We start from the raw sequence: 144,179 nt of genomic DNA on the forward strand, positions 1-144,179 counted from the left end.
TCTTACCTTCTCGGATCACCAGCCGATGAGACTAGACCTTAACCCACCCCGCGGTAGCAAGGGGAGTCTCACTATGAAAATCCCCACAAAGATCATGAAGAGTGCAAAGGTGAAAGCAGGGTTGCAGAGCATATGGTGGGAGACCAGTGTAAGTGAATCGGCCAGTGAGGATTTGCAGAAGAAACTAGCCCTCTCCTCCTCCTTTTTACAACATGAAACCAAGGTGGCCCTCTAGCAAGCTAGAGCCATTGAAACAAAATTACGGAAGCCCGTTGCGGCCGCACAACGTTTGCTACAAGCAGACCCTAGCTGCAATTGGTCGAGAGCTAAGCAAGAGGAAGCAAAGTTGAAACTGCAGGAAAGGACGTTGGAGAAGAACCGCATGCTATTTCGCAGGGCCACAATATGGTGGGCTAGAACAGACGACAAGGTCAACCATCATTTCTTTCACTCCAGGGCACCCAAGGGTGGTGGTGGACATATTCAAGGGCTGCGCAAACCAGACGGCTCAATAACGGAGGACAAGGATGAGATTCTGCATATGGAAACCCAATACTATCGCGACCTGCTCGCACCTATGCATATGCAGCAAAACACGGAGCTGGCTGAGAGAGTGATGGCCTGCATTCACCCCAAGGTCACCCATGAGATGGAAGTTGTGCTCGATAGCCCCATTTCTCGATTAGAAATCTCGAAGGCACTTCGGGATTTGCGGAGAGGAGCATGCCCCGGCCCTAATGGTCTCTCACGAGATTTTTTTGAGATTCATTGGGAAATCGTTATCCCGACAGTGGAAGTCAGGATTCAAGAGATTTGGTCCTTAGGAGCGATGCCAACTGGACTGGCGGAGGGGATGATCTATCTCATCCCTAAAGCGGTAAGGCGAAGCCTCAAGCTGCGCCAATGGCGCCCAATCACGATATACAAGATACTCGTAAAGTCCTAGCTAGGCGAATAACAAGCTTCCTACCGGACATCATACATGAGAATCAAACAGGGTTTATCAGAGGTAGGTGTATCTTTGATAATGTGTTGCTTCTCTAGGAAGTTATGGCATTGGCAAATCGCACCGCATCGAGCTTGGCTATTCTGATGTTAGACTTTGAGAAGGCCTACGACAGGGTGTTATGGCCCTTTCTGGAAAGAGTGATGAGAGCTATGGGCCTTCCCCCACAATGGAGGAATTGCACTTCTGCAGTCTATCGGACTGCTACCAGTAGCGTGTTGGTATCTGGTGGAAGGGGCCCCGCCCCGCCTTCCAACTACATCACTCAGTGAGGCAAGGTTGTCCCCTAGCCCCATATCTCTATCTCTTTGTAACCGAGGCTTTCTCAGCCTTCTTACAAGCACCAAGCAGCGGACTAAGGGGATTGCCCATCCCCAATGTGACTGAGGATCTTCTGTTATCTGAATATGTCGACGATACGGTCCTTTTTTTGCAGGGCAATGATGCAAATCTGCATCGAGCTAAACATCTTGTTGAAGACTTTTGTCAGGCTGCCGGTGCCAAGATCAATTGGGATAAAACCCAAGGCCTCTGGTTCAACAAACGAGAGAAGCCAAGGTGGCATCCCCATGCTGATTTTGCATGGGTCCCTGGCGGGACGACATTCAAGTACCTCGGATTTACGATGGGGAGGGCAATCCCCAAGGGAGCGCAACTGTCACATGTGCAAGCCAAACTAAGCAAGAAGTTGAACCAATGGAGCATGTCTAAACTATCCTTTGTTGGTAGGGTTCTTCTTGTGAACCAAGTGATGCTCACCACCATGTGGCACTCAGTCTCGTGTTGGATTATGGACCCTTCAGGCTTGCGCGCGGTTAAGGTTGCCATCAGGGGGTTTATATGGTCAAGTAAGGACAACCCGATGGTTGCCGCCAGAGTGTCATGGCATTGGTTAACACAACCGCGGGCCAAAGGGAGGCTTGGCCTCATAGACCCCTTAATGCAGAGTCGAGCATTGCTAGCCAAAATGTTGGTTCGTTGCCTCCTGCCAGGTAAGGGGTGTTGGAAAGTTCTACTTCACAATAGGTTGCAGGCAGGGACTCCCAAGTATGGTAGGCCTTGGCCCGACTCCTTGAATTGGTATTGCACGAGCGGCGTCCCACCCAAGATGGCTCGTCTTCCGGAGGAGAGGGTCACGAAATCCATCTTGCGGGCATGGTGTCACGCACGACATCATTTGGTCAAGCACACGCCGGAGACACTAACCGAGTGGTCTAGACAACCATATTTTGGAACCCTCAGGTGCGAACACGTGACGACATGATGTTAGGCCAGGTTAAGGGCCTAGCGTGGGGAAAGCTGGCGCAAACAGGGCTTCACTCTTTAGATGATTGGAGACACATGGTGGCTTTAGGAGGAGCCCAGGAGGTCCCATTCTCTCCCCTCAAGGGAGCCATGAAAATGCGGAGATTGCTAGCTGAGGCAGTTGATAGGGTTCTGATGGGGGAGGTGAGAGAAGATGCTTGGTTCAGTCTCTTTGATGAGGCTGGAAGGGTTAAGGCGCTGAAGGGCGTGAGCAGATCGGGAAGAGATAGGATTTTTGGGGAGAGTCAGAGTAGGGGCTCTTGGCACCCTATCCGCGTGGTGGCGCAGGTTGGTAACATCTGGAAGACAGACCCGGATGTTGCTAAGATGGAACCCCATTGGAAGTTATGGGTATATGGTTGTCGTCCCCTCGTCGAACTAGAATGGGACCCAGGGGATTTCAGGTGGAAACATGATGGCAGATTTCACCATTTCTTCGAGTACAACACTAAATTGGGTCGGGCTTTTCAACTGCAGCTAGACGGCCCCTTACGCAATGGCTGGCGTACATTGGGCATCCCTGATGAGGTGCTCATTACCTTTTGGAAGGGTCTCTGGTGTCTCCACTTGCTGGAAAAGATAAAAATTTTTGGGTGGCAAATCAGGCATAATGTGGTTCCCGTTGGCAAATGGCTAGGTAAACGTGGCGGCCCGTTAGGCTACCCACTTTTCCATTCACCTATTGAGACTCTAAGGCATTGTCTGTGGGATTGCCCTCACGCTCAAAAGGTATGGGATAGAATGACTCGCCTCCTTGCGGCATGTGAAGTGGAAGGAACAATATCGTGGAGTGTTGTGGCATGGCTTGATCATTCTGGTGATAGGTGGACGGACGCCTTCAATGCAGATAGTTGGTGCTATGTATGCATGCGAGGAAAAATCTCCAAGATTCGATTTGAGAGAGGCTTGCAGTCTGCATCCCCTAGGTTCCCGGACATTTGGATGCTGATCGCAGGCTTCACCCTGTGGTACTTATGGAAAGCGCGTTGCCTAAAGGTCTACCAGGATTTGGTGCGACCCCCGGAGGAAGTGATCATGGACATATGTTTTGCGCTTATTAGCTGCCTACGAGGGCAATTGGACGAGGTTTGCAGCCATTCCTCTGACGTGGATACTGCCCGTTTGCGCTTTTGACAAAAATGGTGGAACATGCCTATGGTGACACAAGGAGGAAGTGGCCCGAGGTGGAACTACCAGCCCCCACGCTGGTTGTTTCCGGCTCACTTACCACCCTCCCTCTGTTGTTGACCCCAAGAGTTGTCTCGTACTAGCAATCACTACAAGGCACTGTTTTAGGTGTAGGTACTTACACTAAGTAGTCCATCTGAAAGGCGATGTAACTAGTCTCAATTTCTAGAACTCGATCAGAGGGGGATTCCCCGATCTATGCTTAAGCCTCCTTGTACAGTCTCTTTGTAATAATCTTACCTAACTAATGGGAAAGTAGCTTCATTTTGGAAAAATAAAATAAAAACTCCCAATTGTCTACATAAATTTTTTTTTAAATAAATTTCTCTATTTAATTCCATGCACTAAGTGAGATAGTGCCACCCAACACATCCACTCCATAAAAGCAACAATTGAACCACCGTAGCATTGAAGAACATCAATCTCACTTCTCGTCCTCAAGTATAGCTTTGATTGCATTGATTCTCAAACATATAATAACTATTCCAAATTATTTGAAGTTGATGCATACCATATATTCCTATTTGTCGATGGCACATTAACACCAAGATATTTGAAGCTTTGTATAACTCCTCTTGGTTCTCCCTTCTATGTAAAAGTGGCGTAGTGTCTTCGTTGTATTGCCTTTATTTCCATCATTTTTAGTATGTTCACATAAACAATTAGCCCATAGATCGAGTACTTCTACTTTTGCAACCTTATTTACTATTTCTTCTAGTTTATTGATGCATAAACCAAAGAGTGTGGGAGAGAGTGGACACCCTTGGTTTGACCCCCATGTTGCTCAAGAAGTAGTTCGAGAAACAAATATGCATTTTCAATTTGGCATCTTTCTTGGCCCTACAATCATATATATTAACATTGGCACACTAGTGTTACTTGTGAGACTACAAATTAGCATTTTATACTGAGGACAATATGACCAAACATCGAGCTTGGTTTCTCCCCTCAAATTTATGACTTTGATGCTACAATGTAAATCATCAAGCTAGAGAGAGAGAGAGAGAGAGAGAGAGAGAGAGAGGAAGAAGGGTATATTAACATTAAGATCTTGATAAGTTTAACTTGTACCATGACACAAATGGAAGTAATAGAGAATGCTTACTATTGGTATCCTCATGTTTTGTTTACTCTAACGTTGTGCATGTCCTTCTATATGCAACTCAACTTGCTAGCATGTTCTATATCACAGTTTGGAACAAAGAGTTGAACATAAGTAGTGATGACAAGTGAAGACCTGTTGGTCACCATTTTTTATTCGTACAACCTTCTATCTAGACATTGTGGTGAAAAATTAATGGAGACCATATGAAAATAGTAGTTCTAATGAACGTGATGGTTTTAATCCCATTCATGGCAATATGGAGAATGTTGAATGGCAACACTATGTGAGCTATCTTGATGGCATAACTAATCTAATATTAGTGTTGTTTCATTGTTGACTAGGTTAACATACGACTAGAGAATTCTAAAGAATCATTGTACGATGCAAAATAAGGATTAGATTCAAAGCTTGGAAAATTAGTTCGCGCAAAAAGATCGAATGGTGAAGGTAGATATGGTGAAGTTGAAGGAGTTGATCAAAAGTGCACATGTTGTCCCTGAAGTGTCGAGTTAGTTTAGATCGCCAAGCAAACAAGTACAAAATCCCCTAATGTCTTTTCAAGAGTTCTAAACGTATTTGAAGAGGTTTAGGAGTTCTAAACGTATCTGAGGATGTCGTGTTGCATATGGGGGATTGAAAGGAGTTGAATTTCCTCGATGCATTCAATAGAAGAATTTGGAAAAGTTGAAGTCGTCTTTTTTAGACCATGTGGAAAATCTTTTTCTCCCACTTCTACCACAAAGGGCAACATGACCCATGGGACCAAACAAATCATCACAAAGCAGTCTCCTTATGGACCGAAAAGAAACTCTAAAAAGACGAAATGAGACAACCTGAACTTCGTCATTTTCATCTTTTTCCATGAGAAGTGGCTGAGGGCTTATGAAATCACAGATTCACAACAAAGTTCTTGTCTTTACAATGAATTGTTGTTGAGAGGTAATGTGTGTGTGTGTGTGTGTGTGTCATTGGGCGATTGGTTCTTCGAGCACTTTGAGCATAACAAGTGTCAAGGTCTTCTTGTGGGCGGGATCCGACACCCGAGTCACAATCAATAATAATACATGGCCTACAAAAATAACACATTAAACAAAGAAGGAACCAAACCACACATGTTGAATGATAACAAATTCCTTCTTTTCCATAACACACACACAAAAGAAGAAGGAAAATTTCCTTTTTCTTTCCATAACACACACACAAAAAGAAGAAGGAAAATTTCCTTCTTTTTTTCCATACATACACAAGGTAAAGGAAAAACTTTCTTCACAAGGAGCCAAAAAAGAAGCAACCAACAAAATGTGACACACAGATTATTATTACAAAAAAGAGGGGGTGTTTAATTGATGATGTTGTGTATTAGGTACAAGCCAAAAAATCTGATTAAAATCAGAAAAGAAAAAAGAAGAAGAAGAAGAAGAAGAAGAAGGAAGGAAGGAAGGAAGAGAAACAATGGAATGATATCAATGAATATATCTTCTTGAGGCCAGGTGAGGTGTTCACATGGGGTGGGCGGATTGGCGGGCGGGCGGGCGGCATTAGTGGCCAGACACACGGCAAAAGCCCGATCTGCGGGATTTGAGGGATGGATTCGGGGAAAAGACTGATCCGGCAGCGGCGGCGGCGAAGAACCTACCACATTTTTAACCTAAACCTTTTTTTTTTTGTTTTTACCTACACAACCAAGCATATATGCCTAAGAGGTTTTTTGTATGGGGATGGGATGGCTTGATTGATGGATGGATTGGCAGATGGATTGATTGATGGATTGATAGAAAAATTGATGAATTGATGGATGGATGAACTGATTGACCGATCACAAACACTTTCGACGGATAGATTGATGGATGGATGGATGGATGAACTGATTGATCGATCACAAACACTTATGATATGACGGATGGATTGATTGATGGACTGATTGATGGATGGATGGATGGATGGATGGATTAATTGATTGATTATGGATGGATGGATTGATTGATGGACTGATTGATGGATGGATGGATGGATGGATGGATTAATTGATTGATTATGGATGGATGGATTGATGAACTGATTGATGGATGGATGGATGGATGGATTGATTGATGATGGGTGGATTGATGGACTCATTGATTGATGGATGGATGGATTAATTGATCAACGATGGATGGATGGATGGATTGATTGATTGATAAGACATGATTGATCGGAACGCAGAAAAAACACTTCAAATTTTCTCGCAGGCGACGAATCTCTTCACAAAGACACATATGCAAACACGCAAGTGAGTGGGAGTGGGCGGGCGGTGTGCCGCAGCCCCCTAGCAGATGGGCGTTTCTCCGCTGCCGCCATAGCCGCCGCCGCCGCAGCCGCAGCCCATCACCGATCTATGACTTTGTCTTCCTCCTGTTCGGGGTGGACACTCCCCTCCTGCGTGGTGGTGGTGGTGGTGGGGGCGTGGCCTTCGCAGGAGGAGGAGGAGGAATGGTGGGGGCGGAGGAGGAGGGGAATGGCGGCGGAGGAGGCGTCGAGGAGGGCGGTGACGGCCCAGGAGAGCATGCCGTTGCAACCCTCGTGGCGGCGGAAGAAGTGGAGCCAGAGGAGGCCCGCCGAGGCGACGGCCAAGAAGGCGAGCTGAGCCAGCCTGAGGCGGCCAAGCAACCGCCTGGGGGCGGGCCTCCCGACGGCCGCCGCCACCAGAAGCTGCCAGTACACCACCACGTCCAGCGCCGTCTGCGCCAGGATGGCCGGGATCTGCAGGCTCTGCGAGAACTGGAGCGACAGGAAGGCGGTGATCACCAGCAGGCAGGGGCGAAGCACTAACCCTAACAGCGAGGCGGAGGAGAAGCAGCCGCTCCTACTCCGCCGCCAGATGAGGAGCAGATTCTCCAGAAGGGCGTAGTACTTGGAGAGGTAGAAGGCGTAGGACCAGAAGAAGACGCGGCCCGAAGGGCGGGTGCCTAAAGGGAAGCAGAGCATCCAGTCGATAGGGGTACGGCGGGAGCGTCGCCATAGCCAGCGGGTCTCTTCGATCTCCACCTGGGCGGCGGTGAGGAGGCCCAGGAAGATGCAGGAGGAGACGGCGAGCATGGAGAGGTTGTAGGAGGCCATGACGGCGTTGTAAGGGGTGGAGATGGAGGAGGATCCATGGCCATGGCCATGGCCATGGCGATGACCATCATTAGGAGTGGCGGCTGTTGCTGCTGCTGCGATGGCCCTAAGGATGGACATGAGGAGGGCGTAGATGAGGAGGGCGGTGAGCATGGGAGGCCACCAGCCGCCCAGGACGTCGTAGTCCCAGCGGAAGCGCGCCACCGCCGAGTGATCCGCCGCCCAGTAGCGCAGCATCTGCGCGCCCCACGCCATGTCAGGCGGCGATGCCGAACCTCTCTGTCTCTCTCTGTCTCTCTGTCTCTCTGTGTGTATCTTTTCTCTGTCTCTCTGTGCGGCGATGGCGAAGCTCTGTGTTCTTCTCTGTCTCTGTGTGTTTCTCTTTCTCTGTGTCTGTGTCTGTGTGTTTCTCTCTCTTCTTTCTCTCTCTTCGCACTAACTCACTGTTTTTTACTTACACAGAAGAAGAAGAAGAAGAAGAAGAAGAAGACGAAGAAGAAAAATGAAGAAGGAAAATGAAAGAAGAAGAAGAAGAAAGACGAAGGAAATAAGAACATAAGAAGAAGAAAGAAGATGGAGAAGGAGAAGGAGAAGGAGAAGTAATAAAGAAGAAGAAGAAGTAGAAGAAGAAAATAAGAAGAACAAGAAGTATTTGTTATTTATAAAAAAACTAAAGAAGTATGTATATAGATTTTGGGCCCTCTCTCTCTCTCTCTCTAGTGGTAAGTTGTTAACACTACAAGCATTGCGTTCTAGGTTCGAAACCCAACTTCCTCACCTCTCTATTACATACTTCTCTCTCTCTCTCTCTCTCTCTCTCTCTCTCTTTGTGTCCCCCTCCCAATTGTCTCTTCAATCATCGGATCCGCACTTCCCATTGGGAACCTCGGTGTTACTCTTCGTTCTATACACTTCGTTGGCTCCATCAAGCTTCTCTTTGCTTCTTTGCTTCTTTTCTTTTCTTTTTCCTCGCGAAATCATGATGTCCAAGCCACTGCCACGCTCGTTCCGCCATCTAAATCCGGTAGCAAGATCGGGTGTTAGTCTTCGTTCTATACACCTCGTTGCTCCATCAAGCTTCTCTTTGCTCCTCTGCTTCTTTCTTTTCTTTTCTTTTCTTTTTCCCGGCGAAATCATGATGTCCAGCCGCCCGCCACGCTCGTTCCGCCATCCGAATCCGGTAGCGAGATCGGATGCCTCAATCCTAATCCCCCATGTAGCTTTTGTTATTATTGCTCAAGGAATTTTAAGCAGTGTTTAGATTGCACCTATCTCATCAGATGCACGCGAATAATCAAAGATGGGGGGGGGGGGGGGGCGCATACGATCGACCCTATAGAAACTTGCTCGGATATCCGTTAGAAAACCGCATTTAGCTCGAATACAATGGTAACTAGATATTTCTTAGGTTACTCGTGTGCTTTAGATTTATGCAACTTACTATTTACTGGCCCGCTTGACATGTAGTTGATTTCGTACATGTCGATGTAAATTGGCACCAAACAATGAAGTAGGTGTGTCAAGGAATTGATGCAAAAGGTGGTGGTGTTGCTACAGTTTGTAAGCTTGTGTATAAAAGGCAACTTTAAATGAGCAAACCAAGCGTAGCTCTTTCAGTTGTTGTTTGTTGCATCTATGCTTGCTCACTTTGTAGCACACGAATATAAATCTCTATTATATATCATTTCTCTAGTGTAATTGCACGCAAACCCTCTCTAATGCAATGTTCTCTATTACATCAATTGTTATCCATCTAATTTTTGCTCTTATATTGCGCATGCCCTTCCTACACATAGTTAAACATGGTATCCTAACTATTGGGTTCATGTATACATATATGACACCAAAGGAAACATGGAAGGAAGGTAGAGTCAACACATGAAGCCTTGGTTGCAAAGAATATGATGGTCACAATCCCTCCCAATACAACATGCATGCGAGCATGAAGTGTGAAGCATCTATCAAACATCTCATATCCCAAGCTTAAGGTTTATGGATGCACAAGCTTCATGAAGAGTTAGGAGAAAACCTGAAGATGTTAATGGGGTATAAAGGAAATATCTATAAACCCTTAAACCTTATGAAATGTGAAAGGGACTAAAAGGGGAGTTAAGCCCATGAGCTCTAAAGTATAGAGATGAATTGTAGCACTCTATTGATGATGATTTCATCTAGAAGTCCACGATGTCCAAATACTTTGCACACATAATCAACATTGTTGGCATAGGGTTTACTATTGATAGTCCTCATGCATAGTAGAAAGTGGATCATGGTAGTAAACCAATCCATTATAGTGAGAATGGCATTAAAACCTTTAGAAGGTGGGAGATTGGTAATGAAATTCAACGAGATAGAATTAGAAAGGTTTGTAGCAACTATACATTTGATGTTGAGGACTCTTTGAACAATGTCATGATGTGCCAGGTGTGGCGAAAGAAAATGTCATAATGTCACGTTTTAACGATAGGTTAAGATTTTGGTTGGAGTGGTCAATGAAAGAAACACAGAGGAGAATAATAATAAATGGTAAAAGCTAAAACCTTGAACAATAAGGTCAAGGTTTGGAAACCCGTCAAGGGTGATAGAGGGGAAAAGGTAAGCTACAATGTGCAAGTTGACCTTAATGAAATATGTTGTATGTATGAACACATCAAGGAATAGTTGCTGACATCATTTGCCCATGTGAGGATTGTCAAGCCATGTGAGTGTGGCACCTTTATACAAGAAAAAAAGTGAACTCTAGTTTCAGAAAAGGGGAAGAAATGGAAATGCCGCCTTGCGGTGGGTTTCTTTTTTCCTTCTTTCCTATTGCGGGTGAGAGGTGTTTCTTTTCTTTTCTTCTTCCTTGAGGTATGTGAGGGGATTTTTCTTGTTCTTCTTCCCTCTTGTGTGTGAGAGGGTTTTTCTTCTTCTTACTAGTTGCATGTGAGAGGTTTTCCTCTCTTTCTTCTTTTTCTTTGTTTTGTGGGAGAGTGTGAGGTTGAGACATAGAAATTTACGTAGATAAGCTAGATTATTGGGAGTACCTAGTTATTGAACACCAGAGTACACTCAAACTTCCCAAAATGGGAGGTCCCTTTTTCAAGAAGATGTGCTTTATTAAATACCCCTTTGAGGAATGAGGAATAGGAATTGCTTCATGATTGAAACGATTCCTCTTATTTTATCTTTATATTATGTAAAGCATAGTACGTAAAATTCGTGTTCATCTACCATAACATTCGTTTTCATACGTTGGAAAAGGAATGCGAATGTTATTCAAACATTCATGTTTTTTAAAAAGAAAGTCTTTTTTTAGTTTTTTCCCCTCTTTTTTATCCCTTTTCCTCTACAAATCAACGCGACGACGCTGAGCTCCTCTCCTCTCCCATCCAACCTTGAACGATCTGTTGCTTGAGCCTTGCATAGTGCACACTAGTGACTGCACATCTTCTCCCAACATTAATTTCTACATAAAAACGAGATACCAAGTTGCCCTCCTCTCCCATTCAAGTATGTTTCGGGTTAATAATAGGGTTTAGGGTTTAAAAGTTTAAACTTTAGGACCTAGATCATAGTATCTAGTACATAAATTTTTGTAATTTCTTTGTAATTTTTGTAATTTCTTTTTAATCTTTGTAATTTCTTTGTAATTTTTGTAATTTCTCTATAATTTCTATAATCTTTTTGTAATTGCTCTATAATTTCTGTAATTTTTCTATAAAGTTTGTAATTTCTATAATCTTTTCTATAGTTTCCGTAATTTCTATAATTTTGAAGTAATTCATGTAATTTCTATATGCACATATTGTTACTAGAATTTACGGAAAAAGGCATATTGTTATTAAGAAGGAAATGTGTTCTTTGCAATTTTCTTAACTTTTTTACTTTGAAAAAAATATTTACCTTATAGTAAATAGTTAATCCAAAAGTGTGGTATTTACCATTCTTCGAGGGTGTTTACCATACTCTAATGATTGAAACATTCTCGAATGCGAATGCACATATGGTCTCATACTATGATGTGAACGGTTCTTTATTTAATACTGTCGTAACACTCTCCCGCCACTTAAGAGAGTTTCAACCACGAAACTAAGGTAACATTTGGCTAAAATAGATCGGGTTGATTTATTGGTGCCATTAGCCATTCAAACCTTGCTTGAAGCAATGCTTCTTCCGTCATCCATGAAGCTTCCACTATTGATCGTCCCTACCACTTGACCAAAAAACGACTTTTCCTTGTCGAACTTGCTTCTTCAAAATCGCCTCTAGCTCATAAGCCATGTTATTGTGCTCATTTTGGCCCCATGTTGCTTGCAATTTTTGATGTCATTAGCAATTGAAGTTTGTAAGACATGTTATTGATCTTCTTTGCGACGACGTATGAACCATAGAACTTGTGATTGAATTTTGGTATTAATCTATCAGGCAACATCCAGCTTGATGCACTTACAAGTACGAGATCTCCTGGAAAAGATTCCACGTGTTCTCGTTTTTTGTTGATGCGGGTGACCATCTGTGTCTTTATTTTGTTGAGGATGACCTTTGTTGCTTCCATTGTTTGCTTCCATGTTTCCAAGAACTTGTCGATATCCATCTCTCTTGCATGCCTCATCTCTTTGTGTTGAATTAGACTCTTTGGCGTAAGTACTTCTTTCCCCATCTCTATTTCGAAGGGACAGAAACCAATGTTTGAATGAACTTCTCAACATGATCCACCTAATCTGTTTGATCGGCCTGGATGTTGTCGCAGAAATCCACGGGTACGTGTAGGATCCAGGGAAAGACCATCGGGGTCTTGGATCAAGGAGTCGGTAAGAGGGAATGAGAAAGGGAGAAGGAAGGATGTCCAGGTCAGATTCTAGACAACTTTGTCAGATTGTCTCCCAGACACGTTTCCGATTCGGATCAATTCCGGGATGCCGGACGGCGAGCACACGGGCTCAATGACGAATATTGTACTGATTTCGGGTAGCAATCGATGGGCTCACCGGTTCACACACCCGGATGTGTACACACAATCATAAATAGAACAGAGAGGACTTGGGGATGCCGGACACAAAGAGAGACTTAGTGAATACTAACGATTAACAGAGGAAAACAGGGAAAGAATATGTTGAGAATCAAACTCAACATCTAGTGAGTGGGAACACACTCTAGGATACTCCAGTGTGTGAACACCCCACCTCTTTGTATAGTAACTAGTGTGTCATAGAAGTTTATGTTCTATGACACATGTTCTTTAGGTAGTTAAGACACGACCTCTTTCCAAAGGTGAGGTACTAGTAAGAGAACTGTTGAGCGGACAAGCTCAAACGGAACCGGATCGACTGAATAAGCTAGACCTAGATAGGTATCCGGAACGGAGAACCGGATGGGTATCCGGAACCAGGAGCCGGATCGGATTGTAACCGGTAAGCCGTTAGGGGCCTACGAATCTAGCCTAGTACGTAGACATATTTTTAGGAGTCAATGTCAGTCGCTTGTATGAGCATTGAAGTACATGTTAGTACTTCTGTTAGTCCGTGTTAAGGACTTGTATAAAAGTGCTCACTGAGCATATTGTATGTATAGAGTGTTATTATTTGGAATTGAGTTCCTTGCTCTGCTCTCTGTCTCTGTGATTCAAGCTTCCATTAAACCTTGTCTCTGTTTTTTGTTGCTATCTAGATAAACCGGTTTGTCAAAGCTTCCACATATTAACTTTGACATGGTATCAAAGCGTGAGGGTTGAGAACCTCTGCAACCGACAAGCGTTTATTTCTGAAGACAAACCCTAACACTCAGTAGAGAATAGAAATCGAAGGTTAAAATGGACAGAGGAATGGCTAGCTCGCTTCCAACGGAGAAGCTCGATAGATCCAACTCCGCACCATGGTCGTACAAGATGCATCAATACCTACTCCGGCACGGTTACTGGAGTTATGTCGACGGAGCTAATGATACGGAACCTGATGCGGCAAACAGAGTTATGTACTGCTTTGCATCCAGTGTTGGAGATTAGTTGCTGAGCCATATCCGGGATGCCAAGATGCCGAAGGAAGCTTGGGGAAACCTGAAGAAGGTCTTCGCCGCAAGCACTACGGAGACAGGACTTGAGCAATGTTCGAGAGAAGGACATGTCGGTGGTCGACTATACAGCCCGGATCAAAGATAGTTGCGACTCACTTGCTTCTATCAGTGTAATCGTCGAGGAAGATGAGATGGTGCAGGTTTGTGTCGGGGGCCTAGCGTCAAAGTTCGGAGATTTCCGGACGACAGTCTGTACAAGGGAGAATACGCCCTCATTTTTCGACTTACAGACGATCCTCCTAGTGGAGGAGAACCACGCTGGTGCGTCAATGAGTACGCACACCGACAATAGGATGTTATATACGGAGGCGGATCGGCCCTATGGTCGTGGTGGATCGGCACACGGTGGAAGCGACCGACAAGAGAAGAATTGGAGGCACGAGGATGGTGCCGACAACAGTTCTACACCCTCCACAAGTAGGGGGAGTCAAGGCAGCACCAGAAACCGACAAGAGAAGACCGCAACAGAATGTTGGTACTGTGGCCGGAAGGGCCATAGAGAGAGCGAGTGCTGGAAGAAGCGCACCGATTCAGACAAAACCAGATCCGGCAAGGTCGGATAAGGGAACTGACAAAGCTTGCACTATGCTGAAGGATCGGAAGGATCCGGAACCGGTAAGATCGGAGAAGGGCCAACCTTTGTGATGAAGAAGACCACTTCTGGTTCAGAGGAAGTGTGGTACGTTGACTCTGGAGCATCAAACCACATGACGAGGCATGAAGAGTGGTTCTCGTTTTTTGGAAAAGCCGGAGCAACCGGGGGTTGTAGAAACCGGAGACGACACTCCTCACCCGATTGTGCATGTCGGAGAAGTTCCCCTGAGTCATGTCGGACAACAAGGAAGCTAACACGTTCGTGTTCATAAGTGGAAGGATCGCGCATTCCACTTGTAGATTCCTTTTGTAAATATCCAAATATACCCTCTCTACAGAAATTGGATGCAGTAGTATCACATGTTCCACAACCTGATTAGAATTTGCAAAATTAATAAAACATGATAGGTCTCTGAGTGGAGAATGCCATGTGAAATGTATTTAAGTTTGGAATTGTTGACATGATAATGCAATTATAGTAAAGTTCAACAATGGCTCAATATCACACTTTTGTGTGACATGGCAAACACTCAGATGAAGACTTATATTTGTTTAGTAAGTTAGCCAAAAAATATGAGGTGTAATTGTATCCATGTTAATAAAATGAGTTATAATTTTTAGTTTGACCCATACTCGTATGTATATAATTGTTTGCAATGCGATTATAGTGAACCTTAGGATAATGTGATTGAAATAACAAACTTATTAAGGCTTTCAATACTTGTGTTTAAAGTTGATGCAATCTAATCCTTAGGTGATTCTTATGGGATCGAACTCTGAAGGATAACGCTAGTTAAACTACAAGCGTATGAAACATGTGGATTTTGATAAGAGGTGTACTCCAAGGTTGTGCAACTAATGGGACAGTGTGACATCGACCATTATCAACACACTACCCAATGTAAGCAGCAATGGAAGACAAACAAACATAATAGTTTGATAATTATGAACACACTACACATTCTAAGCAGTAATAGAAGACAAAGAACCATAACATATGGACAATTATATATTAGACACAGTTTGAAAGTCTTGACAACTGATCTCAATTAACACATGGACAATCTTGATGACCATTCGAAGGGGATAACATGTTTAGGTATGGTTTGACGTGGAAAATTGTCACAATCAATGAGTCATGTATATTGATTCTAGAAATCAGCCTTAAGATTAACTAATTCATGTTTCTCCATATTAGAGACAACAATAGATGCCCGAAATTAGGCTTAAGGTTAAGTAAATCATGTTTCTCCACATTAGAGTCAACAACATATGCGCAAAATCAAGCTTAAGGTTAAGTAAAGTTCCCTTACACAATAATTGAATGACATTCATTGAGTGTTAATTTTCCAAAGCTATAAGTCAACAAACCAAGTATATAGGAATATAATTGAAACATCATCAACGTCATTATCCTCTTCGTCCCTTAGAGAAGTCTCATAAGCTATTTGTTCATTGTCTTCCCCTGTTAGCCGAGCAACCATAAGATCTTCTATAAGCTCGACATCAAGCTCAATTAGTTCCCCCGGTTCCCCAACTAACGGAGGAATATGCTCTCGGGAAGACGGTTGAAACCTTTCTGTATCAGTGATGTGCTTAGCACCGACCTCCTTGTCCTAGTCGGGGCATTCCCACAAGGCCTTAATCCTCATATTTATAAATATAACCTAGTCCTCATCCTTCTCCAATGCTACAGTATTTCTGAAGAGCTTCAATGTGCATGTAGACTTTGTCCTTGTAAAGAAAGGGGCAAGAAGACTTAATTATGGAACCATAAGAATCAGTTTTGATTATTTCAACAACGTAAACCCAGTTCGAAGAATACCGGTGCTAGAAAATAGGTCTAATATCCAATCTCCTTCTATCAAGAACATTTTGATCAAGCGCATCATAAGTCGTTGAGGTTTTTGATATGGGTTTGACAAGTCCCCGTTCTGTTGTGGTGACATGTCGCAATTTCCGTGTGACTACTGGATATACTAGCAGGTTTGAACCTTCAAATTCATTAGAATTCTCCTTGATTCTTTGTTTCTTTATTTCGTCGAAGTAGCCAACCATAATGTACTCAATTGCATTTACAAACTGAAAGGTTGGTCCTCTATTAACATTGGTTTTTATCCTATAACAAATATTGGGTGAGTTAAGAATAGATTCAATAAATTAGGAACAAAAGTATGGTGAATGAGACTTATAAATAATCCTTACCAAGCAAGGTTCTCGATGTCATGGCAACGAGCTCTCAACACTTGACCTAATAAGTACTCTTGGTCCATACTATGAAACACAACTATCCTCCACAAGGATGCAGTCGTCAGCTCAACAAAATCCTTAAGCGTTTTTTTAATTGTTTGAACTTGAAAGGTTCATCGTCGTATGATGATCCAACCATTCGAAATCCATAAGGAATATCTGCAATCAATAGTGTATAGTCTTTGTTTGGCACTTTTTGGATCATCTCTATGACATCACCACATATCACATTATAGTAGAGATCGTTTGTATTGTCTTTCTTGTGGATAATTTTTTTGATGGAGCCATCCTCTTTAATTTCATATGCCTTGACTAAATGACGATCTTGTTCTTTTCTACCTCTCTCGAGATGTGCAAGAAAGGAATTTGGAAAGTCGTGTATATCCTTGACTTCTCCTAGTTTTTTGCCACGACACGGTTTCTAATAGAGACAATAAGGCATCGAGTATTAATACACAAGATCTACATATTAAGAAAACATTATTATAAAGACGAATACTAACCCAATCCTTGAATGCAATAAAATACTTAGATAAGGCCTTATATGAAGACGTCAAAGGGTAATTCTCAGTCACTTGTTCCCAAGCTATACATCCACGTTGTTTCATCATAATTTCTTGGATCTTCATATATACCTTATGATTGTGAAATCACCAATAGAGATTAGAACTTTATATAAAACCATATCTGTTTCATTTAACTATTTGAGAAGAGTTGTTGAACTTAGTGACCATCTCTTCGAGGCTCATTTCTTTGGCCACAACCCTTGACAACACAGACACCGAAAGCTGCTCATCGTTAATGCCTTGCATTGCTCTCCTCAGAGATAGCTTCATGTCATCATCCGCTTCTTCAATTGTAATTTGTCAGGTCGATTTTCTTCGTCGTTTGTGATTTCAGTTCGAGTTGGGGGTCTACTTTACATTTCTTTTGATGTTGACCCTTGACCTCCTTATTCTCCCACATTGAAAAAAATTGATCTTGAAGGTCTTCGACGTCCCTATCTCTAAAGGCTAGTTGAAACCATGACTCGTACTTGCGAAGACCATCTGACTTAACATTATCGTCAACAACAATACTGACCTCATGAACACATTGACGTCGTAGTCCGGGGTGTAGCTTTACACCGAACTTTTGTTTGACGTCCAAGTACTCATGGTGGAAGAACCTTTTCCGCTCGATGGATGACATTTTCTGCCAGTAGTCATTATCATTGTTGTGGTCCCATGCCAAGAGTTTTGTCTCTTCAGTTGTGAGGCCCACGCATATTTTGCACTCGGCTTACTTGACGAAGAAAGTGGTTGGCTTATCTCTTACAAGTTCCCGTCGTGCTTCAGCCGAATGTGATCCACCAATTACAAAGTAATTGCATTGATCGTGCTTTCTCACATCAAAACACTCAATTGTGGAACAATAGTCAAGATCCACCATTACGATAAAGGGCACAACTGTCGCATGTGGATTTATTTTCATTTTCTTCTTCAGATTTTGAACATGCATTCGATGTGGCTCTCTAATCTCAAGTGTTCTTCGTCCTGTATTAACATCTACTGGTGGCCTATGAATGTTTGTTATAGGCAAATTGAAGAATTCACCATTTCTCACTAGTTTCTTTTGCATTAACTATCTTCGAATCTTATTTTGCTTCACAGACAAAAGACCGGATGCTAGTTCAGCACCTGGCATCACCTGAGTTTCCTCATCATCACGTGAGCTTGACGATTCGGAGTCTGACATCTTTGTCATCTTTTTCTTTGCTAGTCTCAATTGCACCTTTGAGACCTCTTTTGGGGCCTTCACTAGGGACGAGGCATCCCTTAGAGTTATGTGGCCTTGTATATATGGTCTTAATGTTATTATCAGATTTTGTGAAGTCTCGATGGCGAGTTTAAAAGATTCGGGACCACAAGAATCCTTAACAAGCCGATCTTCAGAGAGGAACATTTTACGGACTCCCATCGAGCAGTCCAACATTACAATAAGATTGAGGGATTCATGGTCTTCGTCGTCATGGCGTAAGATACGCCCATACATAAAGGGTCTCTCTTTATCAAGTTGACCGACCCCCTTCTTTTTGGCGGTATACAACACAACCTTCTTTTTCGAGTCGACATACTGCATGCACCACTCGTTGTCCGTCAAATCACGGTCAGGAAGGTCCTCCCCACCAGTTGTTGCAACCATCTTCTTTTGACTAACTTCATCAAACGGTTGTTCCTTATTATCCTCGTGGAAAAGAAATCTCTTTCCCTTTTTCATGTTATGTACAACTGGTTGTTTCGGGTTCTCCACCGGTGACCCTTGATATTTTAGCTTAATTTTCTTAATAGGACGGTTCGAGAGGTTCTCAAAGACCTATTTAAGAGAGGAAGTGGGAAAATATATGTCAATTTAAGATAACTAGACAATTACTAATACTAGCTAGCGTTTTGTTTCATTCGCTTCATTGAAAGGTTTTGCTTGAGGTGGAATTAATGGACCTCAATTGTATATTTAAATGTCTCTTCGACTATTCTCCGATAAAATTAGGTTTTTTGAGAATTTTTCTAGGTCTAGCGAACGTAGCTTATCTTAAATTTACAAAGATATGGTTATTTTTTATGTAATAAGTCTTAATTATTGGGTATTTACATGTATTTTGTGGGACTTCATGTCATATTCCCTAATTGTTTAATGGTCCTAATTGTTTCAAAATTCAGCTAATTCTATTAAAATGTCTCTAGTTGCCATATAAAATCGTTTTTGGATGTTGTTGGAAATTTTCAACGAGTTGGTGTTCAAAAGGTCTATTGTAAAGGCCAACTCGATACGCCGTATCGAGTTTGTGTTTACAATAGACCTTTTCAACACCAACGAGTTGGCTATTAAAACCTATACTTTAAATGCAAACTCGATGCGCCGTATTGAGTTTGTATCTATTCTTGTATTGAGGTTTAGTTCACACAAGGACTTTAAACGTCAACTCGATACGTCGTATCGAGTTTGTAGCTTTTAAACACAAACTTGATATGGCGTTGTCGTGATGTACTTTGTACACTATGTAAAATATGTGTGGAGTACCCGATTGACTAAGTATAAAGAAATAGGAAAAATACTACAATAATTATGTTACATGCATAGGGCAGGATTTGAACCCTGTACCTCCATGTTAACTATTTTAAGCCTTACCACTGTACTAGCATATTATGAGTTTTAAAGTTATACTAAATTTTATCCCATGTAAATATTCTAGATATGCATGACAGAAAAAGTTATTCATGCATACACACTCGAGTTAAAAGAAAAGATGTGATAGAAACCTAATCATGCAAATGTAATGTGCATGAAAACTAAAGTTAAAAAAAGCATGATGCTTGCATGTGATAAACTTAGACTCTTCCATCGCTATATAAGGAAGAGAGAAAGATGTATAGGGGTTGTTGATTTTTATAAGGATTGGTTAATATAAAATATTCGTGGGATTCACGATTTTGGCCATCTATTTCTCTCTTACAATCTAAGTATCAATTAATACATTATACTCGTGGGATTCACGAGTTTTCTATCTCTCTTTCTTAAATTCTATTCATAACTATACTTGTCTCAAATTCTTCCTCCACGACCAAAACCCCAACGGTTCCCACCCGATTCACGCAACGATCCGGTGCCAAAAGGCACGACACAAGTGGTGAACTTGATGTGAAAATGGGTGGCAAGGAGATGGAAAATCAACAAGAGGCTAACAACATGATGGCGATGTTTGAGTGGATGCTACAAGAACAACGCGCGATGTCGTAGCGGCAGTAGAGCGGCTCGTGCAACGGAACGAACAATTCAATGGGAAGGATGTGTCGCGATATTTACGGGATTACAAGGCGGAAATGCTATGGTGTGGAATATCAGAAGGATTGCAGGTTACATCCTTCAATCGGGTGGCTACGGACAGGCTTCAAGGGAGTATCCACGGGATACGACAACAAAATACGACGTGGGAAGCATTTGAAGAAGCGCTAAAGACCACATTCACCATCGAGGACTCCTCCAAGGCAACGCGGAGGGGATTGGAAGATTGGGTGGAAACGCCAAACAAGGGGCTGAAGGTCCTCGATGTGTTTTTGGCATTCGAAAGTTGGTTCAGGAGGTTGTCCACGAGAGATCAAGCTATCCTCGCACCAGACAAAGAGATCATGTTCTTATGAGCCGTGGATGTCCGGGACTGGAAAGATCTTGGAATGCTTCTAAAGGACACCACTATTGAGATTGGCCTCACCAATACATGGGAAAATGTGCGGGATATCATTGCGCGATACACAAAGAGGGGGCAATGGCTTGGTAGAGAAGAAAAGAGGGTTTCGGAACCAATTCCGAAACCAAGATCCGGATTGGAAGATCATCAATCGTGGGCTCGGGAGACTAAGACCGAGAAGGGTATCAATGCAACCATGGTGGAGCAGTTGCTGAAGGAGATGGAGAATCTGAAAATCGCGATGGTGAAGAAGTCGGATGACCGTCCCACAAGTTCCAAGTATATGGACCGTCGATGCATATGGTGCGATAGCACCGAACATGATTGGAGGAATTGCAACGAGCACAAGGAGGTGCTACGACGGGACCTTATCTACTACGAGGGAAATCAAATTCATTTGATGGACTCTCGAAAGCCACTCCGACTGAACTTCTGGAAAGGCGGCATGAAGAAGGTCCTAGAGGAGGAAATAGTGGCGAAAAGCAATTATGCAACAACCGTGGGGATATGTGTGGGTGAGTCATCTGGAGCAAAGGTTTCCTTTTGGCCGGAAGTGCTAGAAAACCCCGAGAAAACTTACTCTAATGAGATCCAAAGCACTGCGGAAGGCATCCGAGAAGCTACGGGATGGGAGTGCCCTGTCGATAAGAATAGCGTGTACGCCCTATGCCAATTACATGAGGTGTATATAGATGAGAAACGACGGCGCATGGACCATCAAAGATGCCGAAGAGCTGGAACTCCGAATGGAAGGGGAAAGGAAAAACAATTCCGACATTCAAACTGTTGAGATACAAGCTCAACATTGGCCGGATCGGTTGTGCAAGCCGAGAACCGGATCGGTTGGGACCGATCGGTTAGGCCGGACCGGTGTGTAAAACGGATGCGTAAACCAGTACGCAAACCGGTGCGTAACGAGAGGCCGTATCGGTGTGTAAACCGAAAGGCCGTTAGAGAGATATTCCTCGTAAGGAATAATTTTGGGAGTGAGTGTCGCGGCTCATTTATGAGCAGTCAAGTACTGTCAGTACTTGTGTCAACCCGATTATCAGGGCTTGTATAAAAAGTGCTCACTGAGCACGGTGTATGTATAGACTAAGTAGTATTTTTGAATTAAGTTTCTATGTACTTTCTCTCTGTCTCTCCCGTGTATTGTTAAGCTCTCCATTAAACCTGGTCTCTGTTTTTCTGTTTTCCATTGCTTCCGCACGTTATTTGTTTCTACATGGTATCAAAGCATGAGGGTTGAGAACCTCTGCAACCGACATTTGCTTTTGCAAGAAGAAAACCTAACCTTTGTAAAGAACAAAAAAAAAACAAATGGATAGAGGAATGGCTAGCTCGCTCCCGGTGGAGAAGCTCGACAGATCCAACTACGCATCTTGGTCATACAAGATGCACCAGTACCTGCTTGGGCATGGTTACTAGAGCTATGTCAACGGAGCTAACGCCACAACACCTGATGCGGCACACAAGGACTTCCTGGTGTGGCAACAATCGGCAAGCAGAGTGATGTACTGCTTTGCGTCTAGTGTCGGAGACCAACTGCTGAGCCATGTCCGAGATGCCAAGACGCCGAAAAAGGATTAGGGAAACCTGAAGAAGGTGTTCGCCGCAACCACTATAGCCCAGAAGCTGTAACTCTGACAGGAGTTTGAGCAATGTCCGACAGAAGGACATGTCGGTGGCTGATTACACAACCCGAATCAAAGAGATCTTTGACTCGCTTGCCTCTATCAACGTCATTGTAGAGGAAGACGAGATGGTACAGGTCTATCTTGGGGGCCTGGCATCTAAGTTCCGAGATTTCCGGACAACAATATGTACGAGGGAGAATACGCCGTCATTTTTCGACTTAGAGTCAATGCTCCTTGTAGAGGAGAACCATGCCGGTGCATCAACAAGTGCACCCACTGACAACCGGATGCTGTACACGGAGGCGGATCGGCCCCGCGGGCGTGATGGACGAGGTGGGTCGGCATGCAATGGAGGCTGCTGGCTGTTGGGAGACAGGTCCCTCCGGATGGGAAGGGAGAAGAACAGTGCCTATGAACAAACCGTATGAGGTGAACCCGGCTACGGAGAGCCGGATGATGCAGACCCGGTGAAGACCGGATGAGGAGTACCCGGCTACGGAGAGCCGGATGATGCAGACCCGGTGAAGACCGGATGAGGAGTACCCGGCTACGGAGGGCCGGATGGTGCAGACCCGGTATGAACCGGATGAGGAGTACCCGGCTACGGAGAACCGGATGAAGGGACATATTCGTAAATATTTTTTCTGATAGTCTATCGAGGCTATATTTGTAAATAGCCGAAAAGTCATATTAGTATAAATATGACTTAGGGCAAACTAGTAAAAGAAGGTTGTTGTCATTTTCTAGTTGGTGCAAGAAGAAGAGAGAGTACGTAACGTTGTACAGAGAGAGAGAGAGAGAAAGAGGTCGTTGCCTCTGTTGTAACCGCCGTTTGTGGCGAAGATCGTGAGTCCAAGGTCGTTGCCTCCGTGAACTCACGGTTTTGTACATTCTTACATAGTGACAGTTTGCAGCCTGTGGGCTGCCGTGATTTTTCCCCTAGTTTGGGGTTTTCCACGTAAACCTCATGTGTATCTTCCTCTTCTTTGTGTCATGTTCTATTTCCCATTTTTCTGTGTATCATTCTAAGCTCGGTTGTGGCCGAGCGTTGCGCATAAGGAACGACCAGTTCCCGACAAGTGGTATCAGAGCAAGACGACACAGAAAATGGACGAATCGTTTGGCGGCATGTTTAAGCTCACCGGCTCCAACTATTTAGTGTGGAAGTCGAAGATGAGGGACATGCTCGTGGTTAAAGACCTCTGGCTGCCGGTTCAGTTCGGGGACAAGAGACCGGACAAAATCGACGCCGCGATATGGGAGGTGATGCACATGAAGACAACGGCGTACATACGGTGCTTCATCGACATGAGCCTGTACAACAACTTCAATGAAGAGAGCAAGGCTCATGAGCTCTGGGAGAAGATCGACATAATGTTTCAAAACAACAATGCTGTTAATCAGGTTTCGGTATTCTGGAAGCTTGTAAGACTCCGGTACCAAGATGGCTCCAGCATGGCGGAGCATATGAATGCCTTCCAGGGGCTGATACACCAGGCAACGTCATTGGAAGTACCTCTTGCCGATGAGGTACTAGCGCTACTCCTGCTCGGTTCCCTCCCGGATAGCTGGGAGACGTTGGTTGTCACTTTGGGCAACGCCGGGCCAGAAGGAAAGCGGTTATCCCTAGCAAGAGTAAAGTCGAGCTTGCTAGATGAGGAGGCGCGTCGGAAAGACAAAGATACGAGCTCCGACTCCAAAGCGCTTCTTACCGAATCGGAACGCGGAAGACATAGAAACCGTAGTCCCCAGAACCGGGAGAAGTCGGGGACACGGTCAAAGTCAAGGGGAAGGCCTACTTGCTTCTATTGCGGCAAGCCGGGACACTTCCAAAAGAACTGTCGGCATTTCCGTAAAGACAAGGAAACCGACGGTACCGATTCGAACCAAACCCCGGACTGGAACGGTAAAGACCGGAGGGGGCCGGACCGGAAGGGAACGACGGCAATCGCGGCAAGTGAAGAAGAGTTGATGGTCATCACCGAGGAGAGTGAGATAAACCTTGCTGGCGACGAGATGACCTGGGTGGTAGACTCCGGAGCGTTGTTCCACCTTACCCCGGACCGGAAATGCTTCTCATCCTATTCAGCCGGTGATCACGACTGTGTCCGGATGGGGAATGAAGGAACATGCCGAATTGTCGGCATAGGAGACGTGTGGCTGACAACACCAACCGGATGCAAGTTGCTGCTGAAGGATGTCCGACACGTTCCGGAAGTTCGTCTGAACCTGATATCACCCAGTCGGCTAGATGATGAGGGCTACACGGGTAGCATCCGGAATGGTGTCATGAAGTTCAGCAAAGGGAGCTTGATTGTGGCCCGGGCCCGGAAGGTCAACACACTATACCTGATGAATGCCCGGTTATACCCGGAAGAACTGAACGTGGCATCCAACACTGCCGGTGAGCTGTGGCACAAGAGGCTGTGTCATATGAGCGAGAAGGGGATGAAGAGGCTTGCAGACGACAACCTAATTCCAGTGAAGAACGTGCACTTAGAGAAGTGCACTGATTGTCTGACCGGTAAGCAGAACCGGACCTCCTTCCGACCAAGGCCACCGATGAGACGTAATGCACCACTGGAGTTGGTGCATACGGATGTGTGTCAAGTAGACACGAAGTCACATGCCGGAGCGCAGTACTTCGTGGCGTTCATAGATGACCACAGCCGGAAGCTGTGGGCCACACCGTTGAAGACAAAGGATCAGGTGTTATCCGTCTTCAAAGAGCTCCACGCGAGAGTGGAAAGAGAAACCGGCTGAAAGCTAAAGGCGGTTTGAGCAGACAACGGAGGAGAATACCGGGGGCAGTTCGAGGAGCACTGCCGCTCGAAGGGTATCCGGCTTGAATTTACCATGCCGAAGATGCTAGAACTAAACGGACTGGCCGAGAGGATGAACCAGACCATAATGGAGAGGGTCCGGAGTATGCTAGCGCATGCAAAACTACCCAAGAAGTTTTGGGCTGAGGCACTGTCAACGGCGACATACGTGATAAACAGATCTCCCTCAGTACCCTTGGACGGAGACACGCCACAGAGAGTGTGGACCGGTAAGGACGTGTCCTACCGGCATCTGAAGGTGTTCGGGTGTCTCACGTACGTGCATGTAGCAAAGGACCGGAGAGGAAAGTTAGATCCAAAGACCCGGCCATGCATATTCCTCGGTTACGGTAATGATGAGTTCGGCTACCGAGTGTGGGACCTGGTCGACCAGAAGGTATTCCGGAGTCGAGATATTATCTTCATGGAGAACAAGACGCTCGCCGACTGGGAGTCGGAGAAGAATATAATGAACTCCGAGTCGACCGGTAAGGATAGACTCTACGATGAGCAGACCCAACCGGCGAGAGACCGGTTAGCACTCGAAGAACCAACCGGATACGGTGAGGATACTGAACCGACAGAAGAAGAAGTAGAGGAAGCTGAGACCGGAACCGGCCAAGACCCCGAATCGGATTCGGATGAAGAGCAAATGGAGGAGCCGGCTACCGAAGCCCAAAGACGGAGATATCCTCTCAGAGAGAGAAGGGCCCCCCGGAGATTTCTGGATGCAGAGCATGTTCTGCTGACCGATGAGGGGGAGCCGGAAAGCTTCAAAGAAGCGAAGGATGACACCCACAACCGAAAATGGTTAAGTGCCATGCAGGACAAGATGGATTCCCTGCATGAGAACCATATGTACAAATTGGTGGAGTTGCCGAAAGGAAAGAGGGTACTCCGAAACAAGTGGGTGTACAAGTTGAAACCGGGAGATGCCGGAAACCCCCCGACGGGGTTCCAGCAGAAGAAGGGCGTGGACTTCAACGAGATATTTGCCCCGGTAGTAAAGATGACCTCCATCCGGACGGTGCTGAGTATAGCGGCAAGCATGGACCTTGAGGTAGAGCAGCTGGACGCGAAGACGACATTCCTTCACGGCGACCTCGAAGAGGAGATCTACATGCAGCAACCGGAAGGATTCGTGGAGAAAGGGAAGGAGCACCTGGTATGCTGGTTGAAGAAGAGCCTGTACGGACTGAAGCAGGCTCCCCGACAATGATACCAGAAGTTCGACTCCTTCATGACCGATCAAGGGTACCACAAGACGTAGGCCGATCACTGTGTGTTTGTGAAGAAGTTCGAAGGAGGCGACTTCCTGATACTCCTTCTGTACATGGATGACATGTTGATCGTCGGATGTGACCAAGTCAAAATACGGATGCTGAAGAAGGCTCTCAACCGGACCTTCTCAATGAAAGACTTGGGTCCGGCAAGACAGATGCTGGGGATGCACATCATTCGGGACCGGTCAGCGAAGCAATTATGGCTGTCACAGGAGAAGTACGTGACAAAGGTGCTTCACCGGTTCAACATGTCAGAAGCGAAACCGGTCGGATCGACACTTCCGGCAAATTGCAGGCTATCCGGCAAGCAAAGCCCGAAGACGAAAGCAGAGAAGGCGGATATGATGAAGATTCCATATGCCTCTGCCGTCGGGAGCTTGATGTACGCAATGGTTTGTACTCGACCGGATATAGGATACGCAATCGGAGTGGTGAGCCGGTTCATGAGCAATCCCGGCAAGGAGCACTGGAACGCGGTCAAATGGATACTCCGGTATTTGAAGGGCACTTCAAATATGTGTCTCCGATTCGGCTCTGGAAAACCTCAACTGAACGGTTTCACCGATTCGAACATGTCGGCTGATGTGGATACCAGCCGGTCTACATCCGGGTATGTGATGACATATGCAAGGGGAGCTGTTTCGTGGCAGTCGAGGCTGCAGAAGACGGTTGCATTGTCAACCATAGAGGCGGAGTACATGGCGGCTGTGGAAGCCGGCAAGGAAATATTATGGATGAAGGACTTCATCGGAGAGCTCGGTATCCGACAAGATGAATACCGACTCTATTGCGACAGTCAAAGTGCCATCCACCTTGCTAAGAATGCGGCCTACCATTCCTGGACGAAGCATATCCAACGAAGGTATCACTGGATCCAGGAAAGAGTAGATGACCAGGAGTTCGCACTGACGAAGATCCACACGGCCGAGAACGGGTCAGATATGCTGACCAAAGTGCAGACACCCGACAAGCTGGACGCATGCCGGAAGAGGATCGGACTGGTAAGACACCCCATGCCGGAGTGAAGGGGGAGTTTGTTGGGAGATAGGTCCCTCCGGATGGGAAGGGAGAAGAACAATGCCTATGAACAAACTGTATGAGGTGAACCCGGCTACGGAGAGCCGGATGATGCAGACCCGGTGAAGACCGGATGAGGAGTACCCGGCTACGGAGGGCCAGATGATGCAGAACCGGTATGAACCGGATGAGGAGTACCCGGCTACGGAGAACCGGATGAAGAGACATATTCGTAAATATGTTTTCTGATAGTCTATCGAGGCTATATTTGTAAATAGCCGAAAAGTCATATTATTATAAATATGACTTAGGGCAAACTAGTAAAAGAAGGTTGTTGTCATTTTCTTGTTGGTGCAAGAAGAAGAGAGAGTACGTAACGTTGTACAGAGAGAGAGAGAGAAAGAGGTCGTTGCCTCTGTTGTAACCGCCGTTTGTGGCGAAGATCGTGAGTCCGAGGTCGTTGCCTCCATGAACTCACTGTTTTGTACATTCTTACATAGTGACAGTTTGCAGCCTGTGGGCTACCGTGATTTTTCCCCTAGTTTGGGGTTTTCCACGTAAACCTCATGTGTATCTTCCTCTTCTTTGTGTCGTGTTCTATTTCCCGTTTTTCTATGTATCATTCTAAGCTCGGTTGTGGCCGAGCGTTGTGGATAAGGAACGACCAGTTCCCGACACTGGCAAGGGCAAGACCGAAGGCACCAGAGTGATGCCGACAACAATTCCAGACCCTTCGGAAACAGGGGGAGTCGAGGCGACTAGAATCGGCAAGGGAAATCCGTCGCGGAATGCTAGTATTGTGGAAAAAAAGGCCATAGGGAGAGCGAGTGCTGGAAAAAGCGCGCCGATTCGGAGAGAACCGGGCTGGATCAGGTTTCGGACAGACCGATAAGGGTAATCAGCAACGATTGCACTACGCCGAAGGATCCAGAGAAGGGTCAGCCTTCGTGACAAGACACGAAGCGAACTCGATGAAGAAGTTCACCCCGAAATCGGACGAGGTGTGGTATGTTGACTCTGGCGCGTCAAACCACATGACGTGCCACAAGGAGTGGTTCTCATACCTTGAGAAACCGACCCAACTGGGAGTAGTCGCAACCAGAGACGACACTCCACATCCGATTGTGAATGTTGGTGAAGTTCCCCTGAGCCATGTCGGGCAGAAAGGGAAACTCATGAACGTTTTACACGTCCCGACAATCACAGAGAACCTGGTGTCGGTCGGGCAGATCGTTGACTAGGGGACGCAGGTTCAGTTTACGCATCTCGGGTGCTTCATCGAGGAAGAAGGCCGAGTTATTGCGCAAGGGCGCAGAGGCGGGAGGATGTTTATCCTCGACTCTAGCAACGGTGGCACTGCAATGCTCGCGAAAGGACAAAAAGTCGAGTCGGATATCGACTTATGGCACAAGCGGATAGGCCACGTTAACTATCAACGACTTCAGGACCTGCAATCGAAACAGGTGGTGTTCGGATTGCCCAAATTTAGTGGCCGGAAGGCACAAATTTGTGAAGCCTGCCAGCTAGGGAAGCAACACAGACTTCCCTTCCCTAACGAGCGTAACCGGAGCCGGAACAAGCTTGACTTGATACATTCCGATGTATGGGGGCCGACACAGAATGTTAGTCTTGCGGGAGTCGATATTTTGTCTCTTTGATCGATGACTATACGCGGCACATGTGGATCTACCTCATTGAGAAGAAGAGTGAAGTCTTCGATTGTTTCTGCAACCTCAAAGGGTTCGTGGAAATAGAAACAGGAAGGAAGATCAAGTGAATGCGGTCGGATGGCGGAAAAGAGTATTTTTCCGGTTAGTTCAACGAGTATCTGCAACAGATGGGAATTTGGCGTGAATTCAGTTGTAGATACACGCCGGAGCAAAACGGCGTGGCCGAGAGGAGGAATTGGTCAATTGTAGAAGCAACATGCAATGCTGGAGGAAAAGAGCTTGCCCAAGTTCTATTGGGCCGAGGCAATACGAACCGTGGTTTACATCCAAAATCGGATCGGAGAAAAAGTGTCGGCGTATGAGCTGTACTTCGGAAGGAAGCTGAATTTGCGACACTTGAGAGTTTTTGGTAGCATTGCATATGTGCATGTGCCGAAGGAAAAACGGAGGAAGTTGGACGCAAAAACCAAGAAGTGTATCTTGGTCGGCTACTCGGACGAGCAGAAGGGTTATAAGTGTTATAACCCTCGCACCAAACAAGCGCGTGTCCATGTCTTGGTACTTGCCTCCGACTCCGGACCTCACCTCCAATCTGAGTTCTGACGATGAGGTCAGCAAGGCCGAGATGCCTCCGGATGAGCCTGAAATCGGGACCCACGAAGAGAGTCCGATTTCATTTTGATTAAGCAGACCGGATGGACAACTGAGTCGGTTCGACCAGTCCGATGAAGAGCCGGCGAGTAGTGGAGACTCGGCCGTGCATTCCCCGCGCAGGAAGCCGAGGAGAAGGCTTACACGCAAGGAGAAAGGGAAGAAGAAGGTGTCGAATTACGGCACGGATAGGAAAGAGTCGGATCTATGCGAGTCCGACTCTGAGGGAAGTGATGACGGGCCTTCGAGAGCGAAGTCCGCATCGGCTAAGGAAGCCTCAACATCGGCTAATGACTAATTACGCCGATCTACCCGCCAGAAGAACCCTGTTGTGCGGTTCGGTTATAATGAGTACATGGCGCACCATTACGTGTACATGACGCGAGTGGCGGAAGTGCGTGAGCCGGAGAGCTACGTAGAAGCGGCGAAAGACGCGAACTGGCGTGCCGCAATGGAGGAAGAGATGCGCGCGTTGGAAGAAAATGAAACCTGGGACCTGGTTAATGCTCCAAAAGGTGTGAAGCCGATCGGATGCAGGTGGGTGTACAAGGTCAAGTACAACACCGATGGCTCGGTCAACTGATATAAGGCCCGGTTAGTAGCGAAGGTTACGCTGTCGTAGTGTAGGTTGCACACTATGTGGAAATTATATTTTTGTCCCTCCGGATAAAGAATGGAGTGCTCGGTGAGAACCGGAAGAAAACGGCATACCAGCAAGGAGGAAAACGGCATACCGGCAAGGAAGAAAACGGCATACCGGCAAGGAAGAGCCGGATAAAGAGACATAAATGTAAAAGGAAAGGAAATACTCACTACTGCGCAGGGCGTGATTCAAACTCTGCACCTCCACGTTGACAAACCCCAACCTTACCATTACATTAACTTATCTTAAGTGTTTTAAATATAGATTTAATACGTATAAGACCTTTATTATGCATACCTTTATTAAAAGGTAAATCGTGTATTTTTTTAATATATGAAAAAGAAAAACACGAGACACTAAAAATAACTCATGCACATCTAGCGTGCATGAGCCCTATACTTAGGAAATAAAAAAGCATCACATGCACATTTAGTGGACATGCACATTTTGTAAAAAAAAAGCATGAAGCCATGCTTAGCTCTTCCTCCCTTATATAAGGAGGAGAGAAATATGTAAAGGGTTGTTGATTATTTGGATTAAGTATTAATCAATACAAAAATTATTCGTGGGATTCACGATTTATACATCTACTTCTCTCTTAACACCCTAAGTACCAATTAATATAGTATACTCGTGTGATTCACGAGTTTCTTATCTTTCTCTTTGCTATTTACTCATAATTAATCTCTATCTCACGAACTTCTTTCTCCTAGTCCAAGACCTCTGTGGTTCCCACCCGACTCACGCAACGATCCGGAGCCGAAAGGCACGACACAGTTGGTGAACCCGACGTGAACACGGGTGGCAAGGAGATGGAGGCTCAACAAGCTAACAATATGATGGCGATGTTCGAACGGATGCTTCAAGAACAACGCACGATGTCGGAGATTTCGGCATCAGTAGAGCGGCTCGTGCAACGCAACGGGCAATTTAATGGTAAGGATGTGTCGCGATATTTGCAGGACTACAAGGCGGAGATGCTCCGGTGCCGGGCTTCGGAAGGACTGCAAGTGACATCCTTTAACCGGGTGGCGACCGACGGGCTTCAAGGGAGTATCCACGGGTTGCAACAACAAAATCCGACGTGGGAAGCATTCGAAGAGGCGTTAAAGACCACGTTTGCCATCGAGGACTCCTCCAAGGCAACGCGGAGGGGATTCGAGGATTGGGTGGAAACGTCAGGTAAGGGGCTGAAGGTCCTCGAAGTGTTTTCGACATTCGAAAGTCGGTTCGGGAGGTTGTCCGCGAGAGATCAAACTATTCTTGCACCGGACAAAGTCATCATGTTTTTGCGAGCTGTGGACGTCCGGGACCGGAAAGATCTCGGAGTGCTTCTTGAGGACACGACCACCGAAAGCGGCCTCACCGAAACATGGGAAAGCGTGCGGGATATCGTCGCGCGGTACACGAAGAGGGGGCAATGGCTTGCCAACGAAGAAAAGAGGGTTTCGGAACCGATTCCGAAACCGAGAACGGGACTGGAAGACCATCAACCGAGGGCTCGGGAGATTACGGCCGAGAAGGGAGTCGACGCGTCTACGGTGGAGCAGCTGCTGAAGGAGATGGAGAATCTAAAGATCGCGATGGTGAAGAAGTCGGATGACCGCCCCACAAGCTCCAAATATACGGATCGACGGTGCATATGGTGCGATAGCGCCGAACACGATCGGAGGGATTGCGACGACCATAAGGAGGCGCTACGACGGGATCTCATCTACTACGAGGGAAACCGGATTCATTCGATGGACTCTCGGAAGCCACTCCGACCGAACTTCCGGAAAGGCGGCATGAAGAAGGTGCTCGAGGAGGAGTTAGCGGCAAGAAGCAACTATGCGACAACCGCGAGAATATGTGTCGGGGAGTCATCGGGAGCGAAGGCATCTTTCTGGCCGGAGGTGCTAGGAAACACCGAGAAAACCGACTCCAACGATATCCGAAACACCGCGGAAGGCGTCCGGGAAGCTACGGGATGGGAGTGCCCTGTCGACAAGAATAGCATATACGCTCTGTGTCAATTACATGAGGTGTATGTGGACGAGAAACGACGGCGCACGGAGGATGCGGCCGGACCATCGAAGATACCGGAAAGCTGGAACTCCGGAGGTAAGGGAAAAGAAAAGGCGACTCCGGCATTCAAGCTCGCCTCGGACATAGAACAACAAACCGACTTGAAAAGAGTGTTCGAGGAAAGAATCTTGGATAGCCGGGTAGATTTTTCGCTGCGGGAACTACTCGGAATAGCGAAGAAGGAGTTTCACGATCTTCTCGTGGATCTCGTGAAAAGGAAGAGACAAAGTACGGAGGAAAATGCTCCAAGGGTGAATGCAAATACCGTTTCAATGAACGACACCGAAGTGGAAGGCGAAATTCCGAACTCCCACTATACAAGGCCACACTGGGCACGTGCGACTACGGAGACTCCGGTCCGAATCGGCAACATCAAAGAACCCGTGCTAGCATTGATTGATCACGGATCGGAGATCAACTTGATGTCCAAGGAGTTCTACCGAAAGGGGAAGTGGCCTATAAACACCAACCATGGATGGAAGATTCGGGCAGCCACGAAAACGACAGAAGACCTATTTGCGGCTTGTCCGGATGTGACGGTAAAGATCGGGGATGTCGAAATTGACCAAAATTTCTTTGTGCAGGATGAGGTTTCACATTCTATCATCCTCGGCCAACCCTTTATCACGGCTTCACGGATGGAGACGAAGGTGCTCGATAGTGGTGCGGCTTTTGCGCGAATTCGGAGCCAAAACGGAGGGAAATCCGTCCAATTCCTAACGGTGCCGGCAAATCACGAAAGGAACAAGAGGGAACTCTTGTCCCAAGTGAGAATGGATTTTTAAAGCGGACTGTTGCGGAGTGGGGAAGTGATAGTCCGAGAAGCCCTGATACCCCACACAGGAAGAAAACTCTCGGAGCAAAACAAGTACGAATCGGCCCGGATGGGGCATCTACGTACACGGCCGTAACCGGAGGAATGAAGAAACAATACCGACAAGTGGAGGATAAGTTACGGTCGGCATCAATAATAAAAGAAGACGAAGAAATCGTGGGAGTGATCGAGGAGGTGTTCTATGGGAATACACTACAACGGCTTGAAGAGCTTGCGGAAGATAAAAGCCAAGGGAACCGGGTAGTCCCGGTGGAATCGGTCGAGATGTACGAGATCGTTGCGAAAATGGGGCCGGATGCGCTCCGCAAAGAAGAAGCAATGGTAAGTACGAAATACAAGACCGTGGAGAAGAAGGTGAAACCGGCCGCGGGACCACTACCCGCCGATAGCGAACAAAAGAAGAAAGAAGTCTCGGGAGATCCGACACTTCGGAAGTCCGTGGATATCGGACATGCCTTCACAGATGAGACCCGGAAGAAACTTCGGATCGGTGGAGGTGGGTTCCTCTTACAAGAAGAAGAAAAACGGTTTCGAGAGATGTTGGAGCAACATGGCAAAGCATTCGCGTTCACATCGAGGGAGATCGGATGCATTGATCCAAAGATAGTGGAGCCGATGGTGATTTTCACGATTGATCATGTACCGTGGAACCTGAAGCCGATTCCGGTGCCACGGGCGCATATTCCGAAAGGCATCGACTTGCTCAAGGAGAAGGTGGCGATGGGGATTCTAGAGCCATCAAGTGCTCCGTACTCAAATCGATGGTTTACGGTTCCGAAGAAGAATGGGTCACTCCGATTCATCCAAGACTTGCAACCGGTGAACAAGGTCACGATCCGGAACTCGGGAGTCGGTCCGATAGTGGACGAATTCGCGGAAGCTTTTGCCGGACGTGCGATATACTCCATCGGGGATCTATACTCGGGGTATGACCAATTCCAACTAGCCGTGGAGAGCCGAGACATCACTACCATGCGGACACCGATAGGACTAGTTCGAATGTGCACACTACCACAAGGAGCGACAAACTCGGTTGCACATATGTTGAACGCGATGAACAAGGTGCTTCGAGATTGCATCCCGGAGATAACGATGCCGTTTCTAGATGACATTCCGATGAAAGGATGCGCGGTGGAAGAAAAAGATGAGACTATGGATGATCGGGGATGCCGAAAGTTCGTGGTCGACCATATTCATGATTGCGAGAAAGTGTTGCGAAAGCTAGAAGATGTGCACCTAACACTTTCCGGGGAGAAATCGGCATTCGGGCAAGAAGAAATATTGGTGGTCGGACATCTATGTGGACCCTACGGCCGAAGACCGGTATCGGGTGGGTCATCAATCAAGCCGACTCGGATGGTTCACGGTATCCGATCCGATTTGGAGCAAAGGTCCTCAACGAAAGGCAACGCGGATATGCACAAGTCAAAAGAGAATTGTGGGGAGTCGTGTCGGCGATAAAATCGGATCGGGATTATTTGATCGGAGCTGAAGTGGTGATCGAGACGGATTGTCTTCCGATACTCGGGATGATGCGGTGTTGTACGATACCGGATGTGGCTATGCTAAGGTGGATTGCATATGTCAAGTCACTTAATCCGGAGGTTCGACACATCTCGGGGAAGGACAACGCGGTAGCGGACATGTTATCGAGGGCGCGGTTTGAAGACGACATAACCGAATCAGATAATGAAGAAGTTTCCGAAGACTACTTCACGTCAGAACACATATGCCGAGTGAACGTGATCCGAGAATTCCGGGAAGAAGAATACGAGGGGGAAACCTTGATGATCGGGAAGATGCTACAAGAGGTCGAGGATTCAACCAATGATAAAGAAAGGAGAGCCGAGATCCGAAGGAAGAAGAGGCAAGTCCAAAAGTTCTTCTTGGAAAACGGTTTAATATGGAGGACGCCGAAAAGACCGGATGGGATACCACTTCGAGTAGTCGGGACGAAAGAGCAACGAAACCGGATAATATCCGAGTTCCACGAATCCGATTGGGCTGGACATCGAGGAACATGGGCAACTTTTGTGAAAATCAAGCAAAGATATTGGTGGAAGAACATGTATAAAGATGTCGCGGAGTTCACAGAAAGCTGCGAGAAATGTCAAGTCTACTCCGGGGTCTGACACCGAGATGAGCTGCATCCGACATTCTCACCGACAATCAACTTCAAGTGGATGGTCGACATTGTAGCTATGCCGACCGGGATTGGACAAAAGAAATACTTGGTGTTAGCTCGAGAAGATCTCACAAACCAAGTTGAAGGTCGAGCGCTTCGGAGGAAAACGTGTGCCGCGGTGTGCCAATTTCTTTTGGAAGAAGTGTTTTGTAGGTACGGCTGCGTAGGACAAGTGATTGCGGACCGGGGAGAACTCGACTCAGACAAAGCTAGGGGATTCTTCGCCAAACATGGAGTTCGGTTAACGTTGACAACGGCCTACAATCCGGAGGCCAACGGGAAGATCGAACGAGGACATAGTCCGATCGTGAAAGCACTTGCGAAGGCATGCGACGGAAGGGTGAAGGATTGGCCACAAATGCTTCCGTATGCACTATGGGCGGATCGGACGACGCATAGCTCCGTGACCGGTTACATGCCGGCAGAACTCATGACCGGACAAGCACCGGTAATGCCAACGGAAACCGCAATCGCGACATGGACAATACTACCGTGGAAGGAAGAGATGAGCCGGGAAGAACTACTAGCGGTCCGGATACGACAACTGGAGGGAAGACCGAAAGATGTAGCGGAAGCGTCACGCCGACAACAAGAAGCACGGTTCCGGAACAAAAGCCGGTTCGACACAAAGCACCGACTACGACCGAGGAGGATTGAAGAAGGAGATTGGGTGATCGTCTATGATAGTAGCTTGGACCATCAACATACAACGATGCGGAAATTCGCGAAAAGGTGGTTCGGGCCGTACGAGGTTCGGAAGGTCTTCGACAACGGGACGTACCGACTGTCCGAGTTTGATGGAACAAAACTACGAGTACCTATAGCCGGGAAGCGGGTGAAGATTTTCAAGAAGCGGACCGACGACAAACCTTATGTGATCCAAGTCGAGGCCGACAACGAGGAGCAATCGGACGAAGACCACAATGATGCGGGAAGCGAAGAAAGTGGATTGCAACTCATAGTTGACATAAGGGGAGAATCGGAGGAAGCTTCGGATGAAGACGGATACGAAGAATCAAGAACTTCGGCACATACCGGAGGATGTGCGGGTTTGGAGGGGGCGAGTGTCGTAGTGTAGGTTGCACACTATGTGGAAATTATATTTTTGTCCCTCCGGATAAAGAATGGAGTGCTCGGTGAGAACCGGAAGAAAACGGCATACCGGCAAGGAGGAAAACGACATACCGGCAAGGAAGAAAACGGCATACCGGCAAGGAAGAGCCGGATAAAGAGACATAAATGTAAAAGGAAAGGAAATACTCACTATTGCGCAGGGCGTGATTTGAACTCTGCACCTCCACGTTGACAAACCCCAACCTTACCATTACATTAACTTATCTTAAGTGTTTTAAATATAGATTTAATACGTATAAGACCTTTATTATGCATACCTTTATTAAAAGGTAAATCGTGTATTTTTTTAATATATGAAAAAGAAAAACACGAGACACTAAAAATAACTCATGCACATCTAGCGTGCATGAGCCCTATACTTAGGAAATAAAAAAGCATCACATGCACATTTAGTGGACATGCACATTTTGTAAAAAAAAAGCATGAAGCCATGCTTAGCTCTTCCTCCCTTATATAAGGAGGAGAGAAATATGTAAAGGGTTGTTGATTATTTGGATTAAGTATTAATCAATACAAAAATTATTCGTGGGATTCACGATTTATACATCTACTTCTCTCTTAACACCCTAAGTACCAATTAATATAGTATACTCGTGTGATTCACGAGTTTCTTATCTTTCTCTTTGCTATTTACTCATAATTAATCTCTATCTCACGAACTTCTTTCTCCTAGTCCAAGACCTCTGTGGTTCCCACCCGACTCACGCAACGATCCGGAGCCGAAAGGCACGACAACGCGCAGAAACACGACATTCACTACGATGAGACGTTTGCGCCGGTTGCAAAGATGACGACCGTCTGTGTTTTGCTCGCGGTCGTTGCGGCAAAAGGGTGGCACTTACATCAGATGGATGTAAAGAATGCATTCCTCCAAGGTGAGCTTGAGGAACAGGTGTACATAGTACAACCCCCCAGATTTCACTCCGGACTGAACACCTTGGCGGTGTGCCGATTGAAGAAGTCCCTTTATGGACTAATGCAAGCCCCGTGTGCTTGGAACGCGAAGATCACACAACAACTGTTTCGGATGGGCTTTGCGACGTCGAAATCAGACTCTTCACTGTTCATCCGGAAAGGTCGACTCGGGCCGGTTAGTATTCTACTTTATGTTGATGACTTGGTCATCACCGGCGCCGACCTAAGTGAAATCAACTGCGTGAAGCTCTAGCTTGCGACATCATTCAACATGAAGGATTTGGGGGCTCTTCATTACTTCCTTGGGATCAAAGTGATCTGCACCCTTGAAGGCATACTGATCAGCCAACGACATTACGTTGTCGCGTTGTTACGCGCGTGCACGTAAAAGGGGGCGGGACCACGGGGGTCTTGGACCGAGGAGCGAGAGAGAGAGAGAGAGAGAGAGAGAGAGAGAGAGAGAGATTCACAGACACACAGAAGCGAGAAGGAGAGATATAGAACGGAACACTTGATTACAATAACAAGAGATTACAAACTCCGACATGGGGTCCTACTCACGCACACCGACGATAGCCACACGACTCGAAGAAACAAAAGGGGAAAAAGGGGAGAGAGAGACTCTGCCGGAAGCACACGGGCTATCCACGAAGCAGAGGCAGCGAACTCCCGACACCTGCAGAGAACGACGATCGGAGGAGAGAGAACTCGGCACACCGTTTTGCAGCAGCCCTTCGTCCTCGCCAACGCCCGATATCTTCTCTCCCCTCTCTCTTTTCCTTAAATAGTTCCCATCCCTAGGCAAATCGCCTTATTCCCTGTCCCTTCTAACAGAGATACGCACAATCCCCTAATAAATGTGTACTACTTAGTATTTACATCAGCTGATCCATTTATGAATCATGTACAAAAATCAAAATATCAAAATATCAATTCACGCGTTCATCCATGTAAGAGCCGGTTCATGCGCCCTTTTCTCCAATTCTGCCTATGGCCGGTTTTCTTCACGACATCCACCCCCACCAAACCGCGCATCCACTGACATGCGCTAGAGATGGGGAGTTACCAAAGAAAACCGGCTTCACTTGTCGCTCTCCGATTCTCTGTCGGGCCCGAACTGATCGTCGTTGTCGCTCCCGCTCGCAGGCTCCGGCTCGTCTTCGAACCGCTTCTTGAACGCTTTGATCCACTTCCCAGCCATTGACACCGTTAACCGTGTCCCGTAGAGTTCCGCGAGGTGGTACGTGCCGTTGTCTTTCGCGCTCGTCACCGTGTAGGGCCTGAACCACCTCCTGGCAAACTTTCGCACCGCCTTGTGCTGATTGTCGAGGCTGCTGTCGTATACCAAGAGCCAGTCGCCTTCCTCGATCTTCTTTGGTCGCAACCGGTGCGTCCGGTTGAACCGAGTCTTGCTCCGCTCCCTTGTCGCTCGCAACTTTTCCTTCACCCGTTTCACGTCCTCTGGCCTTCGCTCGAGTTGCCGAATCGGCGCCGCCAGCAACTCCTCCCGGCTCATCTCGTCCTTCCAACCTACCACTGCTCATGAAGAAACCGTTCGTTCCACCGGCATGATCGACTTCTATTTGTACATCAGCTTTGCCAGCATAAACCATGTCACTGAACTGTGCGTAGTTCAGTTCGTCCATAGTGCGTAATGAAGGAGCCGCGGCCAATTCCCGACCTGCCCTCCGCATGCACGCACCAACGCCTTTACGATCGGCCCGTGCCCACGTTCTACCTTTCCGTTCGCCTCCGGATTGTATGCCGTAGTGAAGGAGAGTTTGACGCCTAGCCGGTCGAACAACTCCTCAGCTTCCCGCGCATCCAGCTCTCCCCGGTTCGCCACGATTTTCCCGACGCACCGGTACCGACACACTACCTCTTCGATCAGGAACCGGCATACCGCCGCAGTTGTCTTGTTCTGCAGTGCACGACCTTCCACCTGGTTCGTTGAGTCTTCCCGTGCAAGGACCAGGTATCGCATTTGTCCTACTCCCATTGGCATCGTCACCAAGTCCACCATCCACTTGAAATGGACTGTAGGCGGGTAGGTCGGGTGTAGCTCGTCCCGGTGTTAGATTATGGAGGGCATCTGGCAGCTTTCGCAAGTCGTTACGAACCAATGCACATCTTGGTACAACCCCGGCCACCAGTACTTCTCCTTCAGCTTCTCGAACATGGCCCACGTTCCGCGGTGCCCGACCCAGGGATTCTCGTGAAATGCCGCCAGTAGTTCCTCCTGTTCTCCTTTCTTTGTCACTACTCGGAGCGGGATGCCGTTTCTCTTCTTTGGGTGCCTCCATATGCACTTGTCCCACAGGAAGAATCGGTACGCCTTCTTCCGTACCCGGCTTGCCTCTTCTCTTGTCCATGCTGCGTCCAGCGTCATCGTCCGTAGGAACCTCCCGATTTGGAGCCACTCCCCGTCGTACCTGCTTTTGTCAAATTCGTTAAGCGTCGGAGTGTCCCTTTCCCTTGTCACTACGTTAGCCGACCCGAAGAAGTCCTCGCCGACTTCTTCGTCATCCGAAACCATGCCGTCTTCGTCGTTGAACCTTGCTCTCGAAAGCATGTCGGCCATGGCGTTATCCTTTCCGGAGATGTGTCGTATCTCCGGGTTCAGGGACTTAATGTACGCTATCCACCGGAGCATTGCTAGGTCCGGCGTCACGCATCCGGAAACCATCCTGAGTATCGGCAGGCAGTCCGTCTCGATGATCCCCTTCGTCCCGATCAGATAGTCCTTGTCGGCCTTGACTGCCAAAACGATACCCCAAAGCTCGCGCTTAACTTGGGCGTATCCTCGTTGCCGTTCGCTCAATACCTTCGTCCCGAACCGGATCGGGAACCGTATGCCGTCCTTGTCCTCCTGACTGATTACCCACCTGATCCCGGTCGGGCTCGTGTCCACCGTCACGCAAATGGGGACATCCTTGCCGTAAACCGCTTTTCGGAGAGCCGGTGCTACCGTAAGCGCCTCCTTTAGTCTCCGTACCGACTCTGTGTGCTCCGTCCTCCACTCAAAGCTACGTCCCCTTTTCAATAGTATGTAGAGGGGTTCCACGACATGTGCGTAGTGCGGGATCCAGATGTGGTAGAACGCTGTCGTGAAGATTTCCGGCTATAGTGTGAAACCGGGGTGGAATGGGCAAATCGGTGGAGTGCAACATGTGCACGTGTATACTAGGAAATGGTGTGTAGAAAGAAGAGGGGAATTTTATCCCACATTGTAAGGTCCCCCCTTCCTTGGGCTATAAAAGGAAGGGCGGGGTCACTTATGAGCGGTTGCCTATTTTGAGGGAGAGAGGCATACCACTTAGGTCGAGGGTTTCCTATTCGGTTTTAGGGTTTCGGTTAGGGTTTTCTTCTTGAGTTTTCTTTTAGGGTTTTCTTATAGTCGTTTGGTGTGGCCATGGCGGCCACCATTGTTGTAATCATTCGCTTGTTTTTAATATAGCTTGTTGTGGATCTTGATTCCATCTATTTTGGTCTACGCTTATGTCCTACTCTTCATCTTCTCATCCAGTGTTAAGCTTCCATTTCTCATATCTTATTCTTCTCCTCTACTCCCTAGTCCAAGACCCCCGTGGTCCCGCCCCTTCTACACGCACGTGCGTAACAACGCGACATATTTGGTGAACCCGACGTGAAGAGGCGGCAAGGGAGGACGGAGATGGAAGAAGACTTCGACTTCGAGGAGATGATGGCAAAGATCGTAATGGATGCGCGAAGGAAAAAGGCGAGGCGAGATGCGGCTCAACAAGCCGTCGAGAGGGTGGTCTATCGAGTCGACCGATTCAACGGGGACGATGTCCCGAGGTTCTTGGAATCGTACGATGCCAAGATGACGGAGTGGGGCGTGGATGAAGCGATGTGGCTAGAGTATTTTCGTCGAGTGGCGGCCGTATCGATGCATAAAGAGGTCAAGGAGCTTCAAGAAGCTCACGAGTCGTGGGAGTCCTTCAAGGAGCTTTAATGGAGGCATACGAATACGCGAAACCAAAGTGGGTATGCCGGCAATATGATGGGGAGCGGTCGGCAACGACTTGGCCCGCGAGGGACGGAAAAGAGAGGGTGGTGGGCGGCTACACACCACCGCCGGAAAAGAGCTTGATGCGCGATCAACCGGAGGAGTACGACTTCGAGGTGTTGGTATGGGAGGCGTGCGAGAGCGTGAAGGTAAAGTTCGAAGCCGAGGAAGGGCTTATTATGGAGTTGGGCCCAAGCGGATCGAAGGATGCCGAGGAAGAAGCCTCCCTACGCGTGGAGGACGGGGCCTATGCTGAGGCCGAAAGAGCGTGCGACGGCGACATGGGAGAAGGTGCTGAGCAAGCGACCCTCTTGTCTTGTGGTGAAGGGATGACCATGGAGGCCGGTAACTACGGATTCGGGACATGGCGGCCCAAAACATCGAGTGAGGAGGAGACAAGCGGCGGTGCCACGACCTTACACACACCGGTCCTAGAGACTCCGGCATCCGGCCCGAGAGCCGGTGTGGGACCTAGAGTGACGGATGGTGGCGGCGGCAAAGCGGGCAACCGAGACGACGACATGGAAGAGACGGTGGCAAGCGTAATTGAGGCTCGTGCAATTGGAGGCGGGGTAGCAGTGGATAACGACATCTGGATGGAGGCGGCTACGGACACAACGAGCGGCGGTGTCGGGTCCTTACCCACACCGGTCCTAGAGGCTCCGGCGGCCAGCCCGAGTGCCGCCATGAGACCTAGAGCGACGGGCGGTGGCGGCAGCAAGGCGGGCAACCACGACGGCGAGAACAACGAGGAAGAGGTGGTGGCAAGCGTAAACGGAGATGGGGTAGCCACGGACGACGATGACCGAATGGAGGTGGCTACGAACGAAACGAGTGGCGGTGCCAGGTCCTTACCCACACCAGTCCTAGAGGCACCGACGGTCGGCCTGAGTGCCAACGTGAGACCTAGAGCGACAAGTGGTGGCGGCGACAAGGAGGGCAACCAAGACAACGGAAAGGAAAGCAAGGAAGAAGGGGCCGCAAGCATAATCGAGGCTTGCGGAATCGGAGATGGGGGAGCCGCGGACAACGACATCCGGACGGAGGCGGCTACAGCAACGACGAGCGGAGGTGCCGGGACCTTACTCACACCAGCCCTAGAGGCTCTGGCGGTCGGCCTGAGAGCCCATGTGAGACCTAGAGCGACGGGCGGTGGCGGCGGCAAAGCGGACAATCGAAACAACGACGAGGAAGGTCATAGCGGACGGAGGAGAGACCCCTCGACACCGAAACCAGAGACTACGGCGGTTGTGCTCGAATGCCAACATAAGACCGGAGAGAAGGATGGTGGCCATGAGGAGGCATGGCCGGGAGCGGACACGTGCGAAGATGAGGATGTGAGGCCCAGAACGGGCATATACAAGAGGACCGACGGAGAGGTCGGGAGCGGCAAGGAGGAGAGAGTCGGAAACCGACCCGACCGGAAGATGAACCGGTCGATAATCCGACATGACCGGAAGACGAGGCGGAAGAAGATTGGAGTGGGGTCTGGTCAACCGGGCCCGAACCGAAGAGATGGCGGCAGTTGCGGATCAACAGAAGACGAAAGAGACGGCGGGTGGTGGCGAGGACTCGGAGACCGGAACGGACGAGGCTACCGGAACGGGTACCCGGTGCGTGAAGACGGTCGAGCACGGCCCAGATGGCGAGCCGGAGTCGGAAGGGGCTACAACAACAAAGGACGAAGAGACCGACGCGAAGGTTGGGACTACGGCGGGAGAAGCGTGTAACACGAAGCATGCATTACGACGTAGAACGGAGCGTGCACGACGGCCGGCGAAGGGCCAAGAAGCAAGGATGCACCTGGAAGAGCGGCAACGAGTGACCGGCAACGGTGGACCAGTCGAGCCTTTGAGAGGCAAGCACGCGGCAAGAGACGGAGTGGTGAGTTGCCGGGATCGGCGGATGAACGACAAGGGCGGAGGATGATGCGTGGAGAGCAAAGAACTACGCGCCAGGGAGAGAAAAAGCGGCGTCCCGGAGGACGTGCGGGGCCAAGCGGGCCAAGAGGATGCGAGTCGGGATGAAGCGGTAACGAGGGCCGTGAAGAACCCCGATATGAAGGTCGAGATGACGATACGCTCTACTACAAGAGAGCACGGAGAGCAAGGGAGAATCGAGGTGCGCGTAATGGGGTCACCTAAGGACCAAAGAATGAGCGTGCATTCGGAGGAGCCGCAACGAGTGACCGCCGATGACGGTCGGAGGAAGCCTTCGAGAGGCAAGCGTGGGACAACAGACGGTGCGACGAGACGCCAAGATTGACGGAACAAGACGGGCGGGATTGGCATGAACGAAGGGGATGCGCGGAGAACAACGGGGTACACACCGGGAAGAGAAAGCGCGGCGGCTTCCCGGAGGGCATACAAGGCCAAGCGGGCCAAGAGTGCGCAAGTCGAGGCGAGGCGGTAACGAGAGCCTTGAGGGACACCGACACGGAGGTCGGGATGACGGTACGCTCTACGACGAGAGAGCACGACGGGCAAAGGAGAGGGAAGGAACGCGGAATGGGGTCGCCTAAGGGCCAAAGAATGAGCGCATATTCGGGGTACAACATCGGCGCACGAGAAGAGCCTATGGAAGGCAAGCGCGGAGCAGGAAGAGTCGACACGCTGAGGTGTTCGGCATGCGGAGACGATAAAACCAAAGGAGGAACATACGCGGCACGAAAGGGGCGGAATCCGGAGTGCGATCAGAGAGTTCGGGAGCGCACCCAGAGGACATATGAGCCTTTGCAAGGAATGCACGCGGCGAGAGACGGAGCGGTGAGGTGCCAGTATCGACGGATGATCTGCAAACATGGAAGGCTATGTCTTGAGAACCGGAGGAGGTGCGTGGAGAGCAACGGGCTACGCGCCGGGAAGAGGAAGCGCGGCGTCCGGGAAGGCATGCAAGGCCAAGCGGGCCAAGAGGATGACAGTTGGGATGAAGTGGTGACGGGAGTCGTGAAGGACATTGACATGGTGGTCGGGATGACAGTACACTCTACGGCGAGAGGGCTCGACGAGCGAGGGAGAAGCAAGGAGCGTGTAACGGGGTCACGTAAGGACCAAAGCACGAGCGCGCATTGGATGGACGACAACGACGCACAGAAAGTGCATACCGAAGCCGAGCGCAGAACGAAGGGAGTCAGTACGAGGTGTTCGGGGCAAGGAGAAGGTCGAGCCGGAGGTGGAACACACGTGATACGCGAGGAGCGGCACTCGGCGAGCAATCGAAGTAATCGGGGGTCTAACCGGAGGACATGCGTGGTGAGCGAAGGAAGGGAGACCAGATCGGCAACGGTGTTCGGGATGGCCGGTCGAAGAAGAAGGTGTGTGCACCGGACATGGTGGATCGGATGGAGCCGGCGGGTCGGGGCCGGTAAGGAGCCGGCAAGGGACCGGCAAGACGGTTGGGTGCCGGTAAGGCGAAAGACCCGGTTGATCACCGTCGCCGAAATCTTTCACCCTTTTCCTTTCTTGGCACATACCGGTGGATCTGCGGTTTGGTGGGGGTGGATGTCGTGAAGATTTCCGGCTATAGTGTGAAACCGGGGTGGAATGGGCAAATTGGTGGAGTGCAACATGTGCACGTGTATACTAGGAAATGGTGTGTAGAAAGAAAAGGGGAATTTTATCCCACATTGTAAGGTCCCCCCTTCCTTGGGCTATAAAAGGAAGGGGGGGGTCACTTATGAGCGGTTGCCTATTTTGAGGGAGAGAGGCATACCACCTAGGTCGAGGGTTTCCTATTCGGATTTAGGGTTTCAGTTAGGGTTTTCTTCTTGAGTTTTCTTTTAGGGTTTTCTTATAGTCGTTTGGTGTGGCCATGGCGGCCACCATTGTTGTAATCATTCCCTTGTTTTTAATATAACTTGTTGTGGATCTTGCTTCCATCTATTTTGGTCTATGCTTATGTGCTACTCTTTATCTTCTCATCCGGTGTTAAGCTTCCATTTCTCATATCTTATTCTTCTCCTCTACTCCCTAGTCCAAGACCCCTGTGGTCCTGCCCCTTCTACACACACGCGCGTAACAACGCGACAACGCGCATGCACCCAAGAATCCGCGGACCTCCGTAACTGACCCGCAATCGTTCCTCATCGCGGAGATGGCCTCTACCTTTGCCGGAGTGGTTTCCTACCGTAAGGCCCGCACAGGTGTCCGACCACCAGGATCTCCGACTGCCTGAACGCTGATTTTTCTCTAGAGAAGGTGAGTCGTGCTTTTTCGAGCCTCTGTAGCACCTTCTCGCAGTCGTTGATGTGGTTCACGATGAACCTCCGGCATCCGTCTATCCCGACAGTCTCGTCCGCATCTTCCACCGGACACCCCTTTATCGGGATGTCGTCCAAAAATGGCATGGTGATATCCGGGATGCAGTCCCTTAGCACCTTGTTCATTGCATTCACCATATGCGCCACCGAATTTGTCCCTCCTTGTTGTAGGGTACACATTCGTACCAAGCCGAGAGGAGTTCGCATCGTCGTGATATCCCTGCTCTCCACGGCTAGCTGGAACTGGTTGTACCCCGAGTATAAGTCACCGACCGAATAGATCGATCTTCCAGCGAAGGCCTCCGCGAACTCGTCTATGGTCGGTCCGATTCCTGCATTACGGATGGTCACCCTATTGACCGGTTGCAGGTCCTGAATGAAGCGTAGCGTGCCATTCTTCTTTGGCACCGTAAACCACCGATTCGAATATGGGGCACTGGACGGTTCGAGGATGCCCATCTCCACCTTCTGCTTCAGAAGCTCCATCAACTTCGGGATGTGAGCTCTCGGCACCGGAATCGGTTTGAGATTCAATGGTACATGCGGTACCGTGAAGATCACCATCGGTTAGACAATCGTCGGGTCCACACACCCGATCTCCTCCGGCAAGAACACGAAGGCTTTCCCATGCCTTCCGAGCATTCTCCGAAACTTGTCCTCCTCCGCCGGCAGTAGGAAGCCACCCCCACCGACCTTGAGCTCCTGTAGCGTTATTGTAAAAAGTAGCGTGCGGAAGCAAGTATGAAGACCGAACAGAAGGAAGAAGACTCAGGTTTAATGGAGAGCTTGAGCTTACGCAATGTACGCGGGAGAGACAGAGAGGGTGAGAGAGAGAGAAGACACAAACTATATTCAACAACAAAAACTCGCAATCTCTATTCACCACACTCTATACATATGTGTGTTCAATGAACACTTTTATACAAGTCCTAGAAGGACTGATAGTACTTCAATGCTCATTAAGAGCTCCTACACTAACTCCCAAATATATTCCTCACGGAATATCTTCCCTAACGGCCTCCCGGTTTACTCATTCGGCCTAACCGATCGGTCCCAACCGATCCGCTCCTCGGCTTCTTCAGCCGATCCGGCCGATGTTGAGCTTGTCTCTCAACACTCCCCCTCAAGCTCAACTTGAGGCTCTTCGGGATCTTCGGGCTCACAGCTCCGGTTCCTCCTAGCTTCACGCCTCGCTCGCGCTCCTCGACCTGTTCAACTCCGCGCGCTTCGACCCTTCCGGTCGGCTTGTCTGCTCATGTGGCCCTTATCAGCTCTTCTGCTATTGCGGTGTTGATGCTTCTTCTGCTGCCTTTTCTTCCGCTCTGGCCTCAGTTGATTCAGCGTATTTGAATCAAACATCGGAACCGACTCGGCTACCTCCGATCGGTTTTCACTCTCGTCCGAGTTGGCTGTCTCCAACTCGTCTTCGGTCTTCTCGCCCTCGATGGCGTCATCTTCCCCATGCGTGGTTGGTTTCGGCTCTCTCCTTCAGTTGCTCCCCTTCTGTCTGCTTCTGGACTTTTCCACGGGTCTGCCCTCGACTTCTTCAGCCGATCCGAAGTCGAACTCGACAACCGACTCGGTGTCGCGGTCTCTGCTCCTTTCCTGTTGCCTTGCTTGGTCGTTCGGGACTGTTCTCCCCCTCAAGTTTGGCATGTCGAGGTGACGCAATCCGAGCGCACCGGAGAAATGCCGCAACTTGTCTAGACCAAGAGGCTTAGTGAAGATGTCGGCAGTCTGCCGATCCGTCGGCACGTACTGAAGTTCGACTTCACCAGAAAGGACACACTCACGAACGAAATGGTAGTGCACCTCAATGTGCTTGGTCCGTGCATGGAAAACGGGGTTTTTCGCGAGCTGGATGCTGCTGAGGTTGTCGCAGTAGATCGTCGTTGGATCTGACACCTCCTCTTGCAGGTCCTTAAGTAGCCGCTTCAACCATATGGCTTCGCATGTCGCGACAACCGCTCCTCGGTACTCAGCTTCGGTGCTCGATAGTGCAACTGTCGGCTACTTCTTACTGCTCCACGCTGTCGAGGTATTCCTCGCGGATGCGTGGAATGAGGCGGGACCTCGGGGGTCTTGCACCGAAAAGCAAGAGAGAAAGGTGAAGGGGAGGGACCCACTACGTGCGAGCGTAGATTCACAGGGACACGGCCCTTTGACACAAAGACGCGAGTGGGACACCGACACAGAGAGACACGAATGTATGTATATATATATTAACAAAGACAAACAACAAGAAGCACGAAGTCGGTTACAACTGAACAGGCCGGCGAACAGATGCGGATGCCTGTTCGTAAACGCACAGAAAGAAAGGAGTAGGTTGGAGGTGCTGCCGGAAGCACCCGGGCATTCCTCAGAGCAGCGCGAGCCTCCCGAAACCTGCACAGAAAGAAGCTACGGAGTTTTGGAAGAGAGAGAAGCCTTCGGCCGACAACCCGACAACACTTCGTCCTCTCTATCGTTGATCCCCCCTTTTCTCCTCCTGTTCTTCGTCCTTTTTATAGGCAAGAAACGAGCCATTTCCCATTAACTTCCTCCCTACCGAATCTACCTACCTAGGATCTTCTATGTACCTAATTCTCTCTTATGTACAACATAAGGTGTATGTGCATGAAGAGCCGGTTCCTACGCTCCGGTGCACTGATTCCGCTTGTGGACGGTTTTCTTCACGACAACGCGATCGCGGCACTCCCAAGGGAGAACGCGTATCCGGACGTGGATCGGCGGCGTTGCCAGCCCAATCAGCATCGATGTAGCCGACTAACTGCGCGGCTGCACCGGTCCGATATAGTAGTCCGCGGTCCTTAGTGCCGTTGACATACCGAAGTATGCATTGCGCACATTGAAGGTGCTCCTCGGTAGGTCGCGCCATGAACTGACTGATCACTTCGACCGGATAACTAAGGTCGGGTCGGGTGATGGTCAAGTATATGAGGCTTCCGACAACTTGTCGGAACCTCGTCGAGTCGCATACCTTTCCCGTATCGGGACGAAGCTTGACGGTTCTGTCCAGAGGAGTCGAGACGGACTTACAGTCGGCCATCCCGAATTTGAAGAGCATACTCAACACGTAATGACGTTGGCTGATCAATATGCCTTCGGGGGTACGGATCACTTCGATCCCGAGGAAGTAATGAAGGTCCCCTAGATCCTTCATGGTAAACAATGCCGCAAGCTGGAGCTTTACGCGGTTGATTTCACCTAGGTCGGCGCCGGTGATGACCAAGTCATCAACATATAGTAAAATACTAACCGGTCCGAGTCGACCTTTCCGAATGAACAGGGAAGAGTCCGATTTTGACGCGACGAAGCCCATCTGACGCAGTTGTTGCGTGATCTTCGCGTTCCAGGCACGCGGGGCTTGCTTTAGTCCGTAAAGGGACTTCTTCAGTCGGCATACTGCCGAGGAGTTCGTTCCGGAGTGAAATCCGGGGGGTTGTACCATGTACACCTGTTCCTCAAGGTCACCTTGCAGGAACGCATTCTTTACATCCATCTGATGTAAGTGCCACCCCTTCACCGCAGCTACTGCGAGCAAAACACGGATGGTCGTCATTTTTGCGACCGGCGCAAACGTCTCATCGTAGTCGATGCCATGTTTCTGCGCGTAGCCCTTTGCCACTAGCCGAGCCTTGTACCGGTTGACCGAGCCATCAGTGTTGTACTTGACCTTGTACACCCACCTACACTCGATCCGCTTCACACCCTTTGGTGCGTCAACCAGGTCCCAGGTCTCGTTCTCCACCAACGCGTGCATCTCTTCCTCCATCGCGACACGCCAATTCGCATCTTTAGCTGCTTCTGCGTAGCTCTCCGGCTCACGCACTTCCGCTACAAGGGTCATGTACGCATAATGATGTGCCATGTACTCGTTGTATCCGAACCGCAAAACAGGATTCTTCTGGCGGGTAGACCGGCGTAATCTCACATTAGCCGATGTCGAGGCCTTCTCGGTCGACGCGGTCTTCACCTTTAAAGACCCGTCACCGGTTCCCTCGGAGTCGGACTCGTGTCGGTCTAACTCGTTCCTATCCGTGCCAGAATCCGACACCTTCCTTTTCCCTTTCTCTTTGCGCGTAAGCCGTCTCCTCGGCTTCCTGTGCGGGGAATGCACGGCCGAGTCTCCACTACTCGCCGGCTCTTCATCGGGCTGGTCGTACCGACTCAGTCGTCCAATCGGTCCACTTAAACGGAGTGAAATCGGACTCTCTTCGCGGGTCTCGATTTCGGGCTCTTTCGGAGGCATCTCGGCCTCGCTGACCTCATCGTTAGAACTCGGATTGGAGTTGGGATTCGGAATCAGGGGCAGGTACCAGGACGCGGACTCGTCAAACACAATGTCGCGGCTGACACGCGCTTGTTTGGTGCGAGGGTTATAGCACTTATAACCCTTCTGCTCTTCCGAGTAACCGACCAAGATGCATTTCTCGGCCTTGGCGTCCAGCTTCCTCCGTTTCTCCTTCGGTACATGCACATACGCAATGCTACCGAACACCCTCAAGTGTCGCAAGTTCAGCTTCGTTCCGAAATATAGCTCGTGTGCCGACACTTTGTCTCCGATCCGGTTCTGGATGTATACCGCGGTCCTTACCGCCTCGGCCCAGTAGAACTTGGGCAAGCTCTTCTCCTCCAGCATTGCTCGTGCCGCTTCCACAACTGACCGATTCTTCCTCTTGGCCACGCCGTTCTGCTCCGGCGTGTATCTACAACTGAATTCGCGCTGAATTCCCATTTTTTGTAGGTAACCGTTGAATTGACTAGAAAAATACTCTTTCCCACCATTCGACCACAGGCACTTGATCTTTCGTCCCGTTTCCATTTCCACAAACACTTTGAGGTCCTGGAAACAGACGAAGACTTCGTTCTTCCTCTCAATGAGGTAGATCCACGTGTGCCGCGTGTGGTCGTCGATGAAGGAGACGAAATATCGGCTCCCGCCAAAACTAACGTTTTGTGCCGGCCCCCATACATCGGAGTGTATAAGGTCCAGCTTGTTCCAGCTCCGGTTTCGCTCGTTGGGGAAGGGAAGTCGGTGTTGCTTCCCGAGATGGAAGGCTTCACAAATTTGTGCCTTTCGGCCACTAAATTTGGGCAATCCGAACACTACCTATTTTGTTTGCAGATCTTGAAGCCGCTGGTAGTTGACGTCGCCTATCCGCTTGTGCCACAAGTCGATGTCCGACTCGGATTTTTGTCCCTTCACGAACATTGTGGGGCCACCGTCAGTGGAGTCGAGGATGAACATCCTCCCGTCTTTGCGCCCTTGTGTAATCACACGGCCTTCTTCCTCAATGAAGCACCTGAGGTGTGTAAACCGAACCTCCATCCCTTGGTCGACGATCTGTCCGACCGAGACCAAGCTCTTCATGATTGTCGGAACGTGCAACACATTCATGAGTTTCCCTTTCTGCCCGACATGGCTAAGGGGAACTTCTCCAACATTCGCGATCGGATGCGGAGTGTCGTCTCCAGTTGCGACTACTCCAGATTGTATCGGTTTTCAAGGTATGAGAACCACTCCTTATGGCTCGTCATGTGGTTTGACACGCTGGAGTCCACGTACCACACCTCGTCTGATCTCGGGGTGGTCCGTTTCATTGAGTTTGCTTTGTGTCTCGTCACGAAGACAGACCCTTCTCCGGCTCTCCCGAAGTCTTCAACGTAGTGCGATCGCTGCCGATTTCCCTTGTCAGTATGTCCGGAGCCGTTTCCGGAACTGGTTCTCTCCGAATCGGCGCACTTCTTCCAACACTCACTTTCCCTGTGGCCTTTCTTGCCACAGTACCAGCACTCCGCGATGGCCTTCCCTTGCCGGGTGTCATCGCTTCGACTCCCCCTGTTTCCGGAGGGTCCGGAGTTGCTGTCTTCCTTGATCTCATCGGCCACCTCCATTGCGCGCCGACTCGCCTCGTCCTCCACTTCCACGGGGCCTATCTCCCTCCGTGTACAACATTCTGTTGTCGGTGTGCGTGCTTGTGGACGCACCCGCGTGGTTCTCCTCTACCAGGAGCATCGACTGTAAGTCGAAAAAGGACGGCATATTCTCCCGGGTACACACAGCCGTTCGGAACGCTCCGAACTTCGACGCCAAACCTCCGAGACAGAAAAAACTGGATGAATTTCAACGTCATCGGGAAGAGCGAGACGAAAGGTTAATGAACCAATGCGTTTGAGGACTTGAAAAGGTCCACAAAACCGTGGGGCTAACTTAGCGCACTTACCCGTAGTCAATGTCTTAGACTTGTAAGGTACACGTAAAAATACCTTCCGTCCAGGGTTGAATACCTGAGGTTGCCTATTATGATCGGTGTAAAAACGTGCTCTATCTTGAGCTGTTTTTATATTATCTCGTGCAATATGCAACATATCTTGCATATCCCAAAGAAAGTTTTGCGTATTTTGCAACTCATCATGATGTATATTAACATCAATCAGGGCTCGTGGCTGAAAACCATACATCAACATAAAAGGACTATATCTCGTGGACATATGCTTGGAGTTGTTATAAGCAAACTCCAAAATTGGGAGATAAGGTTCCCTTTTTGTTGGTTTTGCACCAACATATGCTCGAAGCATGTCCTCAATAATTTTATTTACTCGTTCTATCTGTCCATCGGATTGAGGATGATCTGTAGAGCTCATGCTCAACGTAGTTTCTAACTTCTTAAAGACTTGCGTCTAGAAGTCACTAGTAAACTATGGATCTCGATCACTCACGATATCCATTGGTAATCAATAAAACAAAATAACTCGTCAACGAATTGGTAAGCCAATTCAGGAGCTATTACCGTGGTTTTAGTAGCAATAAATCTGGCCATTTTAGTTAGTCTATCAACCACAACCCAGATGACATCATGGTCGTTTTGGGTGCGACGAAGGCTAACAATAAAATCCATGGATATACTTTCCCACTTATTATTGGGAATGTCCAAGGGATGTAAAAGTCTTGCGGCCTTAAGTCGCTCGGCTTTGTTAACCTGACATTGGTGACATTTAGTAACATAGCTATGTATGTCAGGATGCATCTTAGGCCAATATAATTGAGTGGAGATGAGAATGAGTGTACGATGTATTCTAGGGTGCCCTCTTGAGGGTGCATCATGGCGTTCAAAAAGAATTCTTTTTTTGACCTCTGGCAAATCTGGAACACAAACCTTCCCATTACAATAGAGAAAACCGTTAGAAATGTGGAAGTATTCCTTCAAGGATGTGGTGGTGTCTGTCATCGGGATACTTTCCTCGAAGGTGATCATAAAGATATGATGTTATTTCAATGAGGTTCAACATGTTAACTTCGCGGATGCGACTTAGTGCATCAACGATAGTGTTCATGGAACCTTTACGATATCGTATGGAAAAATCAAAGTCCTGGATGAAATAAGTCCACCGTGCCTTACGACCTTTCAGGTCTTGTTGGTCACAAAAATATTTGAAGGACTCGTGGTCCGTGATTACCACAAAACGGTTTCCATAAAGATAATGGCGCCATGTTTTGAGCGCATGTATAACTGTAATTTCTTTTCTTGAACCGTATACCGACATTGAGCAAAATCAAGTTCCTTACTCTCGAATGCTATTAGTTTACCATCTTGATATAAGACAACACCTATAGCATAATCGCTTGCATCGGTTTCAACTTCAATGGTTTTAAAGGATCGAGTAAAAGAAGTGAAGGAGCCTTCCACACCAGGTCTTTGAGTTCCTTAAAGGCGAGGTCTAGTGTAGCATTCCACACAATAGGTTGTGTAGACTTACGCGATTGACCTTTTAGAAGATCAATAAACAGTGTCGTCAATTGGGAGTAATTACGAAGGGATTTTCGCAAAAACCCGACATGATCGAACTTCTCGAATATTCCGAAGAGTGGGCCAAAGTTTGATTTTCTCGATGCGAGAAGGATCAATTTCAACTCCTCGTTAGGTTATGAGATGTCCAAGATAAGGAATTGATTTCTTGAAGAACTCGCATTTTGAGATCTTCGCGTAGATTTGCTTGTCACGCAATGTTTGTAAAACAAAGCGGACATGTTTAGCATGTTCTTCTAATGTACGACTATAAACTAGAATATCATCCAAGAAAATAACAACAAATTTTCCAAGTTGTTCTCGGAAAATGTCATTCATTTCTTGTTGAAATGTGGCCAAAGCATTGGTCAAACCAAAAACTCATAATGACCATAGCGCGTACGAAATGTCGTTTTAGGAACATCGTCCTCACTTATACGAATTTGATGGTAGACCGTACGGAGATCAAGTTTCGTAAAGTACCGAGCTCCCTGGAGACGGTCAATTAGATCGTCAACCCGGGGCAATGGATATGAATTCTTGATTGTCACTTTATTGAAGCGTCAATAATTAATACACATACGCCATGTGCCCTCTTTCTTTTTTACCAAGAGAACAGGTGCACCCCATGGTGATTTACTATAACGTATATAACCCATTCGTAAATAGTCTTTGAGTTTCTTAGATACCTCATCCTCTTCGGATCGACTTAAGCGACAAGGAGGTATACTTATTGGTGCAACTCTAGGTACAATATCTATATGATGGTCTATATTACGTTTAGGAGGTAACCCATGTGGTAGTTCACTCGAAAAACCATCAGGAAAATCATTTAAGATTTCATCGAGTTGTTGTTGTTCAAAATATGATAATTGCGCTGAGACATTATCAATATTGTAAACGTGAATGTCCGGATCAAGTACACAATAAAATAAAGTAGAACAAGACAACTTGGATATTGATGGAGAGGAAACAATAGAAAGAGATTGTTTTTTAACACATTGAATAAAATGAGTACAATCGTTCAGTACAAAAGTAATTGAATGATGAACCCAATCAATAGATAAACCAGGGATAACCCAGTATTACATCAGTGGTACAAAGAGTCATTACATGGAAGTCTACTTCCTCTATATAAGTATCAATAGAAATTCCTAATGAATGAATCGCCTCGTTGATGTATTGTACTCTTCAATCAACCAAGTGCACCTTATAGGTGTGATCACTTACGATGGGTTGGATTCCCCATATCTGAACCAAACGATCATTCACAAAATTGTGTGAACTTCCTGAATCAAATAAAAATTGTACGGGAGATCCATTGATATACCCGTTTGCACGTAGTAAATCATTGGATCCCAATACATAGTGAGGGAAAGAACATTGACAATTACTTAAATGATGTTTATATACCTCAAGGACATTAGGAATCTGACCTTTATGGTCTGCAACTTTTGCTTTGTTGTCGTGCTCTTTCCGTTGGAGCTTTCGACATTGTTCTTTTGTATGAACCTTCTTTTTGCAGAATACGCAAAAAGGATGTTGTCGCTTACAATCACGATCCATGAATTCGTTGGGTGTCTTGCGTTTCCCAGCGAATTACGACTACTTAGTCCTGGGTGCTTCGTTGGGTTTATTATGGTCCTTCTTTGAAGTGCGTTGATAGCGAAGAACTATTTCAACGGCCTCTTCAAAGGATTTTGGATCCTTATCGTGCACTATCCAGTCATAGTCCGAATTGGGGATGCCATTGACAAAACAAGTTATCAACCAATTGTCCCCTTCTAGACCCAATTTTTGGATTTGGTTTCTAGCATGGTGGACATAGTCTTCTAGCAAAGAAAATTTCCAACTAGAGAGGTTCATTAATGCTTGTCCTGCCTCGGTTCAAGATGGAGGTTGTAGAAATTGGCCCTTGAGAACTGTGACAAAATCTGTCCAGGTATCATGCAATTTCCCCAAAGTTTGGAGCCCACGCCACGAGGCAGCGGCCTTACCCCCTAGTTCTCAGTCGGCATATGCAATCTTCATACTATTTGGCGTGGGATAGAGCTCAAAATGAGACTCCCATCAACCCAGCCACGTGCAAATTGCTTCTTCGGTTCTTTCCTTTTTTTCTCCCGTAAATGGCTTTACGACAAATGATGGTTCACCCTAACGCTCATCGGTCTATTAGTCTCACGTTGTAAACTAATGGCACGTGCCTCAAGAGCACTTTGAGATTGTTGAAGTTTGAACATCTTATGTGTGGTGGAACTAAGGAAATGTTGTATTTGTAAAAAATATGACTCAATGGACATTGGTCCAGGAGGATTTCCTTGAGTTCCTTCTGCTTGAGCTGATGACATCGGGTCGTTATTCTCAAAAGAGCTCAATTCGCTAGAGAGTTGGGTGCACCAATCGTCATGCATGACTACCTGACCAGAGAGTTTACTGCACTAAGCCATTGAATGATTATTTCTGGCAAAGAAATAGGATGAGGTCAGACAAATAGTCATAACATCAAGTGGTGATGTAAACATATCATGGGCCAACATTAATCGATATCATGATCTCACATCAATACCCCTCTAGACGTATGAGATGAGGTTCAAGATTAGGTTACTGCGGTAACACAAAGGTGTCTTAAAAACCATGGGGGTGACAAATGAATGTCTTTCCTTGATCTCTATATCGATTTTTTCATGGCGGTTCCCTGAGGCTCAACCATGTATGTTCGCGTCATGAATAGTTTTTACACGAAAAAAATGTTAACAATAAACTATGTTTCTATGCACATGTATGTGGTCTCGGCTCTTTAAGTCCTATTACGACCCCGAAGCACACTTAGACCTAAAGTCTAAACATGTATTATAATCATTTGTATCAACAATGTTGTATGGTCTTGGTCATATTTGAACTCGAGACGTCGAGAACAAATGCATTGAAAACTTGAGCTAACCAAATAGGTTGCTCGTGTTGAATGTTTAACATTTTATGCATATAAGAGATATGTGAGGCATTTGCCCATTGATATATGTTTTTTTAAAAGAAACATATATGTCAAGAGTTCTTATTTCCCAAGCCCTCTTGTTTACCACAAACTATGTTGGTACATTACCTAACCTCAAGTCTCATAATTACGATGGCATACGCCAAAGTGCAACCTAATGGTCAAGCCAAATGAGCCCTATTTTCGTAGTAGGCCCACGTGGCCCATCACATGGTTATATCATTACGAAGGCCTTTCGTAAGAATGATCTCATGGTGCATCGTATCCATGTAATGAGGGAGGGATGTTGGATATGTGTGTCATAGGAGCGACCTCACATGAAGTGGGTCAAAGCCTACGTTCTCAACATCATTGTGGCTATGAGCATTTTGTTACGTAATGAAATTGAAGTGACCAACGGTGATGTCAACAAAAAATTTGTTGAAAAAAGGATGGTGACTACACCATTCTCACAAAAATGTGAGGACGGCCACCGAGATCCTTTCCCCGAATATACACATACGACATAGAAATCACGTAATAACTAATATACACATATATATGATCAAATATGTATACACGTGATCACATATGCATATATTTTAAAAAAAATCGCAATATCAAATAGCCAACAATGATGTAATCGAGATACATAATTGAGGCATTTAGCCTCTACGTACACGAAACATCCAAAAATAAGGGTAATCGTAATGCGCAATTGAGGCATTGACCTCTTATGCATACGACACCAAATGCATACCATTTACATTGAAATCGAGGTATTGACCTCATACGCATACGTAACATATGTATGTGAACGTAATACGCAATTGAGGTATTAACCTCGTACGCATACGACACGAATCACATATCAAATATACACATATGCAATTGTTTTACACAACCAAGTAACTACCACTACAACATCATTGAATCAATAAAGAAAAAAACATATTGATTGTACATGAATAGATTGGGAGAAGAAAGAATAGCAAAAAAAACAAGAAAGAGTTACTGAAGTTCGTTTGTTGATCAATCGCTATCTAGATCAAGGTCGACCGCACGTCAATCGATCACCATCCATCAAGAAGTCAAAAACCAACAAAAGAAACATTAGAAACAATAGCTCTGATACCAACTGTTAGAGCGATGGTTTAACGAAAGCATATGATAAGGACATAAGATATAAGAAATAAGAAAGGAGAGAGAGAAAGAAGGGTGTCGATCCACCCAACCACCCCCGAGCGAAGGGATCGAGACAGACTCGAGCCTCGATCGGCGTCCCATACCACCGTCGTGGTGTCGAGTCGTACCTAGTGCTGGCGCAATCGCTACAAGAGTTGACCCACCACAAGAACAGAGTCACAACGTAGTCAACAGATGATCAAATGAGGGTAGCTAGGCCTCAGATTTATAGCGAGCCCCCAGGCTCCCAGGCAAGTTCACACTTGGCCTAATGGGTTGTCTCAACCCCGCAGATTAAAAGTAATCCTCCCTTCTTTACACTCTCCTTTAACCCTCACACCTATCCACGTGTATAGAATACTATGGTAAATTCTCACCACAGGATATTATATGGCCATGCCCGTAACACCATACATCATTGTGTACTATCTCAAGTGCATACCTGCTTAGATATTTCTCACGTTTAAACAGTAATCTAGAATGTTTACCAAATTGACATGCTTCACATAATTGATGGGGATAGCCTCCTTTGAAATTTGGCAATCCATGAACAACATTTCCATATTGCATTTGCTTAAGCTTTTGAACATTTACATGACCTAACCATTTATGCCACAAATCCAATTGTGCAATAGATTTATTATCATGACTAACAAACATTACTTGGGAATCATGCATTTTTACCTCCATGGTGAATAATCTATCTTGCTTTGTTCCTTTAGCAATAATTTTAAACTGCTTTCTTGGATCTTCTACATAGAATCCTTTTGATGTGAATCGAACTTTATATCCCTTCTCTACTATTTTCCCTACATATATCAAATTCTTAGTAATTGTTGGCACATGAAGTACTTCAAACAAACAATTTGTTCCATTAGTTGTTTGAAACCTTACATCACCAATATGCTTTATTGAATGTGATGTATCATCACCTATCTGAACATGTCCTGATGTACTTGGCACAAACAAATTACTAAACCAAACTTTATTATATGACATCCGATTACTGCATCATTATCAATATACCAATCATTACTATTTGACTTGTCACCTTTAATCATATGATTCATCACAAAAACATTTCCATTCTTATTAGAAGTTGATGCAAAATTACTTGATTGTAATTTATTGTTATTTCTATAATAACATTGATGTGCATAATGACCAAATTTTCCACATACATAACAATTATTTTGACTTCTATTATTTGACCATCATCCTTGACCTCTACCTCTTTGTTTATCTCTACCTCTTAATTCTCCTCAATGATTTTGATTTTGATTTTGACTTTCATCTCTATCACGATGTTGATAGTTATTTATCCTTCCTCTACCTCTTCCTCTTCCTTGTTGTCCTCTTCCAAATCTTCCTCTTCCTCTTGATCTTGCATACAATACTTGCAGTTGATTGCCCTTGGGATATGAACCTTGTAGGTTCATCTCCTCTGTAATCATTCGTGAAACCAATTGATCAAAATCTGGTAAATTCTCTCTAATATATAGTGATGTAGTAAAAGCCTTCCACTTATCATCACCTTTTAAACCATTCAAAGTATATGTAATTAAATCATCATCATCTACCGTTAATCCAATAGATCCTAATGCATCCGCCAATTCTTTAACTCGTAGAATATAATCATTTATAGTAATTGAGGGGGATTTCCTCGAATTATTCAACTCACTCTTTAATTGTATTTTTCTAGCCTTGGTAGAGGAAAAATACAATATCTCTGAAGTATCCCACACTTGTTTTGATGTAGTTAACTCTTGTATATGACCAATCATTGAATTTGATATATGTTGTGAAAGAAAGAATATACCTCTTTTATCCTTTTCATTCCAATTATTAAATTGCCTTAGTAGCTAGAAAAGTAGTAGGCCACTTGTAATTCATAATATATGTTTAATTAGTGATAAAAACTAAAATATCATGAGACATAAGAAGAAATTTGTGTAATTAGACAAGCATATACATCAAATAGATTATATTAGAAGAGGATTATTGCTTATACATGAGCATGAATAGCTTAGAGGATTTAAGAGAGAAGAGGATTAACATAAGTTAACTCTAGCTTGTGGAGGGTGCTTCTCTATTTTTAGCACACCCTCTTACATCTATGCATTGCCTTTTATAGAGAGGTTGGGTCTTTCTAGTTGCATGTCTAATTTGAGTGGTTCTTCTTTTTCATATATTTTTTACCATTGCTTTGCTCCTCTTTTTCTTCCTTTATGCAAACTTCTTTGCTCCACCATAGAATTACTCTTTTACTTTTTATCTTGCTCACTACTTTTAGAGTAAATACATAGATATATGTCTAATATAAAATCTTTATGACATATTTTAATTATTAATATTACCTATCATATTAGTATATATTAATAATATACTAGGCTACTTATATCCTAGTTATATATTTATTAAATAAAACTTATATCCTAGTTATAAAAACTCAATATACTAATGAGCTTGCTTCTTTCAACTCCGATGACATATTGTTATCTCAACAACATTATGTGTTGAATATGTTGTACAAGTTCAGCATGACGGATTGTCGACCAGTCTCCACACCCTTGGACTAGAACCTAAAGCTTCGTCCCGACTCTGGACCAACCTGCGATGAGAAACGGTTCTAAAAAATTGTCAAAAGCCTCATTTATTTGACAATCACCCGACCTGACATAGCATCCGGTCGGAGCGATCAATCAATTCATGCAGAAGTTGACTATGGAGCACCTTCAGTGCGCGCACCGAATACTGAGGTATGTTAGCAACACTAAGGACCGGGACTGTTATACCGGCGTGGTATAACCGAGAAGCTAGTCGGATATACTCATGTCAATTGGGCCGGAGATGCATCAGATTGACAGTCCACTTCAAGATTCATGTTTTCTTTGGGTAGTGCAGTTGTTGCGTGGAGCAGCAAAACACAACCAACTGTAGCTCTGTCGAGCAATGAGGCTAAATATCGGGGCACTATTGTTGCCACCTGTGAAGCCATTCGGCTTCCGCGGTTGCTACAAGACCTCCGGATCGAAGTACTGACTTCGATCCCAATCTACCGTGACAACATGAGCAGCATGCAACTAGCCAAAAACCTCGTGTTGCATGCTCGGACAAAGCACATCAAAGTGCATTATCACTTTGTGCGGGAGAGGGTTCTCTGCGGTGAAGTAGGACTCCGGTATGTCCAAATGGATCGGCAGGTTGCCGACATCTTCATGAAGGCCCTTGGGACCAACAAGTTGCAGCATTTGTCGGAGATTCTTGGTCTTCAACATTTTGACGTGCCACACTTGAGGGGGAGAACCGGAACTGATACGGGGAGAACCGGAACGGAAACTGGGAAAACAGGGGGAGACAAGAAGAAAAAGGAAGTTGAGTTGACTAAAGAAGTCGGCACATCCGATAAATTCGGAACAAGTGGTGACGGCGGCGGAGTCAAGAAGGAGAGAGTCGACCAGAAGAAGAAGGCCAAGACCCGGACATGGTCTAATGTGGTAAAGGGCCTGAAGACTGATGACAAATTGGAGATATCCAATTCGGACAAGAGTTGGAACGAATCGCATGCACCCGATTCAAAAGAGGTGGTTAATTCAGATGAACCAGATCAACTCAAGGCCAAACAGACGAGGAGGCAGCGGAAATCCACATCAATACGAAGGGACTGACGAGTCTAAGAACACCGAAGTTGCAACAACGAAGGAGCTGAGACGAGCCTTCTAAGCAGACAAGCCGACCGAGAAGGTCGAGCAACGCAGAACTAGACGGGTCGAGGAAAGATGAACCGGTGTTGCGAAAATACGACGAGGATACGTGAACTTTAGGCAGGACCCCGGGGCCTCCGACCGGAAGATATCAGATTCGTATGATTATATTAAACAATTAATATAAAATGAGAAAGATTCACAAATTTCATTAATAAAGGGAAAGAAAAATTAAAATCAATCTCAAGATTGAGATTACAAAAAGTTTAGCTAATGGAGATTACTAGAGTAATAGATAAGAGGAAATTAAGATATGGATTCTATAGAAAATTAGGGTTCTTGGCTTTGATAAGAGATTATGGTTTTATGAGTTGAATAGCTTCCGTATGGAAAATTTAGGGTTATGGGTAAGATATGGCTTCCGTAGGGAAAATTAGGGTTTTTTAGTGTTATGGTTTCCGTAGGGAAAATTAGGGTTTTTTAGTGTTATGGTTTCCGTAGGGAAAATTAGGATTTATGAGAGTTATGGCTTCCCTAAGATAAGGGAGCTGAGAAGGAAAAGAAAATAATGGAGAGAGTGTATCTGTAGGGAAAAAAATGGAATATATATGGAGTTCTCTGTTGATCATACCCTTCCATGTTTCTTTGCATGTCCACTTTTAGTTGCATAGCTTTTTCTTTAAGTTGAATCTATTTTTAGTTGCATGGCTTTTCTTTTAGTTGCATGCAACCGTCCACATGACCTTTACTTCAAATTGCTTCACTTCACTTTAATTAGCCACATGATATCATTATCCGTTCGGTTTGCGTCCAGCCTCATCCGATCGCCGGTTCCGTCCGATCGCCGATTGCCGCCGCCTCACCGGCTCCGCCGTCAATTCCGATTTGCTTACCGGCCAGTTTCCGGTTTTGCTTACCGACCAGTTTCAGTTTTGCTTATCGGTGGGTTCTAATTTTGCTTACCGGACAGTTTCCGATTTTTGGGAACTTAGCCACCATCATCCATCAAGACAAAGTGGCCAAAGTGCTCTTAGCACATATGGAAAGTGAGGGGTCTCAAGGTGCTTATATAGCCAGAGCCTTAAGTTTCCTATCTATGTGGGATAAATCATAGTTCTATTTTCCCTATCATCTCTAGCATCCATCTTTCTATAACATCCCATTAAGCTAATATAAAGTACTTATTTTATTATTATTACTTTTTACATAGTGTGAGAAGATTCACACGACACCGGACCGGACGAGGAGCGCGAGCCAGGCGGGAGGACACTAGGAAGAGCCTGAGGAGAGGACCAGCTACCGCAGACATTGGCACTGCAATCCGACCTCAACTTGAGCTTGAGGGGGACTGTTGAGCGGACAAGCTCAACTGGATTCGGATTGGCTTGAATAAGCCAGAGCCGGATCCGTATACAGATCGGAGAATCAGATGGGTATTCGGAACCAAGAGCCAGGTCAAAGAGTCGGATCGGATTGTAACCGGTAGGCCGTTAGGGGCCTACGAATCTAGCCTAGTACGTAAGCATATTTTTAGGAGTTAGTGTGAGTCGCTCATATGACCATTGAAGTACATATCAGTACTTCTGTCAATCCGTGTAAGGACTTGTATAAAAGTGCTCACTGAGCACATTGTATGTACAAAGTGTTATTATTTTGAATTGACTTCACTGTTTTGCTCTCTCTATCTCTCCCGCTCTCTATCTATGTGATTCAAGCTTCCATTAAACCTTGTCTCTGTTTTTTGTTGTTATCCGGATAAATCGGTTTGTCAAAGCTTCCATATATTAACTTTGACAAGAACTTAGAGAGAAGGTGACTACATAAGCACCTTCTCCTTCTCTTACATGTACCTACCATCATGAAGAATTTGGTCTTAGTCAGCCAAATTGTGGGGCAAGGCATGTGAGTCTGCTTTAACCACTCAGAGTGCTTCATTGAGAAAGAGGGTTGACTCATCACTCAAGGACGAAGAGAAGGTGGAATGTTCATTCTCGACTCTCACAAGATGAAATCGAAGTCAACACAAACATAGAGTTGTGTCACAAGAGAATTGGCCACATCAATCTCCATACCCTCAAGGCAATGCAATCGATAGGATTCGTCATCGAGCTCCCGACCTTCAAAGAGAAAGAGATTGAAGATGTATGTGAAGCTTTCCAATTCGGGAAACAACATTGACACCCATTCTGAAAGAACAAAACGTGAGCAAAGGCCTCCTAGATGTGATCCGCTCAACCAAGTAGGAACCAACATAGATGGCAACAGTCAAAGGATGTTGATACTATGTCACATTCATACTTGGATCTATCCGATGCACCACAAGAATGAAGTGTTCACACACTTCCAACCATTGTTGTAAAATACTTAGCATAAAATACGTGTAGAATATGTATTCTATGTATTCTACAAGCATTCTAACTTTTTTTTAAATATACTTAGAATACGTATTTTATAGATAAAATACGTTAAATACTTAGAATACGTGTAGAATATTTAGAATAGGTTTAGAATACTTAAAATACGTGTAGAACACTTGTAAAATACGTTAAATACTTCTTAAATTTTAAAGTTTTTCTTCTTCAAAAAAAAGAAATGTTTTTGAAATGATAAATACTTGTTAAATGTGTTGAATACGTAGAATACGTTGTCGTGGAGAAAACCGACCTTAGGCAGAATCAGTGTAAAAGGTGCATAAACCGGCCCTTACGCGCGCGCACAAGTATTGATCAGTTGTACATAATTAGGAATAGGTCGGCTGATGTAAATATACTAGGTAGTACACATTTATTAGCTAGGAAATCGATGAGTAACTCTGTCTGAAGGGACAGAGAATAAGGATGATGTATTCAGGATGTGACAGCCCTCCCCAGTAGCCTATAGAAGAGGGGAGAAGGCTGAAACAAGTATCACGTTTTGGCGAGGACGGAGTGTTGTCGGACTGGGGACCGAGCCTTCTCCTCCTCTATTGTTGTTCTTTACAGGTTTCTAGGGCGGTTGCCCTTGCTTCGAGTAAAGCCCGAGTGCTTCCGGCAGAGGCTCCATTGTATGTGTGCAAGTGTGTGTGTGCGTTGGGTCTATTGTCAGCGTGCCAGTTAGAATCTCACGGGCGCTGTGTTGAACAACAGTGCTCGGCCACAACCGAGGAATAGGATCGATTCACAGAAAACGGGAAATACACGAAATGCACGAAGACAATAGAGAGAAGAGTACACAGGATGTTTTACGTGGAAAACCCTAAGTGGGAAAAACCACGGGAGTCCTCAAACTCCAACTATCACTATACACAGAGATGTACAATGGTGATGCTACAGGGCAACAACCTTGAGCTCACTGCCTTCGCCACAGGTGGCGGTATTACACAGAGGCGTCGACCTCTTCCTTCCTCTCCCTCTCGGCTGCTCTCACTTTTCTCTCTCTCGGCTAAAACATAAAAATGAGCAACAACATCAAACTGTTTGCCCTAAGTCATATTTATACACATATGACTTTCGGGCTATTTACAAATATAGCCTCAAGGGCCCTTGGCAAACATATTCACAAATATGTCCCCACATCCGGATCTCTCTCTCCGGGTACATACGTCATCCGGCTCCGTAACCGGGGTCTTCAGCATCCGGCTCCGTAACCGGGGTCTTCAGCATCCGGCTCCATAACCGGGGTCTTCATCATCCGGATCCGTAGCCGGGTACTCTTCATCCGGCTTCATGCCGGGTACTCTTCATCACCCGGTTCCGTAACGGCCTCCGGGCTTGCCGTCATTCATCTCCGGACATCCCATCCGGAGGGACCGAAATCCCAACAAACTCCCCCTTCACTTCGGCATGGGATGTCTCTCCAACCCGATCCTCTTCCGGCATGCTTCCAGCTTGTCGGGTGTGAGCACCTTGGTCAGCATATCCGACCCGTTCTCGTCCGTGTGGATCTTCGTCAGCACGAACTCCTTGTCTTCTATCCTTTCCCGGATCCAGTGGTATCTACGCTGGATGTGTTTCGTCCGGGAATGGTAGGCCGCGTTCTTCGCAAGGTGGATGGCACTCTGACTATCGCAGTAGAGTCGGTACTCCTCCTGCCGGATACCGAGCTCTCTAATGAAGTCCTTCATCCATATTATTTCCTTGCCGGCTTCAACGGCCGCCATGTACTCCGCCTCCGTGGTTGATAACGCAACCGTCTTCTGCAGCCTCGACTGCCATGAAACAGCTCCCCCTACATACGTCATCACATACCCTGATGTGGACCGGCTGGTATCTGCGTCAGCCGACATATCCGAATCGGTGAAGCCGTCGAGTTCGGGCTTACCGGAGCCGAATCGGAGGCACATGTTTGATGTGCCCTTCAGGTATCGGAGTATCCACTTGACCGCGTTCCAATGCTCTTTGCCGGGATTGCTCATGTACCGGCTCACCACTCCGACTGCATATCCTATGTCCGGTCTCGTACACACCATGGCGTACATCAAGCTCCCGACGGCTGAGGCATACGGCACTTTCATCATATCCTCCTTTTCAGCCTTTGTCTTGGGACTTTGCTTGTTGGACAGCTTGCAGTTTGCCGGGAGGGTCGATCCGACCGGCCTTGCTTCCGACATGTTGAACCGTTTAAGCACCTTTGTCACGTACTTCTCCTGTGACAGCCACAACTGCTTCTTGCTCCGGTCCCGGATGATGTGCATCCCTAGTATTTGTCTCGCCGGACCCAAGTTCTTCATCGAGAAGGTTCGGTGAAGAGCCTTCTTCAGCATCCGTATCTTGACCTGGTCCCGTCCGACGATCAACATGTCGTCCACGTACAGGAGGAGTATTAGAAAGTCTCCTCCTTCGAACTTCTTCACAAACACGCAGTGGTCGGACTGCGTTTTGAGGTACCCTTCGTCGGTCATGAAGGAGTCGAACTTCCGGTACCATTGCCGGGGAGCCTGCTTCAGTCCGTACAGGCTCTTCTTCAACCGGCATACCAGGTGCTCCTTCCCTTTCTTCTCGAATCCTTCCGGTTGCTGCATGAAGATCTCTTCTTCGAGGTCACCGTGAAGGAATGCCGTCTTCACGTCCATCTGTTCTACCTCGAGGTCCAGGCTTGCCGCTATGCTCAGCACCGTCCGGATGGAGGTCATCTTCACTACCGGGGCAAATATCTCGTCGAAGTCGACGCCCTTCTTCTGCTGAAACCCCTTCACCACGATCCTGGCTTTGTATCTCGGGGGGTTTCCGGCATCTCCCGGTTTCAGCTTGAACACCCACTTGTTTCGCAGTGCCCGCTTTCCTTTCGGCAACTCCACAAGTTCATATGTGTGGTTCTCATGCAGGGAATCCATCTCCTCCTGCATGGCACTTAACCACCTGCGGCTATGGGTGTCAAGCTTTGCTTCTTCACCACTGCTTGTGCTCTGGTTCCGGAAATCTCCGGGGGGCCCTTCTCTCTCTTAGAGGATATCTCCGTTCCGGAGCTTCGGTAACCGGTTCTTCCGGTTCTTCTTCATCCGAATCCATTTCGGGATCGGGGCCGGTTCCGGTATCATTTTCATCTTCTTCGGCCGGTTCTGTTTCTTCATCGTCTTCGGCCGGATCCTCGAGTGCTAACCGGTCCCTTGCCGGTCGGGACTGCTCCTCGTAGAGTTGATCCTCACCGGTCGACTTGGAGCTCTTCATCTTCTTCTCCGACTCCCAGTCGGCGAGTGTCTTGTTCTCCATGAAGATGATATCACGACTCCGGAATATCTTCTTGTCGACCGGGTCCCATACTCGGTAGCCGAACTCGTCGTCGCCGTAACCGAGGAATATGCATGGCCGGGTCTTTGGATCTAACTTTCCTCTCCGGTCCTTTGCCACATGCACATATGCGAGACACCCGAACACCTTCAGATACCGGTAGGATACTTCCCTACCGGTCCACACTCTCTGCGGTGTGTCTCCGTCCAAAGGTACTGAGGGTGATCTGTTTATCACGTATGTCGCCGTCGACATTGCCTCAGCCCAAAACCCCTTGGGTAATTTCGCATGCGCCAGCATACTCCGGACCCTCTCCATTATGGTCCGGTTCATCCTCTCGGCCAGCCCGTTCAGTTCCGGCGTCTTCGGCACAGTAAACTCGAGCCGGATTCCCTTCGAGCGACAGTACTCCTGGAACTGCCCCCGGTATTCCCCTCCGTTATCCGCTCGTATCGCTTTCAGCTTCTTGCCGGATTCTCTTTCCACTCTCGCGTGGAGTTCTTTGAAGACGCACAACACTTGGTCCTTTGTCTTCAACGGTGCCGTCCACAGCTTCCGGCTGTGGTCATCAATGAATGTCACGAAGTACTGGGCTCCGCCATGTGACTTCGTTTCTACTTGACACACGTCAGTGTGCACCAGCTCCAATGGTGCGCTACGTCTCGTCGGTGGCCTTGAGTGGAAGGAGGTCCGGTTTTGCTTACCGGCCAGGCAGTCGGTGCACTTCTCCAGGTGCACATGCTTCACTGGAATAAGGTTGTCTTCTGCAAGCCTCTTCATCCCCTTCTCACTCATGTGGCACAGTCTCTTGTGCCACAGCTCACCGGCAGTGTCGGCTGCCACGTTCAGCTCCTCCGGACATAGCCGGGAATTCATCAGGTACAGAGTGTTGACCTTCCGGGCCCGAGCCACTATCAGGCTCCCCTTGCTGAACTTCATGACACCGTTCCGGATGCTACCCGTGTAGCCTTCATCATCTAGCCTCCCGGCCGAGATCAGGTTCAATCGGACCTCCGGAACGTGTCGCACATCCTTCAGCAGCATCTTGCATCCGGTTGATGTCATCAGCCACACGTCTCCTATGCCGGCAATCCGGCATGTGCCTTCATTTCCCATCCGGACACAGCCATGCTCACCGGCTGTGTAGGATGAGAAGTATTTCTTCTCCGGGGTTAGGTGGAACGACGCTCCGGAATCGACCACCCAGGTCATCTCTTCACCGGCAAGGTTTAGCTCCGTCTCTTCGGTAATGAGCATTATCTCTTCTTCACTTGCCGCGAATGCCGTCGTTCCTCTCCGGTCCTTCCCTCGCCGATCCGGACCTCTCCGGTCCGTGGCTCCCCGGTATGCACCGTTTCTCTCCGGTGACTTCTTCGAATCGGTGTCGTCGGCTCCGTTGTCCTTTCGGTAATGCCGACAATTCTTCCGGAAGTGCCCCGGCTTCCCACAGTGGAAGCATGTGGGTCTTCCTCTTGACTGCGACCGGGTCCCCGACTTCTCCCGTCTTTGCGGACTCCGGTTCCATTGTCTTCCCCGTTCCGATTCGGTAAGCAGCGCCTTCGAGTCGGAGGCCGGCTCTTTATCTCTCCGACGCGCTTCTTCATTTAGAATACTTGTCTTTACCGTTTGTAGAGACAAGTTATCTTCGGTGCAGGAGGTGCTGAGAGTCACCACCAAGTTCTCCCAGCTTTCCGGCAATGTACACATCAGAATGATGGCTTGCATTGCATCCTCCAACGGGAACTTGATCGCCGCAAGCTGGTTCACGAATCCCATGAACGTGCTCACGTGTTCCACCATATTCTCGCCGTCCCGGTACTTGAGGTTCACTATCTTCCTCATCAGGGAGGTCCGGTTCAACGCATTCTTCCTCTCGTAGAGGCCCGACAGCTTCTTCCACATCTCATATGCGTTGGTGTCGTTCGCCACATGTTGCAGAACACTTACATCTACATATTGCCGGATCGTCGCTACGGCTTTCCGGTTCAGGAGCTTCCACTCCGACTCTATTACCCCCTTGGGTATCTCGGCATTGTCGATCGGTTCGTACAGGTCTCGGACGATGAGGAGGTCTTCCATCTTTATCTTCCAGTCGGCGTAGTTCTGTGAGTTCAACACCATCATGCCCGGAGGCCCACTACCGCCGCCTTCCATTTTCTGTGTTAACCAGGCTCTGATACCACTTTGTTGAACAACAGTGCTCGGCCACAACCGAGGAATAGGATCGATTCACAGAAAACGGGAAATACACGAAATGCACGAAGACAATAGAGAGAAGAGTACACAGGATGTTTTACGTGGAAAACCCTAAGTGGGAAAAACCACGGGAGTCCTCAAACTCCAACTATCACTATACACAGAGATGTACAATGGTGATGCTACAGGGCAACAACCTTGAGCTCACTGCCTTCGCCACAGGTGGCGGTATTACACAGAGGCGTCGACCTCTTCCTTCCTCTCCCTCTCGGCTGCTCTCACTTTTCTCTCTCTCGGCTAAAACATAAAAATGAGCAACAACATCAAACTGTTTGCCCTAAGTCATATTTATACACATATGACTTTCGGGCTATTTACAAATATAGCCTCAAGGGCCCTTGGCAAACATATTCACAAATATGTCCCCGCATCCGGATCTCTCTCTCCGGGTACATACGTCATCCGGCTCCGTAACCGGGGTCTTCAGCATCCGGCTCCGTAACCGGGGTCTTCAGCATCCGGCTCCATAACCGGGGTCTTCATCATCCGGATCCGTAGCCGGGTACTCTTCATCCGGCTTCATGCCGGGTACTCTTCATCACCCGGTTCCGTAACGGCCTCCGGGCTTGCCGTCATTCATCTCCGGACATCCCATCCGGAGGGACCGAAATCCCAACACGCTGTAACCCTTTATAGTTGGAATTAATTCTCCAGTTCATTGTCTCTCTGTGTTTCTGCATGTTTTCCCCTTTCACTGTCTGGTGGGTGTGCATCTCTATTCATTCTGTACACGCGGTCATGATCCATTTGGCTAGTAAGCATTGCTTGCCGGAGGCCGGTGTTCACCAATTCGGCGCTTGTGCTCTCCTCTCTCCTCTTATTTCTTGCACTCCTTGGTCCAAGGCCTCTGTGGTCCCACCTTAGTTTCATACGCGAGAGCGTAACAACACGACATATTTTTGGTGAACCCGAAGTGAAACAAGGCGGCAGAGAAGTAGAAGATGAGGGGATTAGAGCTTGGTGAAGCCATGGCGATAGCCGTTGATCGGATAGTAAGTGCTCGTGAGTACTTAGCAAGCCAAAATGAGGATACGCCCAAGTTAAACACGAACTCTGGGGCATCGTTTCGGCGGTCAAGGCCGACAAAGACTACTTGATCGGGATGGAGGTAATAATCGAGACGGACTGCCTACCAATCCTCGGTATGGTTTCCGGATGCGCGACGCCGGACCTAGCGATGCTCAGGTGGATCGCGTACATTAAGTCCCTGAATCCGAAGATACGTCACATCTCCAGGAAGGACAACGCCATGACCGACATGCTTTCAAAAACGCGGTTTGATGACGAAGACGGCATGGTTTCGGAGGACGAAGAAGTCGGCATGGACTTCTTCAAGTCGGCTTACGTGACAACAAGGGAAGGGAGCACTCCGGCGCTTAATGAGTTTGACTAGGGCGAGTAGGACGGGGAGTGGCTCCGGATTGGCAGGTTCCTAGAAACGCTGACGTCGAACGCGGCGTGGACGACAGAAGAGGCTAACCGGATCCGGAAGAAAGCGTACCAGTTCTTCCTATAGGACGGAAGCATATGGAAACACCCAAAGATGCGAGGTGGCGTCCCACTCCAGGTAGTGGCGAAGAAGGAAGAGCAAGAGGTGTTGCTAACGGTGTATCACGAGAGTCCTTGGGCCGGATATCATGGGACGTGGGCCACATTCAAAAAGCTGAAGGAGAAGTATTGGTGGCCGGGATTGTACTGGGACGTTCATCAATTCGTAAGGACTTGCGAGTGTTGCCAGATGCACTCCGTGATCCGACATCGAGACGAGCTACACCCGACCTACCCGCCAACTGTCCTTCAAATGGATGGTGGACTTAGTGACGATGCCGATGGGGGTAGGGCAAATGCGGTACTTGGTGCTAGCGGGAGAGGACTTGACAAATCAAGTGGAGGGTCACGCATTGCCGAACAAGACGACTACAGTCGTGTGCCGATTCCTAATTGACGAGGTGGTGTGCCCGTACGGGTGGGTGGGGAAGATCGTGGCTGACCGGGGGGAGCTAGATGCACAGGAAGCCGACGAGTTGTTCAATCGGCTAGGGGTTAAGCTCTCCCTCACTACGACGTACAATCCGGAGGCGAATGGGAAGGTAGAGCGCGGGCACGGGCCGATTGTGAAGGCGTTACTACGGCCATGCGAAGGGCAAGTCTGGAATTGGCCACGGCTTCTACCTTACACTGTCGTGAAGATCCGTCACTACGCGCGGATCGTGAGGCGGAACCGCCGGGGTTCTGGACCAGAAGGATTTAGAGTCAATACAAGCTTTGGCGAGAAAGTACTTAAGATAGATTGGGAAAGAGAGAAGATGAGATTACACGATTGATTTGATAATGAATTTCTTCTTCTTAATTTTCATAAAAAAAACCGTCCTTTTTCTCCTCCCCCTTCCCTCTTTTATAGATGCTCTCATGCATCTGAGGGTACAAGACATGCATTAAGTATTACATGTGGTGCATGCTAACCATGTCACTCATTTTAGCTCTCATGTATGAGAATTTACATGTAAAAGTACAATGATAGAATTATAATTTCAACTAACTACCATGGCTTAATGGTAAGCCAATTGACTCCTAACTTGGAGGTGCAAGGTTTGAATCCTTACTTGCCCTCCTTGTATATGTAAATATGTATATATATTTATATATTTATTTATGACGCCGGTTCGCCGGATGCCGGTGCCTCCGTCGGTTATCGGTGCTGTCGTCGGTTACCGGTGCCTCGCCGGATGCCGTCGGATCACCGTCGCCAGATTGCCGTCGGATCATTGGCTCCATCGTCGGTCCGGTTTTGGTTGGCCAAAACCCTTTACGAGTAGCTAGCCCACCTCCACTCTTAGTTCAAGTTACCTTGAACTCTCTATGCTCCACACATAGACACAAAGATAATATCTTTTGCTCCACCTTATATATGATGAGAACTGTATTTGTCGTGCCTATGTGGGATATCTCACAATTTTCTCCTTTCCTTTTACAAACTTTATACCCTCATATCTTGACATTTAGTTGTCCGTTTCTCGTGTAATAAAGTGCATTCGAAACCTCCATCATTTTGTACTTAGATATTAAATCTATTTAAAATGTTATCTTCACAATTATTGTACTACGTGATTCATACTCGATTTCGTACGTTTTATAGGATTTTCACACTATTGTCGAAAATCTTCACGACATCCACCCCCACCAAACCGCACGTCCTCCGGTACGTGCCAAGAAGAGAAGAAGTGAGATTTCGGCTACGATGATCAATTAGATTCCTCCATGTCTTCATTTTCATCCGGCCTATTATGTTCATCGTCGAGGTAATCGAGGTCAGGATCCTTGTCTTGTCTTTTCTTGAAAAGCTTTACTCTTTTTCCCGCAATGGGTACGACCAACCTTGATCCGTCTAGTTCCGCAAGGTGGTATGTGGCATTATCGTTGGCACTTGTCACCACATACGGCCCGAACCATCTTCTTGCAAACTTCCTTGTTGTACTATGTTGATTGTCAAGGGTGTTGTCGTAAACCAAAACCCAATCCCCTTCTTCAATCTTCTTGGGACGAAGTCGATGCGTGTTGTCGAACCGAACTTTGTTCTTTACTCGGGCTGCCTTCATCATCTTTCGCGCTTTTTCTAAATCTTCAGGTCTTCTTTCAAGTTGCCTTATCCGCGCCGCTAATAACTCTTCTCGGCTCATCTCGTTCTCCCACAGTATCGCTACCCATGAGGCGATCGTCCTTTCGATGGGCATAATCGGCTTTTGTCCATACATAAGCTCCGTCGGCATATACCCTGTCACCGAGCTATGTGTCGTTCTATCGGCCCACAAGGCATAGGGTAATAGTCGTGGCCAATTCCCGACTCGACCGTTGCATGCCCGTACGATGGCTTTAACGATAGGTCCATGCCCTCGCTCAATCTTCCCATTTGCTTCCGGATTGTAGGCAGTCGTGAGGGAGAGCTTCACGCCTAGTCTTTCAAAGAGCTCTGTCGCTTCGTGCGCGTCCAACTCCCCTCGGTCGGCCACTATCTTCCCTACACATCCATATCGGCAAACAACATCTTCAAGTAAAAATTTACAAACGGCTGAAGTCGTCTTATTTGTCAAGGCTCGTCCTTCCACTTGATTTGTCAAGTCTTCCCTTGCGAGCGCTAAGTACTTCATTTGTCCCACTCCCATTGGCATCGAGACCAGATCCACCATCCATTTGAAGTGAATGGTGAGTGGGTATGTCGGCTTTAACTCATCACGATGACGTATATTTGAATATATTTGGCAAGTTTCACATGTGGACACGAAATGGAGTACATCTTTGTACATGCTTGGCCACTAGTACTTCTCCTTCAATTTTTCGAACGTCACCCATGTTCCTCTATGACCTGCCCAAGCACTCTCGTGGAATTCGGTCATCAGCGTCTCTTGCTCTTCTTTCTTTACCACCACTTGACGTGGTATTCCTGTCCTTTTTTTTGGATGTCGCCAAAGGAATCCTCCCTTCAAGAAGTATCGATAAGCTTTCTTTCGGATTCGTAGGGCCTCCTCCTTTGCCAACGAAGCATCTGTCGTCAATGTTCTTAGGAATCTACCGATGAGTAACCATTCTCCTTCGTATTCGTTCTCGTTGAAGGTGTGGAGGATTTGCGTGTCCTGGTCTTCCGCCGACAATCGAGCCATCTTGAAGAAGTCGAGGGCGACATCTTCATCTTCCGAAACCATGTTACTTCCATTTGAAAATCTTGCCCTCGACAGCATGTCAGCCATGGCGTTCTTCTTCCCTGCGATGTGACGGATTTCTGGGTTTAAAGACTTGATGTAGGCGATCCACCTTAGCATAGCAAGATCTGGGGTCGCACATCCCGAGACCATTCCGAGAATTGGGAGACAATCTGTCTCTATTATCACTTCTGACCCGATCAGGTAATCTTTGTCCGTCTTCACTGCCGACACAATACCCCAAAGTTCCCGCTTGACTTGGGCATATCTTTGTTGCCGTTCGCTGAGAACCTTTGCTCCGAACCAGACGGCATATCGCGCATTATCTTCACCTTCTTGATTGATGACCCACCCGATTCCGGTTGGGCTCGTATCTACGGTCACGTAAATTGGTTTCCCTTCGGCATAGTCGGCCTTCCTTAGTGCCGGAGCTTCAAGAAGCAGTTTCTTTAATCTTCGCATCGCCTCTGTGTGCTCGTCTCGCCATTCGAACTTTATTCTTTTCTTTAGTAGTCCATATAACGGTTCGGCGACATGAGCGTAGTGAGGAATCCATATATGATAAAACGCGCACGCTCCAAGGAACCTTCGAACCTCCGTTTGGTTTTCGCATTCTTCTTTCATGTCTTGGATTGCGTTCACTTTGGATGGCGAGGGCTTCCGGCCGTATGCTCCACACAAGTGACCTACCACCAAGATCTCCGGTTGCCCGAATGCGGATTTTTCTCCCGAAAATGTCAAATTCGCATCTTCGAGCCTTTGAAGCACCTTCTCGCAATCTTTCATATGATCCGCAACGAACTTTCTACAACCTTCCTTATCTTTCGATTCATCTTTCTCCTCATCCGAACATCCTTTTATCGGAATATCATCCAAGAATGGCATCGTGATGTCCGGAATGCAATCCTTCAAGACTTTATTCATGGCATTCACCATATGAGCCACCGAGTTCGTTGCGCCTTGGGGTAAGGTACACATCCGCACATGCCCGATCGGAGTCCTCATGGTTGTAATGTCCCGACTGTCGATCGCCAATTGGAATTGGTCATATCCGGAGTAGAGATCGCCAATGGAGTAGATGGACCGGCCCGCAAACGCTTCGGCAAATTCGTCCACGCTCGGACCGATTCCGGCATTTCGAATTGTCACCTTGTTGACGGGTTGAAGATCTTGGATGAATCGCAATGATCCATTCTTCTTCGGCACCGTGAACCACCTATTGGAATAAGGAGCATTCGACGGTTCTAGAATTCCCATACTCACCTTCTCCTTTAAGAGCTCGATCAGCTTCGGAAGGTGTGCTCTCGGAACCGGTATCGGTTTCAAGTTCCAAGGCACATGAGGCACCGTGAAGATCACCATTGGCTCTATAACCTTTGGGTCGGCGCATCCGATTTCTCGTGGGAAGAATGCGAAAGCCTTCCCATGTCTCTCAAGCATATCGCGAAACATTCGCTCCTCTTCAGGGAGAAGGAAATCCTCCTTTCCAACTCGTAGCTTCCCCTTCGTCTCTTTGGTGAAGTCATGACCTATCTTCTTCGGATCTCTTAAGCTTGGATCGTTAGCGACTTCCTTCATCTTTTGCCAGCTATCTTCCGGTAGCGGAACCGCAACTGGCTTGATCTTCTTATCCACCATTTTATATTTCGTGTTGATGTCAGCTTCCTTCATCGAGATGCCACGACGGTATTCATCGATGATAGCGTACATGTTGACGGAGTTAACCGAAATCACGCGTTGGTTGTGAAGATAGCTCAAGTCCACGACGTCCTCGATTTCGCCGATGGTGTCGTTAAATGAGGCTTCTTCCATAATATGAGTCACGAACTCTCCTTCTTCTATTATGTTCTCTTCTTTCAGCATCTTCTCGAATTCTTGTATCCGGCGCTTGTGCTTCTTGTCGGGTAGTACTAGTTTACATGCGCCACTAGGTGTGACACATGTTGCTTCTCCTTGCAATCCACGCATTCTTCTTTCTTGTGGGGTCTTGTGATTGCTCGGACTATTTGTGCCCCATGCTTCAATAGTCCGCTCTAAAAATCTGAGGATTCGCCTCCGAGACTATCTCGATTCCTTTCATGATTGGCTCGCACTGTTAGGAATTGGACCGATCTTTGGTTGTCAAGACTCTTTATTCGTGCGAAGGCTGCTCCATTATCGAACACTTTGGTCTCCATCTGAGATGATGTGATATAAGGTTGCCCTAGGATGACAGGATGCGACGCCGATTCTTGTACGAAGAAGTGTTGATCCATCTCCACATCCCCGATCGTGACTTTGACATTGGGACAAGCTCCGTACAAGTCCTCCGTAGACTTTGTTGCCGCGCGAATCTTCCATCCGTGGTTTGTATTGATTGGCCATCTTCCCTTTTTGTAGAAGTCGGTTGACATGAGGTTGATCTCCGAGCCGTGGTCGATCAAGGCTACCACGGTCTCTTTCTTCTCCCCGATCTTCACCGGCGTCTCCGTTGTCGCTCGTGCCCAATGAGGTCGAGTGTAGTGGTTGTCCACCATATCTTCATCGATTTCGTCTCTTGCCATCGTTATGGCATTCGTTTTTGCTTTTTGCGGCTTCTCTTCTTCCTCGTCCGATTGTTGTCTCTTTCTCTTTACAAGGTCCACGATCGTGTCATGGAACTCCTTCTTCGTAATGCCAAGCAATTCCCTCAAGGACAAAGTTACGTGGCTATCAAGAACTCGTTCTTCGAGAATCTTCTTTAGGTCCGTCGTCTGTTCTATGTCCGACCTTAGCTTATAGGTAGGTATAGTCCTTGTCCTCCGAGCGGGGTCTTCGACACCAACCTTCACAAGCCGCACCGTTTCTTCAACTCGTATGCTCGGCTCCCCTTTTCGGCTTGATTCTCGTTCCTCCGTTTGTAAAGGTCGACTCGTCTCCGCATCGTCCTTCTTTTTCACGTTCCTTGTTTCATGTATTTTAGATGGGCCTTGCTCTTCTATTCTCTTTCTCTTTTCTTCGACGAACACCTCGTGGTTGTCGCACATCACCTCTGCGAGTATGGTGTTGTCGTCCACCGAATCCGACCACCCGGTTATGCTTTGCACGTTTCGGTCCGCAAGCTCTACCTCGTTCGATGTGACTTTTCCCTTCTTCTCATATTCGAGAACGGAAGTCCAAAACTTTGCTCCCGCTCTAGCAGCTTCAGTCTTGTCTTTCCCGACTCTTATTCCGGCCGACGCAGCATAGTGCATCGCATCCACATGAGTCGCATCGGCATCCTCCATAGATTTCTTCATTCCTCCTCTTCCGAAATTCACCCGTAGGGGTCTTCTAGTCTCGCTTGAGCAGATCATGTTGTCCTCTATGTATACGATATTTTGTCGAATCGCCTCTCGAAGGCTCGCACAATCCCTTCTCATGTGGTCCATGCTATCGCACCACACGCATCTAAAGGGTTCTTTTCCTTTAGGGCCCCGATGATTCATGTTGGCTAGTGTGACCTTCTCGAACTTCTTCGCTAGCTCTTCAATGATGTCGTCATCAATCTTCTTTTCTTCCACGTTACTTTGTCTCAGCGGCTCAGCTACTTTCGGCGGTCTTACTTTCTCCGTGGTAGTCGGTCCCGTCAAGTCGGTGTCATCAACCCATTGGCGACGCTTGTCGAGCCTATTGCATGCCCGCTTCACCGCGATCCAGTCCACTACGAGCCCATTTGCTTGGGTATCATCTTCGAGAAGAGTCCCCAACTCCCGTCTATCCTTTATGTCCACGGCCTTCAAGAAGTACAAAGTCTTGTCCTCTTCAAGCAACACTTGGTCCATATTGGGGAGACGACTAAACATCTGGTCGAATTCGTCGTACACCCTCGAGACGCTCATCTTCTTATTCTTCTTCTCTATCCACTTCATCAGGGCATGTCGAGTCATCCTCGTTGAGTCTTCTGTCACGAACTCCGCTAGTATCGTTTTCTCGAACTCGGACCATGTTGTCTTTCCTTCTTGAAGCTCGATGACGCGTCTTTGGATGTTGTTGGCGACAACTCTCTTGAAGCTCGCGATTTGACGTGCCTCGGACACGTCCCTTTGATTCATCTCCCTCTTATATGCATCAAGGAACTTCGTAACGTTCCTTCCATCGAATTGGCCCTCGAGCTCTACGACACGATCGACAGCCTTCTCCACGCTCGCGTCGTTGTCCCGAGATCTCATCATTTGCTCGACGATTAGCATCATCCTTTCGAGCTCTCCCGCTTGGTTGTTTGAGGACGCCATCTCCAAGTATCAATCTCGACTTGATCCTTCCTACCGCCTCTTTCACGTCGGGTTCACCACTTAATTATGTCGTGAAGATCCGTCACTACGCGCGGATCGTGAGGCGGAACCGCCGGGGTTCTGGACCAGAAGGATTTAGAGTCGATACAAGCTTTGGCGAGAAAGTACTTAAGATAGATTGGGAAAGAGAGAAGATGAGATTACACGATTGATTTGATAACGAATTTCTTCTTCTTAATTTTCATAAAAAAAACCGTCCTTTTTCTCCTCCCCCTTCCCTCTTTTATAGATGCTCTCATGCATCTGAGGGTACAAGACATGCATTAAGTATTACATGTGGTGCATGCTAACCATGTCACTCATTTTAGCTCTCATGTATGAGAATTTACATGTAAAAGTACAATGATAGAATTATAATTTCAACTAACTACCATGGCTTAATGGTAAGCCAATTGACTCCTAACTTGGAGGTGCAAGGTTTGAATCCTTACTTGCCCTCCTTGTATATGTAAATATGTATATATATTTATATATTTATTTATGACGCCGGTTCGCCGGATACCGGTGCCGGATGCCGGTCCGGTTTTGGTTGGCCAAACCCCTTTACGAGTAGCTAGCCCACCTCCACTCTTAGTTCAAGTTACCTTGAACTCTCTATGCTCCACACATAGACACAAAGATAATATCTTTTGCTCCACCTTATATATGATGAGAACTGTATTTGTCGTGCCTATGTGGGATATCTCACAATTTTCTCCTTTCCTTTTACAAACTTTATACCCTCATATCTTGACATTTAGTTGTCCGTTTCTCATGTAATAAAGTGCATTCGAAACCTCCATCATTTTGTACTTAGATATTAAATCTATTTAAAATGTTATCTTCACAATTATTGTACTACGTGATTCATACTCGATTACGTACGTTTTATAGGATTTTCACACTATTGCCGAAAATCTTCATGACAACGCATTGTGGGCAGACCGAACTACGCATAGTTTGGTAACCGGGTTCATGCTGGCAAAGCTGGTGTATGGGAAGAAGCCGATCATGCCGATGGAGCGGACGATTTCCTCGTGGGCGGTGATAGATTGGAGAGACGAGATGAGCCAGGAAGAGTTGTTGGTTGCGCGGATTCGACAGCACGAGCGAAGACCGGAGGACGTGCAGCGGGCGAAGGCGAAGTTGCATGCAGCAAGGACGAAGAACAAGGGCTGGTTCGACCAAACGCACCGGTTGTGACCAAAGAATATCGAAGAAAGCGACTGAGTGTTGGTGTACGATAGTAGGCTCGACAACCAACACAAGGCGATGCGGAAGTTCGCGAGGAGGTGGTTCGGGCCCTACGCCAAAACGAGCACAAACGACAACGGCACTTACCATCTCACAGAGCTCGGCGGGACGCAAATAGCGGTGCCAGTGGCCAGGAAGAGGATCAAGGCCTTCAAGAAGCGACACGAAGGCGAACCGGACCCGGCAAGTGCAGACCACGACAACGATTGGGCCGGAGCAAACAGTGATTTGGAGAGCGAAGGGTGAGCACGGGCCGGTCTTCTCCGGCAAAGGATCTGACTTGGCGCATACCGGTGGATGCGCGGTTTGGTGGGGGTGAATGTCCTGGAGAAAACCGGCCTTAGGCGGAATCAGTGTAAAAGGTGCATGAACCGGCCCTTACACGCGCGTACAAGTATTGATTAGTTGTACATAATTAGGAATAGGTCAGCTGATGTAAATATACTAGGTAGTACACATTTATTAACTAGGAAATCGATGTGTATCTCTGTTCGAAGGGACAACGAATAAGGATGATGTATTCAGGATATGACGGCCCTCCCCGACGGCCTATAAAAGAGAGGGGAGAAGGCTGAAACAGGTATCACGTTTTGGCGAGGACGGAGTGTTGTCGGATTGGGGACCGAGCCTTCTCCTCCTCTATCATTGTTCTTTACAGGTTTCTGGGGCGGTTTCCCTTGCTTCGAGGAAAGCCCGAGTGCTTCCGGCAGAGGCTCCATTGTATGCGTGCAAGTGTGTGTGTGCGTTGGGTCTATTGTCGGCGTGCCAATTAGAATCTCACGGGCGTTGTAACCCTTTATAGTTGGAATTAATTCTCCAGTTCATTGTCTCTCTGTGTTTCTGCATGTTTTCCCCTTTCACTGTCTGGTGGGTGTGCATCTCTATTCATTCTGTACACGCGGTCGTGATCCATTTGGCTAGTAAGCGCTGCTTGCCGGAGGCCAGTGTTCGCCAGTTTGGCGCTTATGCTCTCCTCTCTCCTCTTATTTCTTGCACTCCTCGGTCCAAGGCCTCTATGGTTCCGCCTTAGTTTCATACGCGAGAGCGTAACAACATGACAACGTCAAAGTTTTAAAAACGGCAGTTCTAAAACGTAGAATACGTGTAGAATACATCAGAGTATTCTAAAATGTACTCTAAACGTAGAATACGCATTTTTTAACAACTATGCTTCCAACAATTCAAAACCAGAGTCAAAAAGGAAATAGGCCGACATATTCGATGTCTTCGATCGGACGGAGGTAAAGAATACTGATGAAGAGAGAGACAGAAAAGAGATAGAGAAGAGAAAAGGAAGAAAAAAGAATACTTCAATATACCATTAAGAAAAGAATACAATACTCTTATACTCCAAGACTAACAACCCCAAATAGGTATTGCAATATGCTATTACTAAAATAATCTTTCCGCCTTCTTCTACTAATCGTCTTCTCACTTATTCTAATCTTCTTCTTCTTCCTCCCTTCTTCTTGTAGATCTTCTATTCCGCCTTCCTTGGTAACTATTCTATTCCCCCCTCGTCTCCCCAATTGCTAAGAATACCCTCATACTTATAGGTTTTTAGTTTCGTTATTCTTACTTTTTCTTTTCTTTTCTTTTACATATCCTCGAGTTTGTGTGGTGCGTTTTGCATATCATTATTTCTGGTTTGTCATCCAAATTTGTCATACAAGAAAGCTCTCTTTGTCAGCTTTCTTATGAATTTTCTCTTTTGAAATTTGGATAAGAGATGAAGAAGTTATGAGCTTTTTTCTCTACCTTGCTTTTTCTGCATAATTTCCTGCGATTTTCTTCTTTTTCTTTTTTTCTGCTTTTCCTACTTTTGAAAAACGCCTCTAACTGTATTTCTTTTCAATTTCATTTATCTTTTAACCCTTGGACCTTTCATATTGTGCTTTATTCTTCTATACCTTCGCATCCAATGTATTTGTCACGGTCTTTTCCTATGAGCAAAAATCGACTTCACAAATACTTCTCTAAGGCTTTCATGACATAACTCCGCAAAGAAGGAATTTGACGAGAATATTTGTGTCGACATACACCGCTGTCATGGAAATCCGCATGTACATGTCGGATCAAGCGGGACCAGGGGGTCTAGGACTAGGGAATGGAGGAAGAGAGGCCACTGGGCTTACAATGGTTATCCGGTCTGGTCATCGAAGGCCGGATACTGAGCGGTCGGGCTCGCAAAACCGAATCCTATCCGGTACTAACGATGGTCTCCAAAATCTAAGCACACCTGCCCTCAAGAACACGATTCCTTGGTCACCACACACCATATACAAATATTGGCGCAAACACGGGGAGACCGAAAACAATGGACACATAGAGAGAGAGCGAGAAAGACCGGATACATCAAAACCCAATAATCAATCAAAGCAGAGAAAACAGATATAAGGCCGACCTCAGGCCGGATACAGAGCTTGGAGCTGTCCGAGCACACACACGCACAGTGATGAGACTCTGGTCGAGAGCACACATGCTTCCTACGCGAGCAGAGGCCTCACCAACACCTCACCGAATACATAGAGTAGATTACATAAAGTTCTTAACATGACATCAAGAATACATAGAGTAGATTACATAGAGTACATAAAGTTCTTAACCCAATCCACTCTGTTATTGATTTGTCTCAAAATGTTGAAAATTCAACACTTACAACAAGAATCCATTGAATTGCATCAGGTACTAGATGTATAGAGTATAATCTAATGCAATGCATTGTGGTTCTAAGTCATGCTTCTTGTTTGTCTTTGTGTTGTGTCTACAACCACATTTAGGATCCGATGCATTGTATCGGATTTTCAATTGGAAACAATTTGAAAAAATAAAAAATTCTTGGATTTTAAACTAGAATCCAATGCAACACATTCAATTTTTGTTGAAACTTTTATTTTATTTTTTTTACTTTTTTCATTTTTACCATAAAAAAATTTTTAAAATGGATTTTCAACTAAAATACGATGCACTACATTGTATTTTAGTCTATAGGGCTAGAATCCAATGCAATGCATTGGATTAAAGTGGAAAATCCATTTTTCTTTTATTTTTTTCAATGATTATTTTTTTGTTTCAAATGTCCAAGTGTTAAATGTGTTAGGAATCGACCGGCCAAAACCGGTTTCGCGTTCATATTCGTGTGCAGAAACCAAGAATTAGTACACAGTCAAAGACGTAAAGACAAAGAGACGCCGATATTTTACATGGAAAAACCAAAAATGGGAAAAAAACACGGGGGTCCAAAAACTCCGAGAAAACACATCACTATAGTAGAGAGGAAGTACAGATACAGAACTCGGAGGCAACGACCTCGAGTTCTCCTTCGTTTGACAGTCGGTTACAGAGTTACACTCTCACTCTCTCAATCCTAGTTACAGAGGCAACTACCTCGTTCTAACTTTACAATAATGATCACACACATACTAAAGTTTGCCCTAGTTGCTTATATACTAGTACAACTTTCGGACTATTTACAAAGTATAGCCCACATGACTTATTTCGACTATTTACAGATATAGTTCCTCATCAACTCGGCTCTTCTCTCTTCCCATCCGGAGGGACCTATTTCCCAACAAACTCCCCCTTCACTATGGCATGGGGTACTTCACCAGTCCGACCCTCTATCGGCACGCGTTCAGTTTTGTAGGAAATAGCGGGGAATATTGCTCGGCCACAACCGAGTCTTGAATCACTTTGATGAGAATCAAACGCAAAAATGGGAAGTGGGGAGTGAACGCACATACACACATAAACAACGATAGAGAACACACGATGTTAACGTGGAAAACCCTAAATGGGAAAAAACCATGGGAGCCCACAGACTCCAAACTATCACTATATGAGAAAGGTACAATCAAAGACTCAGAGGCAATGACCTCGAGCTCTATGTCTTCGCCAACCAGAGGTTACAATAGAAAACTCGTTCTGTGTGTGTGTGTGTCTCTCTCTCACTCACTGTGTACATACTCTATCAACAACCTTCATCACATAAAGTGATTGCCCTAAGTCATATTTATACTTATATGGCTTTAGGGCTATTTACAAATATAGCCTCGATGGGCTCACAATGAAACATATTTATACATATGTTTTTCAATGAAACATATTTACACATATGTTCTTGGATCCGGTTTGCACTGGATCCATCCGAATTCACTCAATCTGGTTTCCGCGTCTCATCTGGAACCCTTCCGGATCCGATTCCTTCATCCGGCTCGTCCGATTCTCATCCAGATCCCATCCGGAGGGACTGAATTCCCAACAAACTCCCCCTTCACTCCAGCATGGAATTTCTCGTTAATCTGATCCGTCTTCTGCATGCGTCCAGCTTGTTGTTTGAAAGCACCTTGGTCATCATATTTGATCTGTTCTCCTTCATGTGGATCTTCGTCAACACGTAGTCTTGATCTTCTACCTTCTCCTGAAGCCAGTGATATCTCCTCTAGATGTGCTTGGTCCGGGAATGGTAGGCCGCATTCTTCGTAAGTTGGATGACACTTTGACTATCGCAGTAGAGCCCGAATTCCTCCTGACGGATCCCTAGCTCTCCGATGAAGTCCTTCATCCAGATTATCTCCTTGCTAGCCTCCACAGCTGCCATGTACTCCGCTTCCGTTGTCGACAATGCAACAGACTTCTGCAGCCTCAACTACCATGATACAGCTCCCCCTACATAAGCCATGACATATCTGGATGTAGATCGGTTGGTATCCCCATCGGCCAACATAACCGAATCCGTGAATCCGTCAAGTTGGGGTTTACCGGAGCCGAAACGGAGACACATACTCGAGGTGTCTTTCAAGTACCGGAGTATCCACTTGACCGCATTCCAGTGCTCTCTTCCCGGATTGCTCATGAACCGGCTAACTACTCCGTAGCATATGCAGTATCCAGCTGGGTGCACACCATTGCATACATTAGACTTCCGACGGCAGAGGCATATGGTATCTTCATCATATCCAACTTCTCTGCCTTTGTCTTCAAGCTCTACTTTCCGGAAAACGTGCAATTTTCCGGAAGTGATGATCCGACCGGTTTCACCTCCGACATGTTGAACCTTTGAAAGCACCTTTGTCACGTACTTTTCTTGTGACAACCACAACAACTTCTCCTCTCGGTCCCAGATGATGTGCATCCCTAAAATCTATCTTGCCAGACCCAAGTCTTTCATTAAGAAGATCCAGTTTAGGGCCTTCTTCAGCGTTTGTATCTTGACTTGGTCTCGTCCGACGATCAACATGTCGTCCACGTACAGGAGCAATATCAGGAAATCTCCTCCGTCAAATTTCTTCACAAAAACACAATGATCGGCTCGCATCTTGTGGTACCCTTGATCCGTCATGAAGGAGTCGAAATTCCGGTACCATTGCTGGGGGGCTTGCTTCAATCCGTACAAGCTCTTCTTCAGCCGGCACACCAGGTGCTCCTTCCCTTTCTTCTCAAATCCTTCCTGTTGATGCATGTAGATGTCTTTTTCGAGGTTGCCATGTAGGAATGTCGTCTTGATATCCAGTTGCTCTACCTCGAGGTCCATGCTTAATGCTATGCTCAATACCGTCCGGATGGATGTCATCTTTACAACCGGTGCAAAGATCTCACAGAAATCCACACCTTTCTTCTGTTGGAAACCCTTCACTACGATCCGGGCCTTGTACCTCGGTGGATTTCCGGTGTCTCCTGGTTTCAGCTTGTACACCCACTTATTCCGGAGTGCCCTCTTTCCTTTCGACAACTTCGTCAATTCATATGTGTGGTACTTGTGCAAGGAATCCATCTCGTCTTGCATGGCACTTAACCACTTGCGGTTGTGGGTGTCTTTCTTTGCTTCTTTGAAGCTTTCCAGCTCCCCCTCATCGGTCAGCAGCACATGTTCTACATCCGGAAATCTCCGGGGGGCCCTTCTCTCTCTGAGAGGATATCTTCGACCTTGGTTTTCGGCAACTGGTTCCTCCGTTTGTTCCTCATCCTCATCCAATTCGGGATCTTGTCTAGTTCCGGTGTCTTCTTCTTCTTCTTCTCCGGTCGGTTCGGTTTCTTGTTCGAATCCGGCCGGTTCATCGAGTGTCATCAAGTTACCGGCTAACATCCATTTTTCAGTCGGGTAAGTCCTTGTGTCCTCAAACTGGTTTTCATTTGATGATCCGAAGTTCATCATCTTCTTCTTCGACTCCCAGTCAGCAATGGTCCTGTCTTCCATGAAGACTATGACTCGACTCCGGAACACCTTCTTGTCAACCAGATCCCACACCCGGTAACCGAACTCATCATCGTCGTATCCAAGAAATATGCATGGTTGGGTATTCGGATCCAACTTTTCTCTCTTGTCCTTTGTGACATGCACATATGCAAGACAACCAAACACCTTCAGATGCGGGTAAGATACATCTTTACCGGTCCATACTTTCTGTGCTGAGTCTCTTTCCAGGGGTGCTGAGGGTAATTTGTTTATCACATAGGTTGGCGTCATCAGCGCCTCAACCCAAAACTTCTTGGGTAACTTGGCATGTGCTAGCATGCTGCAAACTCTCTCCATTATGGTCCGGTTCATCCATTCAGTCAACCCGTTCAATTCCAGTATCTTCAGCACAGTAAGTTTGACCCGGATTCCCTTCGATCGGCAGTACTCCTTGAACTGCCCCCGGTATTCTCCTCCGTTATCTACTCGAACTACCTTCAGCTTCCGGCTGGTTTCTTTTTCCACTCTCACGTGAAGCTCCTTGAAGACAGACAACACCTGACCCTTTGTCTTCAATGGTGAGACCCATAGCTTCCGACTGTGGTCGTCTATGAACGTCACGAAGTACTGTGATCCCGCATGTGACTTCGTGACCACTTGACACACATCGGTATGCACCAGCTCCATTGGTGCATTCCGTCTCATCAGTGGTCTAGACCGGAAGGAGGTTCGGATTTGCTTGCCGACCAAGCAATCGGTGCACTTCTCAAGGTGCATGTCTTTCACCTCCGGAATGAGGTTGTCTTCGGCAAGTCTTCTCATCCCCTTCTGGCTCATATGACGCAACCTCTTGTGCCATAGCTTACCGGCAGTGTCGGATGCTACGTTCACTTCTTCTCGGCATATCCGGGCATGCATCAGATACAGTGTGTTGATCTTCCGGGCTCGAGCCACAATCAAGCTTCCTTTGCTGAATTTCATGACTCCGTTCCGGATGCTACCCGTGTAGCCTTCATCATCTAGCCAATCGGTTGATATCTGGTTCACCCGAACATCCGGAACGTGTCGAACTTCTTTCAGCAGCAATTTGCATCCGGTTGATGTTGTCAACAACACATCTCCTATGCCGAAAATTCGGCATGTACCTTCATTCCCCATCCGGACACAACCGTGATCTCTGGCTATGTAGGATGAGAATCATTTCCGGTCCAGCGTTAGGTGGAACGACGCCCCAGAATCGACAACCCATGTTGTCTCCTCGCCGACAAAGTTTAACTCATTCTCCTCGGCAATGAGCATTAGTTCTTCTTCACTTGTCGCGATCGCCGACATTCCTTTCTGATCAGGACCTCTCTAGTCCGAACTCTTTTTCGGGTCGGTGGTGTCGGCCCCTTTCTCTTTCTAGAAATGTTGACAATTCTTCTGGAAGTGCCCCAGCTTCCCACAGTAAAAGCAAGTGGGCCTTCCCCTAGACTTCGACCTCGTCCCCGATTTGTCCCAGTTTGGGGACTCCGATACCAGCCTCTTCCCTGGTTATGGTCATCTTCCGTGACCAAGGCCTTCAGATTGGTTCCGGACTCCCGGTCCTTCCAAAGAGCTTCTTCATCTAATAAGCTTGACTTTACCCTCGCTAGGGACAACTACTTTCCTTCCGGCCCGGCATTGCCCAAAGTGACAACTAGCGTCTCCCAACTATCTGGGAGGGAGCCCAAGAGGAGCAATGCAAGTACCTCGTCGGCTAGAGGTACTTCAAGCAAAGTTGTTTGGTTTATGAGCCCCTAAAATGCGTTCATGTGCTCCGCCATGCTGGATCCGTCCTGATACTGGAGCCTCACTAGCGTCCGGTGTCGTGATCTTTTCGACACATAGTGTGAAACCACCCTCAAAAGAGAATAAAATAGTGGTCCAAATAAACTAATTTTCTCAAGTCAACTATAGTAATAAATGAAAGGATAAAAAGTTAGAAGAGGTTTTCGAAAGTAGACAAAAATAGAGAAAAAGATGGGAAAAGAAAAGTTAGTCGTGGTTATGAGCAGCAAGGTCGAGTAAAAAGCTCATAATTTCCTTGTCAAATGTCCAACTTAGAAAAGAAAAGATGCATAAGAAAGCTAACCTAAAGAGCTTTCCAGAATATCTTGCATGTAAAATTTGAGGCTAGAAAACAGAAATAGTGAGGAAAAGATGAGTCGACTCATATAGACAAACTTTTTTTAGGGGAAACAGGCAAGCAATCCTAAACCTATAAATAAGAGCCTATTCTAGTGAAGAAGGGGGGGAGGGAGAAGGAACACGGAAGCTCTACTAAATTGGAAAGCGGAAGAAGAAGGATCAACAACATCGAGAGGCATCATCAACAAAGAAACTCCTTCTATACTCCACTCTCTTCTTTCCTCCACCTCTCTTCCCCCATTCCTTTATACACAATCCTTCATATTCGCATCCAACCCATTGTAAAATGATTCTTATATTATAAAAGAATCTATTATATTGATATAAACAAATGTTTTCTTTCATCTACTTGTCTTATGTGTAAATCTTGATTGTGCTTGTTTGTTATCGTCATTTGTGCTTATTTTTTTGTGTGTCTTGTGACAAGGGAGCGTTTCAGGCTTGCCCATGCACCTCTCCTTTCACAAAGGCATTCAAACTTACGTGTCTTGCGTGTTAATGTAAATCTTGCTTGTGTGTTCGTGCGGCTTGTGGCAAGGGAGCATTCGGGCTTGCCCATGCACCTCTCCTTTCACAAAGGCATTCGAAATTGTGTCTCCCATGTGTAAACCTTGCTTGTGTGTTCGTGCGACTTGTGGCAAGGGAGCGTTCGGGCTTGCCCGTGCACCTCTCTTTTCACAAAGGCATTCAAAACTCTATCTCTCGTGTGTGTAACTAAGGCTTTTCCTTGTGTGTTTGCATGTCTTGTAACAAGGGAGCATTTAGGCTTGCCCATGCACCTCTCTTTTCACAAAGGCATTCGAAACTCTATCTCTCATGTGTGTAAGTAAGCCTTTTCCTTGTGTGTTCGCGTGTCTTGTAACAAGGGAGCGTTCGGGCTTGCCCATGCACCTCTCTTTTCACAAAGGCATTCCAAACTCTGTCTCTCATGTGTGTAAGTAAGCATTTTCCTTGTGTGTCCGTGTGTAAGCCTTCCTCACGTGCATTCGTTCACCTTGTGACTAGGGGTTGATTCGGGCTTGCCCATGCACCGCTCCTTTTCACAAACACATTTGAATACTCGTGCCTTGTTTGTGTAAGCCTTCCTTGTGTTGTGTATGTGAGCCCTATTTCCTTCCTGTCCATAACCTCGGCGGTTCCACCTCACGATCCGCACATAGTGACGGATTTTCACGACACTAGAATACCGAAACCCGATTCACGGCGCTTTTACTCTCCAGCATGGTGCCGATTTTCTCCCAAAGCACATGAGCTTTACTTTCTTCATTGAAGTTGTTGTACATGCTCATGTCGATGAAGCACTGGATGTACGCCGTTGTCTTCATGTGCATTAGCTCCCATATTGCGGCATCAATCTTATCCGGTTTCTTGTCCCCGAACTGTACCAGCAGCTAGAGATCTTTTACCACGAGCATGTCCCTCATCTTTGGCTTCCACACTGGGTAGTTGGAGCCGTTGAGCTTGAACATGCTTCCGAATGACCATTCCCTTGTAAGCTCTGATACTAGCTTGTAGGAAATAGCGCGGAATATTGCTCGGCCACAACTGAGTCTTGAATCACTTCGATGAGAATCAAATGCAAAAATGGGAAGTGGGGAGTGAAGGCATCTACACACAAACAACGGTAGAGAACACAGGATGTTAATGTGAAAACCCCTAAATGGGAAAAACCACGGGAGCCTACAAACTCCAAACTATCACTATATGAGAAAGGTACAAGCAGAGACTCGGAGGCAACGACCTCGAGCTTTATGTCTTCGCGGACCGGCGGTTACAACAGAAAACTCGTTGTGTGTGTGTGTGTGTGTGTGCACGTCTCTCTCTCTCTCTCTCTCTCACTCACTGTGTACACACTCTATCAACAACCCTCATCACATAAAGTGATTGCCCTAAGTCATCTTTATACTTATATGACTTTAGGCCTATTTACAAATATAGCCTCGATGGGCTCACAATGAAACATATTTACACATATGTTCTTCGATCTGGTTTGCACCGGATCCATTCGGATTCACTCAATCTGGTTTCCAGGTCTCATCCATAACCCTTCCGGATCCGGTTCCTTCATCCAACTTGTCCGCTCCGGCTCGTCCAAATCCCATCCAGAGGCACCGAATTCCCAACAAGTTTTTTGGCTGACAACACCTTCATCCGCATGTCCGATCCATTCTCAGTCGTGTGAAACTTCATCAGAGCAAACTCCTTTTCTTCTACTCACTCTTGGAGCCAATGATATCTTCTCTGGATGTGTTTGGTCCTCGAATGGTAGGTGGCATTTTTCGCAAGGTGGATGGCACTCTGGTTATCGCAATGGAGTTGGAATTCCTCCTGGCGAATTCCCAGCTCACCGATAAACTCCTTCATCCATATGATTTCCTTGCCGGCTTCCGATGTGGCCATATATTTGGCTTTCGTGGTCGACAGCGCCACGGCCTTCTACAGCCTCGATTGCCACGAAACGACTCCCCCCTGCATAAGTCACTATGTACTCGGACGTGGATTGGCTAGTATCCACATCAGCCAACATGTCCGGGTCAGTATAACCTTCCAGTGTGGGGTTACCCGAACTGAAACGAAGACACACGTTCAAGGTGCCTTTTAGGTACCAAAGTAGCCACTTCACGGCAGCCCAAAGCTCTCTTCCGGGGTTGCTCATATATCGGTTAACCACGTCGATTGCGTATCCTATGTCTGGCCTAGTACATACAGTGAAATTATTTCTAGAATTCAAGTTATTCGACACTAGAAGCATATAAGGTATTCACATCCGGAGGTCAAGAACACGAACCAAGGTCTTGAGGATAAGTCAAACTAAAAGCAAAATACATGGAGAAAAGTAAAAAAAGAAAAAAGCGGGCCACCAAAACAAAGTCTGAAACTAACGCTTATAACTCTTTCGTTTGGAATCCAAATATAATGTGCAAATATGGGTTAGAAAGCTTGTGAAGTCAGCTATATGTAGCTTTTTAAATCACTAAATGTGGAGCTTGCATGAGGGAGATATGATTATTAGAAGATCGTTGTGTCATAGCTAAGAATAGGAGATGGAAAAGCTCTAAAATAAGTGTGGAAAAGAAAGCAAGGGAAACTTATCTAGTAGAGGAGAACTTCATATAAAGCAAGAAGAGTAAGGTGGTGGAAAGGGGGGTCTCTTTCTTGTGGTGATTTCTTTCCAATTCATGTAGTGTTGTTAGAGTTCTTATCGATAGATATTTGTAGTTGTATCTTCTTTCTTCCTTCCTTCTATCATGATCATTCATGATCAAAAGATCTTTGTAGTTTTAGATTTATATATCTTCTTTATCTTTTCATTCTATCATCACTCTTTCACATATCATTGCGTACATCAGGCTTCCGACTGCCTTTCACATCTCTGCCTTCTCAATTTTCAATTTTGGACATTGTTCTTTTCTTAGCTTGTAGTTTGTCGGCAGTGTCGAGTCAACCAGTTTCACGCTTTCCATGCTGAATCTTTGGAGCACCTTTGTCAGGTATTTTTCTTGTGACAGCCACAATAATTTCTTTGTTTGATCCCGAACAATGTGCATCCCCAGGATTTGCTTTGTCGGACCTATATCCTTCATCAAAAACGATCTGCTCAAGGCCTTCTTTAGCACTTGGATCTTCATATGGTCTCGTTCGACAATTAGCATGTCATCCACATACAACACAAGGATGAGGAAATCTCCTCCGTCGAATTTCTTCACAAATACGCAGTGATCGGCCTACGTTTTGTGGTACCCATTGTCGGTCATAAAGGATTCGAACTTCCGATACCATTAACGAGGAACTTGCTTTAGTCCGTATAGGCTCTTCCTTAATCGCATACCAGGTTCTCTTTGCCTTTCTCTACAAATCCTTCTAGCTAGTGCATATAGATCTCCTCTTCGAGATCACTGTGCAGAAATGCCATCTTGACATCCAATTGCTCGACTTCGAGATCCATGCTGGTCGCAATGCTCAACACAGTTCGGATTGACGTCATCTTTACGACCGGGGAAAATATTTTGTTGAAATCGACACCCTTCTTTTGTTGAACGCCTTTCACGACAATTCGTGATTTGTACCTAGGTGGATTTTCGTCATCTCCTGGTTTCAACTTGTATACCCATTTATTCCGAAGTGCCCTCTTTCCTCTTGGCAGTTCGGTCAGTTCATATGTGTGGTTCTCATGCAAGGAATCCATCTCCTCTTGCATGGCAATCAACCACTTCCGGCTGTGGGTATCTTCCTTAGCTTCTTCAAACCTTTCCGGATCCCCCTCATCAATTAGCAGTACACGCTCTTCATCCGGAAATCTTCGGGGGGGCCTCCTTTCTCTTAAGGGGTATCTACGGCCTCCATTTGACACGGTCGGTTCTTCTTCGACTTCTTCGGCTGATTCGAATTTAGTTCCTTGTTTGGCTGTTTCCCCTCGCTCTTTAGTCGATTCTCGATTTTGCCGAGTATTAACTCGGCCAACTAGCTCGGATTCGATTTCGATCGAATTGGCTTCTACTCGATTCAGTCGAGCGTCGACTCAGCTCGATTCGGTAGTTGGAGACTTATTCTCAATCTCCTAGTCGACTATTGTCTTTTCCTCCATGAAGACAATGTCGCGACTCCTGATCACTTTCTTCTCAGCTAAGTCCCATAGCCCATAGCCAAATTCATCATTGCCATAGCCGAGAAATATGCATGGCCAAGATTTCAGGTCCAACTTCCCCCTTTGGTCCTTTGCCACATGTACATAAGCAAGACAACTAAACACCCTCAAATGTCGATATGATACATCTTTGCCACTCCACACCCTTTGTGGAATAGCATCGTCCAAGGGTACTAAGGGTGATTGGTTTATCATGTACGCTGTCGTCATCGGCGCCTCAGCCCAGAACATCTTCGGTAACTTAGCATGTGCAAGCATACTTTGGACCCTTTCCATTAAGCTCTAGTGTCTTCGGCACAATATACTCGAGCCGGATTCCTTGATTTCAGCAATATTCCCCAAACGGTCCACAATACTCTCTGCCATTGTCCGCTCAGACTGCCTTCCGTTTTCGGCCGGTTTCTCTCTCGGCCCTCGCTTGGAACTCTTTGAAGCTCGTCTCGTAGCGAAAGGTTACACACAGACACACAATTTCGACTATGAAGAGACCTTTGCCCCAGTAGCAAAGATGAGGACTAATTGAACCGTGATTGCACTCGCAGCAACAAAAGGGTGGCACCTCCATTAGATGGATGTAAAGAATGCCTTTCTACAAGGTGAATTAGAATATGTGTACATGGTCCAACCACTTGGCTTCAAATCCAGTAATCATCCGAAAGTAGTTTTCTGACTAAAGAAGTCGCTCTACGGCCTTAAGCAAGCACCACATGCTTGGCATTCGAAGATAACACAATATCTTCACCAAATCATGACAAATTCCGACAATTCCTTCTACGTAAGAAGCGATTATGGAAGCTCTATTGTCATCATCCTATGCGTGGGTGATCTAGTCATTGGAGGTGAGCATCTAGTCGACATCAACAAGGTCAAGTCCCTCCTCTTCGGCAAATTCAAGATGACAAACATGAAAGAGCTCCACTACTTCCTCGATATAGAAGTAATTCATACCTCGAATGGCATCATGATCTCCTAGTGGCATTACATTTTGAACCTACTGTATAAGTTCCAAATGACTGAGTGTAAGTCTGTGGCAACCCCTCTCGACCGAAACCTAAAGCTAGCTGCCAACTCCAGCACAGAAGAGTGTGAGCCTACTCAGTATCGGAAACTGATCGAATGCCTTATCTATCTCACAATCACTCCACCTGGCCTCAACTATCCAGTCTATCTCCTTAGCCAATTCATGAAAAAACCACATGACATTCACCTAGATTGTGTTAAGCGAGTATTATGATACGTGAGCGGGACCTTAGTTTATGGCATTCTCTACAAGACCGCAATGTTGATTCAACTCAAAGGTTTCACAGATGTTGATTGGGCCGGCTACAGAGCCAGCCAATGGTCAATCTCAGGGTTCGTCTTCTCTCTCGACAGTGGAGCCATCTCCTGGAGTAGTAGAAAACAACCAACCGTCACACTTTCAAGCACAGAGGCCAAATACAAGGCACGGTTGTGGTTGCATGTGAAGTCGTATGGCTTAAGCAAACTCTAAAAGACCTTGGCATCTCCATCAACGACCCAGTCCTAATCTACAACAACAATCTTAGCAAAATCCACTTGGCTCGAAACCCAATATTCCATGCTTGGACAAAGCACATCGAGATGCACTACCACTTCATTCGAGAACGTGTCATTGCAAGGGATGTCGACCTTCAACATATCAGTACCAATCTTCACACGGTTGACATCTTCACAAAAGCTTTGGGGACCGACAATCTTCGGCAATTTTTGACCTACAACTTGCCAAGCTTGAGGGGGGGTGATAGCCAACCTAACAGCTGACTCAATCATGACATAGTTGAGTTTGAAGGGGCGTGTTGAGAATCAAACTTAACCTAGTCTATTGTGTGAACACACCTTTTGAGAATGTATGAGCACTCAATGGTCAAATGTCACCACTACTCTCTAAACATTAAATATGTGTCATAGAATTATATTCAATGACACATAACTAATGAGTTCCCACATTCCCCATGACACATGAGCTTCTATAGTTGTTAGAGAAAGAGTGGGTGTTTTAGTGAGAGAATGTAGAGAGAGGGTGACTCCCCTCCTTCCTTTGTACATTTGAGTCTTCTATCTTCTATCCATATGTCTTGTGTCTCTTGTCCTCACAAACACACACACATCTAAACTATACCGCTGAACATAATTACTCAACGTATTTATTTACCGTTTCTCTATGTTGTTAGTCTATATTACGCAACTCCTTTCAAAGTGAATATTATCAACACATTCTCATATGTTGCCCTATATTAAACACTTATCAAGAAATCAAATGTGCAACATTATTCAAGTAAATTATATCCAATATTGTAAAGCACATTCTATTAAAACTTAGTTTAGAACTCAAAACATATGGTTATCTAACAAGCAATCAAAATAAATTTATTGCTTGGGTTTACAATTAGTGAGTGAATGGGTATTCATATAGCATTGTGTTTATTTCTATAAAAAGACATCCAATTTTGTCAATGAAATCCCTCCCTCCATTGGCATTTCAAGAGACAATCCCTAACTTCAAAACAAATAATCATGTCTCAATTAACAATTGGCAATGGTTCGGTTTGGTTCAAGAGTGTCCAAACCAAACCACGAAATTGTTAAACTAAACCATTAGGTATAAATCCAAACTGTTAAACCATTAAACCGCTAAAACCACGGTTTCGTGGTTTGGTTTTGGTTTTCAACTTAGGTCAAAATTTTAATTTTTTTATTATTTCAAATTTTAATTTTTCAAAATTTTAAAGATTTTTCCTAAAATGTGAGAATTAGGCTTAAAAATGATAAGGTTATTTAAAGAAACAAATTTAAAATTTTATTAAAAAAATTATAAATTATTTAAAAACCATCAAACTGTTAAACCCAACCACGGTTTCAAACCCTTAAAACCGAACCGTTCACCCCCAAACCGAACCGAACCATTTAAATCGTTAAGTCGCGGTTTCGCGGTTCAGTTCGGTTCAAACTGAACCGTTGCCGATTGTTAGTCTCAATTTCCATTTTTATCATAGGATACTTCAAAATTAGTCTTCCTTTACCTCACAAAATGAGCATTCATTTTTTGTCCACAAAAACGAATGTATCTAAGAAAAGGGATACTCATGTTGATTGTTCCATCACATAGTTCACTTTGATTTTATACACAACTTTGATCCTCTTAATACTCACTTGTCTTCTTCCTCTTTCCTCCTACAACTTACATCACATTAACTCTTACCATCTTTCTTGTTCCCCCTCTATCAATCACTTTTGCAACCGTCTTCAATGTTGGTTAAGAAGCTTTATGATGGTAAAATGCTTCACCCTCATGTATATACTATCTAGTAGCTTAAGTGCATGCGCAAGAGGATCTAATTATCAAATTACTATCAATATTAAAGGACACCTCAAGTGAATGTAAACAAATTTACTAGCTAGTACAAAAGCTACAACTTTTGTGTTCTATATATACTGTTTTTACTCTAAATAACCTACTAGGCTTCTCTTGCAAATAAGCTTCTTGGCATGAGTTGTACAATTTGTCTTCTTCCTTATTTACCAATTGTTCCCTTTGGCAAAATTTGTATTATTTCGTTAAGAAAACTCTTATTTTATGAAAAACAACACATTTAAGATTTTTCCATGCTTTATGGCTATATAAATTTATAATGTATTTATTTGGTTCTATTAAGTTTGGAATTTCAATAACTCTATGACACCTTTATCTCAACCATTTGGTGATCTTTTTTTCTCAAAGAAAATCATTTTATTTATGTTTTTACATGCAACGTGTGCCCAATTACTAAACAATCAATACTTTAATATTACCATTTGTGTAGGTTCTATATGTGCTTGATAGTAGTGCATACTTGGACACTATAGGCAAGAATGGCTTATTGTCCTTTACACCAAGGACAAGCAATATATAAATTTTGTAAGAATATAGACCTTTTATCATCAAAGGAAAACCATGTTAACAGTATATTAATATGCTCCAAACTCTTAGTTGTAAATAAATCTATGTCTATTATGTTGTGATGACCCATAACCATAACTACATTGGCAAGTGTAGTAGTTGTTCTAGCCATAGTTAAGGAGGCATAACACAAGGGGTTAAGGTGTGAGAGTTTCTCAAACTTCAACAATGAATTCGAATACCACCTCATGAAATTTCATATGTGTGGGTGGTCGAGCATTGTTAAGTCTAATAACCATTTATAGGTGAAACAGTTTATTTTCATTGCCTTTGGGCTATTGTATTGTTTCCAACTGATGGGTTGTAAGAAACAAATACAATAGCTTGAACACAATGCAAATAAACTTTCAATTTTATTTTTTATAGTGGACCCTCATTGCTCCAAACTAACCTGAAGTTAGCATTATCATTGCATTACAATGGCTATATGTGAAGTATCCAATCCATATGCAATAATGCTAGTTTTAACTCTAGTGATCAAACTACTAGCACTTCATATAATTTTTAGTTGCTTCAATTTACCATTTGAAGCTCCTTACAAAAATATTTCATCTTCCTTTTGTCCTGAACTCTCTCCAAATTTGCAAGATATTCTTCAAGTTATAATTTTTAGACAAGTGCTTGTTTTTTATAAAACAATATCATTTTTTATTTTACTTTTATGCAAATCAAAGATAGTGTATACAATTAAAAGAGCCCTATCCAAAAGTAATAATAAAACACTTTGAAATGAACCAAAATTAATAACTACATGCAAAGGAACACAACATCTAGATTCTATGATGAATATGAGGTGATGATATTTATTGTCCTCATAACACCATAAAAGTGATTTATGGAACCTTGAAAGAGTGTTTCAAGAGTTTCCACTATTGAGGTTGCTAGATGTGGTAACAGATGAAGGCATTGTCAAATGGCAATGAATGCTTTAGATCATAGTGTGAGATGCTCTTCATATTTGTTGTCCTCGTTAGGGTATACACATAAAGAGAGATGATAACCATAACAATACATTAACATCATTAGAAGGCCAAAAACATGAACTTTGGGAGTTGAAAATTGTTTTGCAAGGCAAAGGCATTTTGCTAGGGTTGAGGCCTCATTCCTTCTTTTAAGATCATTCTTCTGTTTAATAAGAGAGCATATAAATGTGCCTAAGAGGAATGACTGAACATGCCCAACTTGGGCAAGTTGTGTGAGGTTGTTGAAGATGATAACCTATGGCAGGGAACACTATCGTGAATGTTTCATATCGTAGTGTGAGATGCTTCCCATTCTTGATCTCATGATGGATAAGGTTTGCCGACGCAATTTGCTCTAGTGGGCATTTCCAAGCTTCATTTTCGATTTCAAGATCATACTTATGTGCATAGAGAAATTTTGATTGCTCTTCTCACTTAAAATATCATGGCTAAAGGTAGATGGATGGATTTTGTTATTATCGTCGAAGGTCTAATATGATCTATCGGTCAATCAGTGGAATCATTTTTACATCCAATAGTTACTCTGGATGTTCAAGAATTTAAATGATAAATGTTGCAATTGATGGTGTAAATTGTGTTTGTGAGAGAAATCTATGTATGAACTGGATTGAGATATGTAGAAAACATACTTGAATGTGGTCGAAAGCACCATTCATTGTATCAAAGTGATTCTTAAACTCACACACTTGTTTGTGGCAAATATGCATAGGGGAAAGACAAAGACATAGAGATTCTATAAGTGTAGTGTCAAAATCTTTGTTTCAATGGGTGGTTGGTTGTGTGCAATTGATAATGCCTTCTCAACACTTTGAGATATTCTTTTAGTATCTAAGGTGTTGGAGATTATGGTATAATTGGCAAATGTGAAATGCCTCTATTTTTTATATAACGAATATGGGGTTGAAAAGTGTATTCGATAATTAAAAGACATACTAATAAATGATAATTTTCCTTATTGGAAACTTATGGGAGGTTGTAAGATGAGCAATTAGAGATTTGTAGGCTAGCAAGACATCATGTTTGTCATTTGCATTGGCCTTTATCACTTGGGACTATATACCCCTATAACGATGGATGCATCTAGATAGAGATGAGAGGTGTCACGAGAGCAGTCATTGATTGATTTTGTGGTGATTACAAAGGATATTGTAGCCCATGTATTATTATAACTCGATTGATGCTACAAGAAGAGAGAGAGAGAGAGAGAGAGGGAGAGGGAGGGAGAGAGGGAGAGGGAGAGAGAGAGAGGGAGAGGGAGAGGGAGAGAGATGGGTTTATAATGAGATGGGGTTTTCATGTGATCAAGACAGGTTGGTATTTTGGATTGATGCTACAAGCCAAGTCACATATCATCATATTTGACCCTTGAATTGGTGTGTAGGGTGGGATTGAGTTTGTAGTAGTAGTATTTAGATCCATAGAAGGGTTCTATACTTTTTTGTCAATTTGTCATAGTGGTGTTTTCTCTTTTGTAATGAAAGCCATTATTTACGGAGAGAGAGAGAGAGAGAGAGAGAGAGAGAGAGAGAGAGAGATCATTTTCCTATTTTTGAGATATTGGGGATTGCATCATAATTGTCATACACACAATGCTTTTGTATTTGATGGTAGGCATGAAGTAAAAGCATATCTATGAAAGTTGAAGGGAGTACTAATGTGGCAATTTTCTTTATTGGAGCAAGTGAAAATTCTTTCTTCAGTGGAGTGTTCGACTTGCCTATTGGCAATTCAACATGTTCCACTACCCATGTAGTGTAATTAGTGGATGACCATACTCCATTGTGACAACCATTGTAAGTAGTTTTTTTCACACATTTATGGATATAATTGTGTGTTTTCACCAAAATAGAGAGAGAGAGAGAGAGAGAGAGAGAGAGAGAGAGAGAGAGAGAGATTACATAAAAGACAAAGAGATATATCCCTATAGAGAAATGAATTTGATCAAGCGCACATTCTTTTGGAGATACAATGGCAAAAATGAAATTTGGTTTATTTAATTTGTGATACATGACTAGATACACAATTTTTTTAATAGAATGACATGAATGGAATGTTGAGAAATAGTAAGGATGAAGTGAACACAACATTCCATTTAAATCTTTGGACCAACCCTAAATTCCAATATATGCAAAAGAAAATCTAAATATTTTGGCATCTCATTGTACTAGATTGGTGTCAACTTTAGGCATTGTATGCATATGAAAGTTGTAACTTTATCGTAAGTGGGTTGGGTGTGGAGCTTGTGGAGGTTAGTTCAACTCAATGTCATGTCTCATACTTTTGGAAACTAGTCTGGCATGGCTATGAAAAAGGAGATGCGAGATGGTGACATAAACAAAACCTTGATCTTTTATATGACTTAGTTGGCCCAATAGTGGTAATTACAAATATGATAGTAACACAAAAGTATAATAGACATTTAAAGTTAGTAAAAGATGCACACATAATCTAAAATAGGAGTTGCTTTTAACTAAATAAGCATAAATCAATTATAACAATTGTATAAACATTGAGAAAACACGTATAAGACGCCCATGTTTCGATATATTCGTAGTGTCGGCATATCACAAATGAGATCAACAACAATAATAAATAATATATTATATAGCCAAAAGCTAGCATATCTCGAACAAAAGAATAAATCACAACAATAGAGGCCATAATGCTTGTTCCTTCACAAGATTGCAACAATTACACACTTTCAAAAGTAATGTTACAACATACCACGCAAGGCACTACGATGGTTGTACAAAAATCCTGCTTGGGTAAGTGGTTGCAACAATGTTCATCGAAGCGCTTCATTTGATAAATTTTGCCAAAATACTTATTGTATCAAAAGAGGGATATTGACAAACTCTATGCGGGCCACTATTCTCTTTGGATTTTGTCTATCATCCAATGTCTCATTCAATGGTTGGTAAATGGAAGCATCTAAGCGTTGACCACACCCTGAGTACACAAACCATGAAAGTCGGGTCAAACACGCTCTATGTAGCCCAAGAGGTCGAAATACCTCTTTCTGTATTAAACACAAACCCATTTTCTTGCTATATTCACAATTAGTTGTTTTCAATTTGATTGTTGATGGCACAAAAAGTTGACGCAACTAACAATACAACGCTTCTTCATAAGAGCATAAACCATGGAAGGTTAAGGGTAAACACTCTCTTTTTGGATACATAGTACCTCAATTTTCTATTCTCAATCATCAATTTATCACATGACTGGCTATTTTTTTACGTTTACATGCTATTTGGTGGTCTCAGTGCGGATCTTGTCTGGATCGAAATAGTGTGAAATCATCTAAGATACAGAATTGTCCCCAAGACCTAAAGAATGAAAGGGTTTGGGGACACCCTCTATGTATATCAATTACTATTTCCCTAGACCATTGCAACCCAACTTGGTCTGAATCATATCTCAATCGAAAGAGGCGTGAAAGCATATGAGGGCAAACAACGCCTCCTTGACAACCCTAAATAATGGCCATGGGTCAAGGGGCACGATCTGTTGCTAGAGTTATTCCCCAAATCTAGGGGCACAATTTGTTGTTAAGAGCTATTCTCCAAATCGATGTGCACCGAATCAGAGGCAAGGGAGAGAGGGGGTCGAATAGAAGTAGTCTTCTCGAACCAGTAGGAAACATGAGGAATCCAGGAAACATGAGGAATCCAGGTTCGACCAGGGCCAGACCATGAATTACCCGAGTGAAATCCTTGTTTTGTTTTTAACAATCAAGCAAGAACCAAGTCCATGAAGAGAGGAGATAAGCAAAACCACAAGAAAACAAATGACCTAGAAAAAGCAAAAAGCAAAAAGAGCAAAGCAGAAAGCAAGAGGAAAAAACAAAAAGAGCAAAGAGCAAAAAGCAAAAAGCAAGAAAGAGCAAAAAGCAAAAAAGATCAAAGAGCAAAAAAATAGAAAGCAAAAACAAAATAAAAAAACAAAAAATAAAAGAGCAAAAAACAGAAAGCAAAAACAAAAAGTAAGAGAGCAAAAAAGCAAAAGTGTAAAAAGCAAAAAAACAGAAAGCAAAAACAAAATAATAATAATAATAACAAAAAGTAAAAGATCAAAAAGCAGAAAGCAAAAAAGCATTAAGGATTGGAAACCATATAAATTATTATCTCTTTAAGCAAATGCTTTATCCTTATTTTTCTTCTCTGCAGGAGCAGAGTCTCTCTCTCTCTCTCTCTCTCTCACAGTTGAACATTGATACAGACAGAGACAGAGATTCTTTACCCATAGCCAGATCTCTCTCTCTCTCTCTCTCTCTCTATATATATATATATATATATATATATTCTTGAAGAACCAGAGAACAACAGATCGAAGAACAAAAGAAAGAAATATCTGCTTCAATCTCCATAGCCAGGAAAGAATCGGAGAAGAGCAGATCAAAGGAAAGAAAGAGAAAGAAGGGTCTTTGAATCAGCCCAAAAAGTAAGGGAAGGAGAAAGAGAAGGACTTAGAAGAAGACATGGATGGGTTGTTCTGTTTCTCCCATTTACTCGAATTAGTGCAGATTTGAGGAAGAATCAGAAGGGGGAAGATCAAGGAGGAGGAAGAGGAGGAAGAAGAAGAGGACCAAATTAGTGCAAATTTAAGGAAGAATCAGAAGAGGGAAGATCAAGGAGGAGGATCAGAGAGGGATGGGTTGCTCTGCATCGAATCTCAATAACGAGCAATGTGTGACAAGGTGCAAAGACAGGAAACACTACATAAAACTGGCTGTCCAGCACAGGCACGCATTTGCTGCTGCTCATATGGCCTACATACAGTCGCTAAAGAACACAGGAGCAGCCCTCCGGCAATTCGCAGCTGGAGATAGCAATGCTAAAGATACCCATTCTGACATTACTGGTAATACTAACACTCACATCCACCTTCATTCCAACTTTGATGACAATAATCATAATTCCTCTTATCTACCCCCTCCACTCCCACATTTCTTTAATGAATCCCTGCAAAAGACCCACCGGCCCGGCTTCTCCAAGACAGTCGGCATGCCACCTCTCCGGAACCATAACCCGAACTTAGACCATAGCTCTAATCATAACCTTAACACTAGCACTAGCACTAGCCCTAACCCTAACCCTAACCCTAGCTTAAGTCCTCCTGGAAGTGTTCAAGAAGAGGAAGAAGAAGAAGAAGAGGGCCATGGTGATGATGCTAAACCCCCTCCTCCACTTCCTCCTTCAGATATGCAAACCCCTCCTCCTCCTCCTGCTCCTAGCAAGTCCCCCACATGGGAATATCTTGAAGGCGTCTTCCCAAATGACTTGGAATCGGTTAAAGATCTGTCTAGCGAGAGACGGCCTGAAAAGCATGGTTCCAATGCGAACTCGGCTACCTTGAAAATGGATCAAAATGAAGAGAAGAAGAGTGAAGAGGATGGCAATGGTTCTTCTCCGGCTCCACTTCACTTTAGTGAGGTTTTGCGGCTCCTCGATGACGAGTTCTTAGCTGCGTGTGATGGAGGTAAAGGAGTTGCAAGATTGCTCGAGGCTCGGAAAATGCATTATCATTCGAATATTGCCAATTATAGTGGTATTTGTTCTCTCTCCCTCTCTCTCCCTCTCTCTATCTTTGCTGTTATGCTTGATGCCTCATTGTTTCATTGCCTTAGTCATCCTTTTCATGCACTGTGAATTATGAGATAAGAAGGATTCAATGTTTCCCTAAACATGAAAGGGCGTAATTAATCAGCGAGCCCTATTTATACAACTAATATCCAACTCCAGAGTCCAGGAAAATTGGTTGGGAAACATGAGGCAAATTGGGTTGTTTGCCATGTTGGAAAATATCTGTAAAACGTCTTATGAATATAGTTCTTAGGTCCAGTTTAGAATACCAGCCATCCAATGAGAAATAATGATATGTTCACACTCTAGGGAAGGGTCAAGTTGTTACAGTTGAGTATTGAAGAGATAAGGAACATGCCATTCCGTTTTCTAAGTTAATTAGCTTGATGTAATGCATAACGATTGATAAGTCTAATGGTTGTTACCAGCTTACAGCTTAGATAACATTCAGAGTTATCTCTTTCCATCAAAAGATCCAAAACATTCGTTCAAATAATTCAAAGCAGTTTCTCAAAAGCTCTTCTTCCATCATTCATGTACAATAAAACCCCGGTTGATTGACAATCTAGCATTTCTAAGGACTTGGCTTGTTCATTGATTTTTATGTTTACACATTTATGGAGCTTTTCACTATTAATTCAGTGAGCTCCGGCTAGCATGATCATCTAGAGGAGAATAGGAGTGTAGCTTCTTTACCGAACCAGTACTTTACTTTCATTTTTTTAGGGCATCATCAGAGGGGTGGGGATGTAATGTTACAGCATGATATTTACAAAGGAGAGGACAGTTATTGGCTTAGGCTTCGAGGATCAGGGACCTTTGCATTGTGAGCAATGAAGCAAATATGGGAAATATCCAAATAAAGCAAAGAGTCTATCACAAAGGTCAAGGTTGGGTGGTGAATCTTGTCCATTGTTTTTGTAATCCTACACTAAGGGCATAACCTAATTGGTTTTCGTACAATGCCTAAGAACCCAAGGTATAGGGTTAAATCCTAAAATGGCCACAGTGGGGGATTAATTCCTACCAAGAGTTAAAAAGCATATATATCAATGTGCTGGTGGTAGTATGCAAATTAAAATGCATGGACACATTCTTGCAATATCAACATAGATGGTAGCACTGAATGCTTAGTTACCATGTCAACATCAATCACATCCTGATTCTCAATGGCATGACCAAATTGTTTCAAAAAGGTAGCTCACATTCACAATCAAGATTGTAAACTTGAGAATAGGGTGATAATATGGACCATCAAAACCTTATGGGTTCAGTACTGGGGCATATGATTCTGACATGACTTATGCAAGGTATACAAACCTAACATATATCTCAGATTCTATTAACATTTGGGTTGTTTCTATCCCAAGGTGTAGGCCTACCTGAGAAGTGAATTTTTGGTAAAGGGTTCCTTCCCCTTATTGAGGAAGGTTGCTGGTTGTGTACCCTTCGATAAAAAGTTGTAGTTTCTGCACCACAATAGTCAACAATTCCTTGTGCTTTAATGATGACCGTTGCTTCTGGTGGTTATTATCAGTCCCAAGGAGTTGTCATGGCAAAGATAGTAAAAGGAAAAAAACAAAACTTATCGAAAACAATGTTTAGGGGGAATGATCCCTAATACTGTGATAAATGCATTTACAGCCTTAGTTTTGTCAAATTCTAGGTTTGATATAAGAATTCCAGTGCAAGTCACGTAGAAGATCTATTTTTGGGTCTGTTTTGAGTGTCTTTTGGCCATCTTTGTTCTTAATAATAACTTTTGGCAGTGGCTTTTTTATATTCATTATCAGATAGAGAACTAAAGAGTAAAAATTGATTATTGTATGCAATTCAAAGGACTGTTTTGGGCTTCTATGTAGTTCATAGTTGACAGCATAGCTATTCTTGTTACAGGTCTTCGTTGTTTTCTTTTTCTGCTGTAATGGTCATATGATCTGGTGCTTTTGTTTATCATGGCATGAAATGTATAAATAAAATAAAAGAGACCAAGCTCAGGCAGTTGGTAATGTTGTAAGAAGGTCCTGTGTTTGTTCAGCTCCTTCACTCCACAGTGGCTCTAGTAAAGTAGTATATTTAGTGAGATTTGAACCCAGGTGCTTTGGTTAGTAAAGAGTTGGCTTACCGCTAGAGCAAAAACACAGATAGAGATGAGTTTGAAACTAGCAAAGTAGTGCACATTGTCAGCTGTTAACCAGGTGTATGGGTTCATAAAAACTTGGCTTGCCACTAGAGTACAGTTCAAACATGGAAAAAGTAAATAAAAAGAGGAGTGTAAAACTATGGTTGCAGAATCACTTGAGCATTCTTCGAGAGTATTGCGGGTGATGAGCTGGGGCAGGAATCCTCAGGTGCCACTTCCAGGTAGGGAGAGGACTGTTACAGAAAAAGATACACATGCATCCACTCTAGACAAACTGTTGGCTTGGGAGAAAAAGCTGCATGATGAAGTGAAGGTAATTGCTATGTCTTTTTGCTAGTATATGCTTTGTTATATACCAAAAAGTTTTAGCTATGTTTTAGAGTATGTAACACTAAATGTCATAACTACTTCAGGCTGGAGAATTGATTCGAATCGAGTTGGAAAGAAAGGCTGAGCAGTTGAAGAGCCAAAAGAAGCGTTCGGAGAATCCGGTAATTATCAACAAAACAAAAGCTTCAGTCAAAACCTTAAGAACAAGATACTTGGTTGAAATCCAAGCAGTGGATGCTGCCTCTGTTGAAGTTGACAACCTAAGGGATCAGCAACTGTATTCACAACTCAAGGATCTCGTGACGAAGTAAGTGGATTGGGTACTCTTGTGTGTTTTTGAATAATGTATGAAAAACAATTGTTGGCAAATACTGAAGAAAACTATCCTCCGCACATCGCAGAGGGAAATAAACATCCTCTAACATGAATCCTTTGATATTTTAAGTTGCTGGTTTGATAATATAATTATGGGATATTGATGGCTTATCAAAGTTATGATGTAATTTATGTCCCTACTCTTCAGATTGTTCTCTTGCATAATAGACCAGTAACATTTAGATGGGCATGGCTTTAGCTGGCAGGTCCTATGAATAGGACCACTTTCCAACTAAGGATGTGTTTGTGTGGTGGAAGTCTGGTATCTTCTTATAAGCATTTCACATCAAAACAGATATTGAGATGTCCTGAGACATAACAAAATCCATGAACACAACCAGCTTGATGTCATTTTGACTGTTGAGTTTATATGAGGATATGAACTCATGACAAGGACCTTATTCTATCTCGTAGGAGAAGTATAGTTGTGTAATGTGTCTATTCCTAGGGACAGGCCTTTGAATGCAGGTTTAAATCAGGTTTTATTATGAGATTAAAGTAATTTCTTAGCAAGTTTAGGATTACCTGACCATTCTTCGGAGTTTTTGTACAAATTTATCGGCTAGCCTATAAAAGTTAATGTTGTTTTGACAATTGTATCTTGCGTTGCTAGGCTGGTTTTCATGATATTAAGTATGAGTCATGAAAGTATGATAATTGTTAGGGGTACTAAAGAAGGCCGAGTAATCATCTTAATGGTATCTTAATCTTATTCATGTTCTTTTTAATAGGTTAATTGTCATGTGGAAATGCATGCTGGAATGCCATCAAAGGCAATATGATATTATTGAGAATATAGCGCCCCCCGACATATCACTCATGCCAAGGTCAACAAACAAACACCACTTGGAGAACACATTGCAACTTGAAAGCGAGATCAAGCTATGGCAAGAAAACTTGGAGAAGCTTCTTAACTCCCAGAAAGATTACATGCATGCGGTGTATCATTGGCTAAAGCTCCACATTATCCAGATAGAGATTGATGAGAAAGACACACCAAGCTCGCCTCAAAAGATGACTACCCCACCCGTATACATTCTTTGCCGAGCATGGCGTAGCAGTTTGGATCGGATTCCCGGAACCCTAGCAATACATGCCCTAAAAGCTTTCTCATCTCTTATACATGATTTGAGTAATCACCAGAGTGAGGAGTTGAGGCAAAAGAAGAGGCTTGAGAGTTTGAAGAAGGACCTAGAGAAGAAGGAACAGCTTTTAAATGCTCATGAGACAAAGTACAAGGAAAAATGGGCGGCCGAGGGTATCGGTGGTTCGGATGAAGTCGGACAAGAGGGCGGCGGCCCGCATTCTTCGAGTCTCAAGGAGAAGGAGAGAATGGTGAAGCTCCTGAAAGATGCAGTTGAATCCGAGAATGTGAAGTACGAACAGATGTGCTCGAAGAGTGGCATTATGGCTCTAAACAGCCTCGAGAAAGGGCTCCCTCCCGTGCTGAAGGCGATGCGAGATTTCGCTGATTCCGTGTTGCAATGCTATACAGAATTGGAGTCTATCGCTTCGATGAATGGTGCCTCTGTTCCTCGAATCGCGTACTAGCCTCTTAGTACAATTATGTTCTTCGATCTTCCTCGTCCCATACATACATTACAATTCCGGAAAGATCTATAGCTAGCCTGTGATATCGATCGATATGACTAGACAAGTTGAGTTGATCGACATTGTGAGTTTCAATGTACAAAAAGTGTTTCGACACCACAGTAGTATATGCCGCGACTTTTACATCATCAATGCCCCCCCCTTTGTGTTTCAAAATTAAGCAATGCTTGGTTCCGGTCTAACCCCTAGTTCGAAGGAAGTGATCAACATGAGGTGGCCTGAGATAGACTCTCCACCCGATCTATACTATACACCCTAGCCAGACCCTCCTACTTCACACAAGACAAGAGAGAAGGTTAGTAGAGCCATACCAGCTGTATTGGGTTGGGTGAAAACTTGTATGTGATATAATGAAGAAGATGCATGTACCTTAGACTAAACATAATGTTGGTTATACCCAACTTTGTATCCAAACCATAGCTATCTAGACTTCGATTTGGAGGGTCATCGAGGTGTTTGTGTGCCCTTATCTTATGTATGCTTAGACCATATTCTCCCCCACTTTCACAATTGGGCGCTTGCAAAATAAAATAAGTAAATTTAAATTGGCTTCCCACACAACACAAGCTTTTTTGCTTAATTTTCAATTTCATTATTGTATCCAACCATACTATTCACAGATTCTTTAAGTTGACCATTGAGCTTAATGTGTTGGATAGTTATGTCCATTTACACATGGAGTGTGCTTTAACTTGGCAAGCCATAAAAACGGAAAAGTGAAAACCACTACCCCAACAAAGAAGTTCACCATAACATATAGTTGCACATGCATGAACGCATACAACTTAGACTCCAAATACTTTGTTGAAACCTATGGCCAAACAACCAAATAAACACATCAGCAACGACACATACAACTTAGACTCTAAAAAACTTTATTAAACCGTGTCACATCAAAGAACTATGGTAATGAAAGATGTTTGCCCCATATTGTATGTGAGAATGTGATGCTTGTGCTTGAGTTGGAAGTGCACTTGATAGTAGATAGTAGAGTAGTAAGACAACCACAAACTTTATGAAGATTAATACCTCTATATATACCACCCTTAGTCCTATTTATGAAAGTTTTTTGTGTAGATTGTGGTTGGCCAAATGGTTGTCCATGAAATGTTGAACCTAAATTATTTGGACTCATTGATTCTTCTAATAATACTTCTAATAATCCTTCTAATTGTTGAGCAATATATTTTCATGCATGCATGTGTATTTGAATGTATATGTGTAAATAATATGTATGTATATTATATTTGTGTAAGTGCTTACATATATGTGCTTGAGAATCGAACTCAACTTCCCATAGGAATAGTGTTCACACTAGTCGGTGGAAAACTTACTAGGACATTTTTGTAATTAGTAGAAAGGGCATTTGCCCTAGACTAGTTGGTATTTAAACCAACCTTTTGTAACTTAGTTACTATTGGATGTAATATATGGTTTCTTGTTTAGAGCTCTCACACACACACACACTCTCTCTCATTCTCATTCTCTCTTGTGCGCACACACACACACACAAACACAGTCCTTCCGCTACATAGAATCACTCTCGATTCTTTACATGGTATCAGAGCGCGTGGTAGCTTGATCCAAGCCCATCGCCTTTACGTGTGTTGTGCTCAAACTTGTAGAGAACCAGTTGATCGTTGTAGTAACGATTTCTGCATAGCTCGCATCAAGAGTAGAAGAAGTTCGACAATGAACACCCAAATGGGAAGCACTCTTCCCACCGAGAAGCTCGATAGAACAAACTTCGCATCTTGGCAGTACAAGGTTACTGGAGCTACATCGAGGGAGCTCACAAAACGCAACCCAACCCAACACACATTGACTACCTAGCGTGGGAGTAGGCCGCGAGCCATGTGTTGTATTGCCTTGCGTCATGCGTCCATGACCAAATGCTCGGCTATATTCGAGATTCGAAAATGCTGAAAGAAACTTGGGGAAATCTCAAGAAGATCTTTGTGGCCAATACAGTTGCACGAAAGTCCAACTTCGACAGGAGCTAAACAACATGCAAAAGACGGATATGTTGATCACTGCCTATACCTTGAAGATCGAGGAGTTGTGTGATGCCCTCGGATCGATCAAGGTCATCATCGACGATGATGAAATGGTGCAAATATGCCTTGACGGCTTAGCACCACGATTCGACACGATCAGATCGGCCATTTTCGCAAGGGAGAACCCACCTTCCTTTTTTTACCTTCACTCGATATTATTGGTGGAAGAAAATCATGCTTGACAAAAGAGCAATGCATCGGATGGTCAGATGCTCTACTCACAATCAACCGATAGAAGAGGATTTGGCTGAGGAAATAGAGGTCGATTCGGCCGAGGGTGATAGGGTCAGTCAACCCGAGAACGCAAATCTCACCAAATTTGGCAAGCAGACATGAACAATGCCAGAGAGTTCGGTAGAAGGGGGAGCTATCTTGCCGGACTAAGCAATCGTAACAACCCGATCGAAGGCGGGTATTGTGGAAAACACGATCACTATGAAGAGGAGTGCCGAAAAAAGATACGAGACTCGGTGTCAATCAACCGACAATTTATGAATTATGCTTCGAATTCTGACTACGATGATCGTGGCGGAATGTATATGATGAGGCACAAGGCACATTCAATGTCGACAAAAGGTGAGAAAAACACCTCAACCTCGGATAATGTATGGTTTGTTGACTCAGGAGCATCCAATCATAGGACATCCCATGAAGATTGGTTTCGAGAATTACGAAAGCCCGATCGGCCCGATTATGTCGAAACATGCGATGACACGACACATTCAATACGGCACATCAAGAATGGCCCATTCGGGAACAACAACAAACAAAGCTACCTACCTAAAAAATTTCTTGCATGTCCCAACCATCACTAAAAACCTGGTCTCGATAGGCCAGATTGTCGAACAAGGGATGCAAGTGCAGTTCAATTTCAATGATGAAGGGTGCTTCATCCAAAAAGAAGGTCGCCTCATTGCTCACGATCGCCGAGAAAGCATGATGTTTATCCTTGAATCGAAAGAGGTGAAATCAATTATGTTCGCGAAAGGCCTTAAAGTTGAAACCGACTTGAAACTGTGGCACAAGCGAATTGGCCACATTAATCTCCAAAAGCTCCAGAACATGCAATCAAAAGGAGTCATAATCGGACTCCCGAACTTTACCGTGAAGGAGATTACGAGCGTATGTGAGGCGTGCCAGTTCGGAAAACAACGCCGACAACCATTCCCAGAAGAGAGGAATGTGAGTAAAGGGATCTTGGATGTAGTACATTTAGATGTGTGGGGACCAGCCTAGACTGCAACATTCAGAGCTTGTCGCTACTATGTCACATTCATCGATGACTTCTCTAGGTACACTTGGATCTACCTGATGAGACAGAAGAGCAAAGTGTTCGCACACTTCCAAAGGTTTAAGAATGAAGTCGAGAAAGCCATGGGCCGACATGTACGTTGCCTTCGATTAGATGGAAGCAAAGAATATTTCTTGGACAAGTTTTTGGCATATCTCCGAAAGGAAGGAATACGATGAGAATTCTCATGTTGACATACACCTCAGCAAAATGGTGTAGCCGAACGGAAGAATCGGCACATAGTAGAGGTTGCATGGTCAATGATGAATGAGAAGAACCTGCCGAAATCGTACTGGGCAAAAGCGGCGAACACAGCCGTATATCTCATGAACAGGTGTACAACCTCTGCGGTACATGACGTAACCCCTCATGAGAGGTTTTTTGGAAAGAAGCTGAATTTATCACATGTTCGTATTTTCGGCTCAATCGCATATGTGCATATTCCCAACAAGATGCGACGAAAGCTCGACCCGAAGTTGGAGAAATGTATCCTCATAGGGTACTCGCTCGAACAGAAGGGGTACAAATGCTACAACCCATCTACCTGAAAAGCTCAAATGAGTTGAGACGTCATTTTCGACGAATCGGCATCTTGGTATGGTCCAGAGACGACTCCGATTTCTACTCCAATCGACTCAGAATTTGCCAAACAAGAGATACAAGAAGAAGATAAACTTGGACACACATACGAAGATAGCCCGCATACGACAAGGCTGAGTGGACCACAAGAGCTGCCGAGCGATCGAAGCACATCTCAGCCGAGTCCAAAACTGGACAAAGGCAAGGCGAAAATGCCAGAATATGAAGACCTGATGGACAATGAGTCAACTCACTCCCTTGACAGTGAGTTTGAAGGCCTCGAAATCCGGACAAATGGAGCGAAGAAAGCATTAGTCTCTGTGAACGAGAAGTTACACCGATCTACCCGTGAAAAGAACCTCATAAGACGCTTCGGCTACGATGAGTATATGGCGTATCATTACGCCTTTATGATGAAGGTAGCAACTGTTCGAGAGCCTGAAACATTTTTCGAAGCCGTGAAGGACCCCCGATGGGTCGACGCGATGAATGAAGAAATGCGGGCCTTGCACAAAAATGAGACATGGGACCTTGTTCCCCATTCACCACACAGGAAAGCGATAGGTTGCACATGGATTTATAAGGTCAAATACAACGCCGATGGCTCAGAAAATTGCTTCAAAGAACGACTCGCCGCAAAAGGATATGCCCAAACACACGGAGTCGATTACGAGGAGACCTTTGCCCCGGTGACAAAGATGACGATTATTCGGACAGTCATAGCTCTCGCAACCGCAAAAGGGTGGCACCTCCACCAGATGGACGTAAAGAACGCCTTCATACAAGGCGAATTAGAAGAGGAGGTGTACATGATACAACCACCTCTTCGAATCGCGTACTCACCGGAAAGTTGTGTGCCAACTCAAGAAGCCACTCTACGACCTTAAGTAAGCACCTCGTGCTTGGTATTCGAAGATAACGCAATATTTTCATCAAATCGGTTTTCGAATGTCGAAATCCGACAACTCTCTCTACATCTGAAACGAGTCAAACAATCTGATTGTCATCATCCTGTATGTGGATGATCTGATCATCGGAGGAAAGGATATTGCCGGGATCAATAAGGTCAAATCACTCCTATCCGGCAAGTTCGAAATGAAAGACATGCACGAGCTCCATTTCTTCCTCGGTATCAAAGTAATTCAAACACTAGTCGGGATATTGATCTCTCAATGGCACTACGTTCTCAACTGACTCTACAAGTTCGAAATGACCGAGTGCAAACCTGTGTCTACCCCTCTCAATCGAAATCTCAAGCTCGATGTTTATTCAAGAACCGAAGAGCGCGAGCTGACTCAATATCGTCAACTGATCGGTAGCCTCATCTACCTTACCATCACACGACCCGACCTCAGCTATTCGGTAGGCCTACTTAGCCAATTCATGCAAAACCCACGAAATGATCATCTCAATTGTGCTAAGAGGATACTTCGGTATGTCAATATGACAATGGACTATGGCATCATGTATAAGTCGAATACGCCAATTCGACTCGAAGGGTACATGAACGTTGATTGGGTTGGCTATAAGGCCAATAGACGATCCACTTCTGGATTCGTCTTCTCCCTCGGCAGCGGAGCGATATCCTGGAGCAGTAAGAAGCAGTCGATAGTCGCACTATCGAGCACGGAAGCCGTATATAGGGGCGCAACAGTAGCCGAATGCGAAGCCGTATGGCTCAAACGCATCTTGAAGGTCTTGGGTGCACCCATCAAGGATCCAATTCGCCTATACTGCAACAACATGAGTAGTATCTACCTGGCTCGGAACCCCGTGTTCCACACGCGGACTAAACACATCAAAGTACACTATCACTTCATCTGCGAGCGCATACAAGACGGAGATGTTGACCTACAACACATCAACATGAATCTTCAAGTGGCCGACATCTTCATAAAAGCCCTAGGTATCGACAAGTTGTGGTAGTTCGTGACGAACCTTGGCCTCTCGATCACCGAACTGACACCGAATTGTAGTCGATCAATCGATCGAAGCTGACTAGAGGATTTGAAGTACGAACAAACAATCAAGCAGTCGAACACGGAGAATTGAACAATCAAAATCGTAAGTCGTGTCGCCTAGCCTCTCAAAAACCGAAAGTCAATTCAGCCGAATCGAAGTTTTTGAAGATTGAACCGAAACAACTTTTCGGCATCCAGAAGTTGTGTTCGAAGGGGCGTGTTGAGAATCGAACTCAACTTCCCATAGGAATAGTGTTCACACTAGTTGGTGGACAACTTACTAGGACATTTTTGGAATTAGTAGAAAGGGCATTTGCCCTAGACTAGTTGGTATTTAAACCAACCTTTTGTAACTTAGTTATTGTTGGATGTAATATACAATTTCTTGTTTAGAACTCTCACTCTCTCATTCTCTCTTGTGCACATACACACACACACACACACACACACACTTTCCTTCCGCTACACAGAATCACTCACGATTCTTTACATGTAGTCATAACCTCAAAAAGCATTTTGGCATCGTTTACAAGCCCAAAGTGAGCACTTGCACTCATCACACATAATAATGTTATGTTGTCAAGAGATCCGCCCTCACTTTCCATGTGTTTGAGACACTTCAAGGCTTCATGTCCTTGTCCTTTTTTAGCATAGCCAGCAATAAGGGTTGACCAAGCAATCACATCTCGAAGATGAAGCTCTTCCAGTACTTTTAGACTCGCTTTCTCAAGCATACCACATCTAGCATACATATGAACCAGAGCAGTGCCAAGAACTATATTCTTCTCCAACAATTTCCTTTTCATAACCTCATCATGAATTTGTTTGCCCTTGTCTATAGCACCCATGCTTCTACATGCCTTTAGAGTGCAAATAAACGTAACAACATCATGTTATAATCCCTCATTTTGCATTCTCTTGAAACTATCAGGTGCGTCATGGCTTTGTCCATGTTGAACATACACAGAAATTATTGTAGTGTTGTTTCTTCAAGTTTTGATGGGCAATTTTTTGTATTAACGAACTCTTAAACACTTGCCAATTGTGTTTGATTGTCTCGTGTTGTTGTATGAATCAAGTTGGTGTGACATTGTTGAACAGGGTGTGATCTTCCATTCCTTGTGTTCATTGATTCATTGATAAAAGCTTATGACATTCTAAAGTATTGAAGCCCTAAGAAGTCACCCTTTTTTATAGGCAAACCTAAAAAAACATTGGGTTGTATTTTGGGATATGTGTTATTACTTTGCCCATTGGAATTAGTCATGAAAGTAATTTGCATCTAATTCATGTGATTGAGTTGCAACAACACATTTGACATGGTTTGAATCCTGATTGTGACCTTCTATTTGCACGAATATCTCTTCGTTTGTTTGGTGATTGTATCTTTGCAGTAGAAAATGGGAGGCGACATGGATGGGTGTTGTGGTTGGAGTGTTGTGTGTCGTAACCACCAATGTAAAATACACCCAAAACTAACCCCCATAGTGTTGGCCCTATGAACCCTCTTACCTAATGCAGGTTTCGGTTACAAATCATGTTGCAATTTATTGGCTCTTATACATTATCATTTCTTAGTTTAGTTGAGTTATACACATACACAAACTCACACACTTATATAGATACACATATTTAAACTACCCAACACTCACTCATACAAATTGGCAAGTTAACAAAAACAATAAACACTTACACAATCACACAATACACTGACATGCATGAGTATTCACAAACTCTTGCAAGTTAAATACAAAAAATGCTCACAATTTTTCTTTTACACATAAACACATGCATACATACACGTCGTACCATATTATACATCTACACATACACACACATTTATACAAAAAACACTACACTCAAGCACAAGCACACATATGCAGAAAATACAAGAAGCAAGTGCATATTTGCACACCAATATTTAGAAAGGGCTATCATTCACATGCATATATTGGCACATACATTCTTGAAGGGAAAACTCCGTGTGCTCCTACACATATCAAGTGAGGCATTATTGGCGCATGCATACATGCCAACTCAAGCAAACATCACCCATCACCCTTCATCGGGACACCATCTTCTCTAGTTCAAGTCCTTGGTGGCATCACTCAACATTCACAAGCACACACATTTTTGCAACATTCACGAGCTTTTATAAACTATTGCGTAGACATAGGGGACAACTCTCATCATGATGAGTTGTAATGGTGAACCATCCTGTTGGCTAAAAAGCAACGAAAGCATATTCCACATAAACATGAAATATCATCAAATACATTATGTATGTACCCACCTATCTACTATGTCTACTAATAAGTTGATGGAACCATTTGGTTTCCCATGTTCATAAGAACGTTTTAAAAGTACATTAAGTGGGCCTTCCATACTGCCCAACCACAAAAGGACTAATGATGGGCATGGAGTTTTACTTGAAAATGTAGACCTAAACAAGCATTATAAGATATGATCATCTGGCATATTCACCTCTCCTTACATTGGGAAATATTTTCCATGGGTGACTATAAATAATTAGGTAATTAACTAAGGGTTAATTAATATCTAATTATGTGAGGAGTTAATCACGTATGTGACTACGCAACGGAAGACTATGTGATATGTGTGTGTGTAAGGGAGAGAGAAAGAGAAAGATGAAGAGGAAGTTACACTTATGGACAAACACAATGGGGAATGATTAACACCAATCTAGCTTAAAGACCTTTCTCTATATTAATAAGCATCATCTTACAAAAATGGTCTAGTTTTTTAGTTCAGTTTGGTTGTCAAACTAAGGTTTAATGTTTTATTGGATTTAGTGGCTCAATTTAATGGTTTATTGGTTTTTACTTTATTTATTTATTTCCTTAATGGTTTAGTGTCTTAATTAATTTAATGGTTTTTCATGTTTAGCTGAAACATTTTTTAATTTAATGCTTTCTTTAATTTAAAGTTTTTTAATTCAATGTTTTTTTTAGATTTGTGATCAAATGGTTCTGTTTGGTTTCAACTTTTCCTTAAATGGTTCAATTTCACCTTTTTTTTTGTTTGGTTTTTGTTATGTATAAATGGTTCGGTTTGGTTTCAATGCCAAGAAACCAAACCAAATTTGAATTAAGCCCATACCTAAGGGCGAGAGTGGCCTCTTTTGATCTCACCATAGAAGCATGAGTGAGAGTTTGGTTCCACACTTCCAAGTGAAGTCTAGAATGACTTCATCTACATGAAGGGAGAATTTTTTACCCACTTCAAGAGAAGAGGAATAAAGTGGGTTTCCATAGAGAAACACTCCTCTCGAAAGCAAGAGGCAAAGAGATGGTCCAAGATTACATATGTAGGACCAAAACCCTACACAGTAGGTGTGACACTAGCGATGAGATGACCGATGAGAAACTCACAAATTTATTCATCTTTAGTGCCTCCAGTAATATATCCTTTGAGACGAGGAAGTGTTTGACATTCATTTATCCAAAACTAATCATTTAACATTTTCTTGTTTCAAGCAAGGTGATGTAGGATGTGTTTTGACTTTAAACCCAAGCAGCTTTGCTATCATCTCCCCTCCAATCCATGATAATGACACCATTTGTCCACATCAACTAATGATTTCATTTTCAATAGGGATATTCAACATTTGCCCCAAAGAGCTACAAACACACCTTCAATGTCAATGTCAATCCATGGTTTACTAAGAAACGTGAAAATTTCACGAGAGGTATCATTTAGATTACTCAATGTTATGATTAAGAAAAATGAGGGAAGTTAAATAAAAACACCTCTTCAATGTCAATGTCAATCAATGGTTTACTAAGAAACGCGAAAATTTCACGAGAGGTATCGTTTAGATTACTCAATGTTATGATTAAGAAAAATGAGGGAAGTTAAATAAACTATAATAACAAAGCATGATTATAATTGAGTAGAGAAATTGACTAATTACATTGACAAGAATTAGAGGGAGAGAGCAAAATGTTTTATAGCTCTTGGAGAAATTTGATTATCACTTGTTCGTAGAACTCAATTCTCAGTACCCTATCTTGAAATTAAAGGCAAGTTTTGTCAGCTGACCTTGATCGGAAACAAACCAAAACTGTTCTATTTATCCTCATTCGAACTCTTCATTATTCAATAAGATCCAAGCTCGAAACTATATTTCTTTATACATCGACGAAAGCTTAATCTTCATTCATCCATTCCATTAGAGCCTTTAATGGGGTAAGTTAGCTTGGTACTGTGTATGCGATCCGTGGCAAGGAGAATGTAAAGTCTACAACTGGACGATATTTGGTCATGAAAGAAAGCTATTTGACAGGTAATCTATAATGGCAAGAAGAAGAAGAAGAAGAAGAAGAAGAAGGCCATAGGGTGTGCAAAATGGCCGCCCACTGCTCGTTCTTGTCCCATAAATAATTGATTGTCGTTGGCTCTTGTCCCATAAACAGCCGTCTCTATCTGTGTTCGGTCAAGCCAAAGCCACTGCCACCACCATTGTCACTGCCACTGCCACTACCGCCAAACCAAACCAAGTTGAACCAAACCAAACCAAACCGAAAGCTCTCTATACATGTACATATACATATACAATGTTTTGCATATATGCTCTTAATTTCATCACCAGGGAAGCAAGAACCACTGCCACTGCCACTCTGTTGCCAAACCAAACCAAACCAAACCAAACCGAATTGAGAGCTCTCTATACATGTACATACATATACGCATAGAACGTAATATTCATGTTCGTGCAAGCATTCCAACATTTGGAAACGAACACGTTTGAAAGGGCAAAAATACGTGCTCCTTTTTTTTATCTTTTTTTTCATTTAACATTAGTACAATTTAGCTCACCTTAGTGGTAAGGAGTCATGTTATTGTTGTCTATGTCTTGGGTTTGATTTCCAATTTTCTCATCTCTTTTTCTCTCTCTCATTAGTACCATGTCATAGCAAAGTTTTATGTTAGTGTTATAATAGTTTTTTTCTTTTGTTTTTTTTTTTATTACAACTAAGCACAACCTAGTGGTAAGTTGATGTGCTACTATTACTTGTGTCTTGGGTTCAATGCCTAACTGTCTCATATCCTCTTGTTAGTGTCATGGTCCTTTTTCTTCTTTTTCTTTCTTTCTTTGTTATTAGAAATTAGCTCACACGAGTGGTAAGTTGTTATGCTACTACTGCCTATGTCATGGCAAATTTTTATGTTAGTGTCATGTTCCTTTTTCTTTCTTTATTTCTTTCTTTGTTATTAGAAATTAGGTCACCCTAGTGGTAAGTTGTTATGCTAATACTGCCTATGTCATGTTTTCTTCATATTCTCGAATATACGTTTTATGAGTTATTGAACGTTTGATTATAATTTATAATGACATATTTTGATTCAATCTCTATAGTTGATACTCTTTTTTTTTTTTAAGTTCTAAAGTGAGGATGATAGAGATGTCTTGATTCGCATCCCAAAAGTATGCATGTGATACAATGCACAATATTGCAACCATACTTATGTTGGTGGTTCACAATGGATTAGAGTCCACTTATTAGGATTGAGAGTGAATCAATATATAATATAGACCCAAGTCAATTCAATCCAACTTTGAGATGATTTACCATACACGTTTGATTGAATCATTCTCGAATGCGAATACACGTATGCTACGTATGGTTCATTCTATGCATATACGTATATACAATGTTTTTTGCATATGTATATGCTCTTAATTTGATGACCACGGAGGCAAGAAGGAGCAGGGAAGACAGAGGAGGATGCACAGAAGATTCCTGCCGCTCCCTCAAATCCGTCGCTTCTGCGATCGGCTTCTTCTTCATCGCCATCATCCGCCGCCTTGGCGACCCCTTCACAGATTTGGGTCTTCCTCCTCTGTCGCATCGGAACCCCGAGACCGCATGGAATACGATGTCGTCATTGTCGGTGCCGGTCCCTCTGGCCTCTCTGCTGCCATCAGGCTCAAGCAGCTCTCGCTGCAGTCGGAGAAGGATATCTCTGTTTGCATCGTCGAGAAAGGTCCTGAAATAGGCGAGTTTCTGAATCCTCATCCATTTTAAAACCTAAATCATCCGAATACAAATTCTGAAAAGACACAAATATGGCCTTATGCTGTAAATTTGAGTTGCCCCTGTAAAAAAGGTAATCTTGGGCCTTACTACTGTAGTTTTACAGGCGATATATGTATATGTATGTTTACTGCCAGAAAATATGGAATTCCAGGGGCCTTACTATTGACATTATTTTGGCGAAATATAAAAATATGAACATTTGTGGGGCACTTTTTATTGTATTTTTACAGGCAATTTTGCTTGACAAACTAGCCTCATTTTTATCAGCGAAACTTATTGGGGTTTTTAGGTCTTATAGTGTGGTTTTTACCAGCCAAAAATATGAACATTTGTCGTACTATAAAACACCTAAGGCCTGATATAGGTAACTTCTGATCGTGATATTACATAAATAATCATATGGATAAATTGATCTTACAATGTGATTCTAGTGGCGAAAGGTATGTAAAACAGCATTTCAAAACTTGTCCGCCATATGTTTCTCTACATAAACTAGATTTTGTGAAATTTATACACATTGTTGTGAAATTTGTTCATATAAAAAAAACAAATGCTGACAAAGATCTAGCCGAGAAACCATTTTGAATTGTTTGCACGAGAGCCTCCGTTGCCTAGACTAGTAGGTATTATGATTGGCTAAGAGCAGGTGATTTTGTGAGCACTGATCATACATCTATTTCTATGTTAAAAATCAAGTTATAGCCCATTTCCTCTTATATTGTGTGTTCTTGTATTGCCACATCTTCAATAGATATGATTCAGGGGAAAGAATTTATTTTCCTGTAAGAAATTATCCAGAAGTACCACAAATTTATTGGAATTTTGTAGAATATTTTACATTTTTCTCGGATTTAGTCAATTTGCATTTTTCCCAATTGGGCTAATTTTCTTTCATACATGCAATAATAGGAATTTAGCGGAAATACATCAAATCTAGTAGGAAGCTTGTATATGCTTGTCGGCAAATTGTCATGGATACAAACATATCCCAATCAGCTAGTTTCTTTTAATCTATGAAGTACTATAGAATACCACAACACTTTTAGAAATTTAGTAGAAACTTTACATATTTCTATTGGATTTTGATCCCTCCATAAATATTTCCGAATTTCAAGTTCACAAATTTGACTGTCATTTTTGTGAATCAGGGCAGGGTGCCTTTTCTCGCAAACCTTGATTAGATGTCCATTTAACATTTTGTGAGATGTGTGTTAAATTTAGCATTAAGAATACATGCAGCTGATAATATATTCCAATTTGTGATCCTCAGGAGCTCATATTATATCTGGCAATGTTCTTGAAACAAGGGCTCTAGATGAGCTCCTCCCTAATTGGAAAGAACAAGGGGTAAATATGATTATATGTCTTGCATTGTTTGTTCAAGAACAATGGAGTCTTCAAATTCTCCAACTTATTTTGAGCAATGGAGTGTTTAATTTGAAGACAATTAATTCATTGCAGGCTCCTGTAACTGTGCCAGTTTCCAAGGACAAGTTCTTATGGCTTACTGAGAATCATGCTATACCATTACCATCCCCCTTTCAGAACCATGGGAATTTTGTAATAAGGTGGCATGTGCTATTCACATTTTGGCAACTGAATCTGCATAGAGATTGATGTAAAGCAATCATGATAAAACTAAATTATGTACTCAACCACATCAATATTAATTATATAGTTTGAGCGAGCTTGTTCGATGGCTTGGAAAAAAAGCGGAAGATCTGGGGGTTGAGATTTATCCAGGTTTTGCTGCAAGTGAGGTAGTCAGGAGCTGAAATTCTGCTACCTGGGAATATTCTATAACATTTTCTTATAGCTTCAACTGAATCTTTTAACTTTATGAGTGACAATAGGTCATTTCTACTTCTCAACTGATCTACTGATAAATTTGTTGGATTTATCGCAAGGATATCAAATAATTTAGTTTGGTTATAGGTGCTTTATGATGAACAAGGAGAAAAAGTAGTGGGAATAGCAACCAATGACATGGGCGTCTCCAAAACTGGTCAGAGAAAGTCAACATTTCAGCGTGGAGTTGAGCTGAGAGGTTTAATATATGTTTCCATTGATAGATTTATGAGTTCTCTTTCATGTTTTGTTTGAAAATAAGTCTGTAATTACGAAATCTTATTAGATACTTTGTCAACATTGAGATCTATGCCTGGCTTCTCAAAAACTATGGCCATGTCCAGACCCAGCAGAGGTTCTAGTCAAATGTCAGTCCAGTGCATAAGAATTAGGAAAGCTATTACACAACAAGGCCGCTTCTGCCAATGTTTTATAAAAAAGTAAAGGAGTTCTTTTGGGAATGGTTTGTTTCAATACAATAGGCTTCCCTCTGTTAAATGTCTTCACTTCTAGGGTATTAAAGGCCTTAGGATCCTGGACTTTCCCACAACAAATTGTGACTCAGTACGAGGTAGAAGCATTATCTCTATCTTGCATCCATGCATAATTTTGTTATTTTCTTTGAGGTTTAGCTATACAAAACTTGGATGATGGACTCGATACTCAGACTAACTTCAGACTTTTGAAATGTTTATTATGCTTCTACACGTGAGCAGTATCTATTATGTTGTTTACCGAAGCCTGATGTGAGTAATGTGCATGGCAGCATTGTCATACATATTTTTGCCTCTGCATCTATGTTTCTTCATCTGTAGATTGAACAATGGTATTTTTATGGAAACAGGACGGCTTACATTTTTTGGAGAAGGTTGTCGTGGTTCCCTGTCTCAGGTGATTCTATTTTATGGTTAGGACAAATGTATTTTCAGGGAAATGGGGCCCATTAAATTTAGTTTTCAACATCTTCAGACAATTATGAAGAAATTTTGTTTGCGGGAGATGGCAGGTGCCCAGCATCAAACATATGCTTTGGGAGTGAAAGAAGTATGTTTCAATATCATTGTTAGTAGCATTAAACGCATGCAGTATTTCTAATATAGTAGCGTGATCAAAAGTTGTTAATGCTTACATTCAGGTATGGGAAGTAGAAAGAAAGAAACATCAACCTGGCATTGTTCTTCACACAATTGGATGGCCTCTAGACACCAAGACATATGGTGGATCATTTCTCTATCACATGGATAATTGTAAGGCAAGTTACTATGTACAATGGATCATTTGTATGGTCATAAATGGTCTTTACTTGTTGAATTGTAGGACTGTGCAGCATATATCTCTGCTTGTATGGCATATGAATGTTATGTGAAAAACTACATGAGGTTGAATCTACCATTAGAAAAATCTGTTTTACAAGGGGTTCTTCCTCCAAAATATCATCAAAAAGATAAAATAAGCTATACAATAATCTTAGTGTAAGACTGGTCAAGAGATTATAAGTTACACAGGCTTTTGATTACAAACATTTTCTGGGTTGGTTTGGAGAAGACACCTGGGTTTTCTTTTTTCTAGCTGTATATGACCATGGATGTTCATGATAGTGTTATGAAGAGTATATGCATGATATCTATGCTTTTTCTTTACAGGTCGCTGTAGGACTAGTTGTGGCTCTTGATTACAAAAATCCCTATTTAAATATCTATGAGGAGTTTCAGGTACCTGTTTTCAAAAAAATATCCTGTGCATGTGTGCCTGCATGCTGTGACTAATGCAGTGTAGTTAATGATTCCAGAGATTCAAGATGCATCCTTCAATAAAGTCTCTTTTTGAAGGTGGTACTGTTATTCAATATGGTGCACGCACTCTGAATGAGGGTGGATACCAGGTATATATATTATATTGCTGTGGTGAAATATGCTGCTGTTATTGTTTTTCTAATTTAAAATAACTAGTCATTTCTTTCAGTCAATACCCAAGCCCATTTTTCCAGGGGGTGCTCTTATAGGATGCTCTGCAGGATTTCTTAATGTGCCGAAAATCAAAGGCACACATACTGCAATGAAGTCAGGTTTACTGCATCCTAATAATCTATAAAAATATTGATGTTGCTTGCAATGACTGATATATTAATATCCCCCCCAAATAATAATCATCAATGATTCTACAGTCTCAGATTATCATTAAATCAATTCAGAGTCTAAACAAATTTCTGGGCTAATAATAAGTGACGGCTTATATAAAGAATATGGCTTCAGTTCTAACCTAAAATCAACTGATTCTACCCTTATTTATCCAAATCAATCTTCTAATTTAACCTCCAAAATTCATGAATACTTTCAATAAAAGTATCCTTTTTAATAAGTGGCATCAAAGTCATCATTTGGTTTGGGAATATATATGTACAAAGTGCTATGTGTCATTCATCAAGTTGTAATTAATTTATCATATGTCATATGTGCATGATAATTTACCAAGTTTTATTATAGTGGTGCAGGAATGCTTGCAGCAGAGGCAGCATTCACAACGCTTATTGACAGTACAGATACTGAGCCAAGTATGGAAGAATACTGGACAGGTTTAAAGAAGTCATGGGTTTGGGAAGAGTTATATCAAGCAAGGAATTTTCGTCCGGTGAGAACATAAAACATACTCTCATAACAGAGAGCCTAACAACTATTAAAGCCTTTCTTTAATCACAAGTTCTTTGCCCTTGGTTTTGACTCTACTCTTTCCACCGATCAGGTGCTCCACTTAAATACAGTACCCATGTATGTATATACCAATGCTTGCATGATTGTGCTCTAAATTTCCTACTCTTTAGAAATTAGAATGTTGGCCTCAAATTTATGAAGCCAAGCTTACATCTTTACAGCCTTTACATGGTTAAGTTATGAATATTTTGTCATATTTCTTGTTGAGTGTCGAAAAGGGGGTGAAAAAGCTTCCAAGAAAAACTTCCATTCACATATCTGTGAGAGCCTCAATGCACACAATTATATACCTTTTCTGATTGTAGGTACTGGAAAGTTTAATGATTCAAATGCTTCATGATTGTGCTAGTTGGAATCGTGTTTGTCCTAAGCATATCTTATAAATGATGTGGAATATAAACATTGTTTCCATTATTCTTCCATGAGCTTTGTTGAAACTATAACTTTTCGTCCCACAGCCTCTAGAGACAAACAAGGGCAGCACAGAAATATTTCCATTGACAGTAAATCAAATGAACTTGCAAACTTATCCTTTTCTGAGCTCTTTCTCATGTTATTTATTTATGTATTTTCCCCGTTATTTATTCTCTCTTTTAATCTTCTGTGTATATATTCGTACATATTATGCAATATTGGTGATGTTCAATTATTCTGATTTCCTTCAGTTCCACTTCTTGTTTTTCATCGAGAATATATTTGCTTTTATTCCTTTTGTTAGGGGTCTATATACACAACTCCTTGTATTATTATCTCCTTCTCATCTCGTTAACTTTCTATCCCAAATGTTCTGGTGCGATACAGCTTTATATGCCAAGTTTCTGTTTTTTCCTCAATTTTTTCCATAGAGAGGGCTTTTGTGCTAAGATTTTATTTCAAGCTTAGTTACTATTATTGTCTCCATCTATGTGGGTTTCTAATATTTGGAGTGATGTGCCTCCCTTGTAAGTGTGCAGACAAGCTACCAGCATTTCATGATTTATTTTGCTTTTGTAGGTATGAAACATTATATGAAATCATGTTCCCAACTTCTCTTGGTCTCATACACCTCTTTGGGCATCTGTGTGAAAAGTAACAACACAGATGGATATGTTTTGTTGTTCTGCCATAAGAATCTCTTTTGCTGGAAGTATTTTAATCAAAATTGATGTTGGTAAACATTTTAGAGGAATTAAAACAAAGATTATGGCATAAATTTTCTGAATTGTCTGATTGGGCAGATTTTATACTGATTGATATGATATCCTTGTTCAAGAGAGGACTCTAATCATTAAGTCTCTTTTTCTGTAGGCTTTTAAACATGGAATTTTATCAGGGCTAGCTGTTTCTGCAGTAGAACGGTAAGTATCTGAGAAGAAAACAAATGTGGTTGGTACGCTGTTATGCTATTAGAACTGAACTTATATGAATAGTGATCACTGTTGCTCTCCATGATCATATCTTCTATTGGTAGTCAACATTAGTAAGCTAATACCAAGGACTGAATTACTGGAAATAAGAAACAATTCCAGAGTCTCACCCTCCCCCCTCTTCCATTTTATGCAATTGTATAACAGAATTTGTCTCTGGTTCATTTGTTTGGCAAACGTTTTTCTTCTTTTGCAGATATATCACTCGGGGGAGGCTTCCTTGGACATTGAAGCATGGAAAACCTGACCATGAAGCGACAGAATTTGCAGACCGTCATAAAGAGATAAAATATCCTAAGCCTGATGGGAATATCTCTTTTGACTTGCCAACGTCATTGTACAGGTTGTTCAACTTCCCTTGCTAACATGAATATTAACTCTCGTAGAGCCCTAACGATCCGTCGCACTCGATCACACGACCTAGGTATTAAAGTTGCATTATGGAATCAAAATCAGCCAAATATAAAGACATGTAAGGTATGCAAGGGCTAGTAGAGGATGAATATCACTTGCTTTTTACATGCTCTTCGTGCAAGCTATGATGATATATTAAGAGGGGGTGTTTTTTTATGACTTGAGTATCACACTAAAGAGAACACCTAGAAGGTTGAGCTCATATGTATATGCCTTATTCACACATCGAGACTTGGTGCTTCAAAGTATGAATATCCCTTCTTAGGAAGGAGACACACATCAAGATAACTTTTGTACCTAGGTCCTATGAGTCAATATTGGCCACTCTATGGACGCTAAAAAATATCTATCCCACAACATTCTCAAGTTTAATTCACTTCTTGTAAACTAATAATTTACAAGTATACCTTTTCACTATTGGTTGTCTTAACACCAGGAGTAATACGAATCATGATCATGACCAACCAGTACATCTACGTTTGCGGGATCCAAGTATTCCTGAACATTTAAATGCTCCCAAGTTTGCGGGTCTGGAGTCACGCTACTGTCCTGGAAGAGTCTATGAGTAAGTAACATTCACCCAGAGTATTCAGATTTTTTCCCACATTATCTCTTTATGGATGAAATTGCATACTTGTGAATGATGTGGATTATTTCAGTAAGAATGCGTTGTAATCTAATATCATGCTTGCGATCCAAAGAACTGCCTCATTATAATAGTTAAATCATTTCAAGGATTTGAGAAGTAGATTCAAATGAAAATATGCTTTATCCAGAATGGGATGCCATCATGGCCCAAGAGTAAGTTAAGATTCATGCATAAGCAGACAGGTCTTCTCGAATGCAATGAATGAGAGTTTGTAAAAGATTTTACCCCTGCATGCTACAATCCTAATAGTGCAGCCCATTGTGATCCCCTTAATGAGGAGGTGACGATTGTCTGAGCTGACTGTACTGAGCCTTCATTAAGAGTTGTCATGTATGGATTGTACTATGCACAGTTATACAGGTCACAGAACATTTACAAATATAATGTGACATACAGTACACATATCAAGACCATTCTCTCTACCAAGCCCTGTGACTACATTAGTTGATGAGGATTTATGAGACATCTGTACACAAAACCCAATACACCAAATCAATACAATTCCCTTTGGGGGGAGTACTTCTGTAAATGCAAGCATAATTTAAAACCTAGGTTTTGATTGTTTTAAGATTTTAATGTAGGAGAAGAATTCAAATCTTTTTTGTCTTCGTGCAATGCTTAAAAATCTCATTATTGGGAGAAAGAGAGATGATGATGGTGATGATGATATATAAATGTTCACTAGAGAGGGCACTTACTTATTTTAGGTATGTTGCAACTGATGGTGGAAAACCAACACTGCAAATTAATGCTCAGAATTGTCTCCATTGTAAGGTTGGTTTGGTTACAACAATTCTCTTCTCGATGCTTTTTTCTTAATTTCTTCTTTACTGGTTAGGTCAAATGTTTTTCATTATTTCTATTCAGAAATCAAGTTTGTTTCACAAAGAACTTTTTCTTTTCCACGAATAGGCATGCGACATCAAAGATCCTTCTCAAAACATACAGTGGACTGTGCCTGAGGGAGGTGGAGGCCCTGGATACTCAGTGATGTAGCTGGTCATCTTAAATAGTCTCTGGAGTTACTCTTTGATAGTGAAAGCAGTACTAATTTTTGTTGAGTAACAATGAGTAGGAGATCCAATAATAATATACATATCTTATTTCACAAGAAAACTTTAGGTTAGTCTTGTAAATATAATAGCACGACGTTAATTGTGAAAAAATGGCAAAGGGCGTTTATGTATACGGTATGCCCTTATTTGATGCTCTGGCATATGTAACACAGATACCAGAGCAAAGATTATCCATGAATTTATGTGGGTGATATTTTTACTAATTTGTATGTTTTACAAATTGTTCCTCTTCTTTGTTTCAAAATTTTTTAAGGTATTGGAAAAAAAAATGCTATCTATTATGTACATTATTGCAATGTTCAGTTATATATAGCATGGTAACTCTGTTTGGAAATTTTCTTATTGCTCATAGGTAATGTCAAGTTCTAGTCTTCCACTTACGCAAAGTCTAGAGATGCCTATTGGGTGTCTTCCACTTCAATGGAGATTCCATTGTGCTGAATGTTTATTTTGTGTGCGTGTGGGTGGGTATATCATGTGTATGTGGGCGTGCGTGCATGTATGCATGTGTGTGCTCACGTGTGCACTTTTGCAACAAGAGACAATGGTCTTTATTTGTTGATGATAATGGTGGTGATATTGTGGTCCATGAGCTAGGGTCTACATGCACAATAATTTTCTATTGCCTTATCTATTGTAACCCCTTTCCAATGTCTACTACTCGTGACCCACTTTGTGTAGCCTTATATTGACTTGGTACATGAGTAATGGGGTTAAAGAAGGTTACAATTGTTCTTTGTTGATGAGCTTGTGTAGTTATATTGTTGCCTTTTAACTTCTCCCTATGTGTCTTGAGTTCTAGCAAGACTTAGGGATCGGCAATGGCTCGGTTCAAGCCTAAACGGTTTGGCTTAGCCGGCTTAAAAACGGCTTAGTGTTTCAGCTTGGCTTGAGCCTCGCCAAACCGGCTCAAGCCGGCTAAACCGTTTAAGCCGTTTATAAACTTTAGAGAGAGGGGGAGAGAGACAACAGACAAGGGGAAAGAGAGAGAGAGAGAGAGAGAGAGGGAGACTAAACAGACGATGGGAGAGAGAGAGTGAGCCGTTTATAAACTTTAGAGAGAGGGGGAGAGAGACAACAGACAAGGGGAAAGAGAGAGAGAGAGAGTGTGAGGGAGACTAAACAGACGATGGGAGAGAGAGAGTGAGCCGTTTATAAACTTTAGAGAGAGGGGGAGAGAGACAAGAGACAAGGGGAAAGAGAGAGAGAGAGAGAGTGAGGGAGACTAAACAGACGATGGGAGAGAGAGAGTGAGTGAGGGAGAACTACACAGACGAGGAGAGAGACTACATAGAGGGGGGGAGAGAGAGAGAGGGAGAGAGTCGAGACCATAGACGTGAGAGAGAGTGGGAGGGAGAGCTTGTACAATGTATACTATATAGTATATAGTGGATCATCTGAGAGAGAGAGAGAGAGAGAGAGAGAGAGAGAGAGAGAGAGAGAGAGGAGGTTTCTAAACCGGTTTCCAAGCCATTTACCAAACCGGTTTGTGAACCGACTCGGCTCAAGTTTGAGATCCCGTAAACGGTTTAGGCTTAGCCGGTTTGGCTTGGATCAAGCCAAACCGGCTAAGCCTAAACTGAACCGTTGCCAATCCCTAGCAAGACCAACCTAAGGCACCATTGGTCCTCATGTTCCATTACTTTGCATAGTGGTCAAACCCTAGCTTAAAGAGGCAATTGTATCCCTCTATTTTGTCATGTCCTTAATCACACAATTGGTAAATTCTTTGAACTAGTGGTATGCATGCATATCTACCAACCTCAAGCTCCAATTGATATGAAGAGTTCTGCAATGCATAGGATGAATGTATGTCCATATAACAAGTCTTGACGATGAATCCATCCTATGATGTATGTAAAAGTGTGCCTAATAGTGTGCCCTTTTCCCACCTAATGATGTTGTGGTGTTGATCAATGTTCTTCTCTTACCCAAGTTAATAGTATAAGTTCGGATCACTCTATTCTTTTAGCTTTGGTCATCCTTAGATGGGAAAATGAAATCCTGTAGTAGTGCATTTATATGTTTATACCATGTGACACAAACCATTGTTATGTTTCAACATACTAACATTGATAATCTCCATGTTGAACATGTTTTGATAACATAAATCCCATCCTTGATTACTTGCATTTAGGGAGATTCCAATGTCGTTGGATATCGGCCAATGATCAAAAGAATACTTTTGTGATTATTTGGGCTAATCCTATCTCCCCCAGATTATTTCATGGACAATAAAGCATTTATTCTAATTTATGGGGCACTGGTGCTATGCTCAAGTTACCATACGGGCAATCATAGAGACTAAAAGCCTCTTTGAATCTTTTATAGTTATTTGTCTTAGTAAGGCTCAATCCCCAAGTTCCTACTCCATAGAGAGGGGTCACTATGACAAGTGTGGAGAGAGAGAGAGAGAGAGAGAGAGAGATTATCTTCTTTGGAGGTCAAATTACATTTCATGTAATACATATGAAAGTAAGTAGCGACTCTCAATGTTCAAGAAATTTACCAATGAATGTTGCAATCGAGAGTGCACATTGTGGTTTTTAGAGAAATTCATGCAAGGATTGGGCTTGGTTGAAGATCTGTGGAAAGCATGATCGAATATGATCAAAGGTAGAGGATTGTATCAAAGTGTGATACTCAGACTCTCGAACTTGTTTGGGGCAAAGTGAACATAGTCGACTGATCTCATCACTTGTGGCCCAATGCCCCATCTCACACCGCAATGCATGTGAGTTAAGTCACATGGAAGCAATGGTTCGAATGGTAGACAACGGGATGGGCTCTAACATGTATCGATGTGTGTGGTTTCCCTGTTTCGCAAAGACGGTAATGATAGTATCTCCTACCTAAACTGGTGGCTAACTCTTCCCCAGGAATGGGGGGGGAGGACCATATGGTTTTGTTGTTAGGTGCAACATGTGTAGTATAATGTGTGAAGCATGAGCCTCCACATTTGTCCCATGTCATGATACATTGGCGTTGCAAAAAGGCCTCATTTACAGATGAATCTAATGATGTATTATGTAGTGAGTGTGTCGCATCCCATTTGCCAAACCATTTTTTTCATACTTGCACCCAATTGGAACACAAAATTTTGCTTTTATGCGTCTTTTGGATCAGACTTCGTGCTTGCTTCCCATGCAATTCTAGGAAGTCGATGTGAGGGACGTTTTTAAACCTCAAGCATGTATTCAAGAACCCTTTCCATGGTCATGATGTCGATGGGAAGTGATCTCGTCTCAAGGCAGAGGGTGTATGACGTTTGTTTCTTAACTTGTAAAAACTTTGTAAGAATATATTTTTGGACATCTTTAAACTCTTTTGAAGTAAGGATGCTACCACCCCGTACTTCTACCGCATAGAAAAGCATCGGTGTCACCAAATTGTTGAAAAAGGTATTTCTTAAGGACCCAACACTTAATATCTCCATGATTACATGTGTTCTCAAATGCATAATATGCTCTCTTTCCCACCCTAAGCGGCTTGTAGCACATTCATTCCATCTATGACTTGAAGGAACTTCAACGCCAAGATATTTGAAGTTCTCCACACATTCAAGTAGCTCATTATTGTACATAATGCATGGTTTATATTTTTTTTGGCTCTTCACAAGCATAATCTTTGTTTTAGAGCTATTGCCACTTAATTTAGTATGCATGCAAAAGAAAATTCCAATGCCTTCATAAGCTTCTATGCATCTCCTAAAGTATTTGCAAAAAGCAGTACATCATCCACATATAGTAAAAGCATAGTGACAACATTCCCAAAGGCAACTTATTCAATACATTCTTCCTTTACAAACTTGGCAATCATTTCTTCCAATTCATCAATGCATAGACCAAATAGAGTTGGTGAAAGTGGGCATCCTTGCTTAACACCAATAGTGTTATTGAAAAAATATTAAAGTCTATCGCCTATACTCACACAACATATAACCTTCTCATATATTTAGGAAATTGCAAGCTGATATTCACTTGGCACCTTGAGTTTTTCTATTCTCCTCCAAAAATGTTCACGAGGTACTCCAAAAATGTTCACAAGGTACCATATCAAAAGCTTTCTTGAATTCCCCGAAGCAACAATATAAACCTTTACCGCTAAGGCAACTTTCATCCATTAATACTCGAAGGGTGACAAGGTGATCGATGGTGCTATTGTGTTTTCGAAAGCCAACTTGTCCATAAACTTTTTTACCATTTTTTTCACCTCATGTACTTATCTTTGATTCTATTATACATCCAAATAGTTTTGCCATTCGTAAGCCAACCATGATGGCTCAAAGAGAGAGATTAACCTTCGAAGACCATAATTGGCCCATGAGATAGATAGAGAAAGAAAGAAAGCTATGGACGTATCCATATATCCACGTACCAAAATAGTTATACAAAGAACACATTCATCACTTTTACTAGATTTGTTAACGGAAATACATATTGTCATATTTTCCAACTTTTAACCACCCTATAATGCTTAATATTTACAATTTAGAAGATGGTAAGAGACAATATATATATACAAGAAACATGGTCATGTTATGATTTGTGGGAACCTACCTTTTATTAGGTAGTAATGATTAATTATCAATCGACTTTAATTTTAAAGGGAAGCTTTAGGGTTTCTAATTTTAGGCCTTTGGGTGCTCCAACATCAAGGCTACCTTTTGGTTCCTCATTCATTTACATCCACTAAGAGCCACTTTCACTTTTCTCCATATAGTTAGGTAAAAAAATGCTTTTGGTGTGACTAGGTATTCTTCGGAACTTTAGGGCTACCTTATGGGGGCCTCATTCTCCCCCCTTTTGCGTCCACTAAGCTCTCATATGTATAAAAAGGGCACATTGTGCTCTAACATAAAAATATATATCTTTAGGTACACCAACTTTAGGGCTACATTTGGTCCTCATTCTCTCCCTTTGGCCATCCATTGAGAACCACTTTCTTCCACATAATTTTTACACACTCATTAATCAGGATATACATGTTCTTTAACTTAGAAACTATCTATTTTGTTGAGATGCCTTATAGGACTAACATATTTCTTAATTTAAATTAATTTTAGTAATGTAGTGATTAGGTGTATTAATTTAAATTAATTTTAATAGCTTTCAAGTCTTTCACTGCTAAATAGAGTAAAGAGGTAAGTGCTTTTATGTGTTTACATATAAAACGGTCTTTGCCCAACATGAGGAAGGTGACCTCTTGAGATTCGAAAGTGACACTTTGGAATAAGAAAAACTCCAAGGTCTACGTCACGTTAGTCTCCTTGGGCAAACTCTCGATTAAGGTTTCTGGGGCCAAGTTTTGGAAAAAATATTTGTTTGAACAATTTGCGTTGAGCAATACACTTATTTTCTTCCAATGGATAAGACTTTTGGGCACTTCAAACCATCATAGTGGCCCATACTCATAGGAGATATTTGTTTAAGACCAACCCATGAATTGAAGGAACATTCATAGGAGATATTTGTTTTAAGACCAACCCATGAATTGAAGGAACATTCATAGGAGATATTTGTTTTAAGACCAACCCATGAATTGAAGGAACATTCATAGGAGATATTTGTTTTAAGACAAACCCATGAATTGAAGGGAGCATTCCAATGGATAAGATTTTAGGCACTTCCAACTATCATGATGGCTTATACACATAGGAGATATTTGTTTAAGACCAACCCATGAATTCAGCTCCTTCAATATCTCTATTCAATTATGCCTTCAAACTTTAATAAAGGGGCATCCCAATTCCAAACTACTTCTAAGAGCTTTCGAGTCTACTCAACACGCACTCCGCTCCTTTCACCCTCGCCTAATTGGAGTTTCCCACTAGCAAACATGTCTTGCTTGAAAAAGAAGAAGACAAAGATTTGGTTATGTCTATGACATGAAAAGATGTCCAATCCTTTTCCTTAGCATTGGGAATTTCTATGATTAGAAGATCATGATGCCATTAATCACTCTTGTCGATGGTTCTTCCAAGATTTACCTAAAAGTTTGTGAAGATCATGATGCCATTAACCACTCTTAATAGATTTGATCGTCCGAGACTATTCAAGAATCGAAGATCATGATAATTCGAGGTTCACCTCCGAGAAGGAACCCATTTTCTTGGAACTCCATAAACTAGCTAATTACAATTCAAAATTTTCTTGTAACTCCATAAACCAGCTAATTACAATTCAAATTTTTTTTGGAACTCCAAAAACCAGCTAATTACAATTAAAAAAATTCTTGGAACTCCTGTTAATAGTAGTAGTTCATCTTGAACCACACACAATATAGCTTTACAATTCAAAGACTTCTATCTGTTGTTCATCAGGGACTATTGCAAGATAGCTCACAATTAATCGAAGATCGGGTAAACTTCTATTCGTTGCTCACAATTAATCGAAGGATAGGTGGAACTTTTATTCGGGTTTCATCGGGAACCCATTCAAAGGACTCCAATTAAAACTTTATTAAAACTACACTACAGCTATTAAATTTTTGATGGAATTAAAAAGCTCTGTGTAGATTTTACCTTGATTAATGATTATTAAATATATAGATAGTGAAACCAAAATGACAAATTCTCAATGATGTAACGCCAGAATGAAAAAAGAGAGTGGGATTGGATCATTTCTGGATGATGATTATTTTACACAAATCAAAGTGAAAGCAAAACACTTTGAGAAGCCAAATTTAGGTTAATACATACATACATACAATATGACATATGATTCAGATGTAAGCCAGATAGAGTAGCAATTATTTCTCTGATAAGAGATCATCCATGGTAGTTTATGATCATGAGTTAAAAAAAGAAAAGTTAGTCATAATTTCTCCGATCTTCGCGGCCATGATCATTACCACCATCTTGACCTGGATGAGAAGGCTCTTCATGCTCAGATTTCTTGGGGTTACCTCCATCCGGTGCGGATCCGGATCCGGATTCCGATCTGCCCTGGTTGTGGTTCTTGGCGCCGTAATCGTGCAAATATGTCTCGGCTTTCTCCAAGTAGGTGCCATATGAGGTTTTCTCGAGGTGTCCATAGTGGGAGGCGGCATCGATAAGATTGGCGGCAGCCCCGGCCAATTCACCCATATCAGTCTGATGTGCAGATCCTCCCGATCCACCGCCACCGCCGCCGCCAAGTTTGGCTGTGGCCGCGCCCATCAGGACTTGGGCGCTCGCAAAGGCTTCTCCATAGGACGGGGCCGAGCTATGGCCACCGCCTTCTCCTTCTCCTTTACCATGGCCATGGCTATCAGAAGGGGCCTGATTTGATCCCTTCTCTCCTCCTCCTTCTTCTTCCTTGGATTGGGAGGCCTTGAAGAGGGATGAGGCACTAGAGAAGAGGCTGTCCATTCCTTTCTTGCTGCTTTTCTTTTTGTGCTTTTCAAGTATATGTATGAAGCAACAACAACAAAAAAAGCCCTAAACAAAGAAGGATATATATAAGAAGAAGGAGGAGAAGAAGAAAGATTGATTGGTGATGATGAAGGATTGGATTGGTAAGTTTTAATGGTGTTTTCTAGAAGGGAAAGTGGAGAGATAATGGAGGGTCTACTACAAGATGTTTTTGACTCAAAATCATATATAAAATATACAATGTAAAGAGAAAAGCCATGGGTAGGTAGTTTAGGCCCTAGGGTCCACAAGGAAAAGATGTGGAGATAAGAAAGACACCATAGATCTTCTTTCACAAAAGAATATCTTTATGGGCATGAGTCATGACCATCTCATCGGATATCGTGGGCGGCAGAGACTGTGCCCTAGAAAAGAAAAGAAAACATGAAACCTTTTCGGAGGACATCTTGGCCCACATGGTCATGCCCTTAAAATCTATCTTTATGTCGAGACAAAAAAAACCCAGACAAAGATCATGAGGAACAGAGACACGCGTCGAGAATTCATTGTATTTCATAATTTTTCATTGTGATGTCCACGTGAACCCCATTCTAGTCGCGACTCGCTTAGTGAGCGTTCATATATTTTTCACAACCAATAACTATTGTCGCGATCTCACATGTATGTATGTAGGTGTGTGTGTGTGTGTGTGTGTGTGTGTGTGTGTGTGTGTGTGTGTGTGTGTGTGTGTGTATGTATGTATGTATATATGTATGTATGTGTGTATGTGTATGTTTATGTGTATGTGTATGTGTATGTGTATGTGTATGTGTATGTGTATGTGTATGTGTATGTGTATGTGTATGTATGTATGTATGTATGTATGTATGTATGTATGTATGTATGTATGTATGTATGTATCTGTATGCATGCTATAGAGCAACAAAAATAAACCTGACTTGGATTGCCCTTGAAAGTTTTCATTCTTGAAACAAATATAAAAACGACCCGCCCAAAGCGCCCAAAGTATGGACTCGAATTTATTCCACTTTGTCGGGCTTCTTGAGTAGATAAAGTGTGCTAGCACATGATCTCCTTTACTTCTCCATGATGTGCATCAATCTTTAATAGGCGATAATAAACATCCTCGTATGCAACTCGGAAAGAAAAATGCTTAAGGAAACAATAAAATACGAACAAGGTTGCGCTTTCAATGTCTAAAACAAACGCGTTGTATCATCATCGAGAAACTAGTGAAATGGCAACATCAAGTAAAGGGGCATTAAAAGTGCATAGAACATTATTGTGCATTTCTCATCGGTTGCCCATCATTTCTATGTGCTTTCAACCATGTCCCTTTTGTGTTTGTTCATTTGCGCACAAGTACGTACTCAACGAATTACCTATATAATACCCTATTCCTAACCCCAAAATGAAAGATAAGTTATGTATTTTTAGAACAAATTCCAAACTAAAATATATAGTATTTGAATGCAATCCTTAACAATATGTCTCCCACTTCAAGAAAGTCTTGCCTCTCTTTCACATTTCTTAAATGTACTATTCATAAACTTGTAATATCCTGGTGAAATAAACTTCATGAAAAGAGGCACTTTCTCGAGTTCATCCTATGGAAGGAGCATTCCAGTGCATTGGATTGGCATGTAATCCATCTTCCCATTAAAATGTGATGAAAGTCGAGCATGGTGTTGATGCTCTTGTTGGGTTTTTAGATAACATTGTAATATTATCAAGAAATATGACCACAAGGTTATCTTGGTAAGCCTCTAGCTTATCATTCACTAGATGTTGAAAATTTGTCAAGAGCATCAATAAGCCCAAAACATACTTGAAGGCAATGCAAAGCTTAAACTTGTATATTGTTTTTATCATATTATGTTTGGCGGTTGAGATCCTAATGTAGGGCCATTCTATTAAGTTTTGATAATGTGCAAGTACTCAAATTAGATAATGATCATGTAACACTTTTTATCGCATTAACATTGGGATTGAGATCCCAATGTAGGCCCATACTACATGATTTCAATAGGACCCATGCTTTTTAATTTTAAAATGAACCTCGAGGAAAGAGCGTGTGTCATACTTTATTCATTGAAGTGTGACAAATGATGGCAGAGAGAGAGAGAGAGAGAGAGAGGGACATGTGATATGTAAAAGTCGAGTACCTTGTGCCTAATGCAAATTTGTTTGGTGTGAAGCATGCCATAAAGTAGAGTGTACATAAGAAAAGGATCCAATGTATGTGTTTTATGGAGTTTGATACTACAAATACTCATCTAGAAATGTGAATTTTGAAACGATCCTTATATAGATTATATTGTTGTTATTCATTTAAACTTCGGCATTTCTGCAATCTTTCGATCCTATTGCAAGGTGACATGATGCCGGCTTCTTCTAAGGTGATATTCAGCTCTCAATTGCACCTAATTCGACTTCTCCATTTAATGACACCAAAGCAACACTGTTGATTTTTCTACCGGGCCCATGGACTTTCACTAAGAGCATTTTTTCCTTGTACAGTAGAGTCGGTTAGATGTCACATGCTTCTCTTCAAGACATATGATCTCATAACAAATGTAATAACTGTAATAAAGGGATGCTGAAATTTGTGTTATAAGAATAACAAATTCAATTTAATTTCAAATAAATATCGATAATCAAGCATCATCCTTTCCTATAAGTTGTACATACGTTCAAGGTATTCTAGAAATTAGAATGATGCGCTCATTTGGGGAGCAAGAACCATCCAACCACCCCAAGCTACCTCAAATGTCAATCTTGATCTCATCAAAGAAGAAAATGAAGAAAACAACTTCAAATGTAAATTGAACGTGTATAGTCTTGCATGAATTATGAATTGGAATCAATCTTCCCCCACTAACAAAAACTAACACTTCAATACAACACCATGTTTTTTTCTTTATTTTCCTTGTGTATGAGCTTTTTATGTATTTAAAATAGCACATTTTAGATTATTTGTGTGTTTGTGTACACGTGCGCACACATTACCATGGATATATTCCACTCATGGGCAAATATGTCATTGCACATATATCAACATGAACCACCATTTGGATTGAAAGTCATCATCTGTGGGTTGGGTCAAAGTCCTTCAGTTATTCATATAAATATGTCGAAGAGTCAAAGAAACTAGGGTCAAATAACTAGGTTGCTCCAACTTGTGAAAAGATAAAGAGCCTATATAACTCCATAAGGTTACCATGGAAGTATCTCCCCTAGCATAGTACTATTCATAGCAAAGATTGCTCACAATAAAGCAACAAACATCTCCTGAAGTTCTAGATCACTACTTCACAATTGCTTGGTTATGTACATAAGCTGAAAAAGAAACGAGGTGCAACATACACCCCCAAATATGGCCTATTTGAGATTCTTGTTGCAATACACAAGGGGCGCATGGACATGATTCATTATCAAAGCAACACTGATTCATGGAAAGAAGTGTCCTTCCAAAAAATGGATTCAAAATAACCCATAGGTCGGGAGTTCGGCTGCCACCCCAGCCCCAGCCCCGACCATCGGATGCTACAAATGGCAATCAACCCACCATTACCAGGGGGAAAAAATGGATTTAGAAAACGTGTATATATATGTGTGTGTTTGTGTGTGTGTAAGCAAGAAGCAAAGCATTGAGTTTTCCTTCAATGTTTTGACATTTTTTTCCCCATGTTTTTTCATCTAAGAGAGTAGAGATTTAATCACTGGGGGACAATGACTCCTTCGACGCCGCATGCGCTTACCACGGGTCGCTTCACCCCAGGTACAAAATCTCAATATCAAAGTGTTCTTTTTATTCTTACACAATTTGGTTGTTTTTGTCTTGCTGGTTTGTTTCGGAGGGGCCGGCACTTGTTCTATCGTAAAACATCTCTTGACATCTTCTTCTCCTTTAGGGGAGCTGCTTTCTAAGGTCATTGTTGATTCGATCAGACCTTCGATGATTTGCAGGTCTTCGGTGATCTCTTGTCTCGAGAGTAACACAATACTTGAAAGGACATCCTTTTGAAAGTCTTTGCATGCCTTCCCTCTTCGTGGTGATCTTCGTCGAACATTCGGTGGCGGCGGCGGCGGCGGTAATGGCGGAGGGCTCTCCTCTCGGACACTATTTCCACCATCCATAACATTTACACATAGTTTCTCAATGTCGGGGCTGATGGGTTCAAGCCTCAAGATTGCTAGCTCAAAATAGTCAAGAACTTTCTCGTGGTTTCTGACAAATACCTCGTCTAGCATTATCGCCATCCAATCATCACCATCACCTATGTCTATGCCTCCTAATTTCTCATCATTTTCGACTTGAGGAATCGCATCAGCTAATTGTTTAAGAGACCTCCCTTGCTTATTGTCGTCGTAGTCATCATCATCATCATTATCTACTGAGGCTTTACGCCGATCAATCCCAAAACTCAGCAAAATATCAGCAGCGATTCCCCCATCATTCCAGATACTTCTACCAGCTAGAGTACTCACAGTTGATTTTGTTGTTGCCACAAAATCGCTAGTTATGTAATCAGTGGATACATCTGTGAGAGCAGTCTTTTCCGGCCAAACAATAGAAGAGAAGGCAATCTCATCATTCCTGTGGCATTGCCATCCTCCTTCACTGCTTCCATTAGAATCAACTTGAACCTTCAGTGACGATAATGAGGCAGTTGTAATTGTCTCTCTTCCCTCAAGTCTAGTCAATACCAAGCCACTACAACTCTTCACCGCAACAGAGCCTTCACACCGGTCCTTTCTGCCACATATGTTTCTATTTCTTCTAATATCATTATTACCTTCTTCCTCCATTGTAGACTTGGCACTGACACTCTCAGAAGAAACGTGCTCTCTCCCACTCTCATCTAGAAAAGCATTTGATTTCATATATGAGCTACTCTGTAGGGGACAATGATGATCATGTGATCCATGAAGAGAAGTCCATTGTGGTGCTATAAGAACTGCCGGTTCCTGGATGGATCCTTTGCTTATTGTGGTAATTACAGTCTCTGTACTTGAATCATTCTCTAACAAATCCTCACAAATCTGCACGTTTAAGTCAAGATTGTGTCTGATTGGTTTGGGATCGCCCATTTTGCTGTTTCCATGACCTAGTTTCAGTGCAATATTTGATCCATTGCATGTAGAACCCAAGAAGGCTTTATTCGAAGGTATCTCTGGTCTCACAATAGCTGGGATTTTATATCTTGAATCACAATCATTACCTTCTTCCTCCAATAGCCCATATCTTCCCTTGACATCATGAGAACCAGGCATTTCTACGTTATGGTTTTGTGTCGCAAGAAAATTTATATCTGATTGGTGAAATGAGTTTTGATTAAAGCCCAATATTGGCTTTGATGCTTGTTCCATTGTTACAGAATGGAAGAGATTTTGTTGATATACTGGTGCCATTATTGATGAGTTAGCTACAACTCCTGCTTTATGCCCAGGAAAAGTCATATGGCTAATTACATTAGTGGTCAGAGCCTTTACATTGAATGGAGTTTGAATACCTACACTAGATGGTGGTTGTGGTGGTGGTGATGATGACGATGGTGGATGGCTTGATAATGTAGACCTTAATGGTGTATGAAAATATATTTCTCTCTCTCTTCCATTTGAGAAAAATGGAATGCTATCCTCAGTAATATTTCTGTTGTTTTGTGACCTTGTCAGGAAACTTTGGTCATTCTCTAAGTTTGAAGGGATATCATGAGCTGTGGTTGCAATTTCATTCAAAATATGCCTAGGAAAAGATTCTTTTGAAGGACATTCTCCTTGTTGAGAGTTCATTGGAAAGGTTGAAGAATATGGACTTGAAACCTCTCGAGAAGATAGTATCCTCTCCCCAAAAAGTTTCCTCTCCTCGTGTTTTTGCATAAACAATGGTAAGGGGTGTTGCTTCCCTGATGAAGCCTGAGTCCCAGCTTTTGCTGTAGAAGATGTGACTGGCGAACTCTGCAGTAATGAAGCAAATTCTAGGTTAACTTACACTGAAAAGAATTTAAGAGATAAGCTTAAGCGATACAATAATAGTGTTTTCTTATATCTTAAAAGACTGCCAAACATTATATGATAATTCCTATTCCTGGAAACTAAACATGTAGACATGCAATCTCACATTCAAATAATATGTCGGGGATAGAGACAAAATATAAATTGAAGTACCTGGAGGAGCCAGTGCGGTAACTTTGAAGTTGCTTCTCTGGATCTCTGAGGACTATCTTCTACATTAAAAAAGTGTATTTCACCACTTCCCTTCTTTTGCAACTTTTCCCCGAATTTTCGCTTCTCATCAGAGTGAATGACTCCTCTATACATATCATGGGCATTCTCTCTCACTGCACGGTTCAAATCTGGCGAGTTCAATGAAAACTTTCCAAGAGGCATATCCTCATATAATGCATCAACTTTACATTTCTCTAACAAGTCATGTGGTTCCTTCTCGATCTCAAAGTCCATATCTTCGGCCGCAGGCTGTTCCAAATCAATTTCAGGTCGGCGCTTAACTTCACGTGATTTGTTCATATCATATTCATTGGGAGAAAATGATGTTTTTCGGCTAGAATTTTCAACATTCCCATCCCAAAGCATTTGATCCCCTTTTCTTTTCAATGAACCAGAATTATATAAAGGTATGGCATTACAAGATGGTACACTATGTTGAGTAGGGTTCAGAGTTTTCGATTCTGACATCAACAATTGTTGTGTGTGATAAAGCCGGTGCAATTCAAACAACTGTCAGAAACCAAATAAATGTGTTAAGTATGAAGTGAATTGCCCAATAATAATAATAATAATAATAATACAAAAAATAAAGTAGCATCATCACACTTGCCTGTTCTTTGAATACAATCTCATGCTCCAACATTTTTTGCTTCAATTTCTCGATATTCCTGTCATGTTCAAGATGCATACTCCAAAGCATCTTGCTTGATTTATGTGGCGTGTCAATGGTGAACGAAGGCATAGTATCAGAAAATGAGGGTAAAGAGAAAGTTTCATCTGCTATAGTCCTAGTATACGCCTTTGTTCTCTTGTTTGAGAGAAGAGCCAAAGATCTTTTCTCCGACCTCATGTTCATCTTTACAAAAAGAGCATATACCATAGCCAGAAAACAAGCACAAGAGTTAATGACTACGTCGAGGGAATAAACAAGCTCTCTATCTCTCTCTTTTCCTTTCTCTCAAATATACTAGGTCATATTTGACCTCAGAGTACAGTAATAACGTCTATCTATCTTCAATATACACAAAGATGTTGGGAAGGGCCCACTCTCTCGTGTTTCCTAACAATGTTCCAACATTATGATCTTGAGGATGAGGTGGAAGACCCACTTTCTCTTGAGTTTCACAACAATGTTCCAACATTATGATCTTGAGGATGAGGTGGAAGACCCACTTTCTCTTGAGTTTCACAACAATGTTCCAACATTATGATCTTGAGGATGCAGTGAGAGACCCACTTTCTATCAGGTTTCTTGACAATGTTCGACATTTGGAACTTTAACAAAGATTTCACATTCTCTTAAGGTTTCCCAACAATGCTCAACATTATGAGCTTCACAGAGTCCACTTTCTCTCATATTTACCTATAATATTCAGCATTCTGAGTCAACTTTTTTCTTCTCATGTTTCCCTACAACACTCAACACAAACAGCCCACTTGTTCTCCCATTCTTCCTATAAAGTTGAACACAAAGATCTCAGTTTCTTCCCAACTGCTTCAGCTAGCAAGAATAAGCTCTCACATTGCTTCCTGACAACTCCATTTTCACAGTATAAACTATTCCTGGTTCACTCGCCTAACCAGTAGAATCAATTTTGCTTTTTCTTCCTCTGGATAATAAGATGGTTCACTTTCGTTTGGTTGCCTCTCTTGATCGTGCCTATACAGTGCCTATAGATCCAACTGCCATTTCGGAAGGTTAACCCATTCAGGAACCTCTGGATCCATGACTGCTTTCAGCTCATCCAAGCATTTCATCATTTACCATACCCCTCCTTATCTCTGAGTGTCTATGTAAAAAGTTCAGCAGAAGTAAAGAGCTCAATTCCTTTCATGTTTCCCTATGTACAAAGTTCGACATGAAGAGCTCAATTTCTCTCATGCCTCAGAATTCTTCAGCATAAAGAGTCTAATTTCTCCAAATGTTTCCCTTATGTACAATGTTTCATTCATTGCAAACTTCTACGACAGAGATTCCACATACCTACGAAAGCTCATGGTGTAATATTATACTAATCCACAATCTGTGCAAAACACTGTAAGAGAAAAGAAGCCCAAAAGAGCAGATATGGTGTTAAGCTCTACCACTTAACATATATGTAAAGAACCAGTACCAGATTAGAACCAAAACAGAGAACCATATCATATGCTATTGGATTTTAGAGTACACTAAGATCAGATATTGTTAGGATTATATGAGACTTACTATGTTAAATCAGATGCAGTTGTTGGGGGTGTCTTCATGGCTGATCACACTTGATGTAACTAACAGCTTCCACACAAAATGGGAGAAGAACATGTGTGTGAAAAATTAGAGAAGGGTGGAGAAATTTACATACAGATCTAGAAGGAGAAAGGAGAAGTTTAATTTCTATGCAAAAGAATGTACATATAGGGTCTTCTGTCTCTGCCTCCTCTGCTTCCTCTGTTTGGTTTGCTTTTTTTTACTGCTTTTCTGAGTTTCCTTGACTGAAGGAAAAGAGAAAAAAAATCAGGATTTGAGTGGATAGGAAACCGTGCAAGCCGAATATAGAATTACAGAGACAGTGCACACTGTGTGTATGTGTGTTTGTAAGAGAGAGAGAGAGAGAGAGAGAGAGAGAGAGAGATCTCTATCTCTCTCTCTCTCTCTCTCTCTTTTCTTGTTTTACAAGCTTGGTAGGGACAACATGATCGGCCCCCAATTGAAAAAGGGGGAAAAAAGAAGCTTTCACAGAAGTATGCAGAGATGAGGAACAGAGACAGAGACAGAGACAGAGACAGAGATACACA

The 144,179-nt window shown here is 43.9% G+C and overlaps 4 protein-coding genes across 5 annotated transcripts; 2 read left to right on the top strand and 2 right to left on the bottom strand.

The window, feature by feature from the left end:
• Window positions 1-5,989: 5,989 nt before the first annotated feature.
• On the bottom strand, window positions 5,990-8,183 carry LOC147852522 (fatty acid elongase 3-like). The gene has a single exon (XM_087333772.1). The coding sequence runs from the start codon at window positions 7,953-7,955 to the stop codon at window positions 6,969-6,971; it is 987 nt and encodes a 328-aa protein (XP_087189898.1). The 5' UTR covers window positions 7,956-8,183; the 3' UTR covers window positions 5,990-6,968.
• A 19,755-nt stretch (window positions 8,184-27,938) lies between these two features.
• Window positions 27,939-108,337, top strand: LOC147852523 (protein ROLLING AND ERECT LEAF 2-like). Of its 2 annotated transcripts, XM_087333959.1 has the most exons (5): window positions 27,939-27,948; window positions 102,376-103,277; window positions 105,605-105,768; window positions 105,869-106,092; window positions 106,892-108,337. In XM_087333959.1, the coding sequence occupies exons 2-5, from the start codon at window positions 102,380-102,382 to the stop codon at window positions 107,709-107,711; spliced, it is 2,106 nt and encodes a 701-aa protein (XP_087190085.1). In that variant the 5' UTR covers window positions 27,939-27,948; window positions 102,376-102,379; the 3' UTR covers window positions 107,712-108,337. The 2 variants fall into 2 exon arrangements, with proteins under 2 accessions (XP_087190085.1, XP_087190084.1); XM_087333958.1 differs by lacking the exon at window positions 27,939-27,948 and having other exon boundaries at window positions 102,150-103,277.
• Window positions 108,338-119,379: 11,042 nt separating this feature from the next.
• ETFQO (electron-transfer flavoprotein:ubiquinone oxidoreductase) lies at window positions 119,380-128,134 on the top strand. Its single transcript, XM_087333808.1, has 17 exons — window positions 119,380-119,680; window positions 120,992-121,068; window positions 121,183-121,289; window positions 121,400-121,481; window positions 121,657-121,768; window positions 122,414-122,460; window positions 122,539-122,613; window positions 122,705-122,821; window positions 123,213-123,281; window positions 123,359-123,451; window positions 123,532-123,634; window positions 124,061-124,197; window positions 125,565-125,614; window positions 125,880-126,026; window positions 126,534-126,662; window positions 127,454-127,520; window positions 127,659-128,134. Exons 1-17 carry the CDS (start codon window positions 119,410-119,412, stop codon window positions 127,740-127,742), a joined length of 1,767 nt encoding a protein of 588 aa, XP_087189934.1. The 5' UTR covers window positions 119,380-119,409; the 3' UTR covers window positions 127,743-128,134.
• A 10,473-nt stretch (window positions 128,135-138,607) lies between these two features.
• Window positions 138,608-143,720, bottom strand: LOC147852525 (uncharacterized). The gene is made up of 4 exons (XM_087334035.1): window positions 143,614-143,720; window positions 142,018-142,263; window positions 141,348-141,917; window positions 138,608-141,137 (listed from the first exon to the last, which is right to left on the bottom strand). The coding sequence occupies exons 2-4, from the start codon at window positions 142,261-142,263 to the stop codon at window positions 138,876-138,878; spliced, it is 3,078 nt and encodes a 1,025-aa protein (XP_087190161.1). The 5' UTR covers window positions 143,614-143,720; the 3' UTR covers window positions 138,608-138,875.
• Between the last annotated feature and the right edge of the window lie 459 nt (window positions 143,721-144,179).

Source organism: Azolla caroliniana, unplaced genomic scaffold (genome assembly GCF_043228905.1).
Source record: "Azolla caroliniana isolate FFs.n. ecotype wild unplaced genomic scaffold, voAzoCaro1.0.p SCAF_18, whole genome shotgun sequence".
NCBI lineage: Eukaryota > Viridiplantae > Streptophyta > Polypodiopsida > Salviniales > Salviniaceae > Azolla > Azolla caroliniana.

What these genes read in the sequence shown, in the direction of transcription:
- LOC147852522 (XM_087333772.1), bottom strand. Translation starts at nt 7,955, where the DNA reads ATGGCGTGGGGCGCGCAGATGCTGCGCTACTGGGCGGCGGATCACTCG.
- LOC147852523 (XM_087333959.1), top strand. Translation starts at nt 102,380, where the DNA reads ATGGGTTGCTCTGCATCGAATCTCAATAACGAGCAATGTGTGACAAGG. An exon ending in GAATATTGCCAATTATAGTG is followed by an intron (nt 103,278 to 105,604) that starts GTATTTGTTCTC and finishes CTATGGTTGCAG; the next exon opens with AATCACTTGAGCATTCTTCG. An exon ending in CTCAAGGATCTCGTGACGAA is followed by an intron (nt 106,093 to 106,891) that starts GTAAGTGGATTG and finishes TCTTTTTAATAG; the next exon opens with GTTAATTGTCATGTGGAAAT.
- ETFQO (XM_087333808.1), top strand. Translation starts at nt 119,410, where the DNA reads ATGCACAGAAGATTCCTGCCGCTCCCTCAAATCCGTCGCTTCTGCGAT. An exon ending in GCGTGGAGTTGAGCTGAGAG is followed by an intron (nt 121,769 to 122,413) that starts GTTTAATATATG and finishes TTATGGAAACAG; the next exon opens with GACGGCTTACATTTTTTGGA. An exon ending in TGAATGAGGGTGGATACCAG is followed by an intron (nt 123,452 to 123,531) that starts GTATATATATTA and finishes CATTTCTTTCAG; the next exon opens with TCAATACCCAAGCCCATTTT.
- LOC147852525 (XM_087334035.1), bottom strand. Translation starts at nt 142,263, where the DNA reads ATGAACATGAGGTCGGAGAAAAGATCTTTGGCTCTTCTCTCAAACAAG. An exon ending in AGATTGTATTCAAAGAACAG is followed by an intron (nt 141,918 to 142,017) that starts GCAAGTGTGATG and finishes GGTTTCTGACAG; the next exon opens with TTGTTTGAATTGCACCGGCT. An exon ending in TACCGCACTGGCTCCTCCAG is followed by an intron (nt 141,138 to 141,347) that starts GTACTTCAATTT and finishes TCATTACTGCAG; the next exon opens with AGTTCGCCAGTCACATCTTC.